We start from the raw sequence: 144,179 nt of genomic DNA, 5'->3' as shown, positions 1-144,179 counted from the left end.
GGAATCCCAGGTCAATCGTATGGGCAGAAAGTATGGGGAAGGCATTCTGATTCACTTTCATACCAGATAAAGACAAAACACATATCTATGTTTCGTATCAACTCACTGCATTCTCTATAGGTTCAGCAGGAAACGGGGCTGACATACTGCATCAGCTAACCTCGTATCTGTTCTCTGGTTTTCTATTAAAGAGTAAAAATATCCCCCTACACCTGATTTTCTTCTCCTTTCAATACAACAGTGAAGTGCAAAGGAATCTAGAATGTGGCTGTTAATTTCTATCAGGAAAGTTTAGGTTAAATTTGTCTCAGAAACCCCTATCTTAAGCTTGAATACATACATTCCTATAACACCACAAACTTCCAATCTCAAAGCAGCAATTTTAAAGAAGGCTCATCCTTCCTAAGCAGATGGATTTAGTTTAGTTTGCTCCCTTCCACTGTAGTCTTTTAGATTAGATCATTAAAGGGCTGTGGCCAGATCTCTTTTACATAAACATTACAGACCACACAACCTTTCTATAAAATAAGGACTGCCAAAACATCCAATTCATAAAGTTTTCCCTGCTTGCCCTGCTTTGCTCTCACTGATAGCAAATCTGCTATCAGTACTATCATATAATCTATATATGGTTTTTATGAAGCACTTTGGGATACTTCAAAATGAAATTCTTAATAAAAATGTAAATTATTATTATTGTAAAAACATGTTGGCCCACTGTGCTGTGCAACATTCTCAGGAGCAGCATTCTTTCAAACTGGGATTTGAAAAACAGCATAGAATTTATTTTAAATCAAGTGGTATTATGTATTTAGTCATTTATCGAAGCCACTTGGTAGAAGTTGAGGAAAACATTAGTTAATCTTATTCATAAGGGGGTTCTTGCTTGTGCAGAAATACTCTTTTTCCCCATGTTTCATTTCCCCTCACTCTGAAAGACCTGCATTGTTTCAGATTGGAGCAAGAACATTTTCTGCTAGCAACAGTATATGAACCAGTCAAAAAAGGCTGCTTAAATTCAGCATAGGATATTCCATGAACAGAAAGGAGCACGTAGGAAAAATAAATAGCATCCACAGCATGAGACATCTGCCTCAATAGGTCTGAATTTTGTTCCCCTCTGAAGCAGTGAATTAGCAATACCTTGGCCCTTTAGTCCAGCCATCAAATGTTTTTGTCTGGGCTTTAGGAGAGTATTTTTCTCCCAGAAAGTGACAACACCAACTCTTTCAGGTTGCTGAAATAGCTTGGATCAAACTTTTCATTACACGTGGTGCACATGAAAGGTGAAAATCAGACACTTTGCAAATATAAATTAACTGCTGATGAAGTACCTAGTGGCAACATCAGCTATGTATTGCTAGAATAGCCTGAGATCCACAACAGCTGACCTAGAGGAGCTCCCATGGGGGTCCATGGGACTTCTACATTTCCAAGTTATAGCAATGGCACATTGTTGCCAGAAATCTTTGTTTTATAGTTATTTGCCCTTCTGATGGTATACATATTTTGTTTGGTTGTGGTTTTTTTCAGCACAGTCCATATGAAACAGGATTTATCTGTCTTCAGAGAATCCCACTCCAACTTGATATTTTCTACAATTCTTTCTTCTTCTGTGGAAACTTTGCAATAGTCTGTATTCACTAGTACTGAAGTAAATAGAAATTCCTCACACATGAAAACTCCAGAAAATTGATTCATAATATTTTTCACTTCACTAGACACATGCCGCCCCATTCAGATATTCATCATAGTGATGACACATCTTATTAGAGAGTTTGACTCATGAACCAACTCCCTTCCCACTTGCAATCACATAGCATCTCACTAACAACTGCAGTGACTGTAATATTAGGCATGTATTTAGAATACTTAGAACATTTTACTGTCATTTTCCATCCTGAACCAAGGTTAAAAGACAATATCAACCAGCCCATTGGCCTATTATGATAACTGAATAGAGATCTGTCAACTATGCCTGGTTCATATGAGATTCCAAAGAATAAGGAAACAATAACCTCACCCAATGTATGGATCTGTATCTTTGGAGAGTGCTTTAAGGGGCCTACATTTCCAGGGAAGCACCAACATGAGGCCACTTCTCACCATCATTTGTCTGACTGTCAGACTAACAGGAAAGGACTTCATTGTTTGGAAAGGAGTGATCACATTGAATAGTTGGGAGTGAAATTTGACTCAGGAAATCTACGTTGTATTTCCAGCCTCTAATGTGGCAGAACAACACATTATAAGTCAATTCTTAAAAAGATAAGAGGCAGACATTATCAGATGCAGAGAATACCAGAACAAACAACAGAACAGAAATCCCACTGTTCTGGTAGACTGCAGTACTCTATGGCTTCAGTATTTTAGTAGATATAGTGATAGCTCTATGTCCATAAGCTTTCAATAGATTTTTCATCTATAAATTTAGGAATTTAGGTTTGGGGATAGAATTGGCTAAAACTGAAAGTTTTCAGAAACAGAAATGTTTCTTTGTTCTTCTTTAAATACTTAGTTAAATAAGAATTAACATGAGAAAGAGAAAAGAAACCACAAATAATATAAAGCAGTCACCTGCAGTTACATGGTATATTTCATCTAAAAAATTCAAAGTTCTGTTCAGAAGAAAGAAAGCAGTTGTATTCTCTACTGTGCAGTTAGGCAAAATGAAGAACATAAATATACAGGTAACAACCAGAAGTTGTGTAGTTATTAATAGAACTTGGCATTTATTTCAGAACTCCAAAAATGGGAGTTTTTAGGTAAACAATAAAACCATGAAGCAAAAATCCTAATATTTCAGAACTTATGTTGATGGTGGGGAAGAGAGTGGAACACTTCCTAGATCCATCTGCGCCCACTTCAGGGCAAGATCTAAACAGACACTACCGCTGCAAAATAAATCCAAATATACTACATGGAACACTATGTTCTCTAGCAGATCTGAATCTAACCAGAAACCAGGCTGAAGAGTTTCTCATGATTTTTACTACTACCAGAGGTACCAGCTGCAAATGCTCAGCAGAAAATATATGAGGCCAGATAATAGGAAAAAAAAAGGGAAATATAAAAATTAATTGTAATATTTTTAAAGGAAATGCTTTTTGAAAAATGATACAATGATTATGAATAATTTTTAGCAATTTCAAATTGAAATATAATTTTACATTTTCATTTTCCCAAGAAAAATTACCAAGAAAAAATAAGCACACATAATTTGAAGTAAAGTGTGAAAACTTTCATTTTTTTTCAATTTTACTTTAACTATACAACTGTTTTTAAAAATATGCCTGAGACTTTTTGCCTGGGTTTGATCACTGAATGAAAAAAAATCTTATTGTTTTTGCCCCACTATGGTAATGAGTCCCAGCCCAATAAGCTTGCCTTTAAATCACACAACCTCTTCATTAGTCTCTCAGAATGCTGGAAAACCTTTAATTCTTATGCTTCTTAGCAGAATTTGAATGGAAGACTTTTTGCTTAAGACACAAGCAAAATTTTGATCATTTCTACAGTACTTTTCTATGACATATACGTAACAGCAGTATCCGCAGAAAATCATTTTGACAGACACAAATGTTGCGTGTTCAGTGGTTCCCCAAATTGCACCAACCATGCTATCACAATGGCCGTTCTGGTTCCACAGTAAATCGAGGACACCTAATGTGGCCTAATTAGGATAGCTATAGACAGTGAAGTAATACTGTCTTAAATCAGGTTTGAGGTGTCATTCATCAAGTCACTTAAGAACTGTGCTAAGCGGATGGACTTTCACACACATTTATAGGCATTCATGTATTTGAATGCTTTGAAAAAGAAGGAACTAAATGTATTCAGTTATCTTAAAAAAATGGTGGTTTTTTGTTGTTGTTGTTGTTAGTAGTTTTTCCTTCTTTTTTCTTTCTTTTCTGGGGGAGGAATGGGGGTTTTGGGGGGGTGGAGAGGCCTGCTTTCAAGTGGTGTTTTTAAGTACTGTATTTAAGTCTCAAGTTTCCATTCCAAATATATATTTGTTGAGATTTGGTCATACTGTTTGCTTTTTGTTGGGTAAGGTGAAGCAAAAAAAGGAAAAGGTTTTTTTGTTTTCCCTTCACCCTTGAAGTGTTCTACTATAAAAAATTCCATCAGTGAGGACCACAGTGCACAGTGGTTGGTATTGGTGATAAAGATTACATCTTTAAAAACCAGAAGATAGCAGATACATCATTAATGCAGGAACTTTAAAAGCAAGGAAGCAGAAATGAGCTTTCAGAATAGAAGGGCACTTTTTTTTATTATTATTCCCGGTGAACAGTAATTGTGCATTTCCCTTTTCTTCCTCTCTATTTCGCTTTTTAATACTGTTTTATAGACAGGACTCGAGAAAGTTTTCTCAACTTATGATTACTTTAGTCCAAAGTGCTGCTGACTGGCATCTCAGGCATTTCTGCAGCACTGAAGTGCTTTCAAAATTCCATCCACACACATCCTCACAACAACAAAATGGAAACTCTATAAAAGTATGAAGAAAGGGACAAAACTAAACCCTTAGCTTCACATGAGGTAGTATTTTTAGTTGTTTTTGCAGCAGAGCTGTAATTGGCCTAGTGAGATCTGATAAATGTCTTATTATAAACTTGAACATCAACTGATGGTGAAAAAAATATGATGAAACTTGTGACTGAGAGAAAAGTAAAAGGGTATCAATGACTGGCAGTTCCCATTTCTTTACAAGTGTTACATTTCAGTCCCCTGCCACTACCACATGTTTCCTGTTCACAGATAATTTGTACAACATATTTTATCATTCAGTTTTAGACACAGTTGAAAGGCTTTTGCCTAAGGCTTGGAACACTTTGAAAATTGTATACCATTTGCAAGGCTTTCTTCTGCTTCACTGTGCAATTAGGTGACTGCCTTTCTGCAGACACTGGATTTATCATATGTGGAATTGGTTTTTTCACCAAGGTGAACTGGGAACAAAAATGCAAGTAGTTTTTCAGCAACCCACAGACAAGGGATTAGTGTATGGGCACAAAGCTTGTAGGCTGCCTGTCAGTCCCAAACTAGATGCCGTTCCTTCACAGAAGGAGTATTGTGAGCCACGATTTCAAACAAAAATGCTCTCCCTCTCCCCACGCTTGTATACCCTGTATATACATGATTCAAACTTCTACGGTGCAAGAAAGGCACCAGATCAGAATACACCTTTTTCTTTTTTTTTTTTTTCTTCCTAATTTGCTAACACGGCTCTTTATAACACTGTTAGTTCTTTCCTCCCTTCCTTTGCCCCCTCCCCACGCCACCCCCTGCTCCGTCTTGACTAAACTTTGCTCTCTCCCGAAGAAGTGTGAAGACACTGATGTGCTAAGAGCTTCCCCTGCTGGAAGTTCTTAGCAAAAGGTGCTGTAGCCAAGTAGGGATGGATCTGGGACTAGCTCCCACTTCAGCTAATTTATGTGCTCAGTTCCTGTCGAAAAGAGAGTACATAATGTGACTGGAGATGCTGATTAAATTTCATGTGTATTCCTATGTTCTAAATAAACCAAATTTTAAAGTCAGATTTGAGAGATGGTAGTTTATAAACCTCATTACTGCAGTTTGTATTTTTCCACTGAATTATATGAGAGAAAGGGAGACATTCAGCCCTTTTGTATAATGTAATTATGTACTTTTACAAGGTCATCTTCCTTTCCAGTAAAGAATTCAGAGTATTTCTTGAAAGTTAAATTTTATATGTAAGAAATGTATCATTCTTAATGAAAATGGAATTGTGAGTTCATTATTTGCTTTTGCAGGCATCCTGCTTGGTGAAACAACATGTGTAAATGCATAAGTCGGATGCTAGGAACTCTGGCACTTTATGGCATAGTCTCATCTGAATAAAAGCGTGTTTTCTCAGACTATAAGCAATACTTGCCAAATTATGCCAATTCTCTCTTCCAAGAACTTCAGAAAAGCTGAACTTCTGAAGTCCAAACAAATAGAATGCTATTCCATTTTTCCAGCTATCCTTATCAAAAATATCCAGCAGCAAATTCCTCAGCTCTTGAAGGTTATATTTTAAGATAATCGTATCATTTTAGATAATGTAAGCTTAAAAATGTAATTCTAGTAGAAGTGGGAAACATGGCCAAGATCTCCTTGCATAGTATGACCTGATGTTCAGGATTGTCTTGGCCATGGTGCCCATTTTCTGCCTCCTCATAGACCAGCAATATGACATTGGAGCAAATAGCTTCAGTGGTCAGCCCATTTCTGTTGATTTTATTTGACTGTAAGGCTTTTTAGCCATGGACTGGCTACCTAGTGTATGAATACCCCAGAGCTCTGAAGTAGAGGGTACTAGTTAGGAGGCTGAGTTAGTATGGCTGGGTTAGTAGCCCCTGGACGGGTTTTCCTTGACCAGTAAAGGTTTACAGTACAGTTGTGGCAATTTAAGAGGCTACTTGGAAGTCTCCCCTCTGCCAAAGTGTCTCATTCCCAACCAGAGTCACTGGACTAGATTTAGGGACTTGTTTTTCATCCTACTGAATTTTAGTCATTTTGGACAGTATAAAAGAAATGTTAACCTCTCAACCTGCATCCCAAGGAAGGCCAAGTCATAGCAAATCTGGCTTTCTGTGGGTGTATGAGTCAGCAAATATTTAAAGAGCTCCAGATCTCCCATCATCTGAACAGAGGATCTCCTTCAAATCCTCTACCTGGTTTAAAGTAATGTGTTGCTTGGTAGAAGACCAAAGGAAGCCGGGGAGTGGTGGGGAGGAAAGAAAAAAGAAAAAAATTGAAACATAAAGATAAATTCAGACTCCCAGACTGACTCTCTCCCTTCTTTCTATGGTATGCATTGTGTTTTGTCCCAAATGGGAAATATGGTTTGCCAGTGCAGAAGCAGCATACGCTGTAAACAATGACAAGAAAAAAGCTAAATATTATGCATATTCATTGCATGCAATCCTAAACACAAATGTCCCTGCTGAGTAAAACAGAAAAGCTTTTCAGTCTTTTTAACCTGTTTTTTTTTTTTTCCTCAGTTGTGCAATTTGCAATAACATACAGCAGTATTTTTCTTTGTATGTTATATGCAAGCAGTCTTTAGATTGAGTCTTCTCCTTCTCAGTGGTACAACTTAGCTGCATGATAATTTCTATTTTTTGAGTACTGTTTTCTCAGCACCGGTCATCAGTAATGACTCAATTTTTCAGGAGCAGTAGAGTAGCTCTGTATGTATACTTCAGCATTTCCTTTTTTAACTTCCCTTATCAACTCACCCAGTATATGATTAATTTCCTCTTATTGATGTGGATAGGGCAAGTATAGACTCATGCTCTCCTTAACAGTGGTGACAATTGTGCTTCATGCATAGACTGGACCTTGCACAATGTAGCAGCACTGCCTACACACGGCGCCTCTAATTTCACCCAAATTCTTAATGGCGTAACATTGGAAATATTTCCAAATCATGATGATCTCACAGGTTTATTTATCAAGCTTAAAATAATTATTTTCTCATAAGAACTGAGTCTCATTCCTGAAGAGTAAACCAAGGAAGTCTATCGATAATCTCACCAAATAGGACTAATTTCTAGGACTATAGAACCCTAATCATATCCCTATGGAAAACAGCTCAACCCAACCCATGAATTTCTTAAAGCAGTTCGTCCTAAGTCGTAAAGTACCAAAGTAAGCCAAGATGCTTCATTCCACAGACAAAAAATACCCAAATAAAGCTGCATATTGTTGAAGGAATTAACTGCCTGTGACTTTAAGATGAAGTGAACTTGGAGCTGAATAAGATGGTAGTAAAAAATAATTGTTTGGTGGCTAAATTTCTTTATGCCTCATTTTTCCCTTATTTAAAAAGCAGAATGAAATATAATAATTTTCATTTTTTATAGTAAGTATTGTTCTTGATCATTATCTTGGTTTGAAGTAAATAAACTTTGTGAAATACAGCACCAGCATTCAGCAGCTGGCATTTGTTTTTCCTGGTTTTGATTTTTGTTGTTGTTTTCCAGCTAACCAGCATACAGTATATGAAAAAAAATACTCAGCAGTTCATTTGTTAGAAGGAGTGGGCACACTTATTCAGAATTCTGGTTATTTAAAATATTAAGACTGAAAAAAAAAAAAAATTATATCTAAATTCTCCATGCTCCCACAGAGAACAAATGTTTTGCTATTGTATTACTGCACAATTATTTGCATTTGCTTGAAAAATTCCTTTATTAATTGCATTATTATTATTATTGTTGTTGTTGTTGTTATTAATGTTAGCCACACTATCAAAAAGATACTCTTTGGTCACAGTCAGTGTGGGAACTTAGACAACAACAAGATGTAGAATGAGCAAGAAGAGTAGAACCAGGGGAAAAATATATTAAAAAATAGTTCATTTAGAGCTGGAATATAAATACAACAGACATTTCTTAATATGTGCATGGGTGATCTTTTAAGTCTGGGGCCTGACTGCAAGTTAATGAATAGGGTGAAACATGAAATAATAAATGAAGGCTAAAACTTTAATTATTTAACTAAATCTTTAGACTAAAAACTTTAATTATTTAAATACATGCTGTAACAGGAAAACAGAAAAAAATACTACTTGAGCATATGTATTATCTGATCACAAACAGTGGCAGCAAGCAGCACTGGATAAGAAGTGAATATTCCAGGCATGACTCAGAGCTCTGAGCTTACACAAGGTAGGTTTACTGCAACACTAGAAAGCAAGCTCTGAGTTTGTATTTTACAGAAGTATAATGACAAAATATGCAAAGCCAACAAAATGTAACCTGCTCAAAAGTTGAGAAGTTTGCTTTTGTATATCTATGCTATCATTGCTAGTTTGGACCTTAGCTTATACTGGTCACACTAAAAGGGATTTACACTTTAATAAAGTTTACTTTTTATTTGCATAAACAGAGATGGTGTGGGAATGAGCCCATGGTTGGTTCTATCCCCCAAAGCAGAAGTCTCTGAATGAGCCCTGTGGCTAAAAAGAGAACTGCAGAAAGGAATCTTCTTTGCTGCTCCTCTGTAACCTTCCCATCTCAGAGCTGTAGCTGCACTTCTCTGGTTTGTCAGGGTTGACTGTCTTAGTGTCACTGTATTACTAAGTCATGCAAATATTCAGGCTTCAGGTTCTTCATTAGACAGTATTGTAGCTTTCTAGCCAGCCCAACTTGAACATGCTGAAATACTTATGCGTGGCTGAATTTTTCCATCACTGAGGTAAAAGTCTTCACAGTTCAAATGAGCTGCATTTCATTCACAATAATGCAGAATAATAAGATAATTAATCTTGAAGAAAGAAAATTTATTCTAGTTTAAAGGTGTTACAACCAGTGCCTACACTGCCTCCCACTGCCATGGACAAACGTGTGGGAGGTGAGAAATGCAGGACTAACAGAACTGAGAACATTTGGAATAATCTACACCATTCAGAAAAGGAGAACAACCTCCTTTTTTGCACATTTGACTGAATCAGGTATGCACAGTTTGGTATTTTAAACATCTTTCCATCATATGTGTTTTGTGCCATCTTTGAACATGAGGAAAAAAGGTTTTCTCCTGTATAAGTCACTTTTTTGGTCTTCAGAATAAATGCTTAAATGCTTCAGATCAGACATGGAAATTTGGCATGAAAATAGCTTATTTTGAGAAGCAGGACATAACCTTATTCTGGATAAATTGATTTTACATGAGCAAGATGGAGACTGAGAACATGAAGAAGATTATTTTTTTTTCCCACTAAGTTCGTGCATACAGTGGTGAAATGATGTGCAGGCATACAGCTGATTTAAATAAAGTGAAGAAGATTCTAAATGTTGCATCTTATAGGTGTAACGTGTGCTCTTTTGCAGGTGCCAAAAGTAGTCTACAAAAATCATCACTATCCAAACCGAACGGTGATTTCCAATTAGACTGTACTCTCTTCTGTGGCTTAAATACAACCTCTAAGTATAAAAATGATCTGTATAATTGTTTACAGGACTTTTCAGCATAGCTGGATACAGTGTGCCAATTGTTTGTGCTGGAGATATATCTAGCAAGTGCGCACAACTTAACAGTTCTTCAGAGCTGGCAAGAAGAAAGCTACGTGTTTTCTAAGAAATTATCAAAATACTTATTTCAGGATGTAGCCACTTAGGCCACTGCATCAAGATCATGAAATTCAGTAATGTGCCATAACTGGATGAGTCCAACATAGCCCAGCTGTCCCCTTCCAGGCACTTCTGTAGCTTAGACCAGATGCTGCCTAAGAGCAGACAAACTAATGAAATGAGTTTTCCTACAGACTCTGTCTTTTGGCTCCTCCTGAAATAACCCAGTTTTCCCTCACAGTCTCTACAACACCATCCCAGACAAGGCACAGCAAAGCTGCTAGACAGAATTTCACTGCTGATCAGCTTCAAGCTGCTGCCAAATGGGATACATGAATTGAACTCTACCTGCTTTTCTCTTAGAAAGGGTGCTCTTTTACTCAGCTGCCAATATTTGTAAAAATATTAAGTACTTCACTTACTTTGAGGAGACATCTTTTGATTTTGCTTCATTCAAACACCTGGCTGAACTCAACAAGTTCAAAAATCATTAGCAGGGGAGTGGGTGGTAGGCAGATAAAAGAGGCAGTACAGATGCAAAAAAAAGTATATTGGAAAAAGTGGGAAACAGCATATTACTTTACGGAAGTACATTCACAAAATATCAACAGCCGGAAATGTGCTGGCCAGTTAACACCTCAATCTGGCTGCATTCTGGCTCCTGAATAAAGTCTGAGATCTTTTTAACCTCTGCAGTTGTTTTGGAACCCAGGTAAGGGAGAGGCCTCCTTTTTTCTTCTATATTTTATATTGCATCAAGTGCTGCTGAATAGGTCTAATAAGGAGAAAAGTAGAATTCCCTTTAATTCTAATTCCCTTGATTCTAAATGGTTCTTACTTGATGAAGGTCAACGTGTGGGACAAAAGCTGTCTATTTTCAAATGCTGAGGATTATGGATTAGATTGCATACCATCTTGATTTCTTGCCTTCACTTGCTGTCATAATCTTAGTTTTCTCTTCTGAGCCATGGAAATGTCCCAAATGTATAAAGATGGACTTTGTAATATAGCTTTGTATCAGCTACCTGCAAGCTGGCCATCACTCTGCGTGGCTTACAATGGTTGCCTGTCTCCTAGAGAGTTAATCACTGTTTGGGACCAGACTTATGATTATCCACTATGCTTAATTGCAGGTATGCTTTGGCACATTTTGGACCAGCTAACAGTCTCCCAGTCAGCAGAAAGGAATTTAGCCAAGTAGATATGAGTGTGCCACCCACTCAGTGTTAGAGCAGCCCTGGTCATCCTATCCACTGCAGTGTAGACTATTAGATAAAGCCACACAGGGTAATGTCTCAGGTACTAAAAGTATATTAACCATGTGATCATGCTCCTTATACTTAGCCAAACTGACTGAATTTTCAGAAAAGCTCAAAGCTAAGGGGCAATACTACCTAGAAAATTATAAATAAGCAAATAAATAAATAAATGCAGTTCTTATTTCATACCATAATTAAAACCAGTATTAAGGCATGACAAAACAATGGAAAGGTGTTCCCGTTCAGCCAGTTATGTATACCTCCTTCTCAGAACATAGCCATCTTCAATTTGGTTGAGCCACCCAATTCCATAGCTAAAGCAGAGCCCCAGTGCTGTCCATTTCCATGCTATCAACAAGAAGGGAAAGCAGGATAAATGCAGCTGTGAACAGTGACTCTGTCTCCCTCAAGGCAAAAAAAATGTTCATCTGTCCAGATCTACCACAGTTATTGCTTCTTTGTTCCAGCAAATGGGTACAAAGGCCAAAGAGTACATCTGAATTTAAAGTCCCTCTTGTTAGACAAATGCATAAGAGAATTCAATTAATACTGAATATGCAGACATGACTCTAGCATTCAGCTGATTCATAATTTTTAACTATAAAGATTACCCTTTATGATAAGTGGATATCTAAGTAATACTATGTCCCTCTCTATATTTGTATTTCTACTCTTGGGCTGCTAAACTTTTTTTTTCACTGAAAGATATTTTTAACAATAAATGTACTTCCTACCTAGGGTGCTGATTACTGAAAAGATAAAAGAAAAACTGAGAATTAATTTGGCTTAAAAACAGTGCTTAGATTTCCTTCACTCTTTTGTTTGGTGTGTTTTGTTTTGCTTTTAGGAGAAGAGGCATTCAACCCATCCCTTCTTTTATTCTAGTCAATGTCATTGACACATATGGCTTTGCATTTTTTTTTTTTATTCAAGAAAAATGAAAAAGCATGGGGAAAATCAGAGGGGGAGGGGAAGAAGAAACAATTAAATTTTGGTATTCCCCATGAAAACAAAATTACCTCTCTAGCCAGCTGAAACAGGCACCTAAGAACATGCTGATGCTTTTTAAATTGTAGTAGATAGATGTACTTAATCACCACTTTAAGTAGAAAATGGGCACCAAGGGAATTTTTCATAGGGTGATTTAGCTATACGCAAATCTGTTGTGCGCTGTTGTACCGATGCACCCAGGAGCTGAGCACTGTGTACAGTTTATCAAAGGATTAGGTAACACTGAAAATTTAAGAGACAGGACAAGGCTAGGTGTAGGTGGGGGATAATATCCGCTGGTGTAGACGGATAGATAAATATGTAGATAAAACTTGCCATGGCAGTGTTCAAGCAAAGCGCACCACAGGCAAGGAATTGAAGAGAAACTCCCACAAGACAATGACAGCTTCCCACCCCACGCACACTTTTTTTTTCTCTCTTTACTGAATATTTATTGTATTAGAAGTGTCTCTGCAAAGCCTGAGGACAGAGACCACTGCAAGCCCAGACCTTTAGGGGATGTAATCTGTAATGTTTCACATCTCTAACATGAACCCCACTGAGCTTTTCATCGCGTGCTAGTTAGTAGATAATTTATATATGTGGACTAAAAGTGATACTGCTGTAAAAGTATGTCAGCATAAGGAATTTTTTTATAAACAAACCAAAGTTTTAAATAAATAGTAGCTTCTTATATTCTTAGAGAATGCAGTATGAACCATAAAAAAGCCTACATTAAGATACAGTCTTTCATTCTCCAGGTACAGGCATCAATTTCTATCATGCTCTTAATGGCTCAGTTACTACCAGTGAGGTATCTACAGTAAGACTATGCTAAGTCAAGCTTCCAGGATGTGATGAAATGAATACTCACACTGTTAAACTCCTTTGTTTGGGGACAGGTGTCTGTTGGTACAGGAAGGTTCCCACATACCACCTTAGACAGATGAGAATTTGGTATGGTGATAGGGAATCTGGTCCAACAAAACAGAACAGAAGTGCATTACAGAAACATGATGCAGCAGCCATTCCACTTGGAGTGATGAAAACTTTGTGTACAATTCAGATGAAGCAAGGTATCAAATATTTGGACCAAGATTTACCAAAGGTCTGAGATTGTGCCCTGGTTGGTCTCTCTATAGTCCCTCAGCATCTAAACATAGCGGAGACCTACTCTAGAGGTGACTGAAAGGGACTCACTGCAAAGAACTGCTAAGATCAGTCAGTTGGAGCATGCTGTAGACATATAAAATTCATCATTAAGCTGGGAGAAACTATTCCAGAAAGTGAGTCATCTTACATGGGGTGAACTGATCTCCAGAGGTATGTATCCCTCTACATCAATTGTAGTGAAGTGTCATATAAATGCTGATCTGGAAGTGCATGTGGCAGCAAATTAAACCAATGATTCTTGTTAGGTTTTGCACCAAATGTTGAGCTTTATGTATATCACTGGGTGTGGAAACTGGCTTCCAAAACCAACAGCTCAAAACTCAAGTGTTTTAATCATACTGTTAATATATATTCCATCTCTTATCTCTCTGAGGGAAAATGCAAGAAAGTCTCTTTCTCAGTTCCTCAATTTGTCATCTTAAAATCAGAGTGCAATATATTTTCTCTTCCCCCCACTGTCCTTTGTCCTTCACGTGTGTCCTTTGTGGATTGTAAGTCTCTGGGATTGTCTTTACTATCTTGCAAAGGAGATCCTAATTAGGTGTCTGTGTAATACATGGGAATAATGACAATTAATATAGTTCATTAGATTTACTGAGTTCTGTCCTGTTAGCTGATATGAGTTTCTTTAAAAATGCATTAAAGTCAAAGTTATTTTTGTCTGTGCTTTTTGATATTTAATTTGGTCATTTCTGCAATGCAGTCTGTGAAAAGACTTCCATCTGACTGGCTTGTGCTCTGAGCCAAAAGTCTAGACTCAAGCCCAATACAGTAAGTCCTACTGAGAGTTTGGATATCCTGATATAGGCACAGTGTAGCATTTTTATGACCACATGATATGAGGATTCAGTTTGCACAGAATAACAAACCAAGTTGTGTGCTCAAGGAAGGATACATCTCTGAGCAGTGTGACACAGTGATACTTCTCAGTTGAGAGCTTTTCATGGGCATTATCCTGTAGGGATTCACTTCAAGGTATAGAATTTTTATTGAAAACCACATAATTTTCAGTGTCTGTTGGCAGAGGTGGACAAAGTGGAGGAACACAGGAAAATTACATAGCACAGGTCCAAATACTGTATCATTTGCATATACTCATATAATATAATTTTTATTTTCTGCTCATACAGAATGGCAATGAAACTGCATACATATATATATACATATATAGAATACAGTGTGTTGCTAGTGACAAACCATTAATAGTAGTATAAAAGAGTATGGAATTTTACACTATATCTGTTCTCATTTTCTGGTTGAAATAAATAGCAAGTGTGTGACACAATATTGTAATACTGAATATACTGAGATTTAATATATCAAGATGTATGCATTTATTGTAATAAAAAGCAGGAGAACAAACAAACAAAACAAAAGATTCCAAGACTTTTGGGAAGGGATGTAAATTCATATGCCTCGGGGCATAGAACAGTCTATGGATTAGAAGGAAATTTTCTCTGTGGGCAAGTTGTCGCAGTCACAGCGTAATGCAGAGTTTCTGGCATGCCCATCTGAAGCTACCCAATTTTATAAACAGTTTACTGAGGGAGGTGGACTGCTTGTCTGATCAAGTATGTCCTCTGCGTATCTACATGAAAAATGAGAGGTCTTATATATTATTCCTGCTATGAGCAGTTTTGTCTTGCTGTAACTCTGCCCTCGATACTTTCTGAAATGCAAATTACACCAAACAGTGGCTAATATTTCCCTTTCTATATTCATTCCCTTTTTTCTATTTCTCTCCCTTTTGCAGAGGGCTGTAATACACCACCTCCTTACACTGCAGGCAGATACCGTACTAGGGTATAACCCCTACAGCACAGCAGAGTGCCTTCATAACCTGCTGACAGCACTATAGAAACAGAAACATAGATAGGTTGCAAATCTCTGCTAGCTCCCTTCTTAGCACTGGTTTTGACAGCTGAGGGTCTTCTTCACCTGCCCACTTAGATTGCAGAGATTTTCCATGAAAGGGGGGTGTAGGTAATTAAAGCTCACTACCTGAGCTCCATCACAGTGGATTTGAGCCACTGCCTCAGTGGAGGGCAAGCTGCATTTTTTCCAACTTGCTTTGCATGTGCATTTTAAGCAAGGGAGCTGTATGCATTGCTACCATGCATGCACATCCTCCACTGAGGCCTAGTCATACACACCTCACGCTTCCTCTTCCCAAGGAGGACTTGATCCCAAGCAGGGAACCCAGAGGAGAGGCATCCCCCAGCCCTACTGGGAGAGTGGATGTTACAAAACATGAGAATCAGCCTTCCCCCAGAGGGGTCTCTGCTTTGACAGGGGTGCTGCTCCATTAGATGGATGGGGGAGTGGAGGAGCTGGGGAATCAGTGCTGCTGATGGACATTTGGTGCTATATTTACTGCTTTGATTTCAGGCCTCTCAGTGTGAAGTCAGTGAAAGCTGCAGGAACACAGTATGTTGGAAAATCAGACCCAGCTTGTCTAAAATTGACTATCCAGTGCAAAAAGTCTCTCTGGGAAAAAAAAAAAAAAACAAAAAAAACAAAAAAACCCACTATTTCTGTATATACAGGTGTGGAGTTTTTTTGGTTGTGTTCTTTTTTTAAAAGGTATAGCAGCACTTTCCTGTCTCAATCTTTTTGTTACATCTATTTTCTTCCATAAATATAAAATACTATTTTTTGTGTGGCTTGTTTGGTGCATTCCAAATTTCTGTATTTCAGACTTTTCTGGGTTTACCTGCATGGAGGTTGTGCAAAACACCCTTTCTTGGATTTTCCTACCTTGCTCCACACCACATCATCTCCTAATGGTTAAGCTGTGGTGAGGGTGAGACATGTCAGCAAGGGTTAGTGTACAGCCTGCCCTAAGTTCCTGGGTCCTTAAACCACAGGATTTGAGTTGGTTATGGGCCATCCTTGGGGTCTTCACTAATCTATAGATTGTCTCTTTCCACAGAACCCAGCCAGCAAGAAGTACAGGATAACTGACACAGTTTAGCAAGCTGTGGCCAGAAGATTATATATATATATAATCTTGTATTATTATATATATATATATAAAATGGAAGGAAAAGAGAAAGCAAAATAAAAGCATATGAGCCTGTGCTAAAATTGTCCTCTGACTTGGGGCATTTCAATTTTAAGTTGGAGTGAATATTGTGGGAACTCAGAATTTTTACAGAGCAAACCCCAGTGCTTCAAATTGACCACCCAAAGTCAGAAGCTGCGTCTGACCTTTTTTGTTCTTATTTTTTGTATGAATTATTAAGCTGCCATGAATTACCCATTCATCTTCAGGCTTCTAAACTGAATCTGAAAGATTGTACATTCTGTATGATACAGAAAATTGAGATTATGCAGATGGAAAATGCTTCCCTGCTGCAGTTTTCTCATAAGATGTCTTGCAAATGCTAAGGATCCAGCCCCTATGTGGAATGCAGCTGGGTGTTATTCAAGCACTTCTTGAGGGATGGTACAGGGACACGTTATATGCATGGAAATAGAGAATATGAGGTTTCCATCGAGAAGCAATAAATCCAGGAAGCACTGCTCACAGGAAGGTGTGGTGCTCCTTTCAGCAGTAATATTAATGCTAGCCAATTTGTTTGAATGACAGAGCCTAAGCATTTCATGATTGCTCCCCCCTCACATCCCCAAGAGCTTCTACGGAGACTGACTAATGCTTCTGTTAGGATTAATAATATGCAGTTTAACAACCCAACACTAAAATCTTCAGGGGCCTTCCTCCAAAATTCTTGCAGCCATTTTGCTGATGACCGAAGCAAGCTGAATCTGTCATTAAGTAATATCCATTAATTCAATAATCCATCAGAAATCAGGACTCTAAGCATCTTTCTACATTAGCTCTTACAGATTTCTCTGAAACTTTACCACATGACAGCTTTCAATCTCAGCAAGCTGCTCCGGGTCAGCAAGTAAAAGGCAGTAACAAAGCAGAGCAAAACATGTAACAAATTCAATGAGCATCTATTATCAGCCTGATTACACACTGCACCATACAGAGTCCTAATGATTTCACTGAGGCTCCATGCAGCATAAGGAGTCTCCCATGCAGATTAGTTTACAAGATCAGGGTCTCCATATGGAACACCTCCTCCCACCGCCCCTTCCCATTCTGTAGAGAATGGTGTAAAACAAAGGCCTGCCTTCTTGCTTATTTGTAAGGTTTTAGAGTTTTGTAGTCACATGTGATAATTTAAATAGTAATAACTAAACAAAAATATCTCAGTGTTACTTAAAATCTGTTGTTTTTTTCTAAGCTGGGTCACTCACTGTAGCCTCTTCTGCCCAGTCACCTCTCTAGTAGTCATTTTGATGCACTCTGCTACAGTGCTCTGTATAGATGCTTAAACTCATATTGCTCCGTTCCCAGGAATAGCTTCACAGAGTGAAAGCTCTGAGTGTGTAACACTGCGTAAAGAAAAAATCAAATGTCAGAAACTTCATACTGATACTTTGATCAGAAGCAACATGAGTCTGAAAGTTTTTGAACAACAAACCATCTGAGAGTGTGTAACATGCTTGTGAAAATATTCATAGCATAATTAGATAAATAACAGATCCAGTGTCTATTTTTACTTTCCCTTGATGAGAAGCTTTGCAGGAGAGACTGCTGGTAGTTAATTCTCCCTAACAACAATCTGTGTAATCACAAACCCCAATTAGCTGTGCCTGTTCTATGCTATACAAACTATTTCCTTAGCGCTTCATATCACTACTTTGTAATTAGCTTTCATCTACACGAGCTTTGACTAAAAAAATATAAAAGAGTGTAAGTGATTGTACTGCCACTCAGTATTCTGCAAAATAATCGCTAGCGATTTCAATCAGATTAATTTTATCACCCGTATTAAGGAAAATTACCTCCCTCTTCACTCTCTACAGCTGAGGGCTATTTCATTTCCTGAGATGTTCATAAAAGCATAATATAAAGCAATCTGTAATTGTAAATATCCTTCCCTAATAACTTTGAGATATTTCCTTAATACATCTTTACATTTGGAGTTTCCGTTCCATAAAATACAGTAACAAGTGCTCTATTATGTTTTAAGTGTGTGCTGTTAAGCTGGACAACTTAGCGCTGTCCTTCCTGTTTTTACATAGGGTTATATTTAACTTGCAGATAATGGGAACAAGGTTTAAAAGTGATGGAGCGGAATAATGGCGTTACAGCAATAATATATCTTGCCTTTGTGAGGAATAGAACTTTACGGCCTATTTCAGGTCAGCCAACACCAATTCCATTTTTCACAGCCTGACAACTTTCACCTTCACCCACGCTCCAGGTGGGTATTAAAAACTACTTTCCAAACAAGGCTGAGGTTTGGCTGAGTCAGTGCTCTTTTTTTACTGGGAAAAACCCTTCTAACACTTAAATCTGAGTAAGATAAGGTAATAATAATAATAATAATAAAAGTAGGCAACCCATAATATCTTCATTCCACTGGCTTGAGTGAAGAGCTTCTCAGGTACTTGTAGAGCAAAGCAAGGTGCTCAGTGGGTCATTTAAGGGAAGTCTCTTCAGCAGTGTTTAATTTCTGCAGGGAGGATGGCGCATTAGAAGAGATTTAGCACCCATACGAAATACAAGGAAATATGAGGTGCTTGCTATGACAAAAGCAGCAGCTTATCAGCAACAAGGTTCATACAGGTGCTCAGGCCAGCAGCACTTTTTGTTCTGAATGTACCTGTGTATTGCAAATAAACAAATAAATAAAATCAAACAAAAATAAATAAGAATTTTAAATCCCAGAAGCCTCAGTAATGGTGCATTCTCAGCTATCCATGTATGTGTTTGCATTTCAGGGCTTTCCACTAGCACCCTCAGCTTCACAACAGCCAGACAGGGTGAGAGATACAGAACACATGCTGCTCACAGTGGGACCAACAGTGCCCAAGGCTGTTTGAAGCTGACCCTATTCTTCTCATAGCAGTCTTAAGCCTTCGAAGGGAAACGTATCTCGTTGCCCAAGCAGCCTCATTTATATGTGCTCTGCATTTTGCTCTAGCTGGCTTATCCCTTGGCCTGTCACACTCTCCCCTTCTTTCTGCAGCTTGAGAGCTGTTTGTACACAGGAAGTCCACCTGTCATGCTGCAGAGTTGACTAAAACGTGACAAAGATTGATGTGGGAGGGGGAGCATTCTTATTGGAGAGGGAAAACCACTGCCTGCTGCAGAGATGGAATTGCTCACTAAAAGCAAAGCCCCAGGGGGAAAATGAGGTGCAGAGACCCCACGCAGCAAATCACAAGGGTTTCTCTAGCACATTACAACACTGTGCATCCCTCAGCATTTTGAGGCTCTGTGCTATGCATGAGATGAAGAATAACACATCTTGAAATGTATCATGAAATCTTGTGAATGGGGAGAGGGTCGTTAGAGAGGTGATATGGTTTTTCAGTGTCGTAGTGTCAGGATATGGAGGATATTACAGATAAGCTCACTGGAATTAAATGTATTGTACTCAGCCTTCTTTCTACAGGAGCAAGATAAACTTTCCAACCTTTTGAGCAGGCAGAGGAAGAAGTTCATTCTCATCTAGAACAACATCCAGACCATTTGCAAACAGAACCCTTTGCGGATATGGATGTGACACACCAGATAGGCTGCCATGGGTTCATTTCCTTTGCTTTTCACTTAAGATGAAGGACAGATATGTAACTTCCACTCTTTCCCACTGTACATGTTTCCATAATGGGTGAAGTCACTGATGACCGTATTTCACACTGCACTTGAGCATGACAGAGCCCTAACAACATATCATCAGACTGTGATTTTCAATTGCCTGAGGAATCCCTGTGCCTGAACCCTTCCCAAGGGCAGTGCCAAGGAAACAGCCTGGAGCTGGTTCATCCCCACAGAGCACAGGTATTCCCAAAAGAGTTTGTCTCCACTTCCTTTCTGTTTAAGGAGCACCCATGGAGAGGGTAAACGAGGCAGAAACACTGAATTCCCTGTGTAAAATGAGACAGAATCACTGTAAGACAAAAGGCAGTAATTTCATATGTCTCCAGAGAAACTCAAACACATGCAGAATTTTCAGTTTCTCACACTGTGAGTTTACCACTTCTGACAAAGCCGGATAACAAACAAAGTCACCTATTACAGTTATACAGATGTTACATCCTTGTTGTTTCATAGCGTAAGGAAATAAAGTGAAACCAGTTGAAGTTCAGAATCCCCAGCAAATATCTGAAATTCTTTTTATGTGGAACGAGGATGCAGCTAGGGCTGAAGGAACATGTGTTTTCAGTCCCAGTGAAAATTTCAATGTCTTCATATTTGCTTTTATCCCAATTTGGAACAGAAAGTCAAACATCAACTACTGAAACTTCTGAAAATCACAAAGTTCAGAAATGTCAAAACATGCCACTTCCCTATTTCTGATCTAAAGGAAATGCTGTATATTACAAAACTGCAACACCGAATAACAGCTTTTGAATGAAACCAAAGCATTTTATTTTAGCTCAGTTCAATATCAGTGTAAGTCTCACTGAAATGATCCTGGTATCTCACAAGGGCTGACATTTAAATGTCTTAAATTTTTCATTATAGACAGTTTTTGTGAGTGTGCCACAAGGTACATTACCACATGAACCCCAGGTTCATCCTATATAGGGCATCCAGCTGCATCCTTTGAAATATAACCCAGCTAAGATGTTCATGTACACATCTTGGCCACCAGGGTGTTAGGTATCATGACACTACAGGGCAACATAGACAACTGCCGAACAGATCTGAAACATGTTGTTTTAGTTTAGCAAGCCAGAGGGGGTTGAGTTGTGTTGATCCAGTCCTAAGCAAGATGATCTTTTCCACACTGCTAAGAGCTGGCAGTGTAATTGTTATACATGTCATGTTCATTCACAGTGGTCATTCTTAAAGATATTCTGGATTTAATTGGGGTAAAATACCATTCATTACTGAGTAGCTATACTATGGATCTCTGCTATGTTATCATCATAAATTAGAATACTTGAAGTAACTTTGCTGAGATAAAGTTAGTTAAGATAATGACAAGCTTTCTGTCCACTATAAATACATAATGCTGTCACGTTTAAACTACTAGTAATTAATGCAGAGCCAGCTGCTACTAATATATGGCGCTAAGACTTGTTAATAGAAGGCTCTAATAAAGCTGTTAATACTGATAATACCATACAGCATTTAAAACTGTTGCAAAATTTTCCTGAGGATTGTCTCCTTACTATGGAGGGCTTTGTTGCACTTTGGGTTTCTTTTTATAATTAACCTCTAACAGCATACATCATGTTATCCGTCACAAATAAAGTCAGACCTTGCCTCAAGGTTCCTGCAGTCTAAAAGGCAAGAACTAGTCAAGATGTGTTAGGGATGTAAACCAAGCAGGATTCATTATTTGTCTTCTAATAGGAGCCAGAGACCCAGTCAAGCACAGGAATTCACTGTTGCATGCACACTACAGACAAAGAAAAGACAGTCTTTGTCCAGAAGAGCTTTGTTTAGAATATATAGAATATATATTATATAGAATAACTTAAGCATATTTTAATGAAATTGGTTTTTTCTTTCTTCTTTTTTTCTGTTGTTCATGCAAACCCAAGAAAACTTGCAGTGAGTATGGCCATTTAAAGACCCAGTCAACACCTCTTGAAATCAGTGGAAGTTTTCAAGTGTTCTCTTAAAAACTGAAATCCAGTTACACAGTTGCCTGAGGAATATCCTCCTGTAAATGAAAGGAAGGCATTCTTTATTAATTCAGATCATCTAACAATAAAGCTAACTGAAAATGAGAATAGTTCTGATCAGCAGAGTCAAAAATTGGTATTCCAACAGTTTCAGAACAGAAATTGGTTTGCCTCCATTTTACTAAATTATACTGTTCAGTAGTTAGAAACTCATTTTATAAGCAAATACATACTTACCTATTTTTTAAGGCTCTGACCCGCTGCTCATCTTAATGGCTTATAACTAAGAGTGTTCCAACTGGTTGATACCATCTGTCTGAATCTGCTAGACAAAAGGGTAGCAGACTAGAAATGTGGCTCTAGCTCATTTAGTTCATATTCAAGAAACTGTAACGTTAGTCTTCAGTATGAAACACTGTTGAAATATTATGAAATCCAAATGATTGTTTTTTCCTTAACAGGGAAAACCAAAACAATACAAAACACACCAGCAACTAACTAAACACGAAGAATGGCATGGCAGCTTTGGATTGTGTTATTCTCTACTCCCTCCCTATGGATAGGCATTGAAATAGCCTGTCTTCTAGGAACTGAAAAAGGGACACAGAAGGGGAGAAGTAGATTTCTGAGTGCCCAAGGTTAAAGCCATCTCACTAAAGTAAAGACAAGCGGAAAGGGGAGTGAGTAGCTGGTTCCACTGCATTGTGTCTGCAGACCAGGTTTGCAAGGCCTGTGTGTTTTAGCTGTGTATAGCCCTACAGTTAGCTCCGTTGTGAGTTCAAGGAATACAATCATCCCCAGTAAGGAGAAAAAGCTGTCAGTGATAGACAGAAAAATTCTATCTGCCTCAGGAAGTGTCAGAGGACCATTCAGTGCACGGATGCTAACTGCCTTCAGGCATAAGCAAAAGGCAAGTTGTGTCAGTGACCAACATAGTTCCTGACATGGCACTGAGTATCAAGGATAAGAAAGATCAAGGAAGGCCTCATTTTACAGAACTCAAGGTTAATATTTTAGAAGCCTGTCTAGAGAATGGTTTTCACCCAAAGAGTTAACTTTGACTAAAACCTTTTTTAACATAAAAGGTCCAATTTACTAATGATTAGTGTCCCCGAACAAATCAACTTAATAGCTTAATAGCACAATTTCTCAAAATATTACAAGCATTGAGATAAGTTCAACATTCATCAAAGAAGTTTAAAATCTTTTTTTTTTTTTTTTTTTTTTTTTTTTTTAACAATTAAAAAGATGTAGCAGTTTAAGGGGAGACAAGGGATATTTTCACACAATTATTTGAAATAATTAAAAATTCCCTCTGCTTTTTCTAAAATGTACATTGTGGTGCCAGTAGGGCAACTCTGACAGGACTGCAGACAATGTTTTTTTTTTCTCTCTCTTTATTTGTTTGGGGTTTTTTGTTTTTTGTTTGTTTTTGGTTTTTTTGTGAGATAGTTTGGAGTTAATTTATGGACCTACTCTGGCCATTTGGATCCACAGTTTTCTTGTTCCCTTATGAAACATGTATTATTAATACTAACTGGAAGGATAAGACAATTATTTGTCTCAAGACACCGTTAAGTATACTTACACGCCAAACTCTTACCAACAAGTTGTCTTTAAAAATATGGTGTTAGTGAGATTTTTTTTCTCCCCAGCAGGAGGGATGATCACAAAGATTAGCTCAAGGTGAAGACTAACAAATACTTCTTTATTTTCCCACAAGTTAATTTAAATGCACTCTTAGCTGCTACATAACACAGTTTGTCTAGGTTTTGCAGTGCTTATCCCTCAACAGTGCTTGTCCCTGTGGCAGTTCTGAGCACCTTCACTAAAAGAAAGCAATATAATATTATTTTCCCCCAAATCTCACATGTCCTGATTCAGGAAACACAGTTAAACACACAAAGAACAAGGTTGCTATAAATCCTCTGTGATTCAACCCCGCAACAGCCATCAAAATTAAAATTTCTTCTCAATCCAATCTGGTTAAAATTAATTAAAGGCACTTGATTTGAACCAGCTCACTATACTGTCAACCTAATCAATTTGTCTTATTCTAGATAAAACTATTCCTGCTTGCTAAAGGTATGCACGTTCTGACTTCTTCGCTTGCTTCTGAATATTAATACACTACCCAGAAGTCAGATTAGAACACTTTTCTTAGGCAATACTTCAGCTTTCCATGAAAATATCCAAGTCTCTTCTTGCTCTTTTTCCATCATTTCCCCGCTAATGCCCATGCCTTCAGAATTTAGAATGGTAGCTGAAAGAACTGGTCTCACCGTGACATAAAACTGAAACAGTCTTTCCAGTAACTCCTTCAACATCTTGGGAAATACATGATCTGTGCGATATAAGAAAGTGAATCTTCAGGAAAAGCAATGGGGAAAATGAGGACTGAAAGAAAGAACATGCACTGGAAATGTTTAGCTTGCACAGATGAACAACAAACATCTAATGACATCATAAATCATCAGAGAAAACTTTTGTCTTCTTCCACTGCATGGATTGCCTGATAATATTACAGGCCAGAGATTATACATAATACATGTCTGTCCATTGAATGAAATGAGTACATTAAAAACAATAATCTGAGAAATATTTCTAATGTACTCAAAAATGCAAGGAAATTTCCTTCTCCCCCTGTGCTTCCAGCCCTTTATTTGCTTGCCCATATTCTCCTTTTATTTGACAAAGAGAGTTTAACAGGTGAGATATATACAGATACACATGTGCACAAACATACAAACATGAATGAACACACACACAAGCACACACACACACACATATCTGAACTGAACATTCATTTTAAAGGATACACCTGGCCCTGCCAGATAAAGAAGATATAACATGTGTAAATCAAGAAAATTAGGTTCTCATCAGATTATGCCTCTTCCTGTGTTTTCTTTTTTTTTTTTTTTTTAATATGAATTCCTCCATTAAGGATTAATCACTTTGAACATCTCATGACCAGTGTTCAGTAAGTCGAATCAGTTTGCTAGTGCTCTCCATTTCTACTGTAACTTTCATCAAAACATCTCAAAGGATGTTACCACAGTATAGGGCTCCTTCAGTGCCAGCCTAAGTACTAGCAGCTCTTTTCTTATGAATAAAATCACAACTGTTTTTCATCAAGGACAGTAAAAGCAACACATTTGCTTTCCCCCTCTCACTTTCCATGTCATAAACATGTTTGTTCCCAGCTCTATAGTTTGCTCTAGTCAGAGTAATAAGTATGCTGAAAAGTTATCTCTGCTTTGGGGTCAGAGGAGAAAAAAGTACAGCCAAGTCAGTCTCCAGCTGTGATCTACCAAATAAGAACATAAGGGAACACCAGGGCTGCTGAAGCTATCACTGCCATTAAATATCTACTTATCACTTTAAAATAATCCCAGTCTATGACCCAGACTCTTCTAGGGTTAGGATCAAAAATAAAATCTTTATTCACCTGCTCAAGGTCACAGGGATAGTGAGCAGAGAGAGAGGTTGCAGTCCCAGGAATCTGCTTGCTGGGTCTGCATTTTTTCAATAGATACACCCTGTTTCAAAAAGCCCTTAAAAACTTTCCTCTGGCTTGCTTCTCAGGATATATAATTGCACATTTCTTATGGCATTTTAATCACTTCTGAAAGTATTGTCTGGAATTGTAAAGTTATTTGAAGACAAAGCAATCTCCAGCATTTATAGTCTAAACCAGGATGAACATGGAAGTCTGCATTGTTCACAGGCACATTAACTAGGGCCCTTCCCTCCTTCTCCCTTAAACTGGATGCCAAAAGATGTATGATCCACTTTCTGAACCAGGTCACCTTTAAGAGCACAGTGACATGCCATAGAATTACTCGCCAGTCCTCACCAGAGATGTCTGCAAGTGCAAAGCCTGTGACAAAGGACTGAAATGACAGCACTTTGACTCACTTCTACATTGTGTTTGTTTAGGAAGGTCCTAGAAATTGTATTTCACCAACCACATTCGCTATCAACACACAATTATCTGGCTTAATCATGTGGAACAGTGGCAAATTCACCTGGGGCTTAAGAACTAATGACATTCTCGTCTGAGCTGCTTTAGTGAAATGGCCTAGCACCTGAAGCAGGAACAGCAAGATTGCTCAAGAAAATTTGGTTTTCTTTTTTCATTTCACAGCATAGGGGCTCTGCTCAAATCAACAAACGCTCCTGATTAAATAGCTGTGGTAGTTGACTTATTTGCACTTGTGTGTATGGCTCTGAATGTACATTGAGAATCCCTAACCTTTACAGGAAAAGAATTGTCTGTGACTTGTTTTTAATACACTGTCCTTTTGACACAGAAAATGGTCAAATAATTTGGTATTTGATAAGTTTGCTATGATAAGATCTGTAAGTGTGGGTAACCCCAAATACAGCCCAAACTAGCACAGGGGCAACAGGGAAAAAAGGGGGGAGGGGAGGTACGGGTGGGGGGAAGAGAGGAAAAGAAAAGGTACAAAAAAATCCACACCTTTCCTCACACTGAATATATTTGTATCTATTTTTGTCTGCTGCCTGGGCAGGGCCATTTAAATTCTGCTTGCTCAACAGAAATTCAGACCCTCATGTTGGCCTTCCCCCCCCCTTTAATATACAGGAGATGAGTTGTGTTGCTGCTGACTGTGCCACTCTATCTCAAAAGTTTACAGGCTTGTAAGACAAGAAATTGAGTGTTCAGGCTCCTGAATGCTTAAGAAAAGGAGTAAGAAGGGTTGTGGAATGACCCATTCCTTTTATTTTGACTGTGGGAGAGAAAAAATCCACAACCCACAATATGAATAAAGACTAAAAAAAAACCAAACAACATATAGAAAGATGTAGCAGGTGAGATTTTCCTACTCACCTTTCATAGTCATCTTTAGCATTTCATGCCAAGGACTTTCTGTCCTTGAGCAAAATATCCATAGACTTGCATGGACAGCTACAAACAAGGCAGCTCCAAAAATCAGCTTGTTGTGACTACTTCGCATTAACTACAATACAATCATCGGCTGAGATTGATATAGAGCCAAAATTTAGTTCGTATGGATAAGCTGCACAGCCACCTACTCAAAGTTAATTCTGCATTCCACTACTAATAATATTTTATCCTACTAATGCAGCGTCTGCACCCAGCTACATTTATTTATAGCAGAAGCCCCACACACAGTCTCAATATCCTGATTACTCATGTAAGACTATGAGAAGCACTTGAGTGAGGTTGTCCACAAAGCCGTTCTTTCTAGGTCAACCTATGTATCCCAAATTTTGGAAGCTCAGGGCCATATTTATTGTCTGTCCCACTGTAAAAAGATTTAACCACAAAAATCTTTAGTAATTACTGAAGGAATTGTTGATTCAGGATTACAGATAGGCAGATCATGTGTAAATATGTTTTTCCCCTTGGCTTAGTGCATGGGCTGGCCAATCTGGCCATGAGAGTCTTGTTGAAAGGTACAAAGGACATGATGCAGTTTTGGAACTATAGAGCAAGAAAACAGCAACAGTTTAAAAAGCTCACAAAGAAGTTACTCAAATATGGCAACAGATTATGTGAGTTTGGTTGGAGGCTAGTCTGCAGAAGACCCAGATGCTGACTTGTTATGCCATTTAAGAGTAAAGAGCTGGAAGTCTGCAGCAAATAAGTTGAGTCTGGAAAGAGCAGAGAAGCAGAGTTATTCAAGCTAGCTTTAATGTAATATTCAAACATGTCAAGAAGAAGCTACAGCTATTTCATTTACTGTGGTGCTCTAATTGCTATCCCAAAATAAAACAAGGCAAAAAAGGAATTTTGGAGGCTAATGAAGGAATTCGGTTTTTTTTAGCTAACAATTTGTGCTGCAGAATGCTGAAGTTTACCTGGAGAAGCCTATTTGGGACAGTCATCAGAATAAGCGTCTGGACAGCAAGTCCAACTTCCTGACATGAAGCATGTGCTTTTTGAATGTTTTCGGTGCTTCTATAAGACTCCGCTGTGCCATGCCTTACGATCAGAGTATCTGACATCTCGGGGAAAAGAGGATAGTCACCAGAGTGATTGTGTTTTGGTGACAGATAATAGGATAACTGTAGTTAACAAGGGTTTGTATGGCTTCTGTAACATCAGCACATCAAGGGCAATTTAGCCAGAGAACCTGACAATATGAGGACACAGTGAAGTCATTTTGTGCCAGCGACAGGGTATCATTGTGATACAAGGAAGAAGTGACTTCCAAGCAGTCACTGTGGTCATGAGGGCGTTTTGCTGTTGAGGCTGTAGAACTGGTTAAATGTAAGAAGCAGAAAATGTAAGATTGCATGCATTAATGTAGGTATTTATATGAATCCTATCATTACAGTGTTTCATGCCAGTCCCTACACAGAAGTTACTATATGTACCGTCACTTATCACTAATGCTGGGCTTCATCAGGCATGTCTGAATCAGGAAATAATATGGTAATTTCCACAATCACCAAGTGGAAAATATTTATGGTGCAGCAGTTTAATATATCTGTATTTTATATTTCTAAGATTGTTCCTGATGACATAATAAGAATTTGAGTCTAAATAACAGCTGAATGAGTTCAGGAAGAAAAAATAAATAAAAATCTACACTGGTAGAAAGCTTACTCCTTTATAACAAATATTTTCCACGTTCATCAGGATTGCCAGCCTGGGGCAAGCTTAATTAAAGTCAATGGAGAAAAAAATTGAATACTTAAAAGTGCTATTTGGGGCTCACAGAGCTTGAATGACTCAAAATATGAAATATTCAATTACTAATAATTGTGAGGTTTTGTTTGGTGAGCATTTTGTCACTCACTCCACACTTCAGCTCCTTCTCCTTTCTTTCTCTGCTACACAGAGGGGTTAAAAGAGAAGACAATTAGCAGCTCAGCTCCAAGGTGAAGAAGTACCCAGGTTTCCCCAATTCTTTGCTCTTTGTCTTCTTGATCTCTCCTACTGAAGCACTGCTATCTTATGCTTGCTGCTTGCATGCTTCCTCCTTCCCTCTCCTACAAACACATACTATCATATCCTCTCGGTTTTGCTTTTGGCTTGTTCAGAGTGTGATCATGATTCACGAGGCAATGATCTGGCTTTGAACGTGACCTTACATTTAGCAGCTCTGTTGGCTTAGGTGCCTAAGAGAGTTTTAATTTCTTACTGGCTTGGGCATGCTATTTAACAAACCCAAATGCTTTGAATGGTGATTCGGAGGAAATGATGCCAGGACTTGCTTTTCAACACAAGCTCAACAGGCCTTGTAAACAGAAAATTTGCTGGGTGAGGACAATGAAACTTGAAACAGTTTTATTTGCTGAAATGATTTTATTTACTGGATTGCAGAACTAGAGGACATGAGATCAAATTTAAATACATGCCCTGCCCAAAAGTTCATCTAATTCCAAATACTGAGTGTAATAGCAAGGGAAGAACAGCTCATTGGAATTGAACCTTCAGTAAAAGAAAAATAGTGCTCTGTGAGAGGTCAAGAAATATCCTCAACTTCAGAACTGAAAACATATCAAACCAGTGGTTGGATCAATGAGTTAAAATAGGACGCAAAAAAGCAGAAGTCAACCTGCTAGAACAATGTTAAATGTGTCCTACTTTATTCCAAATATACTCTAAGTACTACAAACAAAGAACGGATGGGGATCAGTTTGGGGCAATTCAAATATTCCAGAATTACTGGAAGAAACAGGGGTGAGCTTCATTAAGTGACTGATGAGGACAGGCTTTTTGACATAATTGTGTATATTTTAGCATATTTTCCTTTCTTATTGTGAAATAGAGATCCTAACTTGGAGAAACAGCAAATTAATTAAAATATTCTCTGGAACTTAATGACACCTCAGTGGAAGGCAACTCTTAAAATGCGAAACCCTTGACTGTGCCAGTAGAGAAAAATAAAGTACATGTCTCTCAGTGGGTACCAGGGACCTGTATTATGTCCTACTGTTGGTTACAGAATTTTCAATATTTTCTTATCCTTTTTCACTCATATGAACTGCAGCTTATAGCAATGGTAATCATTTCCTGTGTTTGAAAAAGAGATGAAAGCATTCATGGATGAAAGCAAGTTGGATTTAATCTCCTTCTCTCTCATCCAGTGCACTGTACTGATCATTTTCCAAAAAAACAAGACTTAAGCTCATTTTTGTCATGACAAAACTAGTTTCATAATAATCAGATGGCAATTCCTAGTGTACACAATTCTAATATAATTACCAGGAGGAAATGTAGAGGGAGTTGCAGGTTTGAGATAAAGAAAAGCCTGTGAATTTTGTATTAATGTCTCAGACTCTCTTATTTGTGCAAGTAATCAATCTTTCGGGGAGTAGAATAGTAATTCTTTGTGAAAAAATGACAAGAGTCTGAGGAAGAAAGAAGATAATCTGAGTTTCATTCTGTACACAGCAGGTCAGCTGTGATTGACAAAGCTCATCACAAAACTATAGCTCCCGGAATAATCCCAATAGCAGAGTTTCATTTGCAGCCGAAGCAGTGTTAATGACATGTTTAACAGCTGCTTGTTGAAGTTTGGAATCTGCATTAACCTGCAGAGCAGTGAACAGAGAAATGAGGGGAAGTATTGAAATCAAGCCTTCATTATGCTGACAGCCCAGGGTAAGGGGTAGAGAGAGGCTTGTGGAGCAGGAGGGGTGGAGAAGCCCAGGTTTGGAAGGTTCAATTGCAGATAAGGATAGTCAAGGAGATGACAGAGTTTGATCAATAGACACAAAAGGCTTTAAAAGGGACAGATGTGCTTGACTCAAGACACTGAGGAAGGAAAAAATTAGATAACTGGAATGAACCAGAAGGGAGAGGTGGAAAATGAAGGAACGGCAGCATGAGTTGTGAAGAGGTGAACCAACAGCACTGTGCCTTGTAGGCCATCACACACTTCAGCCAGCTCATTGTCCACTCTGTGTTTGTCCTCTTTTAACCAAGGACCTTTGCCTGTCCTAAAAAAAGTAAGAATTTCACAGCATTCAGTCTCCTGCTGATATCTGTTTCAAAATAAGAGGCTATTCCCTAATGAAGAAACAAAGACAGGATGCTGTGCTGCCATTCCAAGCCACACTGGTATCCAGCAACTAGAAATTCTGAAATCCTGGTCTGATTCCACTCTTGCCTCACCAATGTGTGTGATAAGAACCAGAGAGTGTTCTTGAGTTACGTGAATTGCCCATCTTCTGTACTGTTCCACACGACCTCCTTTTTTTTTTTTTTTTTTTTTTTTTGAGGCAATTGGTATTAACATTAGTGACACACAAACAAAAGGCAAAGACCTAGAAATCTGATCTCTGTCTGTGTGTTTTAAAACAGCAGTGCCAGCAGACCTATCTCAATGGAAATGGAAGTTAAGAGAGACCTGTGAGACATATATATACTGTATCTTCGCAAATTGGACAAAGTGCTTCATTCTGTGCTTTGAGTTCTGGGATCAGCTATGGCTTCCATTAAATGTCACTGGAAGGCTATTCCTCGCCTTAATTATGTTGACCTTTCTTGCTTGAGGGGCAGCTCAGCTGACATTTTCCATTGGTTTTGGTTGTTCTTTGTTGCCTCCTCGTGTAAAATAAGACACATTCAAACCTGCAGGAGACTATATAATTTAGGCCTTAAACTGTACATGGATAGCACTTAGCTTTCAGCTCAGGCTACATTGTCTTCTTGACATTGCTTAAGTTTCCAGGTAAGTAAATCCAAGCATATTTCAACTTGACTAAAGAGCTCCCTAAGTGCCTGATATCTTTCCAAAGGTAGTCACTTCAAAAAATAAGCATATTCATATTAAAGGTAGGTCTAGCTAGCCTAGATTCTGATCTACTGCTATACAGTCAGCCCAAGTAACCATTCCTGGGAAACCAGTGTGGACTTGTGTCTCACAAGAATATTCAGTATTAAGAGTCCAGAATTCCTAAGGTAAGCACAGGCCATGAAAAGCTAACACAAGTTTGGAGGTGTGCAATTCTTATCCAAGTATTAAGGTCACACTAATGATAAGGTGTACCATGTAAACTGCCTATGAATTTCCTCATGTGCCCACAGTTCCAGTGTTTTGTTTGTTACCTCTTTTTTTTTCTCTTTTTTTTCCCCCTATTGTTTTTAGTTTATATTTCTTTGTCTCTAGTGAGGGTCAAAATATCTGCTCTGGAACAACTTTGTCTGGGAACCAAGTCAAAATGCAGCTGATGCTTTCTGAAAACAAAGAGAAAGCAAAGCAACATTGAGTTGGCATGGTTCAGGGGCTAGACAAGTCAGAGACCTGCATGATGTAAATGCTTTCAGGGTGACTTACTGTAGGTTTTAGCCCACAGAAGAGTAAAAATTAGGCTAAGTAATGAGTGTTCCTATGGTCATTTTCTCTCTCTTGCCAGGTTGTGTGTGAATACATCTGAAAATATTTTGATAGGAAGCATTCTTTGCAACTTTCTGACATCTTAAAGCCCATCGTAACCCACTGGTTGTAAAACTCGGCACAAGGGTAAAACTGAGATAGATACCTATAAGTAATGCACATCTTCTGTTTCTAGAAGAATCTTCTGACTCCACCAAAAATACATGCATTTTGGCATTTAAACCTTGTGACCTGAAAATCTTCTTGTCTGCTGAAAAAATGTCATTTACTCTCTGAACTGTCCTATGGACTTTAGTATTTAAAATAATCCAGACTTTGGGATCATTTCCGTAAGTTTGAACAGCCATTTACTGCCACTGAATAATATCAGACGCTGTTTTTAGTCTTCTTTATGCATACCTGCTAGCCATTACATTATCAAAAGACTTAGATAGTATTGTTAATTTGTCCCCTAAAACATAAGCAGTGGATTTACACAGATCCTGGTGTTTTAGACAGTAAAATCTACTCCTGGGACAGTGTTCTTAATCCGTTTTCCTAAACAAACCTGAGGGCAAAGACTGACTGATAGCAAGCTATTGAATGTGAAAATAAATAACAAACAAAAGGAAATAAGATAAATCTATGGAACGATTTGGCAGCACATTTAAATGCCTTTGTTTTGATTTTCACAGCTACTTTTTAAAATAAAATAGCTAGGTTAGACAGAATTTTCTCAGTGAGGGTTTAGGAAGCCATATTATTTTCGGCTCAGCCTTTAATTTTGGAACGGTCAGGGAGTTTATTATAGAGAGTACAAAGTCAGAAGCAAGGTTAGTCCTTAGATCTAAATACACAGAAATAGTCACTAGAACTAACAGTTGCTACTCCAAGCTGCTTCAAAGCATCATATTAAATCTGCTATCAATTTTTAGTACAATTTATGATTCTCTGATTTTATCAAGTGCTCTATCTTCTCCTAATTGGCTTCTCTACAATACAGTTAGTAGCTAAAACATGATACTATTACACTCGTAACTGTAAAATCTCAGTTTAACTTGGCTGTGCAGAAGTTGGAAGAATGTGTTTAGAAACTACAGTCAATGGGATCTTGCCTGGAGATAAATATTTCATGATGTAAGCAGCTTGTAAATCAAAACGGCAGCCAGTACAACTTTGTCTGAAAATATACTTTGGGAAACAATAGTACTGTGGTAAAATGTGCTGTTGACATCTGACCTGGTCTGCTTAATGCCCTTCCTTAAATTATGAAGCTTTGCAAGGCCTCTAGAGAGGCAGACAGTATCACAAGAAGAGCTGAACCACAAGGAGGTGTAGCTACATACCAGAGACACCTCATCAGACAAGACACATGCTTCTTCCTTTCATTTCAGCCACACAGCTTCCATACGGACTACACTCAGTTAACTGGCTGTTGAACTAGCATGGTGTTCAGGCTTGTCCAAGTAAAATATCAGCAGCATTTTAGTAAACCAGAATAAATATGCATAGAAATTATGATGAAGCTACTGAAATGTACTCAAAGCTGATAGGAGTTAGATAGTTGTTTCATGGAGATTCTCAGTGCTATGGCTTGTAAAGTGGTCTTTATGTCAGCAAGAAAGAAAGGAAGACAGTGAGATAAAGCTTCCTAGAGTATACCCTCAACTCATAGGAGAAAGGAAGACAATCATTAACATAAAAATGAGTCTGAGAATACTTTCAATCTGTTTTGGTGCAAAATATTGAAATTCTTGTGTGACTTTTTCACATTTGTTTCATTTCAGATGAAGGGAGACTCAGCTTTTTACCAAACACATATTCATAACATACACATGCTACAGCCTACTTTGGTATAAGGAAATAAAGACACCGTGACATCTTTGGGAGCATATGTTATTGTAACCTTTTCACGGACATGGCCTTTTTCATATACAGATGAAAATGAGGTGACAGTAGCACAAGTGAAAACCAACTCCATACCTGTCTGAACAAATTTCTTACATTAATAGGCTGAATTACAGGGAAAGATCTTGTTGCCAAACGTGCATTTTGTTCCTCTTAACCATATGGTTTTATTGCTAATCAAAGTATTTCAAGATTTCTATTTTTTTCATCCTCAAGCTGGGACAAATGTCAGCAGTTTGAAATTTTTCCCATATTGAAAATAAGGAGAAAAATGTCTCAAAGCAGTTAAAATATTTTCTTTACATCTCAAACTTTTACAAAAGTTTATAGTATTATTAGTCTAGATTACAAAAGCATCAGTTATTTTGGGCTGGAAAAGGGGATTTTTATCCAGAGAAGGTCAGAACAGAATGTGTCAAAATAATTTGTAAGTATTTTGAAAAGTCTGAATTTGAGTGAGTCAGCATATTTAACAAATAGTACTTAAGTTGAGCTTTTTTCCAGACAACTACAAATAAACGTAACGAACACTTGGTGATTTGAAGGAAAGCCAATAATCTTTGGTTAAGTACACTAATTCTCCTATGCGTACTGCTTTATACATACAGCCTTTCCAAATGCATAATTTCTAAGAGAATTCAGTGAGAATATTGAAAAGAAGGAAGTGAGTTAGGGAAATGTGAATGTGTGAGAGAGAAAACAGACAGAACTAGGTTTGTAAAGGGTCCACATGTTAGTTTTCTAACCATGCATGGAATTGGACACTGAAAAAAGTTTGTTTTTTTTTTTTTTTAAAAAAAAAGCAAAAAAAAAAGCAAATGCGGGGAGGGAGGGGGCAAAGCAAAAAATAAGGATTAAGAAATTGGCAGAATTTGATAAGGACTCTGGTTTCAATTCTGAAAAAGAGAAGAAAAATGAAGTCCTCATTTGTCACTGATGTGGTTATAATGTAAGCAAGTAACTGTCCCTATTCTGAACTCGCGTCAAGAATTACTGCTGAAGAGAGTCAAAAGACAATATTAATGTCAGAATGGTTCCTTCCTCCTTTTCAGTTTGTGGAGGTGAAGATGTGGAAGCTTGAAATTTCCTCATGAATGCTGTGGAAATGTGTGTAATTGGCAGTGTAGAAATTGCAGCTGAATATGCCATATGAGACACATGCTAATGACATCACATGTACAGAGTGAGCACAAAGTCATTAAAGAAACTGTTTTAGACAAAAACAGAAGCCTAGAGGCACTGTGAAAACCTAGATTGATTATATTAGTGTGCAAGACTAGTAAGAGTAATAGTGTCAGCTCACAATACTATTTTAAGGGCAAATCAGTAATAGTCAACAACCGACAACAGTCATCACAGCTGAGGTAAGCACAAATCCTCAGGAAATCTGAACGAAGATCTCTGTGGTCTGTCCATAGGAGTGGGTAAAAAGTCCATCAAAACATGTGGTGGAAAATACTGACACTGATAGTACTCACAGGACAGAGGGCTTACTTCAGGCTGGTTCCTGTCTGAGCCTGTATTTCCAGCCCCCTTTAGGACATATGGCACAACACATGCATTCCTGTAGCATATCTCCTCACTTAGTTTCAGCAAAAAGAATCAGTTTACACACTCTGACCTACCCCATGGTGTGAACCAAGCTGTTGAGAAAAGTCAAGAGGTAGATTTTCTTCAAAAGCATTTTCCTGAGTTGAGAGAAAACCACAGAGTTTCTCTCCTCCGTGACATGACTTAGGTGTTTTTTGTTCATTCCTTTGTTTTGATCCTTTTCCAGTTGCTTGCAGGCAGTTTACTCCTGAACTGAACTTGCAATGCCCTAATAACTTAGCAGGTTCAAAACCAAGCAAAAGTTTTGCCATGACTTACACTCTCAGAACAGAAGAAAATGTGTGTGATTTTTACCCTTAAAGAAGTACACCTCTACTGCTGTTGTTAAAGCTAAATTGTAGCCATTTTCTCCATGTAGCTACCATCACAATAAGCCAGGAATCATTTTGTCAGTAGTTCACTTGGAAGAGAAATGATGGCTGAATCTTTCAGTGGTAAATTGGATTTGACACCTTTATTATTATTATTATTATTATTATTATTATTATTGTTGTTGTTGTTGTTGTTGTTGTTGTTGTTGTTGTTGTTGTTGTTGTTATTATTATTATTATTATTATTATTATTATCATTTTCCCCAGCATGGTAGGAAATATGCTTATGAAGAACCTGTTAAAAGGCCTTTGTGCTCCAAAACACACCCGTGACACAAACGTACGAATGTAAGGGAGAAATTTAAAGACACTTTCCAGGAGGTAGGTGCTTGTGCTGTTTAGCCATTCCTAACTCTGATGGATTTTCACAGCATCTCTAGTGATGCTTTCATGCTGGAATCATTTGCCATCAATAGTGGTGGCATTCACTAAATGTACATCAGGTCTCCTACCAGTTATTTATCTCATGTTGGCAATCAGCACCTTGGAGATCTTACACCATTATTCATTAAAGCCACAGGATCCTGCAGTGCACCATCTCAGCTCCACGAGAGGTATGAAGAAAGTGGAGTGGAAAGAAAGGGGATTCGCCAAGAGATGGTTAGAAGAATTCCCTTGTGGATATGGGAGTTTACATTGCACTACTGCTCTGTCCAATTTACAGTAACTAGACAAATAGCCCTTTATTAGGCTTTTTTTGTTTTGTTATGTTTTCATTTTTTGTTTTTTGTGGGGTTTTTTGATAGACGTATATATTTTCCTGGGTGGAAAAGAGAGCCATTTTCCATCATTGCCTGGGATGAAGTATTATTGAATGGTGATGATCCAAATGTCAATTTGTTTAAGTCATACTTGTAGCATGTATTAAAGAATGTTGGAGTGTATGTACGTACCAGCATGTTCTCCTTGAAATTAGAAATGTGACTTCACGTATGGTTCTGTATAAAGATAGTGACTTATTACTATTAGGTAGAAGGTTAGGAACCACCTGCCTTCTTTGATTGTAATATGTACAGATTTCGTTCTTTAAGAGTAAAATAATGAGTCATTAAAACCCACATGGCTAGGGGCCTGGAGTGAGTGATAAATCTATTCCAGAAATGTATCCTCCTTTTTGACAATTTTACCAATTATTAAAATCTCTTTTAAGGTCTATGAATTGATTTGAAGCACAGCTCTGCAATTATCTGATTTCTGATACTCTCTCTCCAGGGGAATGCAACATGTTCTGAAAAGAACTTAATGCTCCTTTCCATATTGTCCAGGGAAACTGCTGTCCTAGAGAGATGCAAACTAGTTCTTAGTAAGAAAAAAAGTCGCAAGCTACTTTTTTTGTTGTTCCAGATTGTGCTCTTTAGATCCTTTTCACTCCTTTTTTTGGTAGGGCTGGGTTGTGCTTCTAGCCAAATTTTGCAGGCAAGTTTGAAATCCAGTATTTTACTTTCTGGATTTGTGTTTGCGTATTTCAAATTCACTTTCCATTAGATTTATACATGCAGTATCAGACAAGAAAATTTCTTGGCATGTCATTATGCTGGAAGAGTTTTTTTGGCAAACCTGCATTTGCATTTTCTCAATCTTATATTTTGGGTTCGTATCCTACCAGTAGTAATAAATAACCACAAGTTGTTTTTCTGATTCTGCAATACCATGACATAAGTAGCAGTCCTCTATTTGCTCAGGTGGCCAATGTGCTTCACAAAAGCTAAAATCTTACTTGAGTTTTGGTTATCAGAAAGAAGAAAACTTTGATTCCCTAAGTCAAGAGTAGATGAGTGCATATCATAGCAGTGTTATGACCATTTAATCATTTTTTCCATAAGAAAAGATTAAAATGCTTTAGTTATGCTAGATTAAATGCTCATTCGATAATTGCAATGGACAGTATGCTTTCAGAGTAAGAGAATTAAATTAAAAGAAAGACAACTACAGAAAATGTACTAGTGGTAGAATTAGACAATGTTTCATCAGTCCTCGATGTCTCTACAGTAATGAACCTGTCAAAAGATAATAATACTTTAGTGAAAGGTGTGATTGGATAAGTCACGTTATTTATTAACTGTTACCCTAAAATATCACTTTTGTCTTATTATTAAAGAATGGTTAGAGGGCAGCAGGGATGCCTGACATAAAGCATTAAAATATGGATTATGGCTATAACACGCTGTGGAGTGTATATGTTTTACTGTAAACTCTGTAGCACAACTTGCTAATATCCAATGACTAGGAGCATTCAAAAAACCATAAACCAGCACGGACTTTATGCAAGTTTGCAGAACTGATATAGTAATTTAGGAGTGTATTTAGATAGCTCCCTGGAGCTGTGTTGGTTGAAAAAGCTAAATCATTGTGTCTACATCCTCAGCATCCCAACTAATTTTCAAAGCACTGTTTTCAGATCCTTTCTTTTTTTTATGATGGTCATAACGGTAGTAGGAAGGGATGTGATTTGGAAAGGAGATCTGCTTAGCAGAAAATACCAATAAAACATTGGTCAAAGATCACAGCAAGCTTTCTGGTATTCCCGCAGCACATGCTTTCTATTGTGAGACTCAACTGGGTCAGTTGGTAAGGAAGAGATCTCACTGGATGAGATAATGAAAAGGGAGGAAATAAGTAGTGGCACTATGGATGAGAGCAAAGGAGCTATTATAAGGGAAGGATGTGGCTACTATAATGAGGAGACCATACTAAAACCACAGATAATATGTACATAGAATGGGTCACTCACATTGCTTCCTTTGTTTTCGAAAATGCAGCAAAAAAGAAGAATCAGGAGGCCAAACTTCTCAAGCACTGTCTGACATAAAACAAATAAAACAAACAAAATAAATGAAAGAAGATAAAAATACAATCATTTTCTTTCTTTTTTTCATTTTCCCTGTATCTTTATTTCTTCAACTAAGGATTGGGAATTTGAAGTAGGGTTCTGCCAAATCACTCTGCCCTGTAGCAATCACTGATTACTCAGGATATTCTGTCTTTCCTGTAGCTGTTAGATCACAGAACACTGATAAAATGCAATATATGGAACTATAAAGCAGAAGCTTTTAAACAACAGACTGTATCACCTTTGACTAATCACATGAGATTGCCTAAAACTGTTTCTCAACTTAATTCTCAAACAAAATGTAGGCTGCATTTCCATAAACTGTTTTGATTAAGAGATGAGAAGAAAAGTTAACAGTTAGTTATCCCCCCCAAAAAACCAACTTTGTTGAAGGAGCAACTATTTAAAGTGAACCTATTTGTTGATAAAAAAGCAATTACTTCTGTTAGAGGCTACTTGATCTGAGGTGCTAAACATGTTGATTTAATCCCTTTTTCCTGTTTCTTGAAATACAAAACCTTTATTAAGTCAGGGGCAACAGTATGCAGCTCAGTTTTTCCAACATTTCCAGAAAAACTCTTAAATGAAGTACTTCAGGGAATGTCAGTGGATGACACTGAACTAGCGGAGTCCCACAGACAACCTATACTTTCAAGCCTTGTATGAAAGGCTGCTCATAGACAAACCAAGGTATTTATAGTTGGAACCCCTGCACATAGCAGGGAGGTTGAAACTAGATGATCATTATGGTCCTTTACAACCCAGGCCAATCTATGATTCTATGATTCTATGATAGAAAAAGAGTGCACAACGCAGTGACAGAAATGCCAGGACTGTGCATACCATCTCAGCTTTATCAGTAACATTGCATCCCTAGACCCATGTTCTTACTAGTCTTCAGACTGGGCATTCATAGTACACATGCACATGTGTAGATCTCATGCTTTACTCTTCATAAATTCCATGCATGTTATTCCATTTACTTATTTTTAATTAATTACAGTTTTCAAAACCACAGCAGATGCTACAAAACTGAGGAAGCCCAAGCTCTAGAACTGAGGCTACACTCCTGTTCAGATAAGTACACAGATCTTGCTTCATTTCCCTTTCCATGAAAAGAAAACCAACCCATGAAATCCCCAAAGACTTATCTCAGATTCAGACAATTATGGAGATATTTTTCACAGCAAACCAAGGCACATCACCCATAAAGAAATGCTGTCAAATATTTTTTACTCTTAGATTAATTTAAGGATGATTAGTGCCAATTTAATATGTGAGAGGGAATATGAGAAATATGCAGATTATACAGGTTTAAACCCTAACGCAGGATTATACAAGAACACCTACTGTCACAGCTTTTGCCATTGACACAACCTCAGAGATAACATAGCTGCAGCAGCCAAGGACACCACACCTACAACGACATCACAGTTTCCAAGGAGGAGAGGAGAAACAATACAGACAAAGCAAATCTGTGTTTTACTGAAAAACTGAATTAGCCTACCATGCGCATGCACAAAATCATAAACTTTCAGCATGTCCTCCTAACCTGACTGTCCTCCAAACACAGTGCAGAGTACAATGCTCTTGACAGGAACTGAAGAGGGTGTTTTTGAGGTAGTGTGTGGAAGGGGTACTAGACTGTTTATCTGGGCTTTTATGGCTGGCACTTACTCAACAGACTTAAAACACATTTGGACATATATCTCTGTACACTCACAAGAATACTCTTTCACCAAAGAGGTCTTGTACTACGTAGTACCCTTTGGAAAATAACCCTCCTTAATGGGACTGAAGAAACCCATAGCGAGAGGGTTAAGATTTGTTTCCAAATCACTAAATTAAATGGGCAATTTTTGTAAACTGGCAAAGCAAGAGTTAAACTAATTCCTTAAATCTCCTTATAAAATGACAGCTCTTTGTAGAACTGCACCTACACTTATAGCTAACGATGCAAGATGCAAGGAAGTGGAGAATCAGACCCATTTGACTCTAATCCTACTGAGTAAAATACATATTTGTACATTAATCAGAGTGTGCACAGAAATACCTATGTAACAATGTGTAAGGAAATGAACAGATTAAAGCACAGAATACTCCAGATGCTGGAAAAGATTTTGTGTCTTTATTTTTAGCAGTCAGCATCAGCAAGTTTGTCTTTCAAAGGAAGGAGAGAATCTGACTTCACAAAGACACTCGCATTTCAGGTCAGCGGTACTTAGTGAGTATTTCTGTTCCCAGATGGCTTCCTGAGTATATTTATAAGATGCAAGTAAATAAATAAATAAGGACCCCTGTGAGTATTTCTGCATTCTTTGCATTTTAATCTGGACACAGATTAAAAGGAGGTGCTTCCCACTGCTTGCATAACATCCACTAACCCAGCTCACATTGCAATTCCTGTCTGAATGAATTCAATACCAAAAGGACCAAAGGCACTTGGCCCCCAGTGCCCTACTAGAAGAACTACCAAAACCCAAAGAAAAGAATACACACATCAGCACCAAGAATCAGGCGCACGTTCTTGCCAGTCTCTGTTATTTACTCTTGAAATACTCTACATAAGCAACAACAATGTACAATGATCTGATAAACAGTAATGTTTTTTTGTTGTTTTCCTTTCAAGGTCAGTTCCAAGAAACCTTTGCTAGAATCAGCTAATTAATTTTTGGCCTCTTTAACTACAGGGTATTTGAAGCCACACGTTATGAATCATTTTCAGTTGAGATATTAAAATCAGATTACAAGAGAAAAGCCTTGTAAATATTTGCTTTCAAATTAGTCTAAGAATAAATATATATTCAGTAATTCATCCATATTTAGCAGATATTAAAGAGACAAAGCATAGCTTTAAATTCACTTATCATTTTATACAAAGAAGGGAAATATGAAACTTGGCTTGATTAGCTTGTTTCTTCCTATGCTTTGTAATACCTTATTAAAATTTGAACTTTGAAATTGATATTATCAGTCAAATAATGTCAGTAGAAATATTTAATCTGTGGTTAGAGCTTTATTAATAGAACTTTTATTTGAAGTGTTTTATATCCAAAGGGAAAAATAATAAAAAGAAAGCCCAAAATGGACTTTGAAGGTTGATTTTACTTCACTGATTTCATTTTAAAACTCTACATAACTTGCTGCTAAAGAAAGCTCCCTTAATCTGTCTTCTCCACACATGTAAACTAGGTTTACTGGCCAGAGGCTGGAACAGGTTGCCCAGGGAGGTTGTGGAGTCACCAACCCTGGATGTGTTCAAAGAACATTTAGGCAATGTGTTGAGGGACAGAGCTTAGTGAGAACTGTTGGTGACAGGCGACAGTTGGACTGGGTGATCACATAGATCTTTCCCAGCCTTGGTGATTCTGTGATTCTATGAATTATAAGACTACTGTGCTCTCACTCGGGAAACTGCTCTATTTGGACTGGGTGGTATCCAGGTCTTCATTCAACTCAAGGTTCAAATGGCCAACTACAGTATGCAGACTAAGATGAGGCTGTGGTTCTCACTGGGGAAGACTCATAAAAGATGTGTTCCCTTTCCTCCCCCACAGATAATATTTTAACAATTGAAGAATGCTCAGGTGGTATAGAAGTGAAACAAGATAATTGTTGTTTCTTACCTGTTGTTTTTGGGGTTTTTTTTTGACAAATGAGTAATGTTAACTGATATACCAAACCCTCAAATTAAATGTAATTATTCTAAAGAAAATGAGGATGACATTTCAGAGCCTCCAAAGGTGACATTAGAAATAAAAATCACTTCAGAGTTTTGGCTATAGAGGAACTGTATTTATGGAAATCTGAGTGACTGTCATTTGTAGTATTCCATTTTGTGCTATAGTAATGTCCTTGAAAATAGATTTCAGTTTCCCTGTAAAGTATCTTTTCATCTCTACTGACACATGCACCAAATACTGCAGAGTGCGCCCTACAAAGAAATACATATGAGAGAATCATGAAGTCTTGCTGTGCATTCTTGTTTTCCCGGTAAATATTCTAGTTGTCAGCTCTGTCAGTTCTGAATTTGCAATGATAGGATTTATCTTGAAAAGAGCTGAAAGAGAGGGAAAAAGAGAAGATGAGAGAAAGAGGAAAGGAAAAAGGAAGAGGAAATGGGAAGGGAAATAAAGGAGGGAGAGAAGGAAGGAAGAAAGAAGTAAAGAAAGGAAGAGCAGAAATGTGTCATATTGGGCAAATTATAATAAGAGTGAAGGAAGAAAAATACTAGCGCTGATTTCAGAGACAGTCTGATTTTAGAAGTGTTCCATAATATTTAAGTCTTTCCAAAAAAAAAATCCATTGCTTCTATTTATTACTTTGTTATCACCAATGTAATCCTTGTGGGCGGACAAAATAGAAGAAAGGCTGCACAATATCTACTTAAAAACTTGTGTACCAGACATTGTTTCACTTATTCCACACATACATCGGTCTGAATATTCAATAACTAAAAATGTACTGGATCAAACTAAACTAAAAATTTAAGGATCAAAGAGGGAAAGAATGTTTGCCCCTTTTATATTGTTATAGTCAAGCTTTCGGTGTGAAACAGTTTGTTTCAGCAAGCTACTATAGAGTGATTTCTAACATATTTTGCAAACTTCATTCTGAAAGTAAATGACAAGTACAGAGTTCAAAGTCCTGTCTTTAATCAGCTACGAGGCAGAGATCTAAACGATGTTTTGATTTTTTTTATTTTTATTTTGCGTTTTAAATAAGAATGGTTCTGCCTTTGTAGATATCCCCTGATTTGAGGCTCTAACAGACACAACTGAAGTCTCCATATATAACAAAAAGAGCTAAAGAAATTGTTTTTCCAGGACTATGGAAGTGAGGATGAGAAAGGGGATGAACAGATATTATTGCAAGCATGAAGTGTTAAAAGATGTGTGATAAAATCACACAAAAAAGTTGTAGCAGGGAAGGTTTTATTATATTGCCAGAGCCGTTTCACAGTTGGTTGGCTTGCAGGAAAGGAAAACCTCTGCAGCTATTACTCTCCCCTGGTGATGCTCCTTTTTCTCCCCCAGCCCAACTGCAGGTGTCTGCTGGGTGCAGCCCAAGGCAGGAGGACCTTGCCATCTGTGGAGCCCCAGAAGATACTCACAGAAATTATTATTATTATTATTATTATTATTATTATTATTATTATTATTATTATTATTATTATTATTATTATTATTATTATCATTATTATTATTATTGTTTCAAGCATCATTTCCTTTTCTAAGTTCCCCATCAATAAAAAAATGTCTTTATTCAGGTATGGGAAAAAATAGTAACAACCAGAACTAAGGAGAATACAGTTCCTGCCAACTGCTTGCAGGGCAGAAGCTTTGGATCCATCTGCCCTTGAATTTAAAGAGAGAGATCTTCATGCAAAACAGGAAAAAAAACTGTCACGGGTTAACCAAAAATCTACCTGTGTCCATCACAGGGGGGCCACTGGCCCGCAGGGCCGCTAGCCCAAAAGAAAAAGGAAAAAGTTAATTAGCAAAGAAAACAGCAGCAACAATCTAAGGAGGCACACTTATTTACTAAATACTATTTCGAAATACAGGATAACACAATATAATACAATATAATTGAAATTAAGGTTAACAAATCAAGCAAAATAGGAGAGAGAATGAGTCCCAAAACCGAGAGGCCTACTGTGACTACAGGCGAAATGGCTGGAAGGCTCCCACACGCTCCCCTGGATGCCAGGATTCAAAAAGAGATCAGTCCAGCCTGGGAGTGAGATTATATAGTGTCCTGGTCCTGTGACCCATCTCTGACCGTGTTGTTCTCTGGGGTATGTAGTCTTCTTCTGTAAGCTACACATTCGGTAAAATTATTCATGCTTTATATGACGTTATGATGTGGAATACTGATAGCAAAATTACAAAATTACAAAACCATGACATTCCACCCCTTATTCTACATCATTACATTATGCTTAATACACACACACAGATATGTATAGTTGTGAGCAATCAGCTTATTTTCTTAATAATTTTATATCTATTTTCATACAGATCCCTAACTTGAGAACAAAACTCCATAACCTAACACACTATTATTTACTAATTTGAGGAAAATGGCAAAACTGTTGCCCACATTCTCCACCAAAATCTGTCACGGGTTAACCAAAAATCTACCTGCGTCTGTGACAGGGGGGGCACTGAGACTTCGTTTCATCAAGGAAGGGATGCAACATATAAGTGGGCCAGAGACCAAGGGATGGACTTAACTATGGACGCTATTGCTCAAGTTATTCATGACTGTGAAACATGCGGCCCACATGTGCACCCAGAGCCTCATTCTTGCTTCATTTTAATTTTAGCTGGCTTTTTTTGTAGCATAAGCATTGCTGTATGCATGTAGGTGTTATTGTTTGTAGCATTCAGGCTGCAGGATTGCAGTTACTTTTCCTGTGCCATTATTAGTACTTGCCCCTTCTTATTAGACCTTGACCATGTGACATTAATGGTATGCTAAAGAAAGCTTTTGAACTTTAATGCTTTCATAAATGAAAAAACTGTTACCAGCTTTGAGATTGGTCACAATGATGAAGAAAAAGACTGATAACTGTGAGAGAACTTTTCTAGAAATCCTTCACTCCTAATTAATGTACTCCAAATATTTAGAATATTGTTTAGCTTAATTCACTCCCAAATGCCAAAGAGATATTAAACACAGTATTCGTGTTTACTTTGATATTCACAAATTTGTCCTTAGCGTAGGACAATTTCAGAACAAGTGACCTTAAATGGAAGATTTTAGGAAGGAATCAGGCTGAGGATTCTGAGCATCATTGCTCTTGAGAATTTCTGTCCCAAACAGAAGTGGGAGCTTTTCAAAGTCCTTCCCCCAAAAGATTTGAAAGGCAAGTATTGCATGATTATGTTACCACTTTTTGTATTTCCTCTCCAGAACACGTTATTCTGTGTCATTTCAATTCTTCCATTAGAATGGAGGCATAAACTAGCATGAAAAGATGCAAAATAACACAATACTTTTTAATAGAGGGACACATTTGTGATGTTTTTTGTAGCAGTGTGATCTCCTAATTAACTACAATTGGCTTGGCAGGGTTTGTATGTAACTCTAGTATGCATCTTTTGGGCAACTAGTTGGGTCTACCAACCAGAAGTGTGCATAGGTCTCTCCCCCAGAAATTGCCTGCGCTCAAAGTACCCTGTTTTCTTGGTCACACAGGGCATGCCAAAACATTGGTTTCCACTGGCAAAGGAGCAGCAGCCCAGCCATAAAGAGGGAAGGACCTGATCTCAAAGTCACTTACCCTTCTCCTTTCACTGAGTCCATGACAGGAGCCAGTTAAGGCATGCAGAAGATATCAGGGAGATGGAGGTTTGGAAAGGTGTGGCACGGAATCCTGAATGATACAGGAGAGGAGGCTGCTGATGTAGGGAGGGCAGGTGGTGGCAGCCCAGCAGGCTGAACTTCCAGTGTTTGCGAGGAGCAGAGGAGGCAGAATGTGTGCTGTTCCATTACACATGCCAAGTGCATGATTGCTGCTGATGGAGAACAGAGTTTCAGCAAAGAAGCTGAGATCCCCATTGTGATGCAAAGGGGATGTTTCATCACTGAGGAACTGAGTTCCTGCTCAGTGGGTGCATGAACAGGAGAGAGACATCCCAACCCATCTGACATAACCCAGCTACCAAGGTAACGCAGCTGAACAGGCTTGGTGACTTCCTAAGAAACATCACGCAGAGTCCGTTTCTAAGGCTCTCATATTTCCAGCTTGAATTTAAGCGTGTGGTGACTCTCAGAAGGAGCATATCCTACAGTTGCTCAGCATGCAAACACAGCTATGACCTGAGCACTTGAAACAAGAGCTGAAATACATTTTAAGATAGGAAGCAGCAAAGCCACTCACTGTAGTACACAGTTCAGACAAAGATATAGAGTAGTTGATGTCTTTTTGGCTTGTAATACCATCTACATGACTGCAGTGTGAATTTCACTCTGACAAAACTGCAATCCTGCAATGCTAGGATTGCTACTGCCACTGAGAAACATTCAACCCCCCTGAGGAGACATTTTCTTTTTTGTTTAACTGGTTTAAGATATTTCTACACAGTACCAGTTTCAGTTTTCCTCTTTGATGAGTAAAACCAAAGTTTGGAGCCCAGCTTTTCAACAACTCTCACTCTACAGGAAAACATTATTGGTGGCTGCTGTGCACAGCCTTGCCCAGAGGGTGAACAGAGCCTTGATGATAGGGCTGGCCACAGGGAGGGCCAAGAGCTCTTCAGTTCTTGGAGCAACATCTGGGGGCAGAACTGAAAGCAAAAATACTGCCATCTGCAGAGAAAAGAGCAAGAAATGTGAGGATAAGTCTGAATGAAAATGTTACACTGAAATAATTTTATTTATAAGACCTGTTGTACTTGTTTTATGTGGCAAGGTTTTGGTACTGCACTGTCCTATGTCATATCAGAGCAGATCCAGATGCTCCAGAGGGACCCACTACTGCCAGAGCTGAGCAGAAGCCTAGGCAGAATCAGATCAGGAAGTGTGGCATTGTGGACGGGACCAACATGAAGCAAGGGCAGAGAGCGGCAATGGAGGAGCAGCAGAGATAAAGCATTAAGAGCTGATTGCAGCCCCCATTCCCATTTCTCCTGAGGTGCTCAGGGCAGGGGGAAGTTAGGAAGATGGATTTGGGAAGGTGTTTTTAGTTTGCTTTTAATTCTTATTTCTCTTAATTTGTCACTGATATGACTGAGACCTTTCGGTCCATATCTCAGCTCATGAGCTTCTTCTCATTACATTTTCTCCCTGTGCCTTTCTGAGGAGAGAGAATGAGAGAGCAGTATGGTGATACTTAGCTGCCCATCAGTGTGAAATTACCACACCTGTACTTGCAAACATATGGGCTTTGTGATTATGGAAAGGCAATTCGACCCCTGTAATACTGACCTGTAGCAGCACCCAACTACCAGCTTGTTTTGTGAATGCAATTGCTTGTAACCTCACACGTGCATTCATACTGTCATATCATATTAAATGAGCTATAATTGTAGTCTATTAGAGTGCAATAACCTAAAAGTGATAGTGCATGACAGCACCTGTCAACACGTCACGGAAGATTGTATGGGATGCTGAATGATACCCATTTTATACCACATTAATGAGGCAGCTCATTCTTACCCAGTCGTAAATAAACAGGTTTCCATTTCTTTATACTCCCTCAGAAGCTTTATTTATTTATTTATTTTGTGCACATGTCCACAGAAGTCATGATAATGTCTAGGAAAAGAGTATCAGAGTGCAGCTGTTAATGACAATGATGATGTTGTTTTTATCATTATTAAATGCTCTATGAATACATATTAATGTGACTCTTTCCATTTTATGGAGGAGAAGATAGTGAAAAATATAAGGAAAAACAAGATTGACTATGTTTAGTAAAGACTTAATGTAAAATAAATGAATTGCCTGATTGCTTCAGCAACACCCAATGAAAAGTATGGGCAGAAGCCTGCTCCTCTTCACATTGATGGCTGTTGTGGGGTCGTGCTTTCATTTGTAATTTTTCTATTTGAAATGCAGGTGGAAAGAGAAAAGGAGAAATGACTTCAGAAAGAGGAAAGAGAGAGAGTAGGAGGCTTTCAGCAAAGTCAAAAGAAGAGCAAATATATCAAAGTGTATGTACAATGCCCATTATTTTCTGTAACCTGACTGGATCAAGGTATCTTGCTTTCAAATATCTGCTTAGGCCTCAGTCATAAATTACCACATGTGCTCTTGTGTAGGGCCATATGAGGAGAGGTCAACAGAGGCCTTGGCAAGCCCACATTTCCCCTCCTGGATACTGTCAGAAGTAACCTTCACCAACTACAAACAGTTTGGCTACGTGTGGCTCAGACTCCAACTGGCTCAGCAGCACCTTTCTTTTTTAGTTTAAGGTGAGAGATGCCTTTAAAAGAAAGAAAATGTTTCTCAGTATAAGTTAAAAAAAATATAGAGTTCGAATTCAGGAACCTGCTACTACTGAAAAGGTCACTAATTCTGAGGCAAAAGCTGGTCCTTTGCCAAGCACGTCCTGCAGAGCCCATGCAATGGTCATCATTTGTGATCCAAGAAAACAACCTCTGTTCCTTCTTTAATCTTTGAACTATTACAAGAAGAATAGATTATTAGAAACCACAGCCCACAAAGACACACCAGCTTCTTCCCAATGAGTGAAAATGAGTGATTTCAGTCTTGGGGTCTACAGAATAGCTTCACTGGAATATTTTGCCACTAATCTTAGTTTTTTCCTTCTTCCCCAAGAGAAGTGAGTTAAAATTTCTCATTTAGAAATCATGTCAACATCAGAAGCTTTTTAAAACAGTTGTTTTAAGAAATACACTACCTTGTTACCACAAGGACAAGGTTGTTCCACAAGTTGAAGGACAAGGAAGACTGACAGTCAACACTCAGATCAGGTGAAAATTGTTCCTAAGTGGTTACATTTGGCCAATAATTGTGACTGAAAAAAAAAAATATTCTAATAAAGAGAAATTATTTCCCTATTTTCACAGTATTTCAAACTTTTGTTTTGTACACAGTATTTAAAATGTCTTTAAATAAATCAATTAATGAGTGCTTATATTCCTCCATCTAAATGAACTATTAACTTATTAACCCCAAATATTTTCTACTTTTTTTTTCCACTTTGCCAAGAAAAACAATACAATTTTATGCTTCAGATCAACCCAAAATGCTTGTGTTTTTGTTGTTTTTATTTTTTCCACTTTGACATTTGAACCAAAGATACAATTATTCACACAACTCCACATTAAAATGGCTTGGATCTAATTGTGCATGTACGCACTTATTTGCTGTACGATCTTATTGCTGTTCTTCTGCTTCTCACTTTATCCTTCTAATTGCTATTGTGCTTTATTCTAAGTCCAAATGTGGACTGTTAGGGGCAGACACTATTCCTTCCTGTGTCTCTGAAATGTGCGTTTAGGGCAATTGTCTTTTTACCTGTGGTAAATAAATGGAACAGGGCTGTGTTCATTATGCATTCATCAGCCCTTCCAACACCTAGTTGCCATCTTTGTCACTATAAGTAATATTCCCAGCATGCAGGATTTGCTGCCTTCTATTTTTTCCTGAAAATAATAATTCAGTCTTCCAAACTAATCATTTAGCCTTTCATATTGATCCTGTCTACAGCCATGTGAATCAGAAGCCAGCTCAAGAAAAGAAGCACAACAGAATCCTTGCAGATTTCCATAGATGAGGAAGAGACTAAGTATTTGATTTCAAAACTGGAAGGCAGATGAAAGAAGCAGCAAGTGACAGAGAAGGTTGGAAGAGCCTAGTTTCTGCCTGCTCGCCAATGTTGGCAATGGAAGAATAGATAAACAAATCAGTGCCTCTTGGTGTACATATAATTACCAGATCATTCAAATAAATCTTTATCTTTCACTGTCTCTCAGAGATTGGGGTGGAAAGCGAGATTTCATTCAACAGCAGCATCCAGAGTACTCTCAGTTATTCATAAATAACTTCTGCAATTTTTCAGTTGTTTTCTTTATTGACTTTAATGTACATGTAAAGATTCATTTTATCCCTCTTCACCCTATAACTAGCAATTCAGTTGTCATGAATCTGCTTTCAAACAACATGAATGAACATAGAATGGCCTGGGTTGAAAGGGACCACAATGATCATCTAGTTTCAAACCCCCTGCTACGTGCAGGGTCACCAACCACCAGACCAGGCATGGCTAGCAGGGTGAGGGAGGTGATCCTGCCCCTCTACTCTGTGCTGCTGAGGCCTCATCTGGAGTACTGCATCCAGCTGTGGAGACCTCAGTACATGAGAGACATAGACCTGTTGGAGGGCATCCAGAAAACGGCCACAGAAATGATTCGGGGAATGGAACACCTCTCCTACAAAGAAAAGCGGAGAGAGCTGAGGTTCAGCCTGAAGAAGAGTGAGAGGTGACCTGATAGTGACCTTTCAGTGTCTAAAGGGGAGCTATGGGAAAGAAGGGGACAGACACTCTTTAGCAGGATTTGTGGCAATAGAACAAAGGGAAATGTTTTCAAGTTCAGGGAGGGTGGATTTAGTTTTGATATAAGGAAAAACTTTTTCACAGTGAGGGTGGTAAGGCACTGGAACAGGTTGCTCAGTGATGAAGATGAGGCTGGATCAGGCCCTTGGCAATCTGATTTATCTGCAGTGTCCCTGTTCACTGCAGGAGAGCTGGACTAGATAGATGGCCTTCAGAGGTCCCTTCCAACTCTAAGAATTCTATGATTCAATGACTCCACAAGCCCAAGAACAGGCCCAGGTCCCACATACTACATAGTAGAAGGAATGGACACCTGAGACCAGGAAGACAAGGGATAACTCTCAAAGCAGTATCCTACATCAATAGCCAAAAACTATATGCAATTTTATATGTAGGGAACATACTATGGAATGAATTATTAATTAACTGTACTTTGCAAGTCTCTTATCACTAGCTGCTGAGGGCAATTGGCTGCTTGGCACCATAGGCAGCAAGGGTTATCTACACAGCCTGAACTTGCTAACTGAGTATGTACAAGCGTATGCAGCTCAGCTGAGTGATGTTCCAGACCTTCCCAGGCCACTAGCGAAGTGCCTCAGTGTCTTCTGTTGGAAACATGGCACAGCCATGTAGCTTAAAGCAGTATCACACACCTGTGTGTAATCAGCAATTTGCAGGGCAGTTGCTCATTTAATGATACCAAATTCAAACCTTGATTTACAAGGGCTGCACTTGTTATGGAAGGAGATTTTCTTCTCCTCTGATTAATTTGTAGATTAATCTTTATCAGAAGCCCAAGTACCACCCACGTTTGTCAGCTGATGTCCTGCATCAGGCTGTGCTCCCGGCTTTGCAAATTCCATGAAGACACTAGGAGCACTCAAAAAAAGAAAACAATAGTAAATAGATCTAGGGGGGCTTTTTTTTTTTTTTTTCCCTTTAATTATAATTTTTTTGGCTAATCCTTCTCTGTGCCAGTGGAATTTACAAAGATCACTGCAAACATTACAGATTTCTGTAACACTTGACATCAATTTTAGCAACATCCGAGCTGTCCAGAGAAGAACTTTGCAGTTTAATTAGAATGGCTTACATCCAGCAACTGTTGTGAAATAAACAAAAATAAGAGCATAGGAATGTTTTGTGTGTGTACGTGTGTGTTTCGTTGTGGGTTTTTTTTTTCCCCTAGCAGTAGCTCAAATAGGGAAGTGAGAGAATTTAATGACACTCACACAGAGTTTGTGTTAGAAGCACACTGTCAGGTCAGTGGGTGGAGGCCAAGAGGAGTCCCCACAGGTTAAATTAGGTGGGATATATGTTATCCAATGTGCTAGTGGGAGAAAGAAGGGATCATTATTAGGCCTCTCACCAGAATCCTTCTTTCTGTGGTCTCAGCTCTCCATAAAATACAGGAAATTATATGCAAAGCCTAATTTTCTTCATATGTGATTTCCTATCTTTTGAACTCTTCTTCTTGCTGCAAGTATCATTTATAAATCGCATTAGCTTTGATCTGAGCCTTTCCTAGCACTCCATAAAACAGAACTTTGTGCACCAGGGCACAAACAATGCTGTAAAATGAGTGCACAAAAGGACAAGATTTTAAGGATTCATCTGCCAAGCATTTCTTCACAAGAGAAGAAAGACATCAGAAGACTCTGAAGATGCCAGGACTCATCAAGTGGGTCACTGATGATAAAATATCAGTCCAATTTGGTGCTCTCTACAAGCTGTTTCCAAAGGAACTGCATTGTCTCCTATATACACATATGCATGTATTTTGTGGTGTAACCAATTTTTCTAGTGGATGCATCCCATTCCATTCATGCTGTAAAAATCATGGTGTAGGCTTTGTATCTTCCCCATGATTTCTCATGGTAAGCTTGGCCTTGGAGCTTTCCCATCATGGCTTAACCTGAAGAAATCACTGAGGCACTGGCTCTGAGGGAGCACCTCAGGGAAAGGAGCATAGCAGGAAATGACCCCACAAGCATGGACTTAACAGAGCCATTTATTTGGAAGGGATGTTGGGAGGTCATCTGGTCTGATCACATTCTCAAGACTGGACTTGCTTTGACACAAGGAAATCAGGCCTGACACAGTGAGAGGATTCAGTCATAGAGAAGAACGTGATTTGTAGATCCCTGGCAACACCCTGATTCCTGTCACACTGGAAGTTGCCTGAGTCCCTGATGAGAAATCAGGCAGAGACAAGTAGCCCGTGCCAGCATTCAAGGTGCCATGTAGTACTCATCAACACTTACAATTGGTTGGAATAAGTCTCTAAGAACTTGACCAGTCCCAGCGTTCCAAGCAAGTGAAGCAATGTGATCTAAGCTCAGTGTTTGTGTCAGTAATGTGTCTAGATGTGATGTGTCCTTCCCATTGTTTCCCATTCCCACCTGTAATGTCTTCCTTCTTCCCTTGTTGCTTTTGGTGGTGTGGAGATTTCAGGTATTGCCTGAGAGAGGCAACCATTTAACCTCTGCCTCCCCAGGCCAGATACCTTTCCCAGCTGCAAACACAAGGGTATGGGCGAATGCTTACCAGAAGAGCCCATGCCTTGGGAGAGATGCACTGTTTGCACAGACAAAAGCTCCTCTTGTGCACCTAGGCACCAGCACAACCTGACCACCCAAACATTTGTGCAAAGGGAATAAAAGGAGCAGAAACGTGATCAGATGGAATCGCTAGCCAGCTTTAGCAAACATGGGCTGTAATTAATTTTTTCCTCCCATTGTTTACCCAGCTTTGTATGTAACTGAGAGCTGAACTGGGCTTATCAGTAATTACCAACAGTTCTGGAAACTTTACACGTCATTGTGCTGTGTTACAACACAAGGCAGCGATCCATGAAGAAGGGTTCTCTTCATTCTTTGCTATGCAATATTATATATACATACGTATATATATATAAACATTAAAAAACAAAACAAAACAGAAAACTCCTCCAACCCACTGTTAGGGTTGTGAAAGTGGATAGACAAACATGGGGAAAGCAGAGGGCAGCAGCACTTCTGTTTCAGATCTAATTAGGAAACTTTCCTGGCTGCAGCACCATGGTACCAACGTGGCACTTCAGCAGACATGCTGCCTGCAGCAGCAATCACAGCCCTCGAGTTGCATTTTGCCATTCCATAGTGACACCTGCCGGGAGCAGCTGAGCCGATTGAGCTGAGATTCTCCCGCTGCTCTGCTTGGCAAGGGGCTGCGAAGTGCAAAATGAAAGGGATACAGCAATCAGGCAGATTGATTCTCCTCCTTTCCTTCCAGATTGAGCCAGGCTCTTAGCAGAGGGAAAAGGGATCTCTGTGCTTGATTAGTGCTTAGAAATGCCTGATGTGAGCAGCCCCAGTGGCACCGACGTAGCAGCTGGGGGCTGCAGGAGAGAGGAGTGAAGGAGATTGGGGGCTTGTTCAGATGTAGAGGGCCAGATTCAGTCCACGTGAAAATCAGATGAAGGCAGAAATGTGTCTGTCCCCTTTGCAGAAGCTGAAAGGTGACTCAAGAGGAAAGATCATGTCACGCTTGCTGTTTGCTGATAGTTTCTCTGTAAATATTGACTGTTGTAGGAAGACAAGATCTTGGGCAGTATCTTTGCTCTGATTAGATACAGCCACTCTTAGGGTAGACTGAAGTGTGTCTTCTCTCTGCTTTCTATTCTCTTTTCCTCCCGAGGATTTCACTGCTCCTGCTCAGCATTTAGATCCCATCACGCCTGCAATGTGGGCTGCAATACACGCAGGCAGCAACTAGGCAAACAGAAAAATCTGGCCCCTTACCCTGCACTTCCCCTTCTCTCACTCAAAGCTGAAAGGAAAAGACAACCTGGCAGGATAAATGCCAAAATGTTTTAGACATAAACGACAGACACCAAAGTCATCACACATTTTCCTAGGCGGGATAGTAATTTCTGTACTGTATTTTTAACAGTGAGGAGTGATGGGAGGGAAGCCACTTTAATGCAAATGGAGGATTTGTCAGTTACGTAGTTTGTATAATGTCATACCTAAAAAAATGTTACGAAAACGGAGGGATTATGGGGACAAGAGGCATTTCTAAAATTGGAGGCCTCCTGTTTGGGCTTTAGTCCCCTCGCTCTTCCAGATCACGAGGAACGCTTCTCCTCAAGGAAGAACAGGAGCCTATCTCAGACCTGTGACAGCTCCCTGGGCTGTGTGTTACTCAAGGAGTTCTGCTCTCCTCTTGCACCCAACTCTCCTAACTTTTGCCAGCTGCTGTTCCCCCTCATTGCAATTCTTCAGTGATCCCCAGCTGTTCCAACCACAGCAGGGCAGTTTCCAAATGCATTCAGGCTGTTTTCTCCCTCCCTTCCAGGCAGTGGGAACTTCTGTGTCCAAAAACCTTATCTAATATGGAGGCTTCCTGCCGCTTTGGTTTTGGCTCCAGTCTTTGCTTAAAGGTGTTAGAGAAGGGACTGTGAGCTTGGCTGATGCACAGTGACAGCAGTCTGGAAGCTCTGCACAGCAGTGGTTCAGCAGGGTTAATTGTGCTGACCTCATTTAAATAGCACTTTGAGATCTATGAATGAATGCAATTGTTTAAGTAATAATAATAACAAAAAGATGTATTGTTGTTATTCATATGTATTAGCAGCCTTTCAGTATCTTAAGGGGGGCTACAAGAAAAAAGGGGACAGACCCTTTAGTAGCATCTGTTGTGTTAAGAGAAGGGGAAATGGTTTCTAACTAAAAAAAGGGGGAGAATTAGGCTAGATGTAAGGAAGTTTTTTACAATAAGGGGGGTGAGGCGCTGGCACAGGTTGCCCAGAGAGGAGGTGGACGAGGTCCCTGAAAACACTTAAAAGTCAGGCTGGACAGGACTCTGAGCACCCTGATCAAGCTGTAGGTGCTCCTATTCCTTGCAGGGGAGCTGGACTATATGGCCTTTAAGGGTCCCTTCCAACTCAAATCAATTCATTGATTCTGTGATTACTCTCATAGCTAATTATTTAAGGAATAAGTGGTTGAAGTGCCCGTTGATAGTAAAAAGTAGAGCAATACCCCAAAAATAGGATTCTGGAGGGCTGTAAGTGCTTTTAGCAAAATGTTTGGGGCTGTCCTGCCCCAAAAGCAGTCTTCATTTTTACTAAGGTAACGCAACGCTTATGAGAAGGGTAAGTTATGCTGAAGTGACTTTAACCTAAACGGTCTTAAGGGGGAAGAATTTAAGAATCTGGAATGAACGGGATAAACCCAGAGCTGGAAGCACAGCCTCCGTGAGGGAAGGGGAGAGCCAAACAGCCGCTGCCGCTCCTCCGTGCGAGGCGGAACGAAGCCCCCCGGTGGCCGCCGGCCGCCCTGCAGTCCCCGCCGTGCCTTCCTTGCCCTGCCCCTGCTCTGGTCTATTCCCTCCCGGCTCCGGGCATAAAGCAGGCAGGATTTCCATGTTACGGCTTGCACATGGACTTTATCTGGGTTTCCCTTCCTGCTAAGCAGTGAACAGAAATCTCTATCAATGTAATGCAGGCTGCAGCTCTTTCACAAACAAATCAGGTCTCAGATCTGAAGATGTAGGACCCTGGTTTGTAGCTGAGCCTTTTCCTACGGTCTCTCCAGTTCATGAATTTCCTCCCTCTCCAAGCTCTGAAACTCCTTATCAAATTAAGGAGCCCCTTGCTGATTCATGTGCAGTCTTAGTGGGATGTGCTCATTGCACTGAAGCAGAGATATGGACATAGATTACCAAGGACAAACTGAAGGGTTTCACCGTCATTGAAATATGCATAGAATTTGTTGGGGTTCTTTTCTGCAGTGAAAAAATAAATAAATAAATGCCAGACATGCCTTTTTATAGCAATTAATAATTGGAAGATAATTACTTAATATTTCAATATGTCTGAATTATGAATTAAAGCTTCTTACTACAGAAAGGTTATCCAGATATTTTTCTATTGGATGAATCACGGGTTAGAGCTATGAGAGGGTCTCGTGTACTGGAACCAGCTGTCACCAACCTGTCTTTTAGTGTGTATGTCATTGCTCTGTGACACAGACTTCTACAGGGTTTCTACAATAAAGTACTGCTAAGGTTCTCATTAGCTTGTAGGAGCTGATTGTTTCTGAGCAGCCTTGAGCGTTCTTCCTGACAGTGATGAGAAGCAGGTACCTCCTATGGACTGCGTTCTCTGTAGACACAAAGAATCAGAAGTTTATTAGAAATGTCTTCCAGTGAAGTATGAAACTCTGCACAGCTTTTGTACAATACCACACTAACCCAGCTGAAGAGTCACAACCTACTCATACCATCCAGTTCTGAAGCCCACCAGGCTCATTTTCACAGACACAGCTGACTCTTGACAGGGAAGGGTCAGGGTGGATATCGGGAAAAGATTCTTCACCAGAGGTGGTTGGGTACTGGAACAAGCTCCCCAGAGCACTAGTAGTCATGGCATCAGGCTCACCAAAGATCAGGAAGTGTCAGAACAGAGTTCACAAATGTACAGTCCGATTTCTGGGTGGTTCTCTATGGTGCCAAGAGTTGGACTGGATTCTTCTGAGTCCCTTCCAACTCAGGACATTCTATGATTCTATGATGTGGGTGAGGCTCACACGGGCTGTGTGTTCCACAACTCCAACACACAGTGTTGGAATGTGTTTACTGTAGAAAAAGATGGAGCTAAATGTATGTATATGAGGTCCCTTCCAACCCGGGTCATTCTGTGATTCTGTGATTCTGTATGAGAATGTGATGCCAGCTCACTGTGTCTTTTTCAGTTTTACACACGCACTGTAAGCTACCTTCATATCCTCCTATTTCTCATTGCCTGTATTGGTCCTTGCACATGCAGGGCTGCTGTCTGTGGTGCTCAGAGAAACTCAAAGCTTCCCTCCATAAAGCCTGCTCCTTAGAGAAGACTAAATGTGACACTCTTGGATTATGCGATGTTCACTCTGAAGAAACAAGTTACAGAACAAACTTTGTACTAGTCCGGGAACATACATAAATACACTTTTTCTGTTGCTTTGATTAGCAATAGAAGTTGCTATTTGAAGCTCAGGGCAAAGCTTTAAAGCCTGAAATTGTACAGGGAGGGAGAGGAGATGACAGATCTTCAGAAACTAAAATAATCAAATAAGGATTACACTCAAAACTCCAACTTCCTGACCAAATGGTGCTTCTGGGTATAGCACTACCCTATCCTTCCTGAGATAGGTTAAATGCAAGCTGATCACCCCAGCTCCTCAAATGAATATGTGTCTATCAGGGTCAACAAATAACTGGGTTTGAGATTAGTCACTTTACTCCTATGGAAAATTCTCCTATACTCCAATGATGAAAGTTTCCTGCAGTATAAAATATTTATTGGCTCATTCTTCCTGGGAGCCACTCGTCTTGACTTTGTTCAGTGTTTTGCAAAATTCAAGATTTAGGCTCATTATATTAAGAGCAGGATTCAAATCTCTTCTAAATCTCACAATCTCTCCTGCTACACAGTCTCATCCTAGGCTGGAGATGGGAAGACAAAACTAGTGCTTTTCAGGTCATCTAAGACCAATGAACATCAAAGCATTTTACCTGGGGAAAAAAAAAAAAAAAAAAGAAAAAAGAAAAAAAGAAAAAAAGAAAGGCCAGATTTCAAGAGACCACAGTCAGTCAGTAAGGCCGGGAAGCTTGAAGCTGGTGGGATTTTTTTAAGTCATTCACAAATACTACATCTACCCTTGACAGGTCATTTCATTCTATTTAGCAATTTTTATTGTCTGTGGTTTATAAGCTCTTAAGCAAATGTAAGAGAAGGAAAAGCTAAGGTGTCTGATAATACGCTACATCAGGCTGACAGCCTGACTGAATTTCCCCTGTGGTGCTAGCAAAACGCCGTTCCAAAAAAGTAATAATGCATACACACAAAAAATGTTAAATAAAAAAGAGAAAAGGGGGAAAAAGGATCACAGAGATCATACTGTCACATTTAATTTCAGAGAACAAAACCTAAAGCTGATTTCTCTTCAGATCAGTTGTATACCAGTTGGAACATGGGTGCTTAGCACTGCGACTGAGTAATATGATCTGAGCTTTAAATAGCTGCCAAATAACCATGTGGTGGCTGGCAGCACTGAACATGTTGCAATGAGAGTGATCTGTTTCAAAGTAAACCCACATAACAGAGGATAAGTCAATCTGATGTGATAAAGAGGAGGGGGGGAAACGTTTTTCATATCTTTCTGGGTTTCCTTCTTCCTTAAAAGTGCTTCCATCTTAGATAAGGATTTATTTGAGGTCTTTTCCTCAACCAGTTTAAAACTTAAATTTCATGGAGGTCATTTCAGAGAATGTCTCCCTATGCAGCCAAGGCACAGACTGGGGTCAATGATGTGCCAAAAGTGAAATATCAGCATTGTGATGGCACTGAGACTGTCCCACTGCTGAAACCATATTCAGAGTGACTGTATTCCAGCATGAAAGCACCTTGCCTGTATACATATACATATAAGCTGGGGTGACTTGTGCTCCAGGCATTCCCTTTTTCCTCACTGCAAAGCACGGAGCCTGATAGCACCTCATGAGGCCCATCTTACTGATGCAGGGAAATTCTAGGTGCAGAGTTTGGAGGTGTCAGACAGGAGGATGCTGCCAGCCCTCCTTTCCTTCTTACCTTCATGCCAAAAGGCTCTTCTGATCCCTATTGTTAATGTATTTCCTGGGTGGAGGACCAACATTTTGGACTGGGGGGACAGACCAGCTCAAACTAGTAAACTGAGTAAGACACGTGGACAAAAAGTGGTGCTGTCAATACTCGTGAATTCTTCATCCCTCCTGAAACTTTAAATCATAAATAACTGTTCACACACAACCAACTTTAGCATCACCATAGACTACAGCAGCATGAATACACATTTTCTCTAAAGGTGAACACAGCAGAATTTTAGCATACTTTACCTTGTCTTCCCTGCCTTGAAGTCACACTGCTGGAAGTACAGACAGGAACAGGAGAGACAGAGGAAAACCCAGCTGTTCCATCAGAAGATAGATAGCTCTTTTAAGAGGCTCAGTCTGACTTCTTAGTAATTAATGTGGCAGTCAGCTAAGATTTTGTGTGAATGGAGACAGCAGCACAGGCACTACTTGCGAGCATCCTACTAGCAGCTTACTAGCTCACCACAGAATGCAGACCCAGCTGCAAAGACATCCTGCAGAGAAACAGATCAGGTTTTATTATGCATTTCCTAAAAGGCAAATATCATTTTAGCTCCCTAACATAAACATCAACTGATGACCACCCGTTTCATCAAGGTCATCTCCAGAGAAATTTCCAGCAGCCACCCCAATGAGCATCAAGGATAAACCAGGGGCACATCCTTTCCCGTCTGTTTCTGTCAGCGGCTGCCTTTGCCACATCATGTCAGCATGCCCCCTGGGAATGCACAACAGCTGCACAGCGGGCTGGCAAAGGGCAGTGCTCTCCACCCTCCCTTCTTGCCCCCATCCACTCTTTTTTTTGCACTGTCCCTACCAGATTTGCTCTGGACAGTCAGATGATCATCGGATTGAAACTAATCCAAAAAATCTTTTTTACCCATTCCTTTCACCATCACTCTTCCGGACACGTGACTTAAAAAAAAGAAATGCTGATTTGATCACGGGCTGTTGAGCCAGACAGGCAATTAAAAACAACCCCCAAACCTGATTGTTTTGCAGGGAATACAGTTCTTTAACCAATTTCACAGAATATTTTGATTACAGTATCTAATCCCCTTTACAATCTTTTATCCAGATTTAATCATGAAAATCCATGTATCACTGACAAGGATTTTCTGGACAAAAATAATATCTGGAAGAGTGCCACAGAGGGAGTCTCCCTAGCTGGTCTGTCAGACAGACCCATAGGTAAGACAGTCTGTTCTGGCAGACCCATTCCTCTGCACATAGATTTTAATGACACCAGAAGTACAAGAGTATTTAGGTAACATTTCTATGGAAATACTTCCCTACCACCCAACACCCTGTTCTACAACATCTACTTTTCACATGTACATCACATGTGCTCAGTGACACCCTTGTCTTGGTTTGAGTGAGCAACCTGTCTGCACCTCTCAGAAGGAACTTCTCAGGTCTGCCATTAGAAGTGGTACCCAATTAAAGCAAATGGATAGAGCAACAGACTAGTGCCAAAAGTACAAGTCTGAGTGAAGAATTTATGAGCACTTAAGCAATTTCTACTGACGCCAGAAAGGCTCCCTGAAGTTTCTGAGAGAACTGTCAGAAACACCTTGGATGTTCAATTGCCATTACTCCCGCAGCCTGACCCAAAGGGCTGCCTCAGAGAGATGGTGTCTTGCCCATAGGAGTGTAGCTAATTTAGCTGACTAATGGAGAGAGCTCTGAAGATGCACATGGGCTGAATTAAGGGCTCCACGGGAGCCTTTGGCTCATTCCTTGCCGAGTTTATTAGTTGCTGCTGCACACATGGTTAAGTTCCTGGAAGAAGTCCAGCTCTGAGGCACCTCTCAATTCCTCCAGCTTCTAAAGCTTTCAAGAAAGTGGCTCAAGCGTTTTGCCCCCTCTAAGCTCTTATGTAGAAGGCTTCTCCCCTGCAGAGAACCGACAGGCTTCTGGAGGGGTGTGCAGACCAATGACTCCTGATTATTGAATTTACCTTCCCAATTACTGGTGAGCGTCCTTGACTGTAAAGGGGTAAATACCAACAGACTGTATTATTTGAGAAATAGTATGTGATTGTGTAATTAAAGGCAGGTGTATAACACTGTATGCAGCAGAGGAAGGGTAAATTTCAGCATTTCCTGATTAACCGAGAGCATTACAGTGTAACCCTAATGTTCTCAAGATGGCTATCATTTATGTAGAGTTCATGTATAAGTTTATGAATATTTGGTTAAAACTCACCCATCATACTCTCGGGCACAGTAATTAAAAACATCGTGTTAGTAGCCAATAAAAATATTTTTGTGGTTTGGTAATTATTCCAAACATCAGAGTTCCACGCTTCTCTAACCCCTGCCCTTGTTTCTTCCTGTTCTATATTGTATCAAGCTAATCTTGGTGAGGGAAAAATAAATAAGTAGCAGGGGAGGCTAGAAACCTTCCAATCACAAAAGCTCCTGAAATTGAAGCAATATCCAATCTAGCTTACCACATCTTCTAGATGGGCACTGCTTTCCTGCCTTTTAGTGATGCTTTTAGCATTCAGAACAGCTGTGGAATTAAGCATTACAAACAAGAAGAAACCAACATGCAGTCTTTATTTTTCCCCATCAGTCCCATTGAGTTATTGAGTTACAAAGTGAAAATGAACACACTCTCAGATGGATTTAATTTCAGCTTGGGCCCAATGCCAGAAAAACCAAGTCTCCTCATAGTTAAAACTCCACCCCGTCTTTTCTATACCATGCATACAGTCCCATCCTCACTCCATCTTACACACACATGTACCAAGAACGAGCTACTCCTACAATACAGAACCAAATCCTGCTTCCTTGCTGCCTTTGCTTGTCTTGTTGTTTTCCAGGTGATGACCAGCAGCCAGGCCAGAACTGGTTTGTAATGCAGATTTTTAATATTTAAGGAAATGTAGGCTACGTAAAACATACATTTTCATACTCTGGGTGTTACCATCATAATAAATCTTTCATGTTACATCACCAGGAAAATGTTTTTGGGAGGAGCCAATTATTCCATTCAAAAATAAAAGAGTTAAAACCTGATTAAAATATTAAAGCTATAATTCAAAGTACAGTTTTTGGCATAATGTTAACTAGTGATTCAGATATGGTATTTTGGCTTACAAAATCATGCAACAAACATGGATTTCAGAATATACAAGTATACAGCTTTCAAATGCATACAGAAAGAAGAAATGTAACAGAAGCAGTTAAGCTTTTACACATACAGACTAGCACCAAATTGCTGTTCACTGCAATTGTCTTCTCTCTTGCCCTCTTCCCATGGACTCTTCATGAACAAGTGCACTCTATTTTTATAGGGTGCAGATGTTTGCTTGTATCAAAGTTAAGGCAAGTAGTGGAAAACAGGAGAGGAGGTAGACTTAATTACTGTGTTTGAAAATTTGTTTTCCCTCCATCTTGTACCATTCTCCACAAGTAGAAGCACATGATAAATACTAAAAGACATATGTGTAAAATGTTGATTTGGCCCATTTCATGTTGGGCTTTTGGCTGCAGAATATTTTTGCCTTCCTCTGTTTGTAAAACTGCAAAAAATGGTGCAAATAGTACATTACGGAGAATTATGTGTGAACTTTCTATAGAGCTAAAAGCAACAAGAGGGCAGTAAAGGTGGTTTCTTCCTGTATTGACTTTTGCGTCCTTTATTGTTAAACAAGTAACAGAAGATATTCCGTAAGTGTGCCTGCATACTTAGGATTGTCGTAATGGTAATGATATATAAAATTGTGTCAAGAAGTTTCATTAGGATTCCTATACTCCCTTTAGCAGTGTACGACTAGTCTGAATTTAAATAAATTTCACGCCCTACCAACAAGAACAGCATTCCTGCTAATAAAGCAAAAAATACTCCTATTGGAGCCAGCATGAAAGACCAGCCGTAGCGTACATAAACAGCAAAGTCCGGGCAATCCATTTTTTTCATGTTTGTGTAGTTTTCAAGATCAGCCATCGCCTGGACCCAGATGACATACATCACGACTACCAGTGAAAACAAGACACCTGGAAAAGAAACATCCAGTTTTAACAATGGAGTCTGAGACAAATGCTGAGTGCATTTATTGGTGACAGCATTACCTAGAAATCAATCCATGATTGCGGCCCCTCTGCAAGGCACAGTCAGCCACTACTGGGTATTTTTTGCCCTTGGTTTCTTCTAACAAGCTTCTCTATTCTTCTTCCTTGCTTCTGATTTGCACTAAAAGTCACAGTCTTGTGGCAAAGGGTACATTTGGTTTTGGTGTGCAGATTGTTGCACAGGTATGTTTGAGGGTAAAATTCACTGCTTTGGATTCAGAGGCCAGAGAATGTGGAAGGAGAGAAGGCAGGATGGGCTAACCCGGAAAATAAATTCTACATATGATTCCCACACTCTTATACTGTTTCTATCCCTGTCTTTTGGATGACATATGAAAAACAGTAAGGGGTAGGAAACCTTTCTATTCCACATTAGAAAAGAAGTTGCTGGTATAGGAATAAAACCCAATAAAAATAAAGCAACCACTATGAGGCAGGCTATTAGTGTCAAGTTCAGAGTGGATACAAGAGTTTCCTGGAATTAATCCACTACATAATTCACAGCCTTCTCCCAGCCACTCCTCTGAAAGGCCTTTGGATTGTATACACGTAATAGCAATAGGCACAGATGTCCTCACAAAATTTGTTAATCTCTTTGTTACCGTAAACCAGAAGGAGATATAAGAAGAAAATGCTTTCCAAAGTATCAGTTGCATGCCTAATATTTTATTTTAGTTTAGAGGAATGTGGACACTTAAGAAAGGCAAGCCTGAAGCACAGATGCTCCAGCAGAAGATCCACTGGAAAGCTGAGGGCATGTCCGAATTTTTTGCATGCTCCAGCTTGTACCCACTTGCTCCATGAGCTTCAGCTGTTGTAGCACATGGAATAGCAGCAGGGCCATCTATTCCAACATTAAAATATTAGGGGCACACCACCTATCTTTTCCTCCTATGACACTTATATACTTCATTACAACCATACGGCAATGCAGTACCTCTGGGAACACTTACTGACAAACCTAAATCTACAGGATGAAGAGTTGCAGAGTACAAGTCTAAGGTACTTTAGGTCTCTTCCCAGTCCTGCTAAATACTTATTACAGTGCAGCCCTGAACAAATGTGACACTTGTGACAAAATCCATAAATGCGCTTTGTAAGTATCCACAAAGAGGCATTTGTCTCCAAATTCACTCATCCAGGCATTCTTTCATGGTTTCCATTCCTTATCCCCACCCTGAGATGCTCCCTCATCACTGCCTTTTCCTGCCATTGCTGTCCACTTAATGGGGAGCAGTAGGAGCTGTATCAATCTCCCATTTGCTTCAGGCAAAATCAGACAGGTAGGCTTCCACAACTGATGATGGTGATCTGTTGACATTCTTGTCGTTGCTTTATTGTCAAAATACAATAAGTTTACACTCTGGACATCCTGAACATTTGACAGGTGAAAGCTCACAGCTCAGTGTTTATGATCACTGCCTTTTGAAGCCCATGAAAAAATAAGCTGAAGTAGTTAACCTGAGGCATAATCAAAAGATGACTGAAAATCCCAGAGGATTTGCAATTTTTAGAGACTGAAAGAGAAGTGAAAGAGAAGAGAAAACAAAACAAAAAAAAAAAAAACAACCCTAAAAATAAGAAGGAGGGAGGCACATTTCCTGTCCATGAAATACAGTAATATATTACCAGGATTACGTTTTTTTGCACAGGCTTGAATTCTTAACAAAGTCTAAAAAATAGTGAGGGGAAAAACCCAACCCTCAACACTCAAAGACATACATTCAACTTTGGAAGTATTTTACCCAAGAAAAACATAATTTTGATTGGTATTTAGTGCCACAGTTGTATTAAACATACAATTGTTGAAACAATCAGAAGGAAGGATCACCTCAGGGTCAGATGTAGAAAGAAAAAAGTAAATTAAATTGAAGACTGCAAATAAAAGTCAAATTGAGCAGAAGAATCTTGTAACAGAACATATAACAGATAACATAGGTGACAGAAGGAAAACAGAACAAATCAGAACTCATTAATTTTGATTCATAAACTGAAAAGATTCAGGCCAACTTCATAAAAGGAATTATTAAGGCATGGCGTTTGTTTAATGTTTCAAAGTATCAACAACAGAAAAAATGCCCCACAAGCTACTCAATTATTCAGAAAGATACATCAATAAGATGGAAAACCCCAGTCAAACATTGGAATTTCTCTCTTCAGATGGCCATGGCTGTTTCTTTTCAAATGTCCCTAGTCTTCAATTTATCCTCTACAATGGGGAAACCTTAATCCAAATGAACAATAAAAACAGAAAACAGTGATATATATTGCCTCACTATGGCATCAGGTAAGTACGAGGCCTTGAACATCTGGAACAATTTTGACATCCAGCACCCTGGGCAGACATTAAAGATAAGCAGCCAGAAGGATCAAAACAAGAGTCTTTGAGAGGTGCTTTAATCTCAAAAAGGGCACTCCTTATTCTTCAGGCAGTCTGAAGCAACACCTCAGTGGCTAAACTAGAGCCGACTCCACATAGGTGCAAAATAGCAAGCCAGTGCTGCCAGTACTGCCAGTGCTGCCAGTGGTAAAACAACTTCAGCTAAGCTGAAATCCATCAGGTGATTTCACAGCAAGCTGCTAACACCCATCTGTGGCAAATTGCTGGGTATGGAAATTTGCTCAAGAAATGTATGTCAAGCAGAGATAAATGTCCTTTAAAAGAAAAGAAAAAGGAGCGGAGAATGTGTAAACCTTCTTAGTTAATTAGCACTGAAAGAGTATTTAAGGGCTCTCAGTATCTGCTAATGGAAGCTAATTAGTAGGTATATTGTTCAGTATTTTCAAGAAATGTCTTAAGCAAAGGAATCAAGCTAAGTAAAAACTGGCCAAGTTGCATTGGCTCCAATAGATTTCATTTGTTACTGCTCATCTTGTCATATTTTCACAGATTTATGATTTCATGGCAGTTAAGCTCTTATAGGGGAGCTTGCTGAGGCTCCTCTATGTTACAAATGTTTTCCCTTACAGAAGAGACAGAGAAACATTTTTTCACAAATAGACCCTCTGTTTTGCCAGTTTGGTTTTGTTTCCTGAGACGTTGGAGTACATTAGAAGGAGTGGCAAGAACAGAAAAGCAGATCATATACTTCCATTATCACTAATGCATCTGCTGAAAACGTTTGATATTTAGGGCCAGGGGCATTGCTTCCTTCCTATCCATTAAGCACTTCAGGTTGTGCTTAAATGTGCAAGTCTCTGACTTGAAGGGCTTTTCCTCCTGGCATCAACACTGATTGCATCAAAACACCCAATTCAAAGGCAAGTTATGAGCTTAAAGAACAGTTGCTACAGTTTGAATATTTAGCTGGTTGTTCGATTCTAAAAGATTTATGTTTCTTTTCAGAAGATATATCACTTCATGTCAGTTTGCATTGTCTCATTTTAACAAAACAGATGTTAAATTCAAGAAAAGTTTGAAAGAGAAGCAGTATCAAAAACAGAACATAATTTGTTCAGTGGACTGGGTAGCACATAAGATTCATATGCATATAACATGAGATATTTTTTTGAAGACCACGAGACATTAACTGGGACTATACATTTCAGCAGTGTGTGGAGACAGGACAAGGGGAAACGGCCAGAAACTGAAGCATAGGAAGTTCCGTATGGATGTGCACAATAACTTCTTTATGGTGAGGGTGACGGAGCACTGGAACAGGCTGCCCAGGGGGTTGTGGAGTCTTCTTCTCTGGAGATATTCAAGACCTGCATGGACGCCTACCTGTGTGACCTGGTGTAGGGAACCTGCTTTGGCAGGGGGGTTAGACTCGATGATCTCTGGAGGTCCCTTCCAACCACTACAATTCTGTGACTGTGATTCTGTGATGAACTGAATGAACTGTAATAGTCATGTCAATTAGCAGTCACTACTTTATGTGCTATTTACAAAAATGCAAAAATCAGAGGTTTTAAATATTCAGGTATTGTTCTGGCTCTCAAAGGAGATTTGCTTCTCAAAGCCAGTGCAGATTTGCTTAACACATGATGCAGCAGTTAATAATAAACATCCTTCTTCTGCCTTTCCATCCTGCAACCTGGTATATATATTTACACTACCTCTGCAACACTGTGCTTCTGTTAAGCATACTAGAATCATAGATTCATAGAACTGAATGAGTTGGAAGGGACCCTTACGGGCCATCTAGTCCAACTCCCTTGCAATGAACAGGAATACCTATAGTTACATCAGGGTGCTCAGATCCCCATCCAGCCTGACCTTGAGCGACCTTGAGAGATGGAGTATCCACCACCTCTCTGGGCAGCCTGTTCCAGTGCCTCACTACCCTTATTATAAAAAGCTGCTTCTTTATATCCACTCTATTTTGAAACTGTTTCCCCTTATCCTATTACAACAAATCCCACTAAAGAGTCTGTCCCGCTTCTTTCTTATAGTTCCCATTTAGTTAATGAAAGACTGCTATCAGGCATCCTTGGAACCTTCTCTTCTCCAGGCTGAGCAGCCTCAACAATCTCATCCTTTCCTCACAGAAGAGGTGTTCCATCCCTTGGATCATTTTTGTGGCCCTCCTCTGGACAGACTCCCAGGTCTGTGTCTCTCCTGTACTGAGAACTCTACATCAGATGCAGTACTCCATGTGAGGTCTCACCATCGCAGAGTAGAGGGGCAGGATCACCTCCTTCACCATGCTCGCTGCACTTCTTTTCATGCAGCCCAGGATAAGGTTGGCTTTCTGGGCTGGTGAAGTACAATTCATTGGAATGTACTTAAACCAATGGCATTGTACTAATGGCAAAATCTTACTGAAAAATCACCTACTGTGGCCTAAGTGTTTTATACTAGCTTACTGGAAGATCACATAGTCACAGAATGGCTGAGGTTGAAGACACCTCTGAAGGTCATCTGGCCCAATCCCTGCTCCAGCAGGACCACCTAATGCAGTGTGCCCAGAGTCCAGGTCGTTCCTGGAGGTCTCCAAGGAGAGGATCCCACCACCTCTGGGCAGCCTGTGCCAGTGTTCCATTACCTGCAGAGCACAGAAGTGCTGCCTGGTGTTCAGAGAGAGCCTCTTGTGTTCCAGTTTGTGTCAACAGCCTCTTGCCCTGGCACTGGGCGCCACTGGGAAGAAACTGTCTCAATAGTTACTGCATCCTCCCTTCAGATATTTATAGACAATCATGACATCCCTCTAAGCTTCCTCTTTCTGCCTGCCTCAATATATTTGTAGAGAATACAATATTTTTGAAGAAAAATCATGTATTGCTAAAAGTTGTAAAATAATCTATTTCTTTACATCACCCCCAATCACAAGATTTGGACTGAATTTCACTGAAATTCTGGTAACTCAGAAATATCAGCCATGCCTATACAAAACTAAGGAGAGATCAGAGTTAGACTCCTTCCTGCTGGAGAGTATTTTCTTGCATAAAGTTTATGCTGCTTGTGGAGGACAACAGGGAGAAACCTTTTATTTTATATAACTATTGCTATTCCCTCCTTCTTCTGTATCCGCAAGTTTGCCTCGCCAGCTTGTCTCTTTCCTTCAGAATATTAGTCATGCCAATAGGAGTCGAGTAAGCATCCACTTCAACTTTAATAAGTGATGCTTGCTCATTATGAAGGAGAATATGCTAAAATTAGTATATATTTATTCTGGGAAATCTATTTCTATACTTTTTCACTTTCTATCAGGAATACCATGAACTCTCATAGCCAAAAACTACTGAATTTAATCTCAGGCAAAACTACTGAAATTAAAACAAAAACAAAAACAAAACAAACAAACAAAAAAAAACAACCAACAACCTCAATTTCAAAAAGCAGATGTTTGTAGGAACATTGTGTACTATGGTGTATTTCTATACTTTCAGCATTTAGACCTTTTCCATAGCATGCAGGTGTCCATTTGCCCTTGGCTTTTCGTGACTGTAAAATAAAACAGCAGTTGCATGACTCAGGAATGATGAGGGAAATTATTCCTAGAACGTGAAGTATGTCTGAGAGAGATTAAGACAAGTAAATACTTCCCTCCTCCTCCTTTTTCTTTTCTTTTTTCTCCATTTTGCTTTTTTTTTTTTTTAAGAACACATATGTTTGATACACAGCTCTGCGCAGTGTGATAAGACATGGACTTCTCTGAGGTCACTCATTTCAGTCTTCTGCTTTTATTCTTTTGAATTTGTTTCAAACCAGTACTTTTGCATATTGCAGAGGAAAAAGAATACGGAACCTTTAGAAATGTTTATGAATTCAAGAAGCAGTTTGCTGGCCTTTACTACTTATTCTTCCCACATAGAAATGCCTTTCACTTGTCAGTGGTGAATGGCTGTTTATGGCATGAATCTTTTACTATGCAGACATGAAGACAACAGGTGCTGGAAAGAATGATGTGAGTTCTAACTTTTGCTTAGAAGTTTAGAACTCTCACTTGAGGAAAACTTGCACAGCTATATGCATGTATACATATTTCAATTATTTTTTTTGTCCTTGTCCTTATTATAGATCCATCTACTTTGGCCTCTTGTGACCTTTATTTGAAAAGTACTGTTTACATTCCACTCCAAAGTACATGCCGAGGATCACACTTTAGAGTTATGGGAGTTGGCACATATGTCTGAAGACAGATTTTGTCCTCACCTAGGAGCTAATCTTAAAGGTTTTTCCTCTTTTGGCAGGAAGCAGAAATTTCTAATCTTGCATCTTCACAAGGGTGTGATTCTCTAATGTTCTGTGCACACCCTGAGGTCTTGCTTTCCTGATATCAGTACAACAGGAAAGCTTTAACTGCCATCCAGACATCTTGAAGGAACAGCCCCAGGATAATCTGAATTTTGCTGAAGACTGCTCTAACTAATTATGTTATGGCAACTTTTTCTTCTTTTCCTGTGACGGTTGAAGAAACCATAGGGCTTCTTACAGTTTGCACTACTGTAGCTGCTTTTGCTCCATCCTTTGATGTTGAAGACATGGAGATGAGGTTGCAAAGAGACTGCTCGAGTCATTGACTGTGGTACTGTTGAACTAATATGTGCTTTTTTCCCCATTGGCATAGCATATCAAGTTCCATGTGCAAACTCAGGTGAAATTTGAAAGCTTAACATGGAAAGCTGCTAGTCAATAAGCTGCCACAAATACTAATTGTGTGTTAGTCATTTTTCTCCTTTTCTGAAGCCTAGATCTATGACACTGGAAGAAAAACTGCAGAGGCTGCTTTGTCATTGGAGTATAACCCCTTGCAGCTCATCCACATAGGAAACAGTGATGCTGGCAGCGAAACCTGTATCCCTAGTTTATTTGTAGAGGGCACTGAGAGTGAGAGGTAAGGGTATGGGTGTTCAAGTGATGATGGTCTCAAACCTGCTGCTCAAAGAATTGGGCAAAATGTGTCACACACTATGCATTGGCTCTTGCCTTCATGGCTAGTGTTGCAATCAGAGTTAAGGCTTCTGTATCCATGAGACATGAGGAATACTGGCGTGAGAGGAGATCCATAAGACAAGGCAAGAGCAACAGACTCAGTAACCCTGTGAGAAGAGGCAGAAACAAGGAACATTGGGAGATGGAGCTCAAAGCTCACAGATAACTGGTGGGAGGAGAATGGAGAACATGTGCACGGGACAGAATAACGAGGGAGGCTTATTCACTTCCACTGAGAAGGCTGCAAAATTCAAACTCCATCTCAAATGCCTGTACACAAATGAACTTAGTGTTAAAAAAACAAAACAGGAGGAATTCAAATCCTTGCAGTCACTGGATGATGATAACTAGATGCTCAGGCAGGTTGGTCAGGCCTGCCTTGGATGGTCAGGCCTGCCCAGGGAGGTGGTGGAGTCACCATCCCTGGCAGTGTTCAAAAGGCATCTGGATAAGGAGCTAGGAGATATGGTTTAGTGGTTTGCTGTAGGTATGGTAAAGGGAGGACGGTTGGACTAGATGATCTTGCAGGTCCCTTCCAACCTTGTGATTCTATGATTCTATGGTTGTATGACTGAAGTGCTGCAACGGCTGGATATGGATTCTTAAAGAACAAAAGGCTAGTAAGATGGGGTTGGAACAGGATCTTGTGGATTAAGATCAGACAGGTGGCAAAAACAAGGTAATCATGGTGGGCATCTGCTACAGGGTATGTAGCTGAGAAGAACAAATGTTCTGGAAGAAGAGTTACTAGTTCCCATGAGGCACTTGGCAATCTCAGAATCTGCTATAAGAGCAACACTACAGAGTGCAAGCAATGCAGGACTGAACTGCATCAACTTTTTCAGACATGTTTGGAACAGACGAACTAATGGAAGTAGCATGCTGCATTAGTTACTCAAATAAGAAAAAGCTGATCAGAGATATATGATAGATGGCACTAGCTATGACTGTAATGGCCCTAAAATAGTTAAGTTCAGTATCCTAGGAGAAATGCAGCAGGTAAGCAGGAGATTTAAGAGCCAGAATTTCAGGGGAACTGACTTCAGCCTGTTCAGGGAATTGGTAGGCAGGATCCAAAGGGAGATTATTTTGAGAGGCAAAAGCTATCTGGAAGGACAGAGGGTCCTAAAGAACTGGCTATTTCCTTAAAGCACAAGAATGATCCTTATCAGTGTGCAAGATTTTAAGCAAGGTCCAGCAAAAACGAAAGTCAAGCTCATATAGAACTGCACTTTAAAAAAAGCACCATCAGCAGCTCTGAAAGTACTATTATTGCCCTTTACTCAGCATTTCTGACAACATATCTGGAACCCTGTGTCCAGTTTGAAACTCTACAGTGAAAGAGTGATACTGTTAAACTGATGACCACCAAAATGATGAGGGATGGAGGACAAGAAGAAGCTCAGCAAGTTTTAGTCTAAGGAATAAAAGAGTCTTTAACTTTATAAATGGAGGTATAGAGAAGATAGGGGATAAACACTTCAGAGAAGTGCCCAGTGAAAGAATTAGACACAGTGGTCACAAGTTAAGTTGAAGCAAGGAAACATGTCAGATGCACGCATGGAAAAAAAATCACCAACTGGTCAAAGTAGAACAAGTACTCAAAGGTGCTGGGGATTATCAGTTATTGGATATTTTCAAAACTTGACTAGATAAGGCTTTGTGCTGCCTTATTTTTGAAGCCAGCCCTGCTGAGAATGGGAAATGAAATGTGATTGCAGTAAGAGGGTTTTTACAACTTAAATTTATTCTATGTCATTTGGGATCTCTGCTTAGGCTCTCTTCCACAGGCTCTGTCAAGTGCTTGTTAAGCCAAATCATTATTCTTTAGCAGATATGAGGTGAACTGTCTGTACCTATTTTGTCAATTAAGACTGCAAAAGGATACAAATACTTCAGTCCAGTAGTAGCTATTAAAATTGCTTAATCTTGCATTCTTCTTTAAAGACATGTAAAAGTAGGAAAGTGATCAATCTTCCTATCTTCTGCTTTCAGACTTTCACAGAAAACAAACTGTAGTGACTGAGTTCTTTCTCAATAGCCTACTTCCAGTATAACTGCCAGCTGCACCTTGGTAGTAAGACTGCACGGACACCTTGGTTATGCTGACTTGTGAGAAGACCTGAGAGCATCAAACTTTTGGCTTTGGTTTTGTAGATGTTCTGAGATTTTGAATAGGATAATGATATTTACAGTAAGTATCTTTCCCAAGCAGCTCTGTCCTACTGGTATGATGGAGCAGATGCAGAGGAGCTCTCAGGATCTTTATCTCCACATCCAAGATAAAATATCTTGCACTAGCCACATGGCTTCTGTACTCTGTTGCCACCACTTTCTTTTGGGAAATCATTGCAGCAGTACGTTGATCTGAGCCACCTTCAGAATAGCTTAGCCCCTCCAGGATGAAATTAATTTCCAGCTAGAGAACTTCCTAGCTAAAGTTCTGACTTTTAAAGACTACTGTTATTGCCTCCAGCAGGCCTCTTAGGGGAAGCCAAGGGTGACTAGCCTAGACTTGTGGAATCTAACTTAAACTAAATTTGGGCAGGCTGACTGACACAGAGTGGAGAAAGGTCTCCCAGCTAGTTACTGGTATCTTACCATCTCTTCTCTTATAGTCTCTGCCACTTTCTAGGGACAGCAGAGATTTTCACAAACGTAGCAAATGAGCAGGACTTACAAGAGCTTTTAATTAGCAAATCAGTGACAAAAAGTAATGAAATACCTTAGAATTTCCAACAGATCGTGAATATTTTTACATCTTTTCAAAGTGCGAGGGAGTAATTCCCAAAGGAGCAAATGCAAGTATTGCAGAGTTTTTTTCAGTAGCAATATTATAAAACACTTCACATTTCACTGAAAGTCTTTTAAGAGGAAATTATGATCTTATTAGCATGTGTATGCAGATATGTAAGGTGAAGCAGGTAAGTAGGTCAATAATGGAAGAAGAAAAAGAGTCCAAGCCTTTTGATCTTGACATGAGTGTTCTGCTCCACAGCACAAAGATGTATACCAACCAGGACAGTGATGAGCACATATTGTCACTTATATCCTAAAAAACTGTTGTCTTATACATCTTCCCAGATTCATCAAGGTTAACAAAACAGTGCCCCAGAAAGCTGGCCATATCAGCTCAATCCTGGGAAGATGCATCCTACAAATATGTGTGAGTTATGAGGAAAGAGAGAATTCAGTTATTTACTGTGTTTCATTCACAGAGGTTTATCTCTCCCACTTACTCATATTTGACAACTACTTTGTGTACTCCAATCACATACAAAACACATCTCCTATACTTGTCATGTGAATATTCTGTCTTTCAGCTTCTTTAGAATCTTCCATTACCATCTTCATTGCCTTTGTGTCACTGACTAGAAAAAGCTCCTTAGCAAAAGCCCTTGACAATCTTACAAGGCAGCATCCCTAAATATACATTCCTTTTCCTGCTCAATTAGTAGACTGAAAATGCAGCAATTCCATGAATGATCTGATCGTTTCACTTTTTTATTGTAATCAAAAGATAGCTTTCTGAATGGCTTCAGATAACTGTAAAAAGAATTATACCCAAGGCAGGTGCTTCACTGGCCAAAGGACAGAGGGGCAAACTTATTTTTCTTTTAACCATGATTGTATAATTTTTGTTACAGAAAATGGGGAGAGATACCTCGTCCTTTCTATTCTAATGCCTTCATTGATCAAGTAAACAATATACTCACCAGCGATGATGTAAAAGCCTCCTCCTGCTTTGTATAGAACATGGCTAGCAAAAGGAGCTGCACAGATGATCAGGAAACTAGCCATCACAATAGTGATCACTCCCAGGAGCATAAGAACTGTCCAGAAACCTCGATAAACTGATAAAAAGGGCAGAAAAAGAAATCATATCACACTTTTTAGAACTTGAAAAAGTTACATATTTGGCTAATAAAGATTTTTCTTTTCCACTTTTCCACTTATTGACAAACCAAACATTCATTCCATTGTGCATGTACATTATGTCATGTGGCTCAAAGGAGCTTTGGAAAACAGTTTCTATCTGGTGATCATGGAAAACAGGGTTTAAGTTACCTCAAATGAAGTCCACCTGCTTAACATTTAGACAGTGACTTGAAAAACAGTGACTTGACAAAGTTTATGCTGCTTAGAAAATGGTGTACTGAAGTTGCAGCAATGATTCACTGGGGTAAATGATTGGACAGGCTGAATCTAATTGTTTTACCAAAATTGACTGGGATAATCAGAAAACTGTAACATTTTGCCTTTCTTAGTGCTTTGAACCTATCGCCAAGAGCAATCTGTAAGTTCTCTATAATTTTCAAGTACATAATTCTTATCAGTTTATATACAAAAGAAGGAAATCTAAATCAGGAAGGAGAAATTTAAAAGAAAGAAAAAGAAAAAAAAAAAAAAAAAAAAAAAAAAAAAAGGTAACTTGAAAAACAATTTTTAAACCAGGCTGTATCCACTCTAAAGTTCTTTTTATTTTATTAGAATTTGATGTTTCAGAAGTCCCTGCTAGACAGTGCCAAGCAGTGCTTAATTAATGGATGCAGCTGGCGATAAATGAGCCGAGAGTTTTGTGACATACTCTGGCCAAAAGAGTCTTTCTAACAACTATTTTTTAGCTGCTTAATTGCACATCCATTTAACAAAGTCATCATTTTACAAATGCTACAAGAGTGACATAAATTTCTTCCATGAATTTAAAAATTGGTACATTTAACAGAACCCATTAGTAAAATTATGAGTTGCAAAGATCTCCATCGTCAGTTCTGAAAATCTTGAAGCACTGACAATTCAGTCAGTGAAAAACATTTCCACCCAACTGAGGGAAAGCACATAAGCCAGCTGGCATGTCAGAAAAAGTGAGTCACAAAAGAAACTGCCACTTATCGTTTGACAGCACCTACTTACTGTTATAGCAAAACACAACTAAGTAACTATTATACTGGTTTGTATCCTGAAAGTTTCAAATCCATCCTGCCTGCTAAAGCCAGCTATTCTGGAATAATTCAGGTTTGCTCTCATCTGAAAGCTGAAGGTGAACTACAAGTTATCAGCTTGTGCTTCCCATCAGAATGTTTAAAAAAATCTACAGTTTTCAACTTGACCAGATTAACTCATGTTAAAATATACATCATCTTGCTTATCTCAGCCATGTATATGTGTCAACTAGATCACGTTCACCACATCACATTAGCCTCACTTTTAAAACAACATCCTTTTTAATCCAGGCAAAGATTCAAAGACATAATTTTCTGCCACACTGATCAGCAGACTTGGGCACAGGGAAGATGAATGTGTCTGAAATTAGCTGGCAGAAGGGATAAAACTGTGTTTTGGTTCATATCCAATACAAAGCTTCCTTCTATGTAAACAAATAAATAAAGAAATAGTAGGTGAGAAATAAGGCTCTGGTTCAGCAAAGCAGTTAAGTGTGCGTTATGCTTTAAGTACTCAGATTCTTAAGGGATTTAGGAACCTGCTTAAAGTTAAACACATAGTTTAATGATTCACTTGATGCAAATGGACAGTGAATGGAGGCTAGAGAAAGTAAATCTCTGAAGTCCTTTAGTCTTGGGTCTTTGAAGCAATTTCATATAATTTTACTCATGGGGCTACTTTGTTAAGCTTCATTGCTGTCCCCAAGTCCATGGGACATTACTTCCTCATTTAAAACCTAATACTGCTAAATCAGCCTATAACCACCCAACTCTTTCACATGGATGGCCCAAGGTACTTCAAAGTCATGCTACATAACAGGGCACATTGGCCAAAATGAACCTTGAAAAGGCTTACTTCAATATCATTATGGTCACTCACTGAAGCCATACAGCACTGTTTCTATTTTCTGAGTTGGAAGAGAACATAAGCTTATACAGCGCTACAAAATTAGTGTGCAGTTTTGTTATCTATTCTTTAAACAGGAATCTTTGACATTTGCTTTTAGTGAAATTTTACCAGAAAAACGTGATTTGCTCAAATATTCCTGAAAAATAAACACAAAAGGAGTACAAACATAAGTGATGAAAAATTGTTTAAACCTCTGTGTGACTGTACAAGAGATAAGCAGTTTCTCTGCTCTGACAGAATAACTATTTTATGCATTATAATTGAAATACTGATTTGACCTAGCTATCATCTGGCATAACCACCCATTGTATTCCTCTATAAATAATTGTTTTCTCTAGAGAATTGTGAGGATATTCTGACAGTCCAAACAGTTGTTTATCCAGCAACTCCATCATTAAACTCATTAAAAAATAAAGAAGGTAGGTAAAAAATGTCTGCAGAGTTCCCTAATCTATCTTTTTATGCAAAATCCTACCCCTACAGTCTACAAGACATTAAGGACCTTGGTGGCACAAGTCCAAAGAAGCACCTTAAGAGGCCCTGGAGTGTGTCCAGAGAAGGGCAATGAAGCTCTGACGGGTCTGGAGCACAAATCTTACAGGAAACAACTGAGAGAACTGGGATTGTTCAGTCTGGAGAAGAGGAGGCTCAGGAGAGACTTTATCTCTCTCTGCAGCTGCCTGAAAGGAGGCTGTGGTGAGGTGGGGGTTGGCCTTTTCTCCAAGGTAACAGAGATAGCACAAGAGATAATGGCCTGTTGGGTTGGACTAGATGATCTGAGTGGTCTTTTCCAAATGTAATGATTCGATGATTTACCATAGTTAAAAGGCAACCATTTTTTTTGCAAAGATGACTTCATTTTCTTCATATGGAGATAATTTTTGCTTAGACCAGTTTCTTACTTTCTCTAATAATTCAGAATTGCAGTTTAGCCCTATTGTTGTCATTAGCTTACCTGGCATAAACAGATGAATAAAAAGAGCTAGTTGAAATAAGCCTACCTAATAACGAACTTTCTAAGTTAAAGAATTCATTGCTCTGATACTGAGGTGAACCATGACAGCTAAAAAGAAACAGAAAATGCTGCTTTGAATTATGGTTCTTTATAACCCCTGAAAAGGAATTGCACTGTGATCCAAGCAGTCTGCTTCAATAAATAGCTGTTCAGTGCACCTATACAAGATGTTAAGAGAAGTTTGTACTATTTCAAGTATCACTGAGGTAGTGCATGAGACTGCCCATTTTCTGGCCAGACAACAAGGAATTTGCCTCTGCAAAAGATAGTAGGCACTAAGTAAATTTACTTCACAGGTATGTCAGAATTATCTACCTCAAGTAGGTATATTATTCCAAGTATTTCCTGCAGTGGAAGAAATGAAGTATAAGCATTACCACACAGTCTGAAATAAACATATTTGCAGTGTTAACCTTAGGTATCATTGCTCTATGTTGCAAGAGTGCTAAACAGAGAGATGTGTAACTTGTCTTGGTAAGCTGTCCCTTCATCAGGGTACAACATTTGTCTTGGTAGTGACAGGCAGGCCTAAAAATAAAATAGTACTTAGACGACAACAGGAGTACAGCTGGTATACTTGTCTTTGAGCTCTGCACCTTCAACCTATACACAGTGCGAATAGTACAGCTGCAGTATATTCCTTCAAAATTGCATGACCTATAATTTTGCCTTGCTATGGCTCTTCTCCAAAAACATCCTAAGTCAGATTCCTCTGGAGACTTCTGCATGATGTGAAAAGTAGCCATAGTATTGGGTTTTGAGTAAGGGAGTGGGTTATGGAGAAACAGTTGAGTTATGAAAAGGCTCCTTTTCTTATACAGTGGATCCCAGATTTGATTATAAACTCAAGCAACAGTTTCAAATCTTAAGATGTTACTGGTGCATGATGTGGAAAAGAAGCAATAATGCATATGAAAAATTATAGTCATGCCACCTAAAAGGCACAGCTTTTATGTGGTTGCCATGCACACATCAGAAGTTACATAGTCAGCTATTCAGGAACAAGCTTAGTAAATGACACCATGTTGCACCCATCTACTACTAGAGACACTGACACCAACCTCACGGAAACATATCACATATTTTATTGCCCTTGCTGGCTTCAGGTGTTTCAAAATCTCAACAGAAGACTTGGCCAATACATCTTCTATGGCCAAGAACTAAATCAAAACAAAAATATTGAACACATATTATTAAGCCATATAAAGCTGAAAATCTTTTTGAAGCATGTTTGTGTGTGAGTACAGTGTCTCATTGCTAATAATAGTTAAAATGACTTGGAGAATGTGCTGTAAATTTTCACCAATAAATTTAAATCCTAAAGTGAACCTTTCCTGTGATTTGACTATACAGGGTATTTTGGAATATATTTGTAAGAGATGTCTACTATTTAATGTTAGAGATATCAAAATACTTTTGACAACAGGCATCAAAATGCCACCCACAATATAAAGGACAATGAAAGGTAAAGGGCCTGAGCTGCTCTAAATCTGTAGTATCTTCTCTGCAGATAAACCACTGTAAACAAGATCACAGCTCTCACCAGAAGTGTGAGATGCAACACAGCAAACCTTGCAAACAGTTCCATTTTCACTAAGGACCCTTTACTATGCCTTAGTAGTAATAATCTTTTTTTTTTTTTTTTTCCAAATAACCTTAACAGCAAAACAAATATAATATTTGCAGTATGAATATATTGCTTTTTTAAACACTTCCTGCTCTATTACAGCTTGGTGGCAAGGGAGTTCTCCCTTAGTAAATGTACTGTGTTATAATTCCTCATGAACAATTATATGACCATCTTATATAACAGCATTTTTTCCCCTAAAAACAGGCTACTTCTAACATTGCACAAGACAATTATTATTTTCAGATTTAATTGCTGATACTTCCTAGATTAATTTAGGTTAGCTTTAGCCCAGTAACAATAAATTTGATAACACTTTTATAGATGCAATAGTTACTGTATCAGAATTTCTCTTCAGTTCTATATGCATTCTGTATTGCTCATCATATTAGGCGCTACTTCAAACACTGGCAGTGTGCCCAAGACTGGACGAAATAAGACATAAAGGTAAGGAAAAATGTACTAGGAGCTACAGATCAGAGTACTAAACTAAAGTGCCAGAGCACTCCATTAATGGCTCCAAATGTAGGTTCAGGAGGCACTGAGGCAATTCACAAAGTTAAGAAAACAACGTTTATTTCCAAATAAACTTTGAGAAAAAAAATACCCCTTGAAAATAAAATTAAAGACCTCAAGAAGTGCTAGATCTTGCACCTCTTTTTCTTAGAAATTATCACACTATAGACAAACAGGACTGTTTGTATGAATAAGGACTTCAAACATTTTTCAAAACAGTTCTATTATTGACTGGCAGTACAAGAGATTTTTTATAAAAGTGTGAGAGCCTTGAATGTCACTGTTAAATAAACTAGTGATGTGATACCATTAATTAACTTAGCTTGCAATTAATTTTTATTTAAGTACTATACTATTTTGTTTTCAAAATAGCATGGTGGGATAACTGAGCTAATTATGATTATACATATGTGCATATATGTATATTTTAGAATAATATATTTCAAACAAATAAAAGGTCACTACTCTGGTACTTTCACTGTATGGTCTAACGTTTTTCTTATTTCTGTCTTTCAGTCTGTTTCACTTATGTTTGTTAATCGTCACAGAAATGAATCTGCTGGTGACACAATGAAGTGCTGTCTGTCTGCTTAATAGCTACACGCTGGCATGGTTGTCACCATAAACCATTGTAACATCACAGAAAGCCACTAGAGACAGGATTCCCCTGACTTAGATTCCTATTTCAGGTTAAGACAAATGACACTGCCTGCAAATTTCTTTAAGTCCATTAACTGTATATGATGGTTAGGCCAGCTATATATTGAAGCGTACACTGCAGGTAGGTAAAGTCCTCCTCTCTCCACCATGATACTTAACAAAACCAGAGCATGAATAAAGCCATAATAATTGAGATTAAGGTACAGTAAACTGCAATTTCAAAGCAGTACTATCTAACCCTCCCAAGCGGATCATGCATCTGACAGTAATGATGAAAGGAAACATGAGACATTAAAATGTGCATTTGAATAAGACTATAACTCTTGACACCAAGAGCTCATAGTCTAGCTCTCCTCACCAGGTTGAGCAGTAATTTGAGTAAAGCATAGTGATGGTTTAGAATTTGAAGTCTTCAGTGTTTGAGAATTTTGGGAACTGTCACACACCTTAAAATCAACGTACGAAAGGATGTAAATAAATTAACAGAGGATAGATTGAGCTTTTTAATTCTGAAAAAAAAATCTGAGCCAAACTGTAACTGATACTAAAGCAAGGGAGTTATTGCAATAGAGAACTTGGTCCAGTCACTCCACTCAAAAGTCATCCAAGATTTCATAGTTCCTCAGGAAACTTACGTTTACCTGAACTATTCTAACTGGAAGGTAACATAGCATTTTGGTTACAAATCACAGTTAAGTGATTAAGGGGCTTCAATTAAAGCCACTTTACTCTAAGGCCCCACTGCCTCTTGAGCCAAACTGTCCATAAAAGAATTCACGAATCAAATTGAATATTTTTCAGATGACAGCATATTTATTCTTATACACTCCGAATTAAAATAAGACTTGAGGGTCTCTCTCAAAGCAAAGTGAAAAATCATTCTGAAGGACTAAGTGTGGTAGACTACTTTTATTTTATCCCCAAAAGTGAATGTGGAAATATTCTACCAAGATACGTTAGGAGAACCAAAAAAAAAAAAAAAAAGAGAGAGAGAGAATAACCAATTTACCAATTTCTTGGTAGTGCCATTTCATTCTGTGCTTTTTTGTTTGTTTGTTTGTTTTTCGATTGAGAATATTAGATGTAGCCATGTGGATGTACAAGTAGTTGACAAACTTATTTTTCTGCATGAAGTCAAATGGAGGATTTTACCACTATCTTTTACAGAAAAGCATTTCCTCCACTGTGAATCAAGAAGGCAATAACTCTCAGTATTTCTTAATTTAGTAACTGTAGATTCTGAGACATTTTAGAAAGCCAAATATCATGGGCAGGCCTGACAAAGTACACTAAAAGAAAACTGAGTGTTTGAACTAACAGAAAAGATGGTGATAGAACTTTCTTAATAAAAAGTTGTGAAACATTCTTAAACAAGTATACCTGCTCTAGTAAATAACTCCGTTTGGATGCTGAAAATGAACTGGAGGCACAAAAAAAACCTCTCCAATTTTAATGAGATCTAAAGCAATCCAACTGTATCTATTTATACAGCGGGAATGGCTCTGAATATTCTCTACCTGTGCCAGCATCTATAGTACAGTTCTGTCTATTTTTAATCTCCTAATATGAAATATAGATAGGAAAATTATATTTGAGCAGTGGTTCTTTTGGCAAATATTAACTAAAATTAATTAAACTTTTGATGATATTCCTTCTCCTTTCTTCTTCTTTGTTTGTCCACTTCTATGTAATCATGCAATATGATTTGAAGATCCTTTGTGAATGTATGAGTGCATGGTTGAATACCAACTCCGTCTAGATTATTAGGAGCAGATGGCTCTGTCATTGTCAAATGAAAAGATAAACTGTTCTAGATGTGCTTCAACATTACAGATTAGATCTCTGACTCTGAATGGTAAGGTATGAATTCTTCCTGGACAAACAGTTCATAATTTCTAAAGATTAACAGAACTGTTACCAATACAAATTCTTTTCCCTCTCATTTTTTGCAGCATTAAAAATGGATTAGGAAGACACTTCAAAGTTAGCAAAGGTATAATTACAGCTTCAGGGATCACTTCAGTCACTGAGTCAGTAGGCTCAGATACAAGCAGCATTCATACATCACAGGTCATTTTAAAAATTATGTGAAATGAGCATCAGAAGAGATTGTCGTAAAAATACATTTGCATAAAGCCCTTGATCTGATGAAATGTGACCAATTTTTTGAGTTTAGAAAATATGGATGTTTCCAGAGCTTTCCTTATGTATTCAAACACAAGGTTTTCAGTGCTCTATATCTTACATATATAGACACGTATGTATCTCTGTTACTGCATCAGAATTACTTGGCGTTAATATCTCAGCTTAACATAGTAAATATTTTCTAAAATTAGAACTTAATTCATAGAACAATACTTCACACTACTGTAGTGTTAATTTATATTATTCATGTATGGTATACGATATTCAATGTCAGTGTCAGTGGAGAGAAGCAGACACCTCCAGCATTCAGTGCAGTACATCCGAGCTAGTTGAATAAAATTAGACTGTAACAAGGCCCCTCTCTTCAATTCTTGTGAGGTAAAAATGCAATACACTTCCACATGAGGTTGTTTATTTAACAAGAAACAGTTTAATTGGAATACATGAGAAGAAGTAATTGTTTAAAGTATTCATCCTAGGGAAGATACTTTTTATTTAGGAAAAAAAGCATGAAATGTTTCATATAAGTGATTTCCATTCTGCCGTCATACTTAAAGCTACGCATTCATTTAAGTGCCTTGCTAAATGGTGTCTTAAATATGCATGTTGTAAAAGCCTGAGAAGTATGAAACACCAAACTATATTAATTAAACTGTGTGGAGAGATAATGCACTGAAGCATCTGAACTGTTTTCTTGAAATTGTGGGCACTGTATCCATTTGCAACCAAAACCAAATACTTACTGACTGCAGAGTCGTAAGAGGTTGAGTTGTGTTCATCTCGGATGTGAGGAAATGGTGAGAGGTAAGCATGTGTGCAATTCTTAGAAGGTGACTGATTGGCTAAAAGAAAAAGAGTGATAATTATTAATATTTCACTGCCTTGAGAATTTAATATCCTAAGACTGTTCTTCAAATAGATAAACAGAGTTTCATAGGTCAAGATTCAATGTTCACTCCTAGTAGCTTTGCAGTGGATTTTGCTTTCATAAGAGACACCAGCCTTGATATCCAGCCAGGGATATTCCTTAAAGGGCAGCTCAGATTTGTACTACGGGAACAGTAAAGCAGACTGGTTGAAGGGGAGGATCTGATATACTGCAACACTTACATATATTTTCACATGCATATGCATTTTTCAATTGTGAGGGTTTATTATTTCTTGCTCGTTACAGCATATCCCACAAAAATAAATAAATAAATAAATAAATAAAATTATCTTGCAAAAACAATAATGAAAAAATTATCTTCTGAAAGTTTACAGTCTCAACAAATATGAGTTCAATCTATGGAATCAGTATGCTTATAAAAATATCTTCTTCCTTACAATGAATGAAGCCTGACAACAGTTTAAATCACATTCAAATTTCAAATTCCGGACTTCAGAGCTCTCCAGATAAAAAAGAAGGGGAAATTAACTACAGTGAACATTACTTTTGCTGCCTAAGTCCAAGCAATGTATTTAGCAAAATACGGGTTATTGAAGTTAAAATTGAATGAAAGCACCTGTTTTTCGCTAGGTTTGTTGAAACTTAGCAAGAAGGTGAGGGATAACTATATCTCACAGGTTGGGTCAAACACAACAAAGTAAATTTTGTGACCTTCTCTTCATTTGAAATTTTGGTGGCAAATACTATCTTCCAGAATCCTGGCATGTATTAAAAGAAAAAAGGTCACCCACACCATTCTCATCTACTCATAGAACTAACTAGGGAAACTGCAAGCAAAAACTCATGGACTATCCTAACCACAAGGCTCTTTTTCCCCTGCTTTATGGAAATGAACAGTCCATTAACAACACAGGAAGACAGTTCTTGATAAAAATGGACTCTCAGTTAAGATGACAGGCTACTAATGAAAGAGTAAGCTGATAGTTGAATGTGGATGATTTTGTCCTGGGATATCCTTTAGTACAGATTTTAAAGGTGTTCGTCGCTTTTGAATCTATTTGAAGATAGGTTAAGAAACTCATCACTGAAGAGACCAAATGAGACTCAGTGATTCATAAGCACTAAAAAAAGCTCCACAGCTTTGAGATCCATCTATTGTTGATAACATAAAAAGAAAGGTATTACTTACTGTACCAGAACTTCCACATGCTGGTGTTATGCTCTCTTACATTTCCACTAAACCAGCACCTCCAGAAGAAACCTTCATGATGAAAAGTGGCCTTCTCTGTCTATGAAAAATAAAAATACAAATAAAAATAAAAATACAAATACAAATAAAAATAAAAATAAAAATAAAAATAAAAGCCTTTATCATATTATTTTTCAAGCAGCTGAAAGAATGGAGTTCAAGTTAAATTAAGATATTTAGGTAAAAAATAACGCCATCACAATGACAAAAAGCTTGTCTGAACATAGGTTAGCTATAGCCTGTCTATACAGTTATAGTTCCTTTGAAAGAATGTCATATTGCAAAAGTAGTATCATAAAAGATGAATGAATTTTAGACTAGATTATAGCTCTTTACAGGAGGTTTTGAAATAGGCTTGTAAGCCTCCAGAAGGTCAAAATGAGTATGTTCAAATATTAATACAAAATAGAGTTCCTACGAAATAAATACGTCCAAGAAATTATAAATCAAAATCCATACTAACCCCAACATCCTCAGGTACTTTCGAACACTGTCCTATTTCTGTAGCAAGAAGCCAATAATCGGTTCCAAACGCCACCAAAAAGAGCAAAACTCCTAGAGCTGCGAATAAACCTCCAAAAAATATCCCCACACTCAGTTTCATTATTGAAGTTAACTTAGGAAAAACAAACAAACAAAAAAACAAACAATTTTTTTTTCCTTGTTACTTAAGAAGAAAAAAATATTATTAGGCAACAGGTTAGAAAGTTGTTTGAAGAGTACAGCTCATATCTAAAGAAGTTTCTCTTTGCTTGACTTTCTGCTGTGTTTCCCAATGCCCTGTGAATTGATTTGTGCCTCCTAATTTGTGTTTCGTGTGGCTGGCTCAAGCCTGACAGATGAAAAGGGCCATCTATTTTAGGACACTGATGGCAGAGCTTCATTCTGTTTCTCTGTCTGGGCGAGGCCAGTCAGAAATAGCTGACCTTCCCCTAACTAATCAGGGATTGACTTGAAATATTATTGCAGCTGGTACATCAACTGCAGTGGAGCTAGAGCTGCAATACCCTTATCAGTCCATGCAAAACACGATACAGAGTGCAGAGAAGCAATAAGGGCTTCTAAGATCTAGTACTGATAGTGAAAGTTTCCCTGGCTACTAGTAGGGAACAAAACACACACATCACTTTGGAAGTTACTAGCAGCCACTTTACTAAAGGCTGAGAATTTTTAATGGAACTTCGAAAACATGGTAGCCAAATCACAGAGTTTCCTTTGAGAAGTCCTATCTGTGTTATAAGTGAACTTAGTTTTAGAATGTTTTACCTGTACCACAGCTCTCCACATTTGGTACAGGATCATTTATCTTGTTTTCAGAAAGAAGATACTTTTCCACATGTATGTTTTTGGCCATTTTGGAAGGTGATCAGGTAACATATATAAATTCTAAGGACTCACTGCACAAGCAAAAAGCTTTTCCAACAATTTCTTGTTATGCCAAGCATAACAAGCAGATCAGCTGCAGACTGGTATTCCAACTGCTAATATCTGCTTGGGCAGTATAGCAGCATACTGAAGGAAACTGACAGAAGAAACTGATTCTACCCTCTCTAATATCTGGACAAATGAACCAGAGATTTTTCTTCAATGTTTTCATAACACTATGTTATCTGCCTAATGCCATATTTGCAAGTCACAATTCAAATTCTATTCAAATTTGATACTACAGGAATTTAATACAAAGTACCAATTGGACAAGGTGTGGTATAAGCACTGCAAAAGGCACAGCAGAATTCAATGAAAATAATACAAATGCTATTCACTCTCGTGCTATAATCTGCAAATCTCAAAGTTCTTTGCAGAATTGTTATGTGCTGCTGTCCACAGGAAGCAACAAGGAAACTGTGGCACACAATGACAAAGTGCCTTTTTCAATGTTACATCTGAAGTGAAAAGAGAACTCCAGTCTCCTGACAGCCACTGAACACAAATAATGAAAGAAAGAAAATGGTTGGTTTCATTCTTACTACACCCACCTGCCTCCAGGTGACTTCAGGTCAGACAAAAGAAAATACATCAGTGACTCTGTGAACTCGTTTCTGCATGGGAGTAAGATATTTTCATGAGTAGCTTCACAGAAATCAGTCTGTATGAGGAGTTTCGGTGTGTACAAAATGATAGCTGAAGCTCTGGCTATGTAGTAGAAGTATTTATTTTTAATATACATGCATTCTGGTCTCAGCATAGAATGTTCTTCCTGAGAGGATCTACTTTAATTATTCTCTTTTATGTTTATGGCACATTTTCTGGCAGCACTACCTTCCAAATAGTCTAACAACTCCAGTACTATGCCTGAATATGGTAAGAATAAATCAGGAGACATATTCATATCTGTTACATCATCATAAAAATTCACTTTTTGCACTACTTAAATGCTCACAGAAAGTCCCAGTGTGCATTTTCTCAAATTAAATTAAATTCTGAATGTCCCTCTACAGAATAGAAAAAGGCAGTTCAGGGCATGAAAACTGGGCTAAGCTTATCAAATAAAAACAATCATTAATATGATTCTTAAACAAGTTAATTCCCCAATTCCTTCCAACACTCCTACAGAATTTCTACAGAAAGACCAACACTTTAAAATCAAAGCCAAATTTATCCCTACTATAATGACAATGATATAATTAAATCAGCTTTAACATACAATCAATTTGGCCAATTACGCCCAACACCCATTGATTTTGTTGATTCTTGGCGTGAAGACTGAAGGCTCTCCATAATGGATATATTCCAATCTCGTTGAACAATGCTGGCAAAAGTTTTATGATTTTATTTCTGTTTAATTTTCTTTTGCAGATAAGGCTAAACTAATTCCTAAATCTGCATATTTTTGTTTACTTACTTATCTAAGTGGTTCCAGCATCAATATACTTATCTGAGCCCCTCCTCATATTGAAAAATAGAAAAGAATTAAAAACAAAACAAAGCAACAACAACAAAAAGACAATAGCAGGCTATTTCTTTCCTTATTTTCTATCCAAAGGAGAAAAAGCTTTATTAGTTTATGGGAGGAGGGGGCTGTTTATTTGCTTGTTTATGTTTATGTGTGATTGAGTAAATGTCATGTGTACATTTGGAATTGGCAAGCAGCTTCTTATCTGTGCTGGCAGATATGTCCATGATCTAAAAACAGACTTTTAGAACTGTCTGCACGTCTCACTACATATCAAGAAACAATTTCTGCAGCTGCCTCAGAACTGAGTCCTTCTAAAACCATATTGCCCATTTACAGCTGAAGAAAAACATTTTGAACATCTACAGCATATCTCATCCACTGATTCTGATCCTCATTCAGTCCATCCTTCCCAGCTGGGTAGCACATTAGACATTGCACCTATGAGATCTGCTGGGCAGACATACAGAGTACCTAGTACACCTTGTCAATTAAGTCCTTGAGTGGGATTCATCTCACCTAACACTAAACAGCTGCAGTGTAGCTGCCTTCAATTAAACTTATCACCTCAATATTCCTTTACAGTTATACTGGCACTTCTAGGACACAGTGCACCTGATCTATCTTTGGATGACTACTTCAATGTGCCATGAATCACACCCTAGAAGTGCATTTCTTTTCTATTCTTTTTTGTGGGTTTTTTTTTTTGTTTTTTTTTTTTTTAATGATGTTTTTCTTCACTGACTAAAAGGGGGCCTGGAATTATTAGTTTGAGATCTCACCACTTCAAAATTAGTACTGTACTAAATCAGGTCACTAATCTCAGAATCATGGAATGGCTGATGTTGAAAAGGACCTCTGCAGGTCACTTGATCCAACCACCTACTCAAGCAAGACCATCTAGAGATGCTTGCCCAGGACAATGTCCAGGTGCTATATGAAGATCTCCAAGGTGGAAAACTCCACAACCTTTCTGATAAACCTATGACAATGCCTTCTCATTCTCACAGTAAGAAAGGATGCCCATGGTCTACTGTCCTGTCACCAGGCATCACTGAAAAGAGCCTGGCTCTGTCCTCTTCGTACCCTCCCTCTCAGTATTTATATAAATCATAAAACCTTGTAGGTTAGAAAAGACATTTAAGATCTTAAAGTTCAACAACACCTAACTACTAAGTCCACTGCTAAACCACAGCCCTAAGAGCTATGTCCATACCTCTCTTAAATATTTCCAGGAATGAGGACTCCGCCAGGTCTGATGCCTTACCACTCTTTCCATGACAAAATTCTTCCTAATATCTTATCTAAAACTCCCTTGGCTCAACTTGAAGATGTTTCCTCACATCCTGTCACTTGTCACCTGAGAAAAGAGACCAACACAGTCCTTGCAGCAGCCTCCTTTCAGGTGTTCTACCCTAAGCCTACCGTACAGAAAAAACAACTTCAGTTCCCTCAGCCACTCCTCATAGCTCTTGTTTTCTTGTCCCTTCATAAGCTTCATTGCTCTTCCCTGCACATGCTCAACTAACTCAATATAATTCTAATACTGAACAATCTAAAACTGAACACAGTATTTGAAGAGCAATCTAAACAGTGTTGAATACTTCCCTTGTCCTGCTGGCCACACTATCTTTGATGCAGGCCCAGTTGCCATTGGCCTCCTCAGTCACCCGGACAATGTTGGTTCATTCAGCCATCTGTTGATGAGCATCCCCAGGTTCATTTCTGCTGGTCAGATTTTCAGCCACTCCTCACTGCTATACCATTGCAAGAGGTTGTTATGACACAGGCTTAGGAACCAGCATTTAACTTTGTATGTATATAGCTCATCGATACAGACTACCCAGATCCCCCTGCAGAACTTTCCTACTCTCTAACAGATCAACGTTTCCTCCCAACTTGGTGTCATCTGCAAACATACTGAGGAACTGCCTACCATAAACCAATGTCAACTGGGTCTGATCACCTGATCTTCCACTATGTACCATGTGATGGCACTCAAGATGATCTGTTACATGACCTTCCTTGGCACCAAGGTCTGACTGACGTGCCTGTAGCACAGACAAAATCCCCCTGAGCTTTCTCTAGGCTGAACAGACACAACTCTCTCAACCTTTCTGCACAGGAGAGGTTCTGCACTGTCTTATTTATTTTTCTTTTTGTGGCCCTTTGTTGGACTCTCTCCAGTATCCTCATGACTCTCTTGTACTGTGGTTCCTAGATCTGGACACAGTTCTTCATATGTGACCTCACCAGTGTTCAGGGAAAGAATCACCTCCCCAGACATGCTAGCAACATTCCTCCTAATGCAGACCAAGATAACATTAGCCTTCTTTGTGGCAAGGTCACATTGTTGGGTCACATAAATCCTGAGCAGAGATTGTAGAGCAGAAGTTATTTACACATGAATGAAATGCCCCATCCCTGGAGGCATTCAAGGCGAGGCTGGATGTGGCTCTGGGCATCCTGGTCTAGCGGTTGTTGACTCTGCACATACCAGGGGGGTTGAAACTACATGATCACTGTGGTCCCTTATCAGCTCAGGCCACTCTATGATTCTATGATTTTATGATTCTATGATTTTATGATTCTATGAAATCAAGTCATTCTGAACACAGATCTCACTAAGTCATTCATTATGCAGTACTGCTATGCTGAAATGCATAAATCATGAAAGGATGATATTAACTATACATATAGAAATTACACTTCTGACCTAAGCCAGTTACAGCTTTAATAGGAACACTGTTACACTAACAAGAACAACCTTATTTATGAGCCAGCACATATATTATATACAACTTCCTGAAGGGAGGTTGTGATGAGGAGGGGTTTGGCCTTCTCCCAGGCAACAAACAGGACCCCAGGAAATGGTCACAAATTGTACCAGAAGAGGTTTAGATTTTACATAAAGAAAAACTTTTTCTCTCTGAGAGTGGTCAGGCACTGGAATGGCTGCCCAGGGAAGTGGTGGAGTCGCCATCCCTGGCAGTGCTCAAGAGGCATCTGGATGAGGAGCTACAAGATATGGTTTAGTAGCTTAGTGGGTAATAATGGTGATAGGATGGTTGGATTAGATGAACTTGTAGGTCCTTCCCAACCTTGTGATTCTGTGATTCTATTATCTATTATACTTATTTACTGTGTGGGAGTTAAGGAAAATTCCAGCTTCTCCCTGCCATTTCTATTTGCACAGTTTCTGCAACTTGAATCTGCAGGAGCACGTGCCAGGCTTGCAGCCATCCAGATGAACTGCAGAGTTTATAACACCTTTGGACCCTTCCACATAACCTTTGAATGCTTGGAACATTCATAGTCTGTGTACTCGCACAGATTTATTCATCCAGAGGAAAGAAAATAAAATGTCAATGTCAATACAAGTGGATCACTCTGTTTCATATATTGTACTCTGCAATATATTGTGCATTAAATCTACAGTGGATAATACAGGTAAACAACACGGGAAGGTAGAACAATTTCAACTAACAATAGTACTGATTCATGTTCTGATGAATCAATGTTCCTCTAATTTGGACAAATAAGTAGAATCATCAAAGGTATATGAGGGTGCATTATGTTTACCCACATCTTTGATGAGTGATCTAATCTTAAAATAAAGGAAAGCAGGGACAATACCATTTCTAGTTCCTGCAGTGCTGTAAGGAAATGACACACCCCTGCATATATTTTTCTCAGATGTGAATGAGTTACTTAATTTTAGGTGTTCCAGGTCTCCCATGGAAACAGTCATGTGCCTGCACTCCAGAAATGGTCAGACATGAAGAGCTTCCCCTTTCTTCACCATGTCCACTTTTATCTTACATGGGTCTCGCTGTTATGAAACTCACCTTGTGGTGGTAACTCCTACCATCTACTACACAGACATTTTTTGTTATATATTTTAGGATTTTACTCAGAAAAACTGAAGAAACAGCCTCCAGTCTGTTCTGTATATTTCCATCTTCTCTGTGGCTCCTGAGGCTTTAAAAAACAAAACAAACAAAAAGGAATGCATAGGTAGGGGAATAAGATAATAAGAAAATGGCAGTATGAAAGGAAATGCACTAGGCTGTAAAGGACTTATCAAGGCCATTCCCTGTTCTAAAGCACCATCAGTCATATCTAAATTGTTCCAGATCTTTTATCTGTTAAGCATTAATTGAAAGAACCATGGAAAGCTAAGCAGTCTCAGTTATGTTGCCACAGAAGATTCCAGAATGAGAGAACTAGGCCCAGTGACTGAAGCAATTTCTTCCTTAAGAAAAAAAAGGTTTAGAAATGCTTTCTAGATCATTCTGTCTTGTCCACAAGTATTTATAGTTTTATAGTTTTGTGGTAGAAAATCAGTTAAAAGGTTTCTTTCTATGTCCCTTAAATCTGCAGATCTTTTCAGAAAGATTACACTTTAAATGTCTTAAATATTTTCAGAAGCTTCCAAACTCAAGTTCCTTTACAGTACCTCTCAAAATGTTCTGGACTACGAGATGGTAATTTTTTCTGCTGGACTCACTTTGTATACAAGAAATTGAAAGGACTGATAAATGTTACTGTAATGAACTGAAGCTGTAAACCAGAATGAAATAAGTCACTGTAAGATTTGCTAAATTTGATGACAGATGGTGCATTTGGGGTCTTGAATTTTCCTATTTGTAATGCAGGAAGGAATTCATGAATGCATTCCTTTTACTACAAAGAATTTCTGCAGTTGTCGTAGATCTGCCTTACAAAATAATTTTAAGAATTTCATCTGACAATTTATAAGGTTTAAATTTTCTCCCTCTAATGAAAGGATCTTTTTAGGCAACTTAGTTAGATTTCAGATAACTTCCATCAGAGCTTTCACTTTATCTTGGTTTGAAGTATACATAGCTCCAAGTTGGCTGAGGAAGGATAGGTACAGACTACCTCAACCTCTTTCTTAGCAGAAGACATATTAGCACTTGCTAAAAAGGTAAGAAACAAGAGGACCATCTAGATGTACCACTTCTTGAGTGAAGAGTCTCCATTCACAATTTCAATCTGAAGACGTATCCCAAAATACTGAATCCATATGCTGTTTGCCATTTCTGAGTATGTATTGCTTTACCAATTTACTTAAAAAACCATCCAGTAGAAAGTCAAGTACCTTACAGTAAGACAAGTATATAATATTTGCAGTATCAAAATAGCCTTCATCATATTTCATTCATTTAATTCTTTGTTAGTTAAGTCTCTTATCAGACATATCATTTTTATTTGGAAGCTTTATCCTATTTTTTCTTTTTGTTAATTGCAATGACAGAAAAAGAGTGGGATGTTCCGAGGTAGCAGGAACCATCTGCCTTCAGTTCAAAGGCAACAGAGATCTTTACTATGTTATTATATATTATTGACTTTTCCTTACACATTATGCAAAAACAGACAGACTTACAGCTTTTTAAATAATGTAATCAAGTTTGCCAATACAAAAGCAGTACGAAATCTGTTAAAAGAACAGACACCTGTATGAGTGGGTTGGTTTTTGAGTTGCTTTTTCATGTGGTTTTTTTTTTAATTTTTTTTTTTTTATTCGTAACAGTTGGCACTGAAAGTGTTATTGGAGGAGTTGAAATCTGAGTTCGTCTGCTTTACAAGCCATTCTGCAATGGGGTAGATGGAAATAGCAGACAAAACTAAAAATCAGTTCTTATTAACAAGAACTTTGAAGCAGCCTACAGTATTTTGTCCCCATTATATTAGATCTTTTGGATCTTCACAGTCAGAAGAGAATGTAGAATTATAATTGTTTTCTAGACTTATCGCAGAGACTGATATTTACAAAGAATCTCAACTTTTTCTGTTGGTCTCAGTTGGCCACAAGAGTCAGTCTGTCTTATGACACAGGAACACTACCTACACCTTCACAACATCTTTTAATCATCCACTTCTTTAATAGTTGACAGCCTTCAGACCATTTCCATTTATTCCATCAGAGTTGAAGTGACCAAATTAGCGTAACAGTGAGCAGACTGATAATGTAGTGTCAATTCTCATGATACTCCAATACTTCAGTGCATTTTGTTGCATTTCAGATAAGTGTGTGTAATTGTAATTCTCAGTAATGCTACATCCAAAATTTAAAAAAAAAAAAAAAAAAAAAAAAGTCATTATTCTGAGAGAATGTTATTCAAAGTGAAGGGATGGCCTTAGAGAGCTAAATGGGGTGAACTCCAACATATTACAAGCACTTGGATATTAAACAGCTCAATTATCTAGAAGATTGATAGCATCTTTGTCCCTATGTATACATTAGGCTATCCTTTTTGGTATCTTATACATAAGGCATATATCTAGGAATATTAGCATGTCCAGAGAAGGCCAACAAAGAAGTGAAGAATCAGGAGCACAAGTCTTATGGAGAGCAGCTGAAGGAACTGGGATTGTTCAGTCTGGAGGAGGCTCAGTGGAGCCTCTACAGTGACCTGAAAGGAAGTTGTGGCAAGACCGGGGTTGACCTCCCATGTAACCAGTGGTGAGAGAGAATGGCCTCAAGTTGTGTCAGGGGAGGTTCAGGTTGGATATTAGGAAACATCTCAGCAAGAGCAGTGCTGCAGTGGCACAGGCTGCCCAGGAAAGTGGTGCAGTCATTGTCCCTGGAGGGTGTGTGGATGTGGCACTGAGGAATGTGGTCAGTGGGCATGGTGGGGGTGGACTGGATGATCTGAGAGGTCTTTCTCGCCTTAATGATTCTATTCTATGATTCTATGTACATTCCAAGAAGAAACCGGAATGCCTGTCTTCCAAGGATGCGTAGCAACCATCAGCCAGTTTGCACATAACACTGCTAGAAAGTGCTTTGCCACCAGAAACACTTCAGGTGCTGTGTCAGACACCCAGAGCCACTTCCCAAAGAGGGGGGCAGAACTAGAAGCATACAGGTTTAACACCCATCTTTCTACAGCAGCCAGGAGGACTGTGAGGAGGGCCATCACCATTCTGCTAGGGCTTATTTCTGCTTCCAAAGTTGCTCCGTTTCTGTTTTCCTCAGGGCCTCGGGCCCTGTGGTGAGAGGCATAATGAGAAGCTCCACACAAACACACAAAAAGCAGCAGGAAGGGCAAAATTCCTACAGGTGAGCAGAGGAAGGCAAGGATTCTGAAAGTCTCCAGCAACTGAAACCTGAAACTCCCACCTGAAGGAGAACAAATACACATTTAGAGGCTGACACAAACAAAACGCCCAGGTTATACATTAGGAAGTATTACTTCTCGGAAAGGGTAGTCAGGCATTGGGATGCACTGCCCAGGGAGGTGGTGGAGTCACCGACCATGGGAGTGTTCAAGAAACGTCTGGATGTTGTGTTGATGAATATGATTTAGCTGGGAAGTATTGGTAATGGTTGGACTGGATGATCTTCTAGGTCTTTTCCAACCTTGATAATTCTGTGACTGTTATGAGAGCACCCTCCAGCACCCCCCGCCCATCCCCGCCGCCATGTTTCTGCCGTTCCCTGGCACTGCGCATGCCCAGCATTGCCGCTGCGGGGCGCGGGTCCGGGGCAGCCGCCGTCCGGATGGCGGAGGATGGAGGCCGGGGAGCCGCGACCAGCCCGACGGCGGCACGGCGCTTCGTGCGCTGCTTGTACGTTGTGGGCTTCCTGGTAAGCGGCGAGCTGGTAGCGTACAGTGGGCGGTCGTGACGGTGAGGGGGAAATCCTTCCCCGCCTCTCATGAGCCGGATGCTGCGGCCCTGTAGCTCTGGGGCCCTCTGCCGGGGCTACAAGCGGCCGGTGGAGGGGCCGGGTTCGAGGTGGCGGCGGCGGCGGCGGGGAGGGGGGGGTAGGAGAGTGGTTAGGCCCTGGAACAGGCTGCCCAGGGAGGTTGTGGATGCCCCGTCCTTGGAGGTGTTCAAGACCAGGTTGGACGGGGCCCTGGGCAACCTGATCTAGTAAAGATGTATGTTTGGTGGCCCTGCCAGGCAGGGGGGTTGGAACTACATGATCCTTGAGGTCCCTTCCAACCCGGGTCATTCTGTGATTCTGTGACTTCTTTCTGGGGCTTGAATGCTTGTGACAGTGTACTGTAGCAGTTGGATTTGCCCTGTGACCTTTAGGTTGGGCTTGTTTTCAGTCCTTGAACTAATACCCTGGAGTACTGCGTCCAAGTGTGTAGTCCTCAGTGCAGCAGAGACATAGACCTGTTGGAGCGTGTGCAGAGAAGGGCCACAAAAATGATCCAGGGGATAGATAACTTCTTCTATGAGGGCAGACTGAGAGAGCTGGGGCTGTTTAGTTTAGAGAAGGCTCAGAGGTGACTTGTTAGTGGTTTTTCAGTATCTAAAGGGGAGCTATGCGAAAGGGACAGACTCTTTAGCAGCATCTGTGGTGACTGAGCAAAGGAAAATGTTTTCAGGCTCAGGGAGGCTAGATTTAAGTTGGATGTGAGGAAAAGCTCTTTTAAATGAGGGTGGGAAGGCACTGTAATGGGTTACCAAGTGTTGTGGTCGATGCCCCATCCCTGGAAACTTTCAAGATGAGGCTGGATCAGACCCTGGGCAACCTGATCTAGCTGTGGTGTCCCTTCACAGGGTGGCCTTCAGGTGTCCCTTCCTACTCTAAGAATTCTACAATTCTATCCTAGGAAATAATGTAAAGGACAAGTTACATAATAACAACTTTTGTGTCTTCATACCTCCTATGTGATACTTTGACATGGAGCATGTAATACACCCTGAAAGCCGGCAAGAATTTCGTGCAATTTTAAAGGTGTAGTGTGTGATGAAATGTAAGGAAGAACATGTTACTTGTTACACAATCTTCCTGTAGCCAAGCAAATGCAGTGTCGTTACCATTTGACATAAGAAATGTTAAGTGAGATAACAAATAACCTATTATAGAAGAATGGTTAGTGGGTCTTGCACAACCTGAGTGCCTGTGACATGTCGAGTTCTACTGGTGTGTATTCTGAGACCTGAACATTTTAATACCTTTATCCATGACCTGGGCAAAGTGGCAGACCAGGTTTTCAGATGACATTTCAGTCATAGGGTGCAATTGAGGACATGGGTGCCATCCAAGGGGCACCTGTGGCAAAGAAAGACATTGTCTAGTGGGCATGGTGGGATCGATTGATGGTTGGGCAAGACAATCTGAGAGGTCTTTTCCAACCTTAATGATTCTGTGATTCTAGGCAGGCTGAATAGATGGGCTGGTAATAGCCTTATGAAACTCAATATAGACAACTACTAAGTCCTGCAGGCAGCAAGAGGACACAGAGGGATGACTTGATTGAAAGGCAGTCAGTGGCACTGTGGAGCCTTTTCCAGGGTGAACAGTTCTAGCTTTAAGCCTGTCCTTGTAGGGAGGTGATCTAATCCTTGGATAATTTTTGTGGCCCTCCTCTGGACGCGCTCCAACAAGTCTATGTCTCTCCTGTACTGAGCACAGATGCATCTTTTCACATGAGGACAGCCAAGAAGTGGGAAAGGTTGCCAGAGCTGTGTGGTCTCTGTCCTAGAAGATTTTCAGTACAAGACCGGATAAAACCTTGTGAGTTTGTATTCAAAGCTTGCCCTGCTGGGAGCATGACTAGAAACCTGAGATCACTTCAGTGTGAATTATTGTTGTTCCATGATTCGATACACTAATGCTTGGAATAGCTTTCTGAGCCCTATTGCTGTTTTACTAACAATGTTAGTAAGTTGTGTGGGATTTTTACTCACGCTGATATATTCAATGTCCTAATTTCTTGTTTCCATCATAAGATACTTAGTGATAGACTATTACTCAGTAGAGTGCATTGTGAAAATTACTCTGACTGTGGGTGTGCTATGAACAGCCAGCTAGTCTGCTGAAGCTACAGCAGTCAGTGATAAAAGGTGATCTTGCTTCAATAGCTCTCTTCTGTAAGGCTCAGCTCTGATAACGGACTCATGCCGGGAGCATATAGTGAAGGAACTATTGGGTTAATGTGGCTAGCTCAACAAAAGGTAAAGTATCAAAAGAACCGAGTAGAAGATTCTTGTACCTTTCAGGATGGGTAGTGTCCTTTGCCCTTATACAAAAAGTTTTCTACTTACACTTCACAATATATTTTTTTAATGTTTCTGTCCTGGCATTTCTGAAGCTATACAGAAAGACCAGCTTTGAATAGGTTCAGATCTTCTTCCTCATCCTGGTCAATAGTGAAAATAGTGTAGATTTTCCTTCTACCCGAGTACAGAGTGTTTTAGGTGACTGAAATAAAAAATTATTATTTAGCTGTATATCTTCAAAATGTCTGTATGTGTAAGAAGGTGGAATATTGGCATTGGAATTTTCACTCCTTCGTGAAGCAGACCTTTTCTTCAGCCTTGAGAAAAGAAGGCTGAGAGAGGACTTGATCCAGGTCTGCAAATACCTGAGGTGTGAGAGCCATAGTGGTGAGGCTGGTCTCTTTGCAGTAGTGCGTGGGGACAGGACTAGGGGTAATGGGATGAAAGTACAGCATAGGAAGTTCCGCACGAATGTGCGCAAGAACTTCTTTACAGTGAGGGTGACGGAGCACTGGAACAGGCTGCCCAGGGAGGTGGTGGAGTCTCCTTCTCTGGAGATATTCAAGACCCGCCTGGACGCCTACCTGTGTGACGTGGTGTAGGGAGCCTGCTTTGGCAGGGGGGTTGGACTCTGTGATCTCTAGAGGTCCCTTCCAACCCCTACAATTCTGTGATTCTGTGATTTATCTTCCTGTCCATACAGGGTACACTGTAGAGGTTATGACATACCACATTAGGCATGAAAAATTTTCTTTGACTCTTATACAGATACAGAAGTCATGTAAAACTTTTGAAGCGTGGACTGTTCTCAGTTTGCTGTCATCTTTGTAGAAGTCATCACTTATTAAACATTTTCTTCCCTTCTTTTCAGGATTTATTTGGTGTGAGTATGGTAGTTCCTTTAATGAGTCTTCACATCAAATCTCTAGGAGCAAGTCATACAGTTGTTGGAATAATAGGTGAGTTGCAATAATCAATTGTTCCCAATTCAATTAAATTCCTTGCAGCTACTTTATAGCAAAGATATGTTGTCATCCTTAAAGAATATTTATCGGTAAATTCTGAAGGTTTGGAATTCTGTCTTAAAAGGAAGCATTCTGGGGAAAAGGAGACCTGAGGCTGAGGCTGAGAGGAGACCTTATCACCTTCTTCCAATACCTGAAAAGTTCTTACAGTTCTCTTCTCACTAGTGACAAGTGACAGGATGAGGGGAAATGGCCTCAAGTTGCACCAGGGCAAGTTTAGTTTGGATATTAGGAAGAACTTCTTTACAGAAAGGGTAGTTAGGTACTGGAATAGGCTCCCCAGGGAGGTGGTTGAATCGCCATACATTTTTCAGAGCCGTTTGGATGTGGTGCTCAGGGATATGATTTAGTGTAGGGTTTTTAGAGTTAGGGTTCTGGTTAGGCTGCGGTTGGACTTGATGATCTTCAAGGTCTTTTCCAACCTGGGTAATTCTATGATTCTATGATTAAGATGAAGTCCCATGATTCTAAGGTTCTTATTTATATATTGTATTGCTGTTTGTGGGTTTGCTGTGATAGAAGTATGATATTCTTCTTACCTACATGTGGTTGGTTTGGGCTTTGTTATTCTTTTTTATTGATTTATTTTTATTTTGGGTGGGAGCAGTTTGTGAAATAACTCTGGTCCTGCTCTGAGATAACTGTAGTATTTTAAGCATTGATTCATCAAAAATACATTTTCATCTGCTTTGATTTAAACTTGGGGAAAAAAAACAACAACTAGGTTTTGTTGTGTATTCTTATAAATGAAAGGGGTTGGTAGATGTTTCTCTGTGCTTCTCTTTTCTGCTTCTCTTCTGTCACTGACTGCTGCTAAACTCAGCCTCCCAAATGAAAGAGTAGGGTGTGTGTGGTTACTTTAGGGTTTCTGTGGTGCCTTGTAATAAGTTGAAGAGCTGAATGGAAAGTAATTATGGCCTCCCAGTAATGAAATTCTCTTCTGATTCTGAGAAAGGAATCACAAATGCTGAGATCTCTTTTGCTTAATACACCATCCAAAGCAACGTCCTTCTAGGTTATGTAGTTGTATAAGGTTGATTAGCAGTTGCTTTATAATGATTCTTCTACCGTTCCTTATACTGTTTCCCTTGTTTTCTAAGCTTCATCCTTTCCTTTTCTTTTAGTGAATTATTCCTAGAATTACTTTCATGTTTTCTCAGTTAAAATTTCAAGCAGTTTTCACAAAAGAAAAGAATAATTTTTACTGTTGGTATTTTACTTGCTTGTTTTAGGATCTCTCTATGGTATAATGCAACTATTTTCCAGCACGTTTGTGGTGAGTTCTAACACTGTGTTTTTAAGTACATTGTCATTTCTATGGATTTTATGGGGGGATGGGAGTGGGAAAGGAAGATTTTAATAGCATTTCTTGAAAATTTGAAGAGGTTCGTGGTGTTCATATAAGTGTTTTTGTTTGGAGGATCCTGTTTTTAGTTTGCCTTTTTGTTTCACTTACACAGAATTTTCAGATCCTTCATAACATTACTAAATAGAGTGCAGAATTCAGATTAAAACTAAGATCACAGAATCACAGAATTGTAGGGGTTGGAAGGGACCTCTAGAGATCATCGAGTCCAACCCCCCTGCCAAAGCAGGTTCCCTACACTGTAAGATGCAGATTTGGGATCAGACAACCAATGCTAAACTAACCCCCAGTCAAACAAGGTTGTCCCCAATGTAGGCACTAGTAAAACAGTTCTCTTAGTTCAGGTAGTCTGTCCAGAAAGCCATCTCATGAGTCAGCTCTTTGTAAGCCTGTTATATAGAGCTTACTTTCCCTGCTTAATAAGCAGTGTCTTGTAATCTGCCATATGGCCTAAGCTCTCATGCAGTGCTTTGTCAAGGCCAAGCATCCTGAAAGGATGCTTTACCGTTCAGTACCATAGATCCATGTATTTAACCAGGAAAACCTTTAATTTTACCCTGCTCTCTTCTGTCTCTCAGGAGAGCAGATTTTGAGCATCTCGTGCAAAAGTGTTTCAGTGTGTTCTACAGGACACCTGGGATAATTTGCATTTCTGATGTGGCGTTTTCTTTGAACTGCAAGACCATTACCTACTTCATTAAAAATCTACTGGCTGCTTGTAATCAAGCTGTTTTATAAACATACTACAGCAAGTTTGATGTTCTCCCTTCATTACTTACTGCTTATCTGCTCTGGGATGGCAAATGCCTCCTAGCTAAGACTGTTCCTTTTAGGATGCTCAGCAAGTGTCTTGAGCATAGCCACCAAATATTTGTGGTTGGTTGTGCTAGCATGTTCACAGTGCCAGTAATAGTAGTATGTAAGGGTGTTTACTGCAGGATTGTGTTTTTTAAAGGGAGAAAGTGTAAAAGAACAAACATGTACCTGACGTGAAATAGAATACAGTCTCAGCTGGTGCATTGCCAGCAGGGCAGAACTCTGCTCATCACTTCCAGTCTTCATGCACTTAGTGAAATTGTGTAGTAAGCTTATGAAGCTTTTGCTAATTGTCCTTTGAATTTCTTTCTCAATTTAACTTAGATAAACTGATTGTTTTCTGTATGTTAAGTGTTCTGAAATGTTCTTCATTTCCTGCTTTGTAAAGGGCTGCTGGAGTGATATAGTAGGAAGACGCTACTCCCTGCTTGCTTGTATTCTTCTCAGTGCACTGGGTTACTTCCTGCTTGGAGCATCCACCTCCGTGTTCCTGTTTGCCCTTTCTAGAGTCCCTGTAGGTGAGTAAACACTTGGCGTTTTGCAGCTAGAATTTCATGTAGTCGCAGCTTGTGAATTACCACTAGAGAAGTGGTGGTATGTAGGTACCCATATAACATCATCCAGCAGCAGCTACTGAACCCTGCTAATAGGGGCATCTCTACAGGTTAAACATTCTTATGATTTTTCTGAAACTTGAAATATAAACTCAGACTGACAAAACTTTTATACCACTTTAAGTGGTTGAACTTTGTAAGATCAGAGTGCAGCAGTTCCTTGGAAGTAGTTGTTGTACTGTTAGTCATTAGGAGTACCCAGTATATCTGCTGGAAATCGTGACCTGCAATCACAGGGCAGAATGGAATGTTACGTTCATTATTGATTTTCTCTTATGTTGATGATGTATTTCAAAGCAATAACTGCAAAATCTGGCTGAAAGATTAGGTCAGCACTTCAATTGAATATATACCAAAGCGGGTCTGTTTGCAGCACTGAAACTAAATTTGTGGCAAGGTTTGTATCAATTCTTACAGTAGCTGAACATTTATCATATATTCTGATATACCACTTACATATTCTGATATAATAAGCATTGCTTTTATTTGGAACACATCTACAAAAGGCTACTTTTGTGGCCTATGGTCCTGGTCTAGGGACTCTTCAGACTGTTTCTTAAAGAAAAATTGCTAATGAATAAGTTGGTTGGTATTTAATTACACAATACAAGTAATACTTTTTAATTCTACCAGTACTGTGCTTGTGATGGATAGCATTGCTCTGGTCAGAGTGAAGAAATAGAAATGTTTGCATTATTACTATTCCTGCAGCACACTTGTTTGCTTCACCAGTCTCCCACATGCCTTGTAATCCTGGAAATCTCCATGCCCAGCAAAGTTGTTACAGAGCTACGTTTATAAACAAACAAGCCATTTCTACTCCACCTTTACCCACAGGATCTTATTTTAGAGTCTGTGTTATTCCTAGAGTGCTTCCAGCACGAGCTTTACTTATCCTTCCAGTAGGGTTGGAGAAGCGTTCCCTTAAAAGAAATGCCTGAGTAATTTAGATACTTATGTCCAAATCCTTGAACAGCCAGGACAATGATTGTGGCTCAACACACTGTGCGACTCTAACATGAAGAATTTTTGGTCTGTAATATTAATTATAGGAATTGTACAATTTTAACATTGATACATCAGATAACTTACATGATTTTTAATCTTTTGAATTAAGCAATAAACATTTGGGTTTGTATTTATGTTGCAGGTATTTTCAAACACACACTTTCCATCTCTAAAGCCCTGCTTTCTGACTTGGTTTCTGAGAGAGACCGCCCCTTAGTAATGGGACGTTTCAATGCAGCCTCTGGTGTGGGCTTCATTCTGGGGCCTGTTGTTGGTGGCTACCTTACAGAGTTGGAAGATGGATTTTATCGAACATCTTTCATCTGTGCCTCTATCTTCCTTCTGAATGCTGGTAAGTTTTATGTCCTTTTTTTGCTCCGCTCTTGTGTATTTATTCTGTTTTTAATACTTAGAATTTACACAGTATCACAGTCTCGTGCGAGTTGGAAGGGACCTTAGAGATCATCGAGTCAGTTTGTAGTGTTTCTTACCATATTTGGCATATGTGGTTTGTATTATGAATACAGGGCTGTGGAGAAGGTTAGGAATTTTGAAGCAGTTAACCTCAGGTTACAGCATGGGAATAGGAACTTTAGTGCCCAAAGGTGACAACTAAAAGTCAGAATTTTGTCTTCAGCTCTTAGGTTTATGTGTTGTGTATTGTCTTAGTGCTTTCCTTTTTTGCTTTCATTGCATTTAAAATTGGATTATGAATAACAACATATGTAATCCTTGCCATTTTTTATAGTGATTTTTATAAAGTAGCTCAATTGCTTTTTACACTATGTAAACTGTTACCATCGGACTAATGGGAAGCCTTGTAAAAAGTATGCAATTAAATGCAAACAACTGATATTTTGATCTGTGTAGGTCTTGTCTGGATGTTACCCTGGAATGAAGAAAACATTGTCAATATGAAACATGAACATAGCAAGAAAAGGACAGACAATTCCTCACCAATAAGAGATCGTGACTCACACATGAAACCAGTAACTAATGGAGCTATGGCAAATGATAGTCCTTTCCAGTCTCCATGGGTCCAAATCGCAACAGTGCTGAAGAGGATTAAAGAAATTGCATCCTCTGATCTATGGGATATATTTTTAATACGGTTACTGATGTCTGTTGCTATACTTCTGTACTACAGTAATTTTACTCTGGCTTTGGATGAGAGATTTGGGGTGAAACCCCTGTTCTCTGGATACCTAATGAGCTATAGCAGTGCACTTGGAGTTCTGGCTGGTTGTCTTCTTGGACCAATAACAAGACTGTATCAGCACAACACTTACAGACTTCTGTTGCACTCTAGCACTTTTACCTGCGTGTTGATTCTTCTGTATGCATCAGCACTTGGCATGTGGATGGTCATTTTGTCTTCCACGTTCTTAGCCTTTTCAACTACTATAGGTCGTACTTGCATCATTGACCTCGAATTGACCATTGGTGGGAATGAGGCCAGTGGTACGCTCCTGGGTGTTGGACAGTCTGTGACATCAGTGGGACGTATAATTGCTCCACTCCTTTCTGGAATTGCTCAGGAATTCAGTCCCTGCGGCCCACCAAGTCTGGGGGTTGGTTTAGCCTTAATAGCTATTCTGATAATGAACATAAACAAGCAAAAGTATTGTAGCAGTGGAAATGTTAAGTTAAAAAATCAATAGCTGCAAATGTGGATTGCATGGATACGTTTTACAGAAGAGGCACAGTGAATCAGCCTGGGTGTAGCACATACACCTGCTAGTCCTGTGCAGTAGTAACAGGATCATTTATGAGGGCAAATTATGTTCATGCATAGACAAGTGTATATATACATACATATAAATATATGCTGCAGGACAGTTGTCTTTCTGAACTGGGACCACTGGAATTCTTATGAGAGGGACAGGTGTTAATGTGCAGTATTGGCTGGTATTTTTAATGAACTTTTAACCTTCCTGGAGGGAATAGAAGAATGACTTAAGTACACAGATCCTGTTTGAGCTGATACTTGAAACAGACTGATATCTTGTCAAAGGTGCAGACAGAAGTTAATTTGTGTTATTTAATTAGAAATGAGCTTTTATTATTTGATCAGGAGAATCTGAAACATAACTTACTAAGCTTAATTTCTGTGCCATTTTCTGCTGTGACAATAGATGATGTTTGTTTATATGATTTTGTTAAGCATACATCGTCTTTAAGACTTATGGTAGCCATCTGGCCCTGATTACCAGTCTTTCCCAGGCAACAGATTTGGATATATGCTAATTTTGTGTGTTAACAAGCTTTAACTGGACAATTTTGGAATAACACAGAGTCATTCAGACTGAAACTGAGACTGAACCTAAGCTTTATTGAAACTTGAGTTGGTAGTTCATGTTTAGTGATAACTTCTACTGATCAACTTTGTCACAAATTATTTCGTAATGTTTCCTGTGCAGTTTTTGTGCCTTTATTTTAAGAATAAATTTGCTTCTCAAGGCTTTTGATTGACTTAAAGTTGTGCTGGAGAAACTAGCATGAGTTCAAAGGTGACATTGAGTTAACGCATTCTTTCTCAACTCTTGGAGGCACAGGTGATGCTTTAGGGACAAGATGAAAAATGCTCCTTTATTTGTGTTTTGGTCTTTGTCTGAACTGCTTTACTTTACCCTCAGAGCTGTAGTGAGAGTTGTAGTATTTTGCAGCTTTGCTATTGTTCGAGCACATATTGCTTATTAGTCACTGTTTGAATTTGCTTTGAAACATACTTTGCACTGATAATGTTCCATGCATTTCTTCTAAAACTACTTGAAAATGCAGCCCACTGTGTCAAATTTGTTATTAATAACCATTTAGCTGTTTGCCTGAACACATCCGTGCAAATGATGTTGCTACTTCAAGAGACTCACAGGTATCGTTTTGCACTTATTTCCTTCTTTTTCCAGTGCCTGAGATTGTGTAAGTCCTTGTTGCAACCTCAGTCATTTCAGCAATGCCACCATGAGAACAGAGAGAACTCTGAGTTAATGTTATACATTGACATAATGTTTTATTACTGCTGTGATTTCAGTAGCTGTCATCAGAGATAATTACTGTAATGATCTGTGTTGAATTTACTTGAGGAACCTGAGACATTTTCAAGTATGTTATCTCCTTGTTTTGCTTGGCAGATGCTTCAAAACATTCTCACCCAACGTTGCCTGTCCTCTTTCCATCCATGTTTTCAAATGGGTAACTAAAACTATCCTGTAAATCAGGCTTTTCTGTTTCGCAACTGTAGCAAAAGTTAAAAGGGAAGGTGGAGAGTTCCTCAAAAATGAACATATTGGAGATACTTAGGAATGTTTATTATGCTTGTTGGTTATATTATGTACCAGATCACATTTTAGAGTTGCTGCACTGTTTAAAACTAAGTCCTTTAAACACCATAAAATTCAACTTTACTATAAAAATACCAGAATTACACGAGAAACCTTTAGGAGCTTGTGATCTCAGGGACATGACAAGTAAAGCTACAGAAGGAAAGGTTTTTAATTGTAGGCCAAAATGAAAGCACTGTGCAAACATTTCTTTGGAAAGCCTCAGTTACAGAAAAGTTGTTTTTCTTTTTCCTTTTTTAAGGGAAAGTAATAAAATGAAATTACAATCTACCTTTATCATTCTGTCACTGTTCTTTTTTTTCACTCTTTCTCTGCTGAAAGTGGCATGAAATACAGATGGACAATTCAAAGAGGTATGATTCTTTTTATGATCTAATCGTTACTGAAAATAATAAACTCCACATAAGAGGTGAAGGAGCCCTAGGATTCAACCAAGAATTCACCCGACAGTGAGTGGAAAAGAAGAAAGGCAAAGAATGAACTCACCAGTTTTGAGATGGGATGCTGAAAGCTGCCATTCCTAGTGTGTGGAGACCATATTTAAATCCCTTGTGTTGTCTCTTGGTTGCCATGATCATGTTCAGCAAGTGACGTCCCTGGAGAGAAGATGCAACTCCTCCCTTGAAGCTGGGGGAGAACAACCTGCAGCTATTTTGGGCCATGCTGAATTACTCAGTGGTTTCTTGAATCTGGTTCTGGTATCTGAAGATTCCAAAACAGAGATCTAATTATGGACTAAAGGTGTGTGTTTTTAGGGGGAAAGATTCCACCTTGAAGTAACTGCAGAATGAGATTTTTTTCCCTTGCTCACTTGGAGTTAGCCTATGACTTACCTGTCTATTGTGTCCAACAGCAGATCCTCTTTCTACTGCTTGCACTTGATACCTCCTGCCAGGCTATTCCTCCAATCTATTGTTGGCCTGACTGGCATAGCGTATAGTAGTAAAACACAGCTGGTATAGCTGTGCTGTAAGCATAGTTTTATAGGATCAGAGTTCTTGCAGTACAAAAAGCATTCCTCCAGCTGATTTCAACATCTTTCATCTTCTTTTCAGAAGCTGAGAGAAGTTGGCAGAACAGTTCTAAGAATGATGACCAGCTGAAAAACTTCTTGCAGTGTCAGCCTTAAAATGTTGCTGGTGTTTGGAACTGATGAACTTGGCATCTCTTGAAAAAGCTGAGGCAGTACGTTTACTTCCTAAGGCACTATTCAGAACAGCATGCATGTTATTTTGGCCAAATTTTCAATCTAGTTTGTTCCCATATGATTCATATGTGGCTAAAACAGAGGATATTCTCAAGTTGCTAGATTGTTAGGCAGCGTGGTTATCTTGTTTAACAAAATACCTGTGCTTGCAGTCGGCCTTGCATTATACTTTAGTACCAGGTAGCAAAGCCCTTAAAATCTTGTCTCTTACATCAAATTATTCTTGTTTTCTTTGTCAGGTATCTGCTTAGAACAGATAACTGGGTGTCTGTCTGCACTCTAGCTTTTGCCTAACCAACTTTCTTATCCTAATTACTTTCAAATTCAGCAGCTGAAGGGGAAAATAAACTCTTAGAAAAGGCTAACACACAGCGTATGGGTTTGGCAAATTTCCCAGCCACTGCTGAAGACTTGCTTTTCCAAAGCAAAAAATGTCCCCAGTCAATACATGATTTTCCCCATCAGATGGTGCTCAAGGACTGATTTATTGGGCGTCTCATTCTCTATAGCAGAAAAACTTTTCTTTGCAACAATATTAAGGAAAAGTCTACTACACAAGCTGAAGCTTGGTGGGCACTTTAGGAAAAGCTAGAAGCGCTACTTAATTTGTTTTCCTTTTGCGAGGAAGTAAAATATAAGGAGGAGACAAACCTCTAACAGGAGACTTAAATGAGAGCAAGAGCTGAATGAGATGGGCTGCCTGGGACATAGCCTACATCACTTGCTGTTCTCTTTGCTATTGAAAATTTGAATGCTCAGGGAAGCAGCAGCTGGAGATGACAAGCTTTGAGCGAGCAGCTGCAGAAAAGAGCCTGAAAAGGGTCTGATAAGTAGCAGAGGAGAAGGGGAGAGTATTAGGAGGAGACAAGTCTCAGGAGCCCCATGATTCTGCTTCACAGTGTAACCACACTGGAGATTTGCCTTGCTGCTCAACTCCTGTGATCTCAAAGTGTTTAGTAAAAGTAACAAAATGCTTGTGTGTTTTGAGGCTTAGGACCCGATTACATCAAACAACCTCCAACTTTGTACTTTTACTATGGGGAACCTAGTTTTAAGTACCAATGATCCAAGCACATGCTTTACTAACGGGCAACAAGCAAAGCTGTCAGGTTCCTGAAACCCCCATTCACTATTTAGAATTATGCCAGCAAAGCCAACAAAATAAGACATCTATCCCCAGACACAAGCCAATTTGTCATTAACAGCACATGAAGGAGAAGCTCTGCAGGGAAATAACTGAAGGTTGATGTGCAACATTTTGTATTTATTTGGTCAGATTTCAGGTGGGTCTGCTATAAAACACCTAACCTAAACAGTCCAATCTGCAAAGAAACTTCAATAATAAAATCCAAATTCAAGGCCTCTTTCTTAGTTATCATTCTATCAGTAACACGGTGACAAAGTACTTGCTGACAACTTCACAGTGAAAACATATTTCTCATGTAGAAAGACAATCAAATTTGATTTTAAAGCTCTTTGGCTTTGTTTGAGCTCAGTTTTATTCCCAAACAGGAGGTGGCCATTCAAGGGTAGGTAAGTAAAGCTTTCCACAACGTTTTGTTGAGAATAGATGTGAACATCTGACCGACATTTCTAGGGTTGACCTACCCATCTCTCCACAGCTTGAGGGTTGCATCTGTCACACAGCAGAAATTACATACTTTAAACACAGAAAAACAATTAAAAGACATGAGCCAATAAGAGACGTTAGACAAGTTTGGCATTTCAAATACATACATGAAATGAAATATCTTGGAAAAGCTGTTCAGTCATTATCCCTTTTGAAGCTCATTTGTCATCCCAGCCCCCAAATTTCTCAAAGAAATCTACACTGTGATTTTTAAAAGCAAATTCTGATTTTTAATCGTTCTTTCAAAACAAGCTTAAATAAAAAAAAGTGAATCTTATTGCCCACAGATTTAGAAATGTGCTAATGAAAAAGAAGAGTTGTGATTTCACAGTGTACATTCTTAAATGAAAGTTATGAATCTCGTAACAAGAATTAAAACGATTTGTTTTTTGCATTGTGCTGAAATGTGTATCTGTGCTGAAGCAAGCTCAAAACTTAGGATAAAGTGGGACAGAAAGTGCAGATTCCTGAGACCTATTAAGTATCATTTATTTTAATGCATCCTTCCTACCCATATGTTCTTAAGGGATTGCCACTTATGCTGGGATGAAGAAAGCCTGCATTTCTTATGGGCATTATTAAGGTGCACAGTGACTATAACTGATTCCAGAGCTCCTGAAGTGCTATTTTTCCATACAAACAAACCAGTGGGAGAGAAAGAAAAGACAATCCTTCCCCTTTTATAGATGAAGAAATAAAAAGAAAATAATTTCACCAGGGTCACAAGCACAAGGGAAGGAGCTTTCTTGAGTCTCAGTGGTCCCTGACTCGAACAGGATGCTGCTCAGTTTTCTATGTGCAGTGCTTCACAACTTTTCTACTGTTGTGTCTGCACTGCAAAGAAGATGCTAAGGTGCAAAAAGCAATCTTGAACAGGAGCACTAGTTACCTACTTGATGTTTTCTATTGTTAGGGCTACTGGTATTCCTTTAAGTACTCTCAGCTCTTATTGATGTTAGTGACAACCAAGGTCATTTAGATTTCACATAGTGATTCTCAGTACCGTTTTAAAAGCTACATATTGGCAAAAATTCAGAAACTGATAATTCAAGCTATTTAGGTCTCGTCTTTGTTGCAACTTCTGTGAACTCCATGTGCAATTCTCCTCCTACGGCTTGTTCCTTCTCTTCTTCCTCTTTTCCACATCATGGCTCTTCAACCTAATAGGGCTTCAGGAATATGTTTATATTTCTTACAAAGTCTATATGTTAGGTGCATTGTGCAATTTTCAGTGTTACTCATATTAATGCTCTGGTCAAAACAAGTATCATTTGATCATAAATAAAATCTGAAATGATACAGGTTTCTGTAAAGAACCCCTTCATCACTGGACTTTCAATGGTGATCTTCACTGGATAGCTGGGTTGAGCCTGCATGATTTGGTTCCACGAGATGATAAGGCACATTTCCATCCTATTTAATAGTGGAAATAATGTAATCAAAGCATTGCCATAAGTTATCTATAAAACAGGTTATTTTTTTCTTAATGTCTTCAGTTTTGCAATATCTGCAGTATTCCTTCCACTTAGTTAATGGCATTGGCTTTACCCAAATGGAAATGCTTAAATTCACATTGAAGTTTGTTTTCTCTTTAATGGATCCCATTGTCTGATCAGTTAGTTTAGAATCTGGATTTGGTACATCCGTGGTTTTATACCAACAGTTCAGTCTTTCTTTGCTATGTTCAGTATGGCTGGTTCTCAGGCTTACTTCTCGGCCTTTCCCCTTGAGATGCCTGCCTAACTAATCGTGGTGGTGGCACAGGTCTCGCCAACCCATGGTCTGCAGTCAAGTCTTCCCTGCTCAAAGTGCCAAATCTTGGTCTTGTCAGCAGTGGCTGCCTGAACCCAATGGATGGCTGAGGCAGGCTGCCCGGCTCCTGCTGCTCTCCTCGTCCATTCTGGTTCCCATCAACTTCATTCTTCCACTCCATGCTAAACTCAGAGGGTGGTCGCTGCTGTCTCAGTCTCTGTTCTCTCAAGATTTTTCCTGCTCTGGGTCTTAAATTGAGCACTGTGGTAGTGGCATCCATTTCAGAGTCACTGCTGTCACCCACTGTTAATTGAAAACAAAATAAAGATTTTAGCGGTGAAATGTCTCTGTTTCAGGAATATTCATACAACAGCTCACTGAACAGCAACAGCCATATTAAAAAGGTTAACTGTGTTTCTTAACGTCACTGCTTTGAGATTAGGCCAAGCACCAAACCCTTTAAGATGTGACTTACAAACATCCCTCTTTTCAAAACAGTGACATTTAGAAATCTCCCACTGTCAAAGAGTGCTACGCTTTTAAACTGACATTTCCCCAAGCTCTTCAGATCTGACAGGACATGGAATAAATGGAATACACCTGACCCTCTCTGAGCTACTTGGAGTCTAGTCCCTAGTGGTGTCCAAGCAAGACAGAGAAATGAGATTTTCTTATCCTCATATAACAAGCCGGATCTGAGGCATTTCCACGGCACTGCACCTACAGGGACTCTGGAAACTGGGCTTTGGAAAAGAAGCATCAATGCTTCACCAAACAAAGGAAGGTAATGACCGGATGAAAGGAAACATCCCATCCTTAAGATGCCTGAATGTGCAATATCAAAGGACAACCACAGTGCAAATCTCAGCTTGCCATAGGCTTCTTCACCCACTTGCAACAGAGTAGAAAATAACCAAGGGAAAGCTGGCATAACCACTTAAGGAATGCAGTAATCACTATAAGGTAAACTAAACTGGCAATAATCAGGCTGTGTAGATGTGCAATATGTTTTCCCCAGCAAACTTAGAAGCACAGAATATCCTAAGTTGGAAGGAGCCCACGAGGATCATGGAGTCCAAATCCTGGTTCCACACAGGACCACCCAAAATTCAAATCCTACGTCTGAGAGCAGTGTCCAAATGCTTTTTGAACTCTGGCAGCTCAGGGCTGTGACCTCTGCCCTGTTCCAGTGCCCAACTACCCACCCAGTGAAGAACCTTTTCCTTCTTTTTAACTGACTAATATCTTCAACAAAACTGGCACGTTTCAGTCACTCAATAATCGTGTTAAAAATTATTTATGAATGACTCAAATTTGTTCTTAGATTTAAGTCAGATACAGTATTTCAAGTAAATCAAAGCAAAGAATAGCATACTATGCAACTGCCATCAGCACAGCTTCCATTAGTAGCCTACACATTATTTCTTTTTAAAAGGTGAGAAAGAGGTCAACAAAACATATCATCACAAAGTTATCCATTCACCCAGATAATTTTATATCAAGGAAGGTCTTCATCAGATATGTTTGCAGGCTTTTTCCCTCCTAAGTATGTCAAACTGTTTATGTTTTGACAACTGAAATTGAATCTGGAGGCACATTTCCTCTTTAATATTTAATGGTAGGTGACAGTAGGTGACCTCTGTAGACATAACTACAGAATAAAAGACATCCTGTACTCAGGAGAGCAAAGATGTAATTAGCAACAGACAAATACATGGTCTATTGCTAAATTAACTTGGAAGAGTGGGAAACTAATTGGTCCAGGGTGTGGTCAGGGAATTTTAGAGAGTGTACAGAGATTTAATCTCACCAACAAGAGATCGTTCCTGTTCATGGCATAAGCGTGGCCATGCAAATGGTAACAAACAAAGGTAATGTACAAAGCTAACCAAACTTTTCACATCGGTTAGTTGCATTCATCTGGATTATTTATTTGTTTTTAATTTATTTATCATTTTATAATTCAAGAACTCCAAAATGAAACATTTGTGAGTTTAGGCATTAAAAAAAATACATATATTTTTTTTTTAAAATAGACATTTAGGTTGTTAAGCACAGAATTTTATAATGTTCTAAATGAGATCTATGTATCAGTCATCACATCCTCATTTTCCTCACTGATTTGGTTCTCAGGGTGCTGCCTACTCTGACCTCAGTGAGAAAAGAAACCGCATAGTAGATCTGGATAGTATCCAATAAAGACACAAAGAATCAGCCATGACAGTATCTGGTGCAAATGTTTCAGGCTGAAAACTCCACAAGACTGTTTGTTGGGGCATTTCTTCACAATAAAATACCCATTTTATTAAAAGTAATAGAAATATTCTAGCCTTTGCAGATGAAATAGTTCATGTGTTTTTGAAAATCAATATGCTAATTTCTGTACATCATCCCTGGAAAAACCTTATTTCTATTCAGGCAAAATGAGTGCAGCACACAAGGGGGCAGAAAACTTTCCATTACCTCTGGAAGATGTTTTGTTTCTGACACGTAGTTTCTCTGGGAGTTTAGTGTTTTTAGGAAGTGAAAGAAATCGTTTTGTATTTGCAGCAGCCTGTGCAAAGAAAAAGAGAAACATTAAGACGCGGCAGACTGAAGTACTTGCATAATGCATGCTGTGACACACAGCTGAGGCTTGAATAGGCTTAGGTAGCTCAAGGGCTCGCAGGTAGTTTGGGATTAACTAATATGTGATCTTTTATTACACATCCAAGTTAACACTTACTGCTGGTTGAAGTCTTCGCTAACTAAGGTAAGGACTGAGTTAATCTCAAGCAGTTCAATCAAAGCAAAGCCTGGTGCTATGCCCTCTGAGATCAGAGTTAATAAATATATGCTCTCAGACTCTAGCCTTACCTGTACAGGTTTTTCAGTGGAAAGCAAACATGATTCCATTTTATGCAACTCTGTTTTGGAACTTTATTAGTCAGCTGTAAAAATTAGGCTGAGACTTAAGCTTGTGCACAAAAGCTAATCTGTATTCTGCCCCCGCAAATGTTTTATACATATAAATGACTTTACACAGTTGATTAGTCACGCTCAGGCTGATGGGGAAGCTGGGCACCAGTGTGACTGCTTACTAGCACAGAAGCCTTGTTTTCCCAAGTTTAAACCCTGCAGTCTCTAGGTACAGAGTGCACCTCACACTTCCTGGAGCATATGAGGTTCTTTCCAGGGCAAGGCCACTCTTAAAAATTCAGAAATTTCTCAAGGGTATCCTTCCTTTCATTTGTTACAAAGACCTGCTTAAAACCTTGATAATCTACCCACTCTCCCCTGCCTGTCCCACTCAGCAATGCACGCTCAAAGTGAATGCGAAAAGCAAATCTATGTTCCGTGAGGCATTCTTCCTCTTTTGATATTTTTTGTGTTTCTCACTATTACTGTACTTCTTTGTGTGATGGATTTACTCAAGGACAAGCATTTTTAAAATCACAATCTGTGAGTTTGAAAAAGCTGACATACACCACCTCTTTCTCTGACCCAAAAATGCCTTAATTGTTTCTCCCCCTAAAGAATCAATATAAGTAACTGTGGCAGGGAAAGAAAAAAATCATTCAGAAACAGACTTATCGTTACAACTAATACCACTCTCCTCCTTCCCACATCTTGGAGCATACTGCAAGAAGATTGTCTTTCTCATAGTCATACTCTACCTCAAACGTCTACTCTTCATGAAAATACTGATAGAGAATTCTCACCATGTCATAGAGGTACATTGGGTATGGAGTCTGCTCACTTCCTCTGAGATAAAATCATGGCAGCAGATGCCACTTCCATATTACATTCTACAATAGGGAAGTTTTTCAGAAGGGTTCAACGCAAACTAAGGGTGTGCAACTCCAGGTGTAAGTGTGACATTATACGTCTTTCAAGACTGGGATTTATTTTTTCTGCATCTCAGAAGATTTCTTCTGCTTGGCATATAGCTACAGAGAACTCTTTTCTATAAGTAAACTAAAATGCAAGTACCGGTCTTTCTCTTGACAGGCTGTTAGTTTTCCGTAGGCTCTCCCTAAGGCTGTGTCGGCGGCGGATCAGAATTTCTTTGGCCTGCTTCTCATTTGCATCTGCAGCCAGGCTATGTCGGTTATATGACATGGTCTGAAATAGAAAAGCTGTGGTTACTTTCTGAAAAGCGCAATGTCAAATGTGTTGAGCACTATGCACATTACAAAACGGGCTTTCTTGCTTTGATATTTTAATAATCACCATAAATTTTTGCAAATAAAGTCGTATTAAAGACAATTAAGAACAAGGGCAATAATTATGCCAGACTTTTTTTTAGTCAGAGGCTTCACGAGCATTTGTTTGCTTTTTAAGCTTGCTGATATTTATAATGAAAGATCAGTTGGAAAAAGCTGGCTTAATACAGTGCTTACCCCCATGTTGCACTTGCTCAGTCAGAATGTCAATGGAAGATGCACATTTGAAAGTGATAGGGTGAGTCACCTAGGGGGAAGTCATTTTTACCTCCAGCAAGCTGAAGCAAGCTCAACTTTTGAACATCTTCCAAGGGCATAGACATTCATACTACTTAGCCACAGGATGGTAAATGTGAAACGTCATTTTGCTTTTATTTCACTGTTTTTCCAGCTCATCACCTCTGCTCTTAACACAGGCAACTTCACAACTGGAGGCAAATGGGAAATCTAATCGCATATTGTAAAGTGAAGAAAATGTAATAGAAGTGGGACAAGGTTGGGCTGAATTTGCACATGTGATCTTTTTTAAGTAATGGAAGTATATTTCAGGTAATATGCCAAAAACATTAAGCTTTATCAACAGTATAAAATGAAATAAGCTGTTTACATAAAGGAGTATGCATATGATGCTGAAAATATTATAGTAATGGGAATTTATTCATAGGCAATAGTGTAAAGTAAATAACAGTGTTAACTGATATACTAATGTACAGCAGATACTACACTTGCCCAAAGATATCTTATGGAGGTAAGAAGCATGGTCAAAGAGGGATATTTACGTATGCAAAACTTTATTCTTACTCGATGGCGTATTTGGTAGAGATTCTTTGTTAATATTTCCCGCATGTTTTCCATCTCAGTAGGGGAGAGTGGCTTTATTTTCCCTTCATGATACTCACTGTGGAAGAATAAAACCCAGGAAGATACATAAAAGAATCAGAAAGAGAGAATATTTTTGTTTCTATGATTAGAAATTACATTTGAACTGTTTCCTTTGTATTGGAAACAGCGTTCTAAAACAACTGAGGAAAAGGTGAAAAGGTGAGAACAAAATCTTGATCTTATTTGAGTCAAATGGTAAGGCTCAAAACCTACTCTCTGAAATCTGTATCGATTGCACAGAGCTGTAAATTCAACGAAGGCACTTTTCACAACATCCCTCAGGCCTCCCCTGTAGCTCCTGGCAGCAGATGTGCAGGCACTGGATCAAACCCAGCTCAGCCCAACACAGCACAGCAATGTTCCCTGGAAGCTGGGTGCAGCTGCCCCTGTAAAATTACACGCTCCGGAAGAGGAAGGCTCACTCATGCTTTGTATGTGAGCTGCTGTGAAATGATCCGGTTCCATGTCTGCTTACAGTTCATTTGATATTAAGACACAGAATGTCCTAAGTCAAAGCAATTATCCTGCCTACAGACCAGACTGTGAAGTACACAACGTGACCCCGCTGTAACGCTCAGTTGCGTAGGCCTCGCTGCCTTACCTGAGAGACACTGACGAAGGCACCTTGCTTATCATGCCACTCTCTGCCATCTCAATGGCATGCTTTATTTCCAGCTTCTTGTACAAAGAAACAATGCTGGATTTGGGCTGGTTCTCCCGGATGAGAAGTCTTCGCAGGTATTTATTGTCAAACTTTTTAAACCTGTGCATGAGGCAAACCAACCCAACCAGTTAATTTTTACTGGGCAGAGCTGAGAGCTACTATACTGTTGCTAAAGCAATCGTGAAAGAGCTTATTCCTCGGGAATGTGTCTGTTCGTATTAGTAACTTACTGCTGGGTATCATAATAAAAGGTCAAATTCATCCTTGCTTCAGACAGTTTTAACCTATGTTTTGGTTGATCTGTTAAAGCACATTGTCCCTAGCAGCAACTTTTAGCTTCTATGTACTCTGTGTTATTGCACAATATTATTTCTAATTCCCCATTTTCACAGAGACAAAGAGAACATTAAATATTTACTGTAATAACAAATAAAAGGTCTGCGTTTGCACCCACTGCTTTTTCTTTGAAACTTTAGCCTGCCCTTGTAAAATTTTGGAAGTTCTCCTTTTCTTTAGAGCAACTTCAGCCCTCTTGGATGCTTAGTGAAAAAATATTGGAGCAGAGTGACTTTGTTTGTCAGAAAATATCCTGTACTCCAGTCATTCTGAAATGATTCTTGAAGTTCAGTCAAAAAATGTTTCTGAAGGTCATGAAGAGATGGGACTCTCCTTTGGTTTGTAATCTGTTGGTTACAGATCTCACGCAAACTGCAGAAGAACCAGGCTAAGAAAAGCTGTAGCCATGTCATCCATCTGTCAGGACAGCATCTTCAGCCATGCCCTCAAGTCATTTGGAGAGGGATCCTCAACCTCTGCTGCTGATGCTGTTCCTCTTTGGGTAAAATGCTTAAATTCTGTCTGGAGCAATGACCAGAAGGTGGGTGAGCAGTGCCCTTTCTTTGTTTCTGAAGGATTTGGATGGAAAAGAATATGCTTCTGAGAAAAGGGACTTAGGTCCACACAAACATTGATGATGATTCAGCAGCTAAACTGCACACATAAATAATTCAGGTATAGCTACTGGTAATCCTCTTAACTGAGTTTTAAATAATCCCATCAGGAACTGTGGAGCTGCCTGCCATTAGGATCCCTCATGCACCTCATGCCAGCCAGAGCCTTGATCTTCCTAGCGGAAGTCCCAGAGCTTTTGCTTGTTTCACATCATCTAGGAAACCATCCCCTCACTTAACACCATGGAGAGAGATAGTTTGCAGTAGGAAAGCCAGCTCAGGATCAAAAGCTCAGCAGACATGCAGGAAACGCTCTGAAACTGTCAGAAAAAGTGAGATTACCCACACCCTCAGTAGGTAAAATAATCTACCCTGGGATCAGAGGGCTGTGCTTTTTCCCAGCTGGAAATTTTGTACTACTTGCTTGTGGTTTAGTTAAAAAGACATTGTTTTACCACTCTCTCTTTGTAACCCACGCGTTCTAAAAACAACCATCTGCGTTCAAGAATAAAATGCTGAAAATGAAATCTGATGCCCAGCAGCTTTCATTTGTTGCTGCAGAGCCAGTTCATTGTACCCTGTATAACAAAGAAAGTTTTAAGTGCCCTTCTTACTTATCTCTCCAGAAGTTGTGACCCCAGTGTCCACACACATCTTCAATTCCTGTCTTCACGTGATCGAAGAACTAAATAAGAAATGTTGATTCATCACATAAATGCATGGATATCATTTGGCCTACCATTAGATTTCATTAATTTTCAACTTACTTCAAAACAGAAAACCCAAGGCAAAATTCAGGATGATGCTTAACTAAATGCAGTCTAAGCAAACAGGCATGGGCCTGGCTTACAGATATTGAAAGGGGTCAGCTTTGCTCTCACTCACATGCCCAGTGGGCTTCTGGATCCTGTTCTCCCTTGGAGCTCAAAGCCAAGGACAGAAGCCAGTCTCCACAACATCACTGTTGAGCTCCTGCCTAAATCTGGAGTTATTTTTGCCATATTTTCATCTCTTTCAAGTTCCCTAATCTCTTGGAGCTATGCCTGGAACTTCTCCAGGGACTTCCCCAGGCTTGACCATGAGCCAGGTGTGACTTTGAGGAAGAGACAGCCCAAGTGGGCAGCCAGCACTGCCCCTTCTGGATGCACAGAACAGATCTGCCATAGACAACACCCTGAGCTCCTGTTTCAGAGTTCTGTGGTCCTACCTCACCTTGAAGCGCCATGAGCAACCATTATTAGAACCACATTCTTCCTCAGTCTTTTACCAGTTACAAAAGGCTAAATCAATTCAGCTAAGATCTCACTGGATACCCACAGCAGCTCACAGCCAACTATGCTCTTGATTCAAGGAACACAGTAGGGGTCTCTAAATTTCAGGGGAAAATCCAAAGGGTAAGCTCAAAAATTGACTTTTTGGGTGCCTAGATTCAGTTTCCTACTGAATGTGACCTTTATTATTCCTAATTTTTGGAATTTAAAATCAGGCTTTATCAGCAGATTTGCTGCAAGCATAATTACATTCAAGAAAACACACAGTGAATGAACCACCATCATTAGAGACATAAGCATTCAAAACACAAATCTATTAAGACACTGATGATGTGAGAGTTTATGAAGTTTAAATGTGTCTTTAGGATGATTTTACATGTGTTTAATTAGACTAACTCATCTACAGTGTAATTAAATTGCCAAAGGTTTCTTAATGTAGTTGAGTTCTAAAATAACACATATCTCCTATGTGAAACAAATTACAAAAAACATAAGTTAGTTCAACAAGTGAGCAAAACCAAGTGAAGACCTCAAATCAAAAATACTCAATAATTATGATAAGTATAATATAAAGTATAAACTTTGCAGTTATTTTTCTTAAAACAGCTATAGTAAATAAATCTTAAAGAATGAGTGTTTCTCTGTAATGCCATGTGTTAAATCCTTGTCATACTGAAAGCCATCAGGATTTTCATCTCTATGAAGGTTTCATCGGTGACAATGAAGCTACAACATACCCTGTTATATATTTCTTCACTGACAGCAGGCTGCTTTTTATTTGACCTTTTGACATCAAGAAACTCCACCAGAGGACGAATTGTTATTCCCTGCAAAGAAAAAAGCAAATGTTTCTGTGTTTTTCCATAAATATGAAGGAAGAACAAAGCCCTTCAATCTTCTCTATCTCTGTCAGAGCAGTAAAAATGGCAGCAAATAACATTTTAGCTCCTAAAATGTTCTTTTTAGCTCCCAAAAATCCAGTCTGACAATCCTAATAGCAAATTAACTCTTGTAATATGCAGGTGTTGCACGCAGTTGCAAAGGCCTTGTCAACACACAGACTTCACTGATACAACAGAAGCAAAGAAAGCCCCACTGTCTAGAGCAGAGAGGGCCAAGATGGGTAAATGATGTATTGCTAATGGGATCTGTCTTGTGTAACCTTTGGGTAGGCTCAAGAGTAGCAGAGACCAGAACCAGGACACAAAGACTTTTGGCAAATATGTGTAAATACTATACAGTTCTGAGAGAAAGAACAAAAGTTTTGGCTGCCCCAGAATGATATAATGATTTTTGAACAATTATTTGTGGAAAAACTGACATCACTGTTTATTTGTACAGGCATACTGACAGAGGAGAGAAATCTCATGGTGTTGACATCAGTCCCCACTATCCAAGACAACCATGCCACGTACTTGTTTTCATAAGCGAATTAAGCTTTATCTCAGAAATAGTTAGGTTTCTTTGCCCCATTGCTCACATGGAACACTCCTCCTGAACCTCATTGTTCTGATAATTAGAAAGCTGCTCCTTAATTACACCATGGTCACTTTGTACCACTTTGTTCTTCTGCCAACAGTGTGTTTTTAGCTTAAACAGTGCTCCTCCTTCCCTGATGTTCACTCCCTGATATAAACAGTAATTACATTCCCTCTTCTTCATTTTGCCAAGACCAAGACATTCTGGTCTTCTTTCACACAACAGGTTTACTAGTCCCAAGTGATTACTCTAGAACACAACGCTGTTCTCTGCTGGAAACACCTGTTTCAATACACATTTCTTATGCATTGGTGCAATAGGCTTACGTTGTCACCTTCCAAGGTCTGTCATTAAGAAACATCAGCATACAAAAACTCAGTAACATTAATATTCAACAAAACCATCCCCTGGAATCACCTTTTGAGGAATTTTGTCCACAACAACTCATCAGCCTATTATTTCATCAGGGTGGTTGAACACTGAGGCAGCTGCTGAGAAAGGCTGAGGAATCTCCGTTCATGGAGATACTTAATAAAACTGGCCATCACCCTGAGTAAGTAGATCTAGTTTTGCAGGTGCACTTCTGGGCATGAGGTTGCACTAGACACCCTCAGACCCCAAATACTCTATTAGTCTATTTCCCTTTATAGGAGAAACTGCTAACTCCTTCCTCACTTCCTCATTCACTTTGTAATCACCTGAAAGCCAATCTAAACCTATGTGTTACTAACAGTTAAGTTAATAACCTCCTGTATGGCTCCCCTGTCTTTCACCCCATCCCTAACCAAATAAATGAAAGGGAAGCTTTTACAATAATCTAGTTTGATGAGATTACTCTCAGATTTCTCTATCAAATAATGGTATCTGGTTTCTCTTTGGTAAACCACAGTGCATTTCATAACATATTCCCAACATATCCACATTTTAAAGTATTCTATCTTTTGAAGTCAGTGTTCTCTTCCTTATTCTCATTCCTCCTATTCATTCAGACCAATTCTCCATGACCACTGTGATACCAGAGATCTGTTCTTCATATTCTTTCACGTCAGTGGTGCTTTTGAATGGATGTTCAGCAGGTATTCAATATTTCTGCTTAACACCCAGATTAAAATGCTGCAGTTCACTTTGCAGCACCCTTAAGTGCTTTCCATTCCTCTTTCCACTCTTCTCTGCACCCAACACCCAACTCCTTAGTAAACATACAACTTAAATATTCTAACAACGAATTAGTACCAGGGCTTTACCCATATTATCTTTAATCTCTACTGCAACCTCATTGGGTCCTAAATGCTTAATGCTTCTTAAATATTCACCTAAGTACTTAATATCTGACATAGTTCTGCTATCTGTCTACTGACTGCATAGCATTTTTTTTCTTTTTTTTTTTTTCTTTTGAAGTATGACCATGGAGTAATACAGAAATATGTCACTTCAAGTATGTTCCTCCCAGTAATTTAGGATATCTGTTTTTCTACCCACAGCTTATTCACATCTTGCCTGAGAAAGAAACGGTCCAAAAGAGGAAAGGCATTACCTGAATAAAAACAGTAAAAAATATCACCACGATAACAGCGGTGATGAACAATTTCTTCCTGGGGAACACAGAAGGAGGGAGCAGAAACACAAGTGAAAAGCAAATAGCTCCTCGGAGGCCTCCATAGGCAATAATAAATTGGTCCTTAAAAGTGAGAGGAATTGTCCGGAACACATTAATGATCTGAGTCAGAACAAAAACACCTGAGGGAATAAAAATAGAAATACAAGAAAGAGAAAAAAGGAAATCAAAATTATATCGATATCCCCCACAGTGCCAGTACTTGTTCTAAAACATCTGTACTTGCTTCTTATTTGCATGTTATTGAAGGAATAAAATGTTACATAGCAGCTTGAAAACACCACCGAAGAAAAATCTAAATTTCTTCTTAATCGTATCTAGTCACCTCAGGCCAGCTAGATTTAGGACCTGAAGCATCTAACTGATACCTGCAAGATAGCCACTTCTAATGCTGTAGTAATTCTTGTTTCAGCATGGACCACAATCCTAAACTAGTTTTTTAAATGAGACTTAAGGTACATTGGAACAGTTTGGTTTGCCAGCAAATCTGTGCTTTGAACTCTGCAAAATCCTACTCAGCCACTTAATTTTATTTCCATAGACAAGAAAGATGGGGAACTGGGGATGGAGCAAGAAGACATCAATGCATGGTGGTGTACCAAAGGCACAGGTTACAGAGATGCATCAGGCTGGAGAAAGGCATAAGGGCAGACCTTAAGGGAGCAAGCCTAGGGGCCAGGAGTTGAGGGGCAGTATAAGGATATAAGGAAGGGCAGTATATACCTTCGGTATAAGGTTTGCAGAATAGAATATTCTTTTATGAATAAAATGTTCATAAATGACTAATCAGATACATTCACTCAGATTAACAAACTTCGCTGCCACTGCCTTCTGATGGGTAGGATCGAGGCCAAAATGATTTCTGGATTTTGTTTTGGGGTAAAGTGGAAGCTAACTATGAGATTCGGGATATGTTACATATAAAATAATGGAGCTCTCTAAATATCATCATTTTCTGTAGGAAGCAAGGTAGGAAGTATCACTTGTAACACGACAAATGGTCTGAAAATTGCTTACCCAGTGCCCTCCAGATTAAACAGAACAGGAGAGTGAAGCTAACGAAGGCCCAATTCCACTCATGGTTCTTTCCAACTGTAGACACTCCCATGAAAATGAAGATCAGGGTCTCACTGACGCTGCTCAACATCTTCATGAAATACTTTATTGTTGTATAGGATTTTTGAGAAACATTTTCCTCCACATATTTATTCATAGTCATGGCACAAGCTGTAATCCTGAAAGGGAAACACAATCTTCTGTTTCTTTGACTTTTCACTTTTTCATAGTTCTCTTTAAGATAGAAACTATGACTTATTCCATCACCAACAAACCTCCAAGTTATAGACTTAGTGAACACCCTGTTTTTTGTTGTTGTTGTTTTTTTTCTGTAGTAGGAAGTTTTCTGAGAACACATAAGTGCATGGAGAGTTTTGTCACCTTCTAAACCCACACATGACATTCAGGGGTCACTTAAACTACGCACTTTGAGAAAGGCAGAGCTGAGGAGAGCCAGGGCAGCTCTGGAGAGCAGGGACTGCTGCTCCTATTGCTGCTGAAGGACATCAAAAAACACTATTCAGATACTAACAGACGGGATGGCAACTGTAAGCTCTGGGGCAGGACTTCACTCCCTTCCCATTATTAGCTGGCCAACCAAACCATTCCTGCCTTGATGGCAATGACAACAGCCAGCTCCTTTTTCCAGGCAACATAAGCAACAAGGCCACAGAAAACTTCTCCATCCTAGGCTACTGCTTGCTTTCCATATGCATAGAGCTGAGCAAGGCCTCAGAGGAGAAAAACACAGACTGCTGTTGAGCATTTAAAGCACCCAAAAATGAATGAAATTACTTATCTCAGCTGGTAAGTGCAAGAACAGATAGGGCTTACCATGCCTATATGTCCCTTCTCTAGGCTGCCGTTAATAAGCATAGTTTCTCTAATGAGGAGGAAGAGCAAAGTGAAGGATGACATTAGTGGTACATCAGAGATGTACTCCATGGCACATGGATGGCTGAGACCACTCATGCAAAGTTTGCAGGCTCAGAGGTGGCCAGTGGTGCTGGCTAGAGGTTAACCTCAAGGTGCAGCCTCAGCGAAGAGAAGTATAGTCTGAATTTCCAAGCAGTTGCCAGTGTGGGCAACTAATACAGAATTGGTTGTGAAACTGCTGTCACTCTTCACACTTAAGGCAAAGCATGTCTTCTCTCACCACAGCCATGTCTTTTCTGCTGTTCTAGTTAATCACAGTATTATACGCATCCATGAATGGATTCTGAGCCAAAATATATAGACTAAATCTAGACAGAGAAGTGCATTTATGTTTATTTTCTGACTATAGCCCGTAAGGATTTATGCCGTGGTTATTTATCTCAGTGCAATGAATATTTTGGTCCACAATGATTTGCCAACACGGGGAATATCTCCTATGAAAATCTCCAAATTACTCTTAGTCACAAAGGAGAAAAATTAAAGGTATTTCAGATCCATTCATGAAAGAAGCTAAGGGAGGTTTTCTCATGTCTCACAGGCAATCACAGGCACAGAAAATTTTCTGTTGAGTGTGTCCTATCTCCAAGCCAAGAGACCCACCTTTGAACAACTCTGATGTTCCTGTGAGTGCAAATGGAAAGGAAGGCTGAAGAGACCTGAGAATAAGCCTACTGACTGGAATAAACATAAAGGCTTTTTCTTCTAAAAGAAGGGATTAAAAATGACCTGGTAGAAGCATTTCAGTATCTAAAGGGGGGGTACAAGAAAGGGACAAACTCTTTAGCAGGGTCTGTGGTGACAGGACAAGGGAAAATGGTTTCTAATTAAATGTGGGGAGATTTAGACTGTATATAAGAAAAAAAAAAGGATTTTAAAGTGAGGGTGGTGAGGCACTGGCACAAGTTGCCCAGAGAGGTGGTGGATGCCCCATCCCTGGAGACAGTCAAGATCAGACTGGATGGGTCTCTGAGTGACCTGACTGAGCTGTTGGTGTCCCTGCCCATTGCAAGAGAGATGGATTAGGTGAACTTTAGAGGTCCATTCCAACTTCCAATGATTCTATGAAAAAACTTTTTACAAAGTGGAAAGAGAAATCTCAGAATGAGCAGTAGCTCCAAAAGGATCTCAGAATAGATTCCAGAATAGATCCCAAATATATATATGCCTATACATCTCAGGAAGAAAGTAGGAGAAGATCTTGACTATGCATGGATTTTGTCCTGACATGTAGTGATGATCCAGCCAGGACGTATACCCAAGCCTGGGAGCTGGGGAATATTCCTGGGTTCCTCAGTTCAGCAACTTCTAAAGTATATCAGCTATCTTTATCGTTTTAACCCTCCAGAACTCTTGTCTTCATTGGCAAATCAGTCCTTGTCAAGCCAGAGACTGCAGTGATAGAGCTACAAATATGTCCGGTTATGTCATGTCCCCTGATAGCCCTCTTGTGAAGCTTAACTGCACAGGTGTAACAACTAACCTTCAGTCAACTCGCACATAGCACAGATGGCACTGGGGCAAGTGCAGGGACAGCAAAAGCAATCTAGCAAGAAAGTAATGGGCAGGCTGCAAAACAGCCCCTTCCAGACACACAGTCATTTCAGGGTCTCAAAGCTGCAGCTCACTGTCCAAAGCATTAGAGCTGTTGGGTCTGCATCAAAGACAAAGCACGATACTCAATACTATTTATTACCCTCTTAAAATAAATAGTTTACATGATTACATCCATTTAGAAAAGCCCTGCAGCTTGGGGAGTGTGGAGGGAAGCTCCGAACACAGTTTGTTTTTGGATTCTGAGGTAATGGAGACACTGAAATAGATGTCTGATAAGAATCTGTCACCAGATTAATCTGGATCTTTACAACCTGTAACCTAAAACACCCACCACATTTAACTACAAGAATTTAAAGGGACTATGCTCTTATGTATAGAATATCCTTTTCAGTCACATTTTGCATTTATCCAATTAGTACTGACAGCTGAGATGATTCACTAATGTTACAAATTGTGTTGTACATTCTTTGTACTATTAAGTACTATCAAGTACTAATAAGTACTATTCTACAGCTAATCACTGTTCACTTCTAGCCTTGATTTATGTGACCTGTGGCGGTTGCCCTTATCAAGAAACGGAGGAGAAAACAGTAATTGCAATTAACTTGCAGCCTTCTGTGTCTTTGAAGAGCTCTCCTGTACAAACAGTAGAGTTTCTGTCAGGAGTGCAAGAAACTAGGCCCCTGCGTTCAATCCTCAAGTTTCCTTGACCTACTAACTTCACAGTAGTTTCAATGTTTTTCCTTTCAGCCTGCTAAATCACTGCTGCAAGTAAAAACCCAAAACATATTAATAGTCCTGCCTCTTCACTGCCTTCATAACAAATTACTAAGCGACGAATACAGCATTATAATTAGAAATGGGAACCAGGCAGATAAAGTTCAGATTTACATCTGTAGTTTTCACACTCTGATCCTGATGCCAGCTCGGCTCTAATTACAGGAGGACCTCCTTCCTCTGCTGTAGAGCACTTTCTCACGGCAGCTGGCGAGGACTGAGTCAGGGCTGGAGATATTTTGGCTGAGTGACCCTGTGCATGGGCTACACACGGGTACTTCAGGAATCATCTGTTCCCAGAGTGAGTACACAGACCTATCAGAGGAACAAGAGAGCACCTCTCATTTCCTTTTTGCCAGGGAATTCCTGCTTGCACAGAAAAGAGGCACTCTGTGCATGTGTCTTTTATATGCTATAGAACACTACATGCTCCTGCCCGTGTTTTCTGCCTGAAGTGCAGCACAGTGTGTATGTGCAAGGCCTTGCAGTGAATCCTTAATAATCTGGGTATGCAGGAAGAGAGTATCAGTAGTTCAGTACATAGGATACAGGTGAAAGAAAGGAAACTGTGCATTTCTTCCCTACAGGCTGAGCTACAAATGACTCCAGAATACTGGAACAAGCCAGGTTGCAAGGGGCACCTCAAGGTCATATGGCCCAGGCTGACTCTGAGACCAGAACTGAGTGGCTGGGACCAGGGCACTCACTGCAGAGCATAGCACAGGGCTCAGCCCCATGCTGCACTCCCACACAAGGCAGAGTATTCTCTACAGCTCAAAGCCTAACTAAATGCAAAGGGCACAGGGTACAGAATCACAGAATCATTAAGGCTAGAGAAGACCACTAAGATTATTTTAGTCCAGCTGTCATCCATTCCCCACCATGCCCACTAACCATGTACCTCGGAGCCACATCCACACGGCAGGTTCTTCAACATCTCCAGGGACAGTGACTCCATCACCTCCCTGGACAGCCTGTTCTAGAGCCTCACCACTCTTTCAGAGAAGTAATTTTTCCTAATATCCAGCCTGAGCCTCCCCTGGCTCAACATGAAGCCATCATTTCTTGACCTATCATTGTTACCGGATAGAAGAGGCCAACCCCCACCTCACCACAACCACCTTTCAGGTAGCTGTAGGGAGTGGTAAGGTTTTCCCTGAGCCTCCTCTTCTCCAGACTGAACAATTCCAGTTCCCTCCAAGGTGATGTGGGGGTTACAGGAGCTGCAGGTGTTTAGCAGCACAGCAGGGAGGGGGATATGTTGTGTGTGCCACAGTAGCAGACCTCTGCAGAGGTCCCAAGTTATTCAGCTCCCTTAGCTATTTTGAAGCCCACTTGCAGTCAAAACATGCATAGGATATTTTAAAGACAATTGATTTTCTGTTGTACTGCTGGATGAATAAAAAACAGCACACACACACAAAAAAATAAAAATAAAAATAAAAATAAAAATAAAAATAAAAATAAAAATAAAAATAAAAATAAAATAAAAAGAATAAAAATCCTGGAGTCTTTCTATACTGTTCTGCACCCATTCAAGGGCTGCCATTACAAACAGAAATGAATAGCTCACTGGTGCCACATGAAGTAATGGTGTGCTGGTTCCCACTGTGCCCTTTCCATTTTATCCCGGATGCAGACTGTCCAGTTCAGTATTTTCCTGCATGCTGATACAACTTTTTCCATGCACAGTTTAGCCACACATCTTTGGCTTTGAAGCTCTTTGAGTATTTGATCATAGGATGTCAAAAACATTTGACTTAAGAAGTGGAGGAAACTAGAAACCACACAAATGCTATGAATAGAAGGTGGGGAAAGAGATGGCTCATTTATGAACTCGGTCAAAGTGGATGCATACATTGCTTTATTTAGACTCATATCAGAGAAGGAGACCTATGCAAGCTTTAGATCTTTACTTACATTACAGTACTGACCCCTGTGGTTTCATGGCACGTTTCTTTTTTTATCAGCTGTAAGTTTCCACGTAAATTGTTTCCCAAACCCAGAAAACCTTATACTATCAGAACTATGATATCAAGCCTATCTTCACACTCTTACAGGATAACTATCAAATGAAGAATTTTCAAGCTTTAGTGACACTCAATAGTAACATATAGGCTTTCAAATATCTATGTTTCGTATGCCTGAATGACTCACTTTTGCCACCAGAACAACACAAAGTCATTAAAGAAGGTCAGCCTTTTAAAAATATTACTTGGAACCTGAGAAAACCATTTAAGCATATCAAGTGTCCTAAAGGCTCTTTCTAATGATGAAGCTGTTATAGTACAAACAGCATCAAGAGAGAGGCTGTGCTTTCTCTTTATTGAAGCCCAGGAGGGAAAGCCTGCAGAGGAAAAATATTTTTATCTGTTAGCAGTGGGAAGAATAATATTATTTTGTACATAGCAATGTATTCAGAGAGCATTGTAACACACAGGCACATGTATCAAGTTATTAAACTGAAGGTTTATATCATCGTAGGACTAGATTCTGCAAATCTTACTGTATTTGTAATGAAGCAGGAGGACAAGCATTGTCTCCACTGAATGGCATTTGCTGGCTGCTCACATGACTACATGAAGATGCAGTTTCACAATACCTTGGCATCGGCAGCAAAGCCAGCTCATGAGGTTTGCAGCTACCACTGCCACTCCCTGCCTGCCATGGCTGCCCCCACATCATTGTGTACCATCCCCAGGCAATGCCTGTGACCAGTGGCGGGGTCTCATGAGGACACAGGTCACCCAGCTGATCTGAGGTAAAAATAACCCCACCAAAAATACTAGGGATTATTTTTAATTTGGAAGGTTTCAAAGATATGGTTTATGGTGTGATGCCACAGGCAGTTTTAGCGACACAGCTGGCGTGGTGGCAAGCTGAGACAATGGGCTGGGAGCAGAATGGGAGAAGCCACAAATCCTCAAGGCAGCTCCACTGCCATGCACAGTGGAGTGAGACCATATGGCAGGGTTTGCAAAATCTGGTCCTCTCTGCAGTTCCCATTCTTATTTGGGTGCTATTATTACTGAAGTTTGGGGTACTTACGCCATGATGCCCGAGAGATGAAACATTTCAGCTGTTATGTATGACAAGTAACTGTACAGGAAGACAAAGAGTGGCTCAATCACTCGGATTTTATGGGTGAAACGGGTGGTAAAGGCTGCTACAAATCCCAAAAGGATTCCAATCAATACTCCACCGATCCCCACTATAAAGAAGTTAGCAATCCCAGCGAATATGTCAATAACCTGAATTGTGCGCATCTGGCAGAAAGACTTGAACAAATTGTACAGGACCTATGAGAAAAAGAAAGCACATTATGTTTCTGAATTCTTCTTAATTTCCCTTTGTGTCATTGCGTTTCTCTGCTTCATGGTTGGACTCTGTATTTCTCTGCCTACATTGAACCTACTTTTGAGAAACATTGGACTGCAGCCACCCCAGAGATTACAAGAAACATGGCTTCCATGCAGCGGCCTTTCTCTGATTTACTTAACCATTCTGAATGCAATAGTTTAAGGACTTCCAAACCTTAGATTGTTTCTAGAGATTTCGATTCAATTCCCATAGAAGACCTGTGTATTTGCCCAGTTCCATTTCCAAAATTCTTACAACTGCCCTCCTTAAACAAATGAGATGAATGGGATTATAACATTTTCTAGGCCAGATCTCCTTTTCTCTCTATATATAAAACAATAATATAAAGCCCAAGTTCCTCAAATCAGTAGTTACTACTAAAAAGTCAATAACAGAATCAATCACTCTTAAAAAAAAATCTTAAATGGTTTTCACAGTTGCAGATTTATTTGGAAGATTCAAGCATTGCCCAATGTTACATGTGTGCTTCCAGCCTTGTGATATCACGGTGGCTACATGATCCCCATGTACAGGCCAAAGTTTGGTCCTATTCCTAGAACAGAGCACACCTAAGCCAGAAGTAGAAACTGGGGTCATAGACTTAGCCACCATGCTCATAACAAATACCAGCTTGGGCAGCTTACAGGAGTTTAATCTGTGCTTTCTTTATGGACTTCTTAGCAAATCAAACAGGCTTTTCTATCAGAAATGCTACTTGAAAGAACAATCTTTTATCAGCACTTGCATTGTGCCAACATTGTAGGTATTTGAATGCTGGGAAGGATTTGCCACCTTTGCAGCCTTGTTCTCTCACACGACAGAAAGTTAGCTTTACAGCTCTTCTTAGCCAAAATTTGAGAAGTCTTACATAGGCAAAAGCCCTCGCTAAAGAGTAATTGAAGATACAGGCTATTAAGGGTCCTTTGAGCTAAGTGAAAGGAAAGAACTGAAAAAGAAAAAAAGCATATTCCAGCACAAGCATGAAGAAAAAAAAACACACAAGGTTAAATCAATCATAGCAGGGTCACCAGTTATTTCTGATTTCCATATCAGACCAACAAGCAGGGGAAGAGCAAGAACATGAGCTGCTTGCTTCTAAAGCGCAAAATCCTCAGGATGAGTCCACCTGGGAGAAGTGTCATTTTTCACCTGGACAAACCCATTCAACTTGCTGCTGCGAGGCAGACTCACAGCTTTTTTTGCCCTGTTCCTCGATATTATGCCCTGTGCAGGACAGGAAAGTAATGTCATATGCTTCACTGGTTTTCACTCTGCTTTTATTTCTAGACCTGATGAATTTGCATGGAGAGAAGCATACCAGAATTAAGCCTCCTGACAAGGTGTGCCTTTGTTAGTCATTTTACAAAGACCCTTCATTCCACAGACTCACAGGGCTCCCTGAATCACAAGCTGAAAAAAAAAAAAAAAAATAGTGCTGTTTTGTGTCAACAAAGGAGAGAAATCTTAGGAAACACTTCTTTACAGAAAGAGTAGTTAAACACTGGAATAGGATCCCCAGGGAGGTGGTTGAGTTACCATCCCTGGATGTGTTTAAGAACCATTTGGATGTGGTGCTCAGGGATATCATTTAGCAGAGGGTTGTTAGAGATAGGGTACTATGGTTAGGCTGTGGTTGGACTTTATGATCTTTGAGGTCTTTTCCAACCTGAGTAATTCCATGATTCTATGATCTCCCTGAGTCACCTCTTGGCACTTGCAATTGCCCCTGTGTTGCACTATTCTTCAAGATACCTTCTCATCTACCTCAGTATGGATTGTGGAACATGATCATTTTCGTTGAGTCAAACAGCCTTGTTTTACATTTTCAAAAGTAACTATATAAGTATATATATATATTTATACACATGTTTGGCAAGTAACTGAAGAAAGGTCACTGACACCTGCTTGTAAAGCATATAATTTTGACCTACTCAAGCAACAGCCTTCCCACAGGATCACCTCATCTCCACCGCAAAGTACTCAACCTGCAAACAGAATAGAGTCTATTTCCAGCATAGATGTTAATATAGAGTCTACTGCTGCAACTGATTTGAGAGAAGAAATGCAATGTTCATTGTTGAAAACCATGTCATGCTGTAAGCAGTAGCTAAGACTATGGAATGTCATGAAAATTATTTTAATCTCCTTCTTATTGTTCTCTGTTTGCACTACTGTACAAGAGATTGCAATCAGGTTCTATTCCATTTTACTGCACAGGTAGTTCAGATTTACAGCTCTCATTAAGCTTTCAGGTGAGTTAAACAACAGCAACAACAGCCACATTTTGCAATGCACTTGGCATGCAAACTGTTTTTATTCAAGTTCAAGATTTACTCAACATCCTTTAGCTGAACTTGCTGAAGGTTACACCAAGAGTCATCAGTCACTAATGTTTCTAATCGTGTCTCAGAGTATACATGCTTTTCCTAGACACTAATTACTTATTTTCATCTCTTTTCAGTTATTAGTTTTTAATTCTGAAATTACTCGAAAGCACTCTAAAGTAATGGTTTTGGTAGAGGTAGAATGCAGAGTGCTGCTGCAATGTTTTTAATACAGGAATAATATTATTGTAATGAAACTGGCTCCTTCTGTGAGATTTTAAGCCCAGAATAGGAATTTGAACCTCTAAAACTCAGCTACAACTGTGATTTTGCCATTTAATTTCCTCACAGTAGCTGTCACTAAACTGGGTGATTGGTAAGGCACCAACCAAATGAGAAGCAATACAACTGACTGGCAAATATTGTACTCAAATAAATTCAGGTTTCAGAATTCCACTGGTGGGATCATCCAAATTGTGAAACCAGTTAGGCATGAAAGCCATATGAAAAGCACAGCAGAGCTGAGATTCCTGAGAATGCACACTCTGCTTTATAGCTAAAACGAAGGTGGGGTAACAAGTTTCCTGAAAAGGGAAAGCACAGACGACACTGCTTTCCTAAGGAAAGCTTATATTAGCAGCAGCCCAGCAGTGCAAGCAGGTTAAAAGAAAGAATGGCTTAAAGTATTTAGGAAGCATGTTTACTGGAGTCATGCTGTGAAACACTGCCCATGGCCAGCCTGACCTCAGCACCTCTCCTGCCCCATCCTGCATCCCACCACAGGCATCTGAAGCAAGCACTGCTCCAGCAGCACCGCCATGATGTGGGAGCAAGGTCCACCCAGGGCACTCAAGAACAGCCTCATGAGATTGCCTGAGTCACATTTTCAGTTTAAGCACGATTGCAGGTGTGCAAAATCATAACAAGGAGCCATTAGCAGACCAGTGCTTAGCTTAGTGGAAACCACTTGATCTCCTGCCAGGAACCACCCCTAAGCAATAGCTGGGAGGTAAGACCAAACAGACTCTAGATCCCTTTCACTCCCCACGAATACACGAATGGCCACTGCACCTGCTGGGTTGGCCCTACAGGCTCCTGAGAGTACGTCTCTCCATGGTGGGGCAGTGGGGCAGGCACTTCATGAGAATGGACTCTGAGGAAGGCAACAATGATGCCCACAGGAAAGCCACAAATCACTGCCATGCCAGCGCCTAAGAAAAAGGTGCCTTGAAGTAACCCACCATTGGGCACTGGTGTGCACACACACTTCCACCATCAAGATGAAGTGTTTTGCTAGCAAAACCTGAAAGATTGACTGCTGGTCCAGTAGAAAGGCAATTGATTTTGTGATTCAAAAAAAAAAACAATTTTAGAAGGAAAAAAATAAAAATAAAATACTTACATTAACATTAAAGTAGCCCTTTTTCCGTCTTGAAAAATAATACAAAAAGGATTGCCTCGTATATATGCTCATTAAGAGTGAATAGAGACAGACACAGCCATGGCTGAATTGTCTGGAACTCAGAATATGCACCCACTGTTTTCCCCAACTGTCTTACATGCCAGTTCAGTAGTAACAGGCAGATGCAGCTGTAAACTGAAGAGAACAGCTAGGCTTTAAGGCAAAGCCATACAAAGGGATGCAACATAGAGTCTGGTAATGCACAAAGTGTACGTGTGTACAGCAGTACGCCTCAGGGCACACAAGAAATCATCAGTACCAAGGCTCAGATTAAAAGCTTGAGATACACAGGTGTTAAGCAGGTGAGGGAATGTCCCAGAAAGGTGGAAAACTGAAGGATAATTCTGTATGGAGTGGGACAGTCAATAAGAAGCCAGTGACAGAGACAGGGAAGGTGAGGACCTAATTCATCAATCTTCCTGATCCTTCTGTCATATGAAAAACAGTGTGTTTCCATGGCTCATAAAACAGAAAGCATGCCACGACATAGTTAACATGGGCAGGATTGCAAGTAAGGTGTAGATAAATGGGAGTCATGTTCCAGCCACAGTGTCATCAGGTACAAACAAGGGGCACTGGGAGTATTAATGGAATTTACAGATTTCTGTCCTCAGGTCAGCACCACAAACCTGGTGCAGCTAGTTAATGATTAGAAACTGCTAACTCCAGGTGGCTGTCCTGGATCATCTGTGGCCTGGGAGAATGTATGTATGGGCTCTGTGTAGTCTGAACCAGACAGGCACATGCAAACACCTGGCATCACCTGGATCCCATGCCCATGGTAGCTGAATGACACATCCATTCTCCCTGAGAACACCTCACATTGTCGCTTTTGCCTGTCCCATCCAACTACAGTTGTGCACATGAGGCAAGCCTCCAGTTTAAGATTACGGAAGTGATAGAATTCAAAGGTACAGCAACTAAAGAGGTCAGGTAGTAAAATCACTTGAGCAAATATGCTACCATTGCCCGTTCCTCTGCTGTAGCTATTGTAGTTCCTAAACCTGAAGTTCAGAGAATTACATAAATGCATTAGCACTTACTGACTTTCCCCTTTTAGCAAACTGCAATAACCACATACATTCAAACAGACAACACAGTGGCATGCAAGCAGTCATTTATCATTTTAATCAACTAATCATTTATCTGGTAACTTACCACAGTTATAGCATCATTCAGCAATGATTCCCCAAATACCAGAATGTAGAGCTGCTCATTGACATGGATATTTTCAAACACAGCCAGCACTGCCACAGGATCCACAGCTGAAATGAGGCTGCCAAAGAGCAAATTCTGCAGCAAGGTGATATCAGTCAAACCAAATGCACTGATCTGGCAAATTCCAAAAAGTGAAATCCCAATGCCAATAGCATTCCAGAGTGTGCCCACCACGGCATACCAGAATATAGTACCAAAGTTCTCAAAGAAAAGACGAGTTGGCATGAAATATCCAGCGTCGAGTACAATTGGCGGTAGAAGATACAAGAAAAACACATCACTGTTCATTACAGGTGGGGACTTCTCCTCTGCTCCAAAAATAATCCCACCAAGAAGCAATCCAACCAGAATAAGGAGACAGCTTTCAGGTACTATTGAGGGCAACTTGTGATAGAGATGGAAGCCTTCAAAGGAAATTCAAACACAAGAAAATGAAAAGGTTATTTGCAAAGAATCCAACCAACTACTCCACATTCTGTTATCTTAGTCTCTGTAGTGAACAAACAGCAACTGCAGGGCAGTTTCATTTTCATTGACAAGACTGAAATGGACCACCATCACAGGTCAATGTAAACTTGTCATCTAGCATAGTTAATTCAGTTAATTTGATGGAGGCACAATCTAATAGCTAATCCAGTAACTTAGAATCCTACAGGAACACATTCAAAATGCTTCTTCTAAAGGGAAAGTGACACCAAGGTAGAGAAAAAAAAAAAATCAGGATAACCACCCTTCCTCCATGCCCAGCTTCACAAAGGAACTTAAGAAACAAACACATTCATTTTATTTTCAGGCTTATTTTGGAGTCTGAAAACCAGGGTCACTACCACATGACCTGCATCCACTCAACCAAGGCACTTTCTCAGTGACCATGAGGAGGCATCATCAGCCACATTACTCTATAGCGGAGCCTCCAAATTGGTTTCACAACAACAAAAATACGTTTTCCATGAAGGGACAATAAACTGCAGCTTGTATTATTATATGAATCCTTCTCTATCACATGAATTATAGTAGTGTCAAGAGTCTGTCACAAAAATCTCTGCAGAGTGCTAAAAAAATAAAGAATTAAAAAAGGCTTTGGAAGAAGACTTAAGAGTTGAGTGGTTCCATTGCCTACAAAAATTCTCAAAGCCACGTAGTTTTGACTTAAAGATTCCAATTACTTTTAGAAGTTGATTACTGTGTAGGGGTGACTTTCAGTAATGAATGGCAGATGTTTGAAAGGAACTTACTTTGGCCAATCTAATGGAATGGTCAACCCTATGCACAAAGGTCACATTCCAGGTCGTGGCGATACCAATCTTTTCCAGGCTCCTCCTTATCTATATTTGGCCCATATAATTATATAGAAAACTATCCACACCCACAAGATCCTACAATTCCCGCCTAAGTAAAAAGCATTTAAATTATTTTAAATGAGAGCTGCGTGGAAACACTGGGTGTGGTAATAACGGGCGTCTATTTCAGTAAAACTATTTCAGTAAAATTCACACCTGTAGTCGAAACAGTTAAACTTCTGCAAACTTGGAAAGGTTCACATCCAGGTTCCCAGTCTGAGGCTTCTGTATGTTGTAGCACTTACTCTGTTAGTTCTCTTTTCATCACTGATTTTTTTTTTCCAGGTAAAAGAAAGCTTGATTTTATCATTATGGAAAACAAATGGTTAAACAAGACTAAGGGGGAAGTTGTTCTGACCTACAGAATTTTACTTATGTATTCAATGACTATTCTTAACAAAGCTGTTCTTAACAATAAACAGCTCAAGACTCCTTTCTTTCTCTCTTCCGGATGAACAGAGTGCTTTTTAATATATGTCTTGTGACGCATTAGGATTGCTAAATTCACTATCGTTCTTTGAAACAGGAATCACTAGGATCCAGTCTGCTGTATGAGCAGAGCAGGTAATGACCCCGGGAAGATAAGAATTGCCTCTCGTACACTTGTCTCTTCACCTTTCAGACACTTCCACTTGAACATATTATGGTCTGTCTTCATTTCTGCAGTGGCAGGAAGCCAAAATTTCTGACAGAGTAATTAAGAAGATTCTCCTGAGTAAGTAGTTTTTGCTAGAAGATCTAAAAGCCCTTGAAAAGTATCTTGAAACATTTTCTCAATAAAAATTGAAAACAAGGGAATTTATACAAATGCAGATTTTAATGAGGGGAAAGAAAAAAAAAGAAACAAAACAAAACAAAACCTTCCAAGCAGGTCTATCGCAAAAGCAATGAAACGTCTATTATGGACATAAAATAAAAATCTTTTTCTTGTTTTTTTCCTTTACGAGTCACTCTTTAGAAAGTTCATACCTTCCCAGAGCACTTGGTACTCTACCTCATCCTTGAAGGGTTCCCACTAAGCAGCACATGAATGACCTTTGGCTGAACCCAAGACCGTACCTACTTTCTCCTCTTCTGACCCTGTTCTTGGACTCTTGACTATGCAGTAGAAGCATGGAAGATGTTTACCCTCAGGCCACTGGGCACTGCCTTATGTGCAAGTTCATTATTCTTCAAGCTGAAAGGACCTTAGAGTCCTGGTTTCCTATTCTTGGGTGAAGTCTAATGCTTTCTGATGCTGACAGTGCCACTGAGACTTTCGATTATGTGTGAGTGGTCCAATTCTCGGGGTTCAGGTACTGAACAGTTTTACTCAGGGAAACTTTTTATTTGGGAGAGAAGTGCTGGAAGGATATCATAGAATGGTTTGGGTGCAAGGGACCATAAAACTGTCCCAGCCCCAACCCCTGCTGTGCGCAGGGCTGCCCCTCCACCAGCTCAGGCTGCCCAGGGCCCCATCCAACCTGGCCTTGAGCACCTCCAGGGATGGGGCATCATGTCAGTTCTGAGAAGCAGCACTTCTAATTGTGCTTGTGATTAAGCATATGAGTAATGACAATCTGGGTGAGTTAGACAACGTTTTCTAAGTTTAGGGGCATAGGAGTTCAGCAAGACAGGGCAGTAAGCAGACCAGTCTCACTGCCTAAAGATTACAGCGTGTTTGGGGTGCACTGGATTCCACTTAATGCACTGGTGAGCTCATCAGCATGTTAGCGACATACCTCATGTATGGTATCACCACACAAGATAAGTAACTAGAGGTAGATAGAAATTAGCAATTCTGCTCAAGGCAATTTCTTAGATTTCAAAAGGTGCTCTAGCTCTCTGTTGGAATATAAATGCTAAGTTTTCTATTTTCTATGTACTTCACGAAAATGCTTAGGTTCTCACCCTTTCTTAGGCTGTCCCTTGCACTTTTGATAATTCCAGTCTACAGTAAAGGGTCTGAGAAGCCTTTCATTTAGATATCCCCCATCGCCAACGAGCAGATCTTTGAATGCTTCCACTTCAATCGAACTGCACTTCTGCAAAAACATGCTCATTCAAAAAGGCAGTTAGCAGGTGCTGGGATACAGCTGGGATCCTAAGGATGTGATGAGAGCTGTTATTAGCACAACCTTATCTTCCACGTTCCCTGCAGCTGAGCAGAATTTAGGGCTCTGTTCATAAAGGCTTGCTGCTCAGCAGTGCTCTATGTAAGCACCCTCTGCCCAGCCCCAGAAAGGAATGCACGATGCCAGATTAAGCACCCAAGTTTCCTGGGCAGTGCGTGTGCCTCGAGGTGGCACAACATGAGCAGGATGCCTGCACTGCCTGGAAGAAATGTAGGAAGAAGGATGCCCCAGAGAGCTGCCTCGCAGAAGGGGCTCAACACTCCTCTCCATCCCTTTGAACTAAGGGAAACCATCCTGTCCTACAGACTTAGGCTTGGGAGTGATGAGATCCCATGCTGGGCAGGTGCAAGCGATGCAGTCGCTGGATAAGGAGCCCAGCAGGAGTCTAGGAGCCAGAACTGGATGTTCCTAATTCCAGCCCCACAGCCGGGGCCCTGAAGGTAGGCGTGGTAGAGCTGGTGCAGCCACACCTGGTACCTGGCCCTGCCTGCTTGCAGCATGCTGCTAACAGCAGGGACAGTGCCCTACATCTGCCACATCAACCATTCTTTGATGTAGCTGAAGGGCTTTGACAATTACAGGCATTTCTCCTCATTTACACTCTTAGCTTATTCATTGCTCTGCAGTCAGCTTGGGAAATAAAAGTAGGCAACTCTCATTTTCTTAATTTTTTAGATGCCTGTGCACTAGCAAAATGCCATGACAGTTATAATGCATAGAGTCCTGCAGAATCTATTACTGTGTATGTATGTGCTGACATGTTTCAGATGGATTACCTATAGTGGTTAATGAAGCAAAAGGAGCGTTAGTTCATTGAACAGTTCTTGCTGTATCTAGGCTCAGAAGCCAGAGCAAATCTGCAGCACTCGACTGGCTGAGTTCTTTCCCAAATCCCTTATGTTCTGGCTATGACGGTTCATGATTTATCTGAGTGCATCACTCTAAAACTATATCCTGATTCTGCAAACGCCTACGTTCATCCTCAAGGCTAAATATGCACCTTTAACACATTTAGATGTGCAACCTGAATAGCTGGCTGCATGATAAAGGTACTTCTGCAGAAAGTGATGAAGCTACAGTGAGGTAGTGGGGTGGAAGATCAGGCTCCCAGCTCAGTGCTGACTGTAGCTGGAGGTGAGCAGCAGTGTTTATTTTTGCAGAAACTCAATTACCTGACATGTAATGTGTAAATAATGTGACCCCATTTAAATGTCAGAAGAAGCCACGTCAAAATTTTATCGAGCTCTTCCATCAAAGTACGATCACAGCTCTGTCTGAAATCACAGAATCATAGGATAACCATAGTTCTTAGGGTCCAACAAAGAGCATTGAGTTCAACTCCTGGCTGCACACAGGACCACCCAAATCTGCACCACAAAGTCAAATTTCCCAGTTAAACAAAGGATGTACAGACATTTTTTTTTTGGTTTCCACAGGTCTATCCCTGCCATTATCTTTTAGTTGAGACAGTTGAGTCCATCATATATAGCTTTACTGACTCTAAAGTAGGTCTCTAGTATGCATTTTCCTGATATCTTTAGATGAGTCTGCTGTACTCGTTTATTTGGTCTGGGGTACAGAAAGCTCATCGGGCACACGGCCTGTAAACCACACAAAACAGTGAAACTATGCAATACAAATAATTTCCACATGAGGGAATAAGCGGCCTTTCTCACTCATTCAGATCTGCACTTTCTGTCTTTCTCGGGACACGAGTGAATGGTGGGGAAAGTACAACAAGGAGTCTTCCTCATAAATATTTGCTCTTCATCGATCTGTTGTTCTGTTATGAAGCTGTCATTAGAGCCGGCGTTACTATAAGAGGAAGAAAACAGCGCTCCGACGGCAGCAGAGCCATCAAGGAACACCCTGCCGTGCCCGGCTGAACTCTGCTTTCCAATCCTACCAGCCCGTGATTTAGCGGGCGGCAGGTAACCGCTGCTCACCTGCACCTTCCCACCCCAAACCCTCCGAACGAGCCCGTCCCGGGGCATGACGCTAAGAAGGGGCATCGCCGACCCCGGGAGCCCCGCCCCGCTCTCCCCTCCCGGCGCTTCGCTCCCCGCACCGGGCTCCCGCTGCGGTCCCGGTCTGCGGGGCACGGGAATCCCCGTGGGCCGCGCTCACCGATCTTTGCGAGGGAGGCGAGCAGGATCCAGAGGGTGATCTCGAAGGGGATCTGCACGTGGGGATAGTCCAAGGTGAAGACGTGCAGCCGCGTCTCCTCGAAGGCGGTGCCGCTGGGGCTCGGCGGGGTGCCGGTGCCCATCGCCGCCGCTCCGGGTGCCTGGCTCCCCGCGGTGCCCCGCACCTCCGTCGCCGCTGCTACCAGCACCGCCAGCACCGTCAGCAGCCCCCTCGGCGAGCCACGGCGCGGGGGGCCGCCACCGCCACCCATGGCACCCCCGCCGCCGCCCCGCTGCCGGCTCCGCCGCCGCCCTACGGCCCCGAGCCGGTCGCCGCCACCATCCCGCCGCCAGCGCCGCGGACACCTGCCGCCGCCGCGGCCCCGCCGGCTCCGCCTCTCGCCGGTGACTGGGCGAGCCCCCGCCCGGCGCCCCGTGAGCCCCGGGGCCGCCCCCGCTGCCCCCGGCCGCCGCCCAGCCGCTGTCAGACGGCGCGGTGCTGCTGGGGCCGGGCGGCGGAGTGAGATGTGAAGTGTAAGTTAGTCCAAAGGAGTGTCGTGTGTGCATGTGTGCATACGTACGGCAGGAGGGAGTTAGCACGCTACAAACATCGACGGATGTATACGTGCATATATATCTATATGCGTGCTATGTATCTAAAATACATATAACCGTATATATTAACTAACTGTTGAATATCACGTCTGTTGTTCATACAATGCCAAAATATGAGAACACATATATATACTTAAGTGTTTCTGCAAGGGCTGCTCCAGAAGTTGTGCCTCCTGTGTTCTGATGTTGGCCATGACGTCAATGGGATGGCAGTAGGGGTCGAACCTTCCCACCAACATCCCATTACATGTTGTTGCTGTGTGGCAGATGGCAGCAGAGGGTCTGACACAGCAGTGTCTGACACAGATGTGCATGGATGGAGCAAAGGTGCGTCATCGCATTTCTCCACGTGCAAAAATGGCACTCGTTAACATTCATCAACACGTACTAGACATTTATCACAGAATCACAGAATTATCATGGTTGGAAAAGACCTGGAAGATCATCTAGTCCAACCATTGCCAATATTTCCCAGCTAAATCATATTCATCAACACCACATCCAAATGTTTCTTGAACACACCCATGGTCAGTGACTCCACCACCTCCCTGGGCAGTGCATTCCAATGCTTGACTACCCTTTCTGAGAAGTAATACTTCCTAATGTCCAGCCTGAATCTCCCCTGGCACAGCTTAAAACCATTCCCTCTAGTTCTATCACCGATTACACAAGAGAAGAGGCCAACCCCCAGCTCACTACAACCTCCCTTCAGGAAGTTATAGAGAGCTATAATAAGGTCTCCCCTGAGCCTCCTCTTCTCCAGGATGAACAATCCTAGCTCCCTTAGCCTCTCCTCATAAGGCCTGTGCTCCAGACCCTCACCAGCTTTGTAGCCCTCCTCTGAACAAAGCTGGTTTATAGAGACCAAACAGTGGATGCGAGCACAGTAAGGCATTGGTTGGTGCCTTTAGCAGTGGTGATGGTGACAGTTGGGATTTACACACAACATCATCACTTATGAGTAATGTGATATTCCAAAGTTCAAACTAATAAAATCTTTATTGGTGCACACCACCGTGCGTGACTTTATGGCAAAGTGTATCAGTCTTCCTTGACCTCAAAGAAACCAAAACTACCTGCACAGGCTGCCCAGGGAAGTCATTGTTTCTGGAGGCATTTAAGAACTGTGTGGATGTGGCACTGAGGGACGTGTTTAGTGGGCATGGTGGGGATGGACTGATGGACTAAGTAATCAGAGAGGTCTTTCCCTTCCCTTCCCTTCCCTTCCCTTCCCTTCCCTTCCCTTCCCTTCCCTTCCCTTCCCTCCCCTTCCCTTCCCTTCCCTTCCCTTCCCTTCCCTTCCCTTCCCTTCCCTTCCCTTCCCTTCCCTTCCCTTCCCTTCCCTTCCCTTCCCTTCCCTTCCCTTCCCTTCCCTTCCCTTCCCTTCCCTTCCCTTCTCTTCCCTTCCCTTTTCTTGATATGAAAAATGAGAAGCTGGTAAATGTGAAAAAAAATAAAAACAAAATGAGTGAAAAACATAATTAATCCTGATACTGGTGATTTGCATTGCAGTGATAAAAACGGAATTATTAAGTACATTGACACAGACCTTGAAAGACAGTGAGAGTTAAGAGAATGCGGGTGGCAAACAGTTACTAGAGCTGACACCATTTATTGTTATGCCAAAATAAATTATCTATTTTATAGGTAGACTGTATGGCTGAGTTTATCTAGCACTGAGATGGGAATTACCCCCTGCTGCATGACACACCAGACAGAAGGGAATATTTGGCTTTCAAGCTTGTTGACATAGGTGCCGTGTAGCCAAGCATGATATGAGATGCTGAGGGTCAGTGTTTGCAGCTCGAGCTGCTTTCCATCTCCACCAGTCTTGTGCAGCTGAAGCTCTGTATCCTCACTGATCCCAGAGATGTTGGGAACTGTGCTCCTGGGGTCATCGCCATATGGAGAAGTATGTACCCAAGGCACAAAGCAGCCCATCAGGGAGGGAGGGGTTCCCCCGGCCAAGGAAATGTGCAGGTGTGTCCCTGGCGCCGCGGCGCCTCGTCATGGCTCTGCCCCTGACAGCTCAATGCATCTGCTCCTGCCTCAGAACAATTTGGTGTTGGGTCGCTCTGCACTGTTTCATGGACAGCACAAACAGGAGCACGCCTGATTGCAGCTCAGCCACCCTTTCCACCATACACCTACCGATGCCTCATTGCCCCCACTGCGCCCTGCCATCTGCACCCCTGTGTACTTTCATCCCTTGTTCTACTCTGCATTGCCTGTTCTATCAGAGACAGTGCTAACAGTGCTTCACGTGACAGAGTACATGCTGTTTTATACATCAAGATAGTAACCCACATAATTTACTTTATTTACCATTTAATCCATCTATTGATTACTGCTGTCAGTTACTGCTAGAGCAAGGAACAGCTCTGGTACCCGCAGTGTGCTGGCGAGACTCACCACTACCACACAGGTTTGCAGTAGTCAGGTGTGCTTTGAACCATTATGAGTCATGGCAATTTGGTTTTCCTTTTACTGGGGCTTTCTAACTGTGGATATGGCTTTGAGTTATATGGTTGTACATCAAATGTTAATATTAATCCTGCTTTAGTTATGTGGTAGGAAAAAAAAAAAACCACAAAACTGTCTTCATTGTGATCGTCAAAACTGCTTTCATCATGAAAATATATATATAATGATCACAGAAGAGTTTGAGTTGAAAGGGATGCTTAAAGGCCATCTAGTCCAATCCCCTGCAATGAACAGGGATACCTGCAGATTGATCATGTTGTTCAGAATTCCATCCAGCCTGACCTTGGATGTCTCCAAGGACTCCATCCACCACCTCCCTGGGCAACCTGTGCCTGTGCCTCACCACCCTTAATGGAAAAGACTTATTTCTTATGTCCAGTCTAAATCTCTTTTAACTGAACACCATTTCCCTATGTCCTGTCACAGCAGACCCTACTAGAGTCTGTCCCCTTCTTTCTTTCCGTCCCCCTTTAGACACTGACAGGCCACTCTTGGAAGAGAGGTACCTGTGACACATGTAACCAAGATGCTCCAAGTTGTGGGAAAACAAACACCAAAGGGTGAGAGAGTCTTTTTTACTTATAAGAGAAATAGCTTCAGGGGAAATCTGAGGATTATAAAACACAAACATGCTTGACTGAGAGTTGTTTTATTTGGGGAGGGGGACCAGCAATGCACCCTCGGAATTATTTTAGCAAACATTTCTTGAAATCTTTCTTTCAGTAGAGGTGAGGTTCTTTTTCCTAGGGCTGTGCCATCAAGACCTTGACCACATAACTCTGC

General features: G+C 39.8%; 3 protein-coding genes and 1 long non-coding RNA gene across 7 annotated transcripts; 2 read left to right on the top strand and 2 right to left on the bottom strand.

Annotated features, from left to right (window-relative positions):
- Window positions 1-31,377: 31,377 nt before the first annotated feature.
- On the top strand, window positions 31,378-52,387 carry LOC146762697 (uncharacterized). The gene is made up of 2 exons (XR_014947749.1): window positions 31,378-46,893; window positions 48,787-52,387. It is a non-coding gene; the product is annotated as an uncharacterized LOC146762697 (long non-coding RNA).
- A 10,064-nt stretch (window positions 52,388-62,451) lies between these two features.
- On the bottom strand, window positions 62,452-86,249 carry TMEM182 (transmembrane protein 182). Its single transcript, XM_015850016.3, has 5 exons — window positions 85,786-86,249; window positions 85,263-85,362; window positions 83,928-84,026; window positions 75,085-75,222; window positions 62,452-63,915 (listed from the first exon to the last, which is right to left on the bottom strand). The coding sequence occupies exons 1-5, from the start codon at window positions 85,924-85,926 to the stop codon at window positions 63,692-63,694; spliced, it is 702 nt and encodes a 233-aa protein (XP_015705502.1). The 5' UTR covers window positions 85,927-86,249; the 3' UTR covers window positions 62,452-63,691.
- A 9,458-nt stretch (window positions 86,250-95,707) lies between these two features.
- On the top strand, window positions 95,708-106,645 carry SLC67A2 (solute carrier family 67 member 2). 3 transcript variants are annotated; one of them, XM_015850023.3, is made up of 6 exons: window positions 95,708-95,833; window positions 99,077-99,164; window positions 100,463-100,506; window positions 101,801-101,930; window positions 103,177-103,386; window positions 103,905-106,645. In XM_015850023.3, the coding sequence occupies exons 1-6, from the start codon at window positions 95,747-95,749 to the stop codon at window positions 104,693-104,695; spliced, it is 1,350 nt and encodes a 449-aa protein (XP_015705509.2). In that variant the 5' UTR covers window positions 95,708-95,746; the 3' UTR covers window positions 104,696-106,645. The 3 variants fall into 3 exon arrangements, with proteins under 3 accessions (XP_015705509.2, XP_085407895.1, XP_032297807.2); XM_085551769.1 differs by lacking the exon at window positions 100,463-100,506 and having other exon boundaries at window positions 95,708-95,814; XM_032441916.2 differs by lacking the exons at window positions 99,077-99,164; window positions 100,463-100,506.
- A 2,180-nt stretch (window positions 106,646-108,825) lies between these two features.
- On the bottom strand, window positions 108,826-140,674 carry SLC9A2 (solute carrier family 9 member A2). 2 transcript variants are annotated; one of them, XM_015850036.3, is made up of 12 exons: window positions 140,299-140,674; window positions 134,658-135,121; window positions 129,402-129,652; window positions 123,048-123,265; window positions 121,950-122,152; window positions 119,674-119,763; window positions 118,280-118,350; window positions 116,653-116,814; window positions 115,971-116,067; window positions 114,937-115,068; window positions 113,428-113,518; window positions 108,826-111,267 (listed from the first exon to the last, which is right to left on the bottom strand). In XM_015850036.3, the coding sequence occupies exons 1-12, from the start codon at window positions 140,567-140,569 to the stop codon at window positions 110,897-110,899; spliced, it is 2,421 nt and encodes an 806-aa protein (XP_015705522.2). In that variant the 5' UTR covers window positions 140,570-140,674; the 3' UTR covers window positions 108,826-110,896. The 2 variants fall into 2 exon arrangements, with proteins under 2 accessions (XP_015705522.2, XP_085407883.1); XM_085551757.1 differs by lacking the exons at window positions 129,402-129,652; window positions 140,299-140,674 and having other exon boundaries at window positions 134,658-134,791.
- Window positions 140,675-144,179: the final 3,505 nt, after the last annotated feature.

Source organism: Coturnix japonica, chromosome 1, assembly GCF_054131305.1.
Source record: "Coturnix japonica strain WE chromosome 1, WE-NBRP24, whole genome shotgun sequence".
Classification (NCBI taxonomy): Eukaryota; Metazoa; Chordata; class Aves; order Galliformes; family Phasianidae; genus Coturnix; species Coturnix japonica.
This window is presented reverse-complemented; position numbering and strand designations above follow the sequence as displayed.

Bases quoted from the DNA above. Each gene is read 5' to 3' on its own strand.
- TMEM182 (XM_015850016.3), bottom strand. From the start codon at position 85,926: ATGAAACTGAGTGTGGGGATATTTTTTGGAGGTTTATTCGCAGCTCTA. The intron at 85,363-85,785 runs GTTAGTATGGAT...TATTTTTCATAG, and splicing joins AAGTACCTGAGGATGTTGGG to ACAGAGAAGGCCACTTTTCA. The intron at 63,916-75,084 runs GTGAGTATATTG...TTTCTTTTCCAG, and splicing joins AGGCTTTTACATCATCGCTG to GTGTCTTGTTTTCACTGGTA.
- SLC67A2 (XM_015850023.3), top strand. From the start codon at position 95,747: ATGGCGGAGGATGGAGGCCGGGGAGCCGCGACCAGCCCGACGGCGGCA. The intron at 99,165-100,462 runs GTGAGTTGCAAT...TGCTTGTTTTAG, and splicing joins TACAGTTGTTGGAATAATAG to GATCTCTCTATGGTATAATG. The intron at 101,931-103,176 runs GTGAGTAAACAC...TTTATGTTGCAG, and splicing joins CCTTTCTAGAGTCCCTGTAG to GTATTTTCAAACACACACTT.
- SLC9A2 (XM_015850036.3), bottom strand. From the start codon at position 140,569: ATGGGTGGCGGTGGCGGCCCCCCGCGCCGTGGCTCGCCGAGGGGGCTG. The intron at 122,153-123,047 runs GTAAGCAATTTT...TTATTCCCTCAG, and splicing joins TTTAATCTGGAGGGCACTGG to GTGTTTTTGTTCTGACTCAG. The intron at 116,068-116,652 runs GTAAGGCAGCGA...ATTCTTCCACAG, and splicing joins CCTTCGTCAGTGTCTCTCAG to TGAGTATCATGAAGGGAAAA.